The 144,179-nt window shown below is 41.0% G+C and overlaps 1 protein-coding gene across 2 annotated transcripts; it reads left to right on the forward strand.

Annotated features, from left to right (window-relative positions):
• The first annotated feature begins 16,142 nt into the window (after positions 1-16,142).
• Positions 16,143-78,099, forward strand: Prrx1 (paired related homeobox 1). 2 transcript variants are annotated; one of them, XM_038349861.1, is made up of 5 exons: positions 16,143-16,383; positions 63,106-63,281; positions 67,461-67,642; positions 71,252-71,323; positions 77,187-77,267. In XM_038349861.1, exons 1-4 carry the CDS (start codon positions 16,143-16,145, stop codon positions 71,304-71,306), a joined length of 654 nt encoding a protein of 217 aa, XP_038205789.1. In that variant the 3' UTR covers positions 71,307-71,323; positions 77,187-77,267. The 2 variants fall into 2 exon arrangements, with proteins under 2 accessions (XP_038205789.1, XP_038205788.1); XM_038349860.1 differs by lacking the exon at positions 71,252-71,323 and having other exon boundaries at positions 77,187-78,099.
• The last annotated feature ends 66,080 nt before the right edge of the window (positions 78,100-144,179 follow it).

Consider the following 144,179-nt stretch of genomic DNA (forward strand, 5'->3'; position numbering starts at 1 on the left):
TTTTAAAAACTTATGTCCGTGTAACTCTAGCTATTCAGAAACAGACATCTGCATAAACGTGGAGGGTGGAGACAGAAAAGAAAGCAGCTAATAACTCAACAATTGACCAAACATGGGATGGACTCTTAATCATTATTATGATAATGTTCTTAGAAGGCAAGCATTGGGAAAGACAAAACACATTTCTAATTTTTAAACTCCTGTAAATCATTAAGAATTAGGGCATACTACTTCAGTATCAGATTCCAATGGTAGAGAAACTTCATAGACGAGGGTGAGACTATCCTGTCGACCAACTGGGCTGAAGAAAAGGAGAGAAGAAAGGAGTGAATGGTTAGCCTCAGCGCCTCAGACTTTCTCTTTACAGGGTGTCCTGCCAATTCCAAGGTATTTTCAAAAACCCACTTTCCATTCAGATCTTTGGAAAGCAGTGGGCTCATGGAATTCTCTCCTGAATCCAAAAGAAAGTTGTGGAAAGAGTTGATTTGTTTATGAGTCCTGGGTTACCCCTTGAATGACTTCCTCATCTCCTCTGGAGTACGAGAAACATCCAGAAGTTTGCAACTTCTGTGGTCCAGAATGAGGTTAGGGATATGGAAGACAACTGAGCTGAGCTGTTAGACATGCATAGCATGTTTGTGGGAAGAGTTAGGAGACCTGCAAAGGTCTGGGTGTGGGGAAGCAGAACCCAGCTGCCTGAGACCGAGCAGTGCTGGATAAGCTTCATCAACTAGCCTGAACCTTAAGAGGGCATAGAAATGCACCTTTACCAATAGCATTGTCAGAGAGGAGTTTCCCAAATTGAGCCCCCCAAAAGTATCTTGTCACAGAGGACCCAAAAGTCAATGCAGAACTTTCATACATGAATCTTAAGTTTATTCTCCCAGTCCCTGTGAAACTTGAGACACCCTCCTCGATATTCTAAGATGCCATCCTAGAGGAAGTCAGAAGGAAGTAAGCAAGGAAGAAACCGCCAGGAGACAACAGACATGACATCAAGTTACCTTCAAAAGACTTCAATGTCTAGGCGTTTGAGGTACCACAAAATATCAACTTAAACTTTCTTTTGGTCCTGCACACAGAAAAGTTAGGAAAAATAAGTCAGTTATAGAAATTGCTTCTCTTTTTTTAAGATTTGAGAATTAAATTAAGTATTCAATTATCAATCCTGCAACACAAATCATTTTACAAATACAAGTTTGTTTTTCTCTCTTAGCAGTGAGCACACGGTGGGCAAGTCAGATTTCCTGGATTCCTAGGGATAGTGGGCATGCATACTGCATGTTAAAAGGTCTGAGGAGTTGTTTTCGAAGCACACTTTTTGATGGTTACAGAAAGACAGACGTGAGACGTGCACTGAGGAGAGGACAGGTATCTTATTCAGACTGAAGCTGTGGCTACCCAGACTCAGCAAACGCAGAGAAATCAAGCCTGTCATTTCTGTGCAAGCCGGTTCTTTCTGAGCTTTAATCTCAAATATCATTAAAAGCAATATGGGCAATAAAGGATTCTGGATTCCTCACTTTAAGTGCTGCCTGACTCAGTCGTTATACTTTCTATTTGATCTTCAATAGAGCCCTCTTTGTTCTGGTGCGTGAATAATGGGCTCAAGGTTTTTATGAGCTCCCGTGCTGCAAGCAAGAACAGTAGCTCAGATTCTTCTTCAACTCGTGGAAGTACAGTTATTTCTCAATTGTAACTATTGTCTCCAAAGGAACACATTTCACCAGGCCGGGGCAGAGGCAGTCGTGATAACAGGTCTCCCATCTGAGCAAGAAGAGGCAGCTGCCTCCTGGATGCTGAGGCTCCTGCCTGAGGTGTGCACCCCTGTGTAACAACCTCAGGACCAATGGCTTTCAAACAGAAGGTAAGGAAAAGGTGTGGGGAAGCACGGTCAGGTGACCTCTGAGTTATAGCTCAGTGTACATTTTGCAATCCCTTAAACCTATGTTGTACCCAAAACTTCCCAGCAAATCTGAATGCTGGCCTCTCCTCCTTTACTCTGACTGCAAAGTTCTCAAGTTATCCTGAGATCTGGATCCCTTGGTGAAGTAAATACAGGTATTAGTGTTCTTTTGCTCTTGATATTTCTGTTTTGTTTTTGTTTTCATGTGTGTGTGTGTGTGTGTGTGTGTGTGTGTGTGTGTGTGTGTGTGTGTGTGTGTTTCCTAGAGCAGTGGGACTCAATAGGCATGGGCTAAGGAAGGAAAACAGTATCTTTCAAGGATAAATGTCTTCGGATCTTACACTAACAGTTTCATGTCCCTGGATTAGTATTGTTTTACATTGTAAATGCATTCATCCCAGAGTAACATTTCAACCATGTTTCAGACCTTGGGATTGATCATCAGTGAGGAACAGATTTTAATCATGGCTTGATGACTCCCCTGGGGAATCTGCTTGATTGTTTTTTTTTTTTAAATCTGTAGAAGGGGATACAGCGTCTATTATGAGGCTGTTGTGAACAGCATGTAAAAGAGTGGATAAAAAGCACCTACTGTGGTGTTTGATACACTGTTCACACTCATCTAAAGATGACAAAGTACAGTTGTTCAGCTCTGAAATTGAGAGCAGTGGGCACGACCGCACAGCTGGTAGAAAATTATTCTGAGCACATGAATTTTAGACATCTATGCTATCTGTGGGGGGAACTCCTTTAGCCAATAGCTCTTGAGATACTGGCTCACTCTGGGCGTGGTCACATGTACTATATAAACAGATGTAGAAACCTGCACAGCCCCTCTTTGCTACTGGATTCGGTTCCTGTTTGTGCAGAGGACTGCTGATCTGTGCATCTACCCCTAAATAAACAAACCTTTATTACACTCCATTCTGAGCTAGTGTGGGACGACTTTATTGTAATCATCTACAACTATCTTCTTGACATGTGTCCTAGTTAAGGTCTCTATTGCTATGATCAAACTACATGACCAAAAGCAACTCGGGGAGGAAAGGAAACAAAAACTTTCGGGTCCTAGCTCATTCCCAAGAGAAGTCAGGACAGAAATTCAAAGCAGGAACCTGAAGGCAGGAACTAAAGCAAAAGCCATGGAGGAATGCTGCTTACTGGCTTGCTCCCTGCAGCTTACTCAGCCTGATTCGTATACCACAGGAAAACACGCTAGGCGTGACATTGCTGCTCACAATGAGCTGTGCCCTTCCATATCAACCATTAATTAAGACAGTAGCCCCACAGACTGTTCTACAAGCTGGTCTTATAGAGGCATTTTCTTAAGCGGTATTCTCTCTTCCCAGATAGGTCTAGGTTTGTGTCAAGTTGACAAGCGTCAACCAGCACAAGGTATCATTTCACCGGACACAGAGAAGCATGGCTAAAATCCTATTCAGGACTGCAACTTAAAGAAAAACATTTGCTATTCATCAGACCAGTTAGCATTATGGTATAAACATTTTATTAATCCTCCAACTAACTCATATGGAAATATTTTATGGTAGATAAATGATATCTTTATAACAAAACTGGGCTTTTGATTTCCGTAAATAAATGATATCTTTATAACAAAACTGGGCTTTTGATTTCCTGTTTTAATTTGTTTCTGAGATGTGACATGGGATCTTTTCGGTTTTGGAAAAGTAATGTGCAAAACCAGCTTGTTCATTCTAAATCAAATGATATATAAACTCTATGGTGTTTGTGCCTGCTGTTTTTCAAATATTATCTTTGAGAAAATTATCCATATTATTGCTAGTATCAAATTTAATTAGCATACAAACCTTTTATCTTTAATACTAATTTGGGGCATTTAGGGATTTTGGTATTTGTTTGTTTGTTTTTGTTTTGTTTTAAGATAGGCTCTTATTCTGTAGCCCAGGCTAGCTACTCATCATCCTCCTGTCTTGGTCTTCCTACTGCTTAGATTACATGCATATACTATGTTTTTAAGTCCACACATTTCTGTTGTATGGGTGCTGGGATCCAAACTTAGGTCCTCATGCTGTATAGCAAGTACTTACCCACTCCAAGAATTTTAAAAATTATAATTAGATTTAACCACAAATATAAAAAGAATTGAATTATACTTAGTGAATTTTATCAAATGCTTTTTCTTTTTTTTTTTCTTTTTTTTTTTTTCAAATGCTTTTTCGTCATCAGGTAATAAACATATTTCTCTTTCATTAAATTAAACTCATATTGATTCATTTTGTACTATTAAACCAACCTTGCATTCCTGCAATAAACTCAACTTGATTGTGAAGTGTTTGATTTTTTGTATCTCACTCACTTGCTTGACTTTTCTAAAATTTTGTCTACTTATGAAGATGAGCCTGTAATTTTTCCTATATGTGATTATTTTTCTTCTCCTATTTGGTGATGTTGATAGGATGACACTGTTCTCATACAATGTTAAGAGGTTTCTCCTCTTTATTCTTCACTTAGTTTTATGATGTTCCGTTGTTTGTTTTACACATTGTTGGAAGACTTCACTTTTAATGACAGCTGAGCCTGAAGATCTCTTTGTGGAGAGAATGCCACACTCATTTTCTTTAAAAGGTGCAAAATTATTCAGACTCTCTAATTATGTTTCTGTCAGTTTTGGTAAATTATGTTTTTAGGGGATTTTATGTCCTCTGAGTTTTCAATTTCATCATAATAAAACTTTTATAATGTTCCATTCAGACAGCAGAGATTCGGTTCAATGGTGCAATGCTTGCCTGTCATATATGAGCCAAGGTTGTGACTTTCATCACCACTGCATTCTTTAAATGTTTACCATGAGGATTCATAACACCATTCCCAGCACCAGCAATTTCTCCTTCTTTGCCACCCTTTCTTGGCCTTGCTATGAGTTCATGGCTTTTTCTTAGCTATTTAGAGTATCTGCTTTTATCTTTGTGGATTTTTTTGGAGACACGCTCTCTCTAAAAAGCACTGATTGTCCTGAAACTCAATATGTAGGTGAAGCAGGCCTCAAGCTCACGAAGATCCACCTGCCACTGCTTTCAGAGTAGTGGGATTATAAGTGTGTTCTCTCACTCGCAAACTTCCTTTATTAAAATTCTAATTTTTGCCTCTATTGTTTTGCCCATTAGTTGTGGTTATATTTTGTTTGTGTTTTTACAAATAAAGCTTGCCTGAGAATCAGAGTGTGGAGTGAGCCACTAGTTAGCCAGAGAAGCCAGACAGTGATAGCATACACCTTTAATCCCAGCACTTGAGAGGCAGAGGCAGATTGATCTCTGTGAGTTCAAGGCCACCCTGGGCTACACTAGCTTGATGGAGTCTCAGAGAGAAACAGAGTCAGGTGGTTGTGGCATACACCTTTAATTCCAGTGAAGCACAATTAATAAAAACTCAGAGAGATAAACCCAAGTTCAGACTGAAGATCTGGAAAACAAAGTAGCTTTTACCTGGACCTCAGTCTGAAATGGCGATCCTGCCTCCAAGAATCTCAGAATGAGACTGTGAGTGAGAGCTGTCTCCTCCTGTTTTATAATCCTGTCTAGGGCTAGGATTAAAGGTGTGCGCAATTGGGATTAAAGGCGTGTACCAGGCAGTTTCTCTGGCAACTCGTGTGGCGACTGGGATTAGAGGTGTGTGTTATGACCGCCTGGTCTGTAAGGCTGACCACTGGGGCTTCTGTACTCTCTGATCTTCAGGCAAACTTTATTTTTTAAAATACAAATAAATGAAATGCCACTACATCCCAGTACTTGGAAATCTTGTGCCTTTAATTCCAGCAATAGGGAGGTGGAGACAGGAAGGGATATGGCTGAATGGAGAGAAAACTATAAAGTGGGAGGATACAGGATCTTGCGCATTCAGTCTGAGGACTTGTAGAGACAGGCTATCCCTTTAGGGCTGTGCATTCAGAGAGGCAAGAACTAGTGGCTGGCTCCTCTGCTTCTCTGATCTTCAGCTTTCACCCCCTAATATCTGACTCTGAGTTTTTATTATTAAGACCAATTAGAAATCATGTTACAGTTAGTCATTAAACTGAAGAAAAATGTCTTCTCTGATAAAGTTATGTGACTCATAGATTTTAGTACCTTTTTAAAAAACACCATATATGTGTGTGTGTGTATGTGTGTGATGTATGATCCAAATTATTTGTAATTTGCATTTTAATTTTTTCCTTGATGAACAGTCTGTGGAATTGAACAGCTTAATTTCTAAGCATCCAGAGATCTTCTGGTTATCTTTTTTCTTGAAAATAGGTTAATCTCATTTGAACTCTTTCTAGCTGGAAGATTTAATTGGCTTGTTTCAATGTTTTCAATAATTTTGAGACTTGATTAAAAGCTCAGCTTTCTAGAAATCTTGACATATACTAGAGTATGTTTTGTGAATTTTCTTCCTAAGAAAATCGTAAACATCGATGATCTTCCTGGATCTATCAAGCTGTCAAAAATCTCTGCTCTAATTTTTATTTACTTAATAATCTGTACCTCTTACCTGTGGTTCTATATTGGGAATAACCTGTATGGGAAGCTGGTAGGAGAGTTATTCCCCTTTCAAAGAGAAGGAAGGGAATTTAGTTAACTTCAGAGTATCTTTTTCTGGAATACTGTTGTCCAACTCTTGGCTTCCTCTTGATATTTGAGATGACAAGGACACAAATATTTCAGGTATTCTGTTTGCTCTTGGAGAGAGCATTGCTGGTCTGGTCCAAACAACTACATCATAGCCAAATGTAGACTCTGAACTAAACTTTATTGACTATTTACCCATTTTCCAGGCACCGTTTTAGATGCTCCATCTGTTACTTTACCATGTCTGTAGTAGCTTGAATGCTGAAGCTCGGAATTGGAGGTTGAGAGGGACTAACGTTTTTAGAGTTGCTTTAAGAAGACAGAACCAAAAATATCTAAAGCTATTTTCTCTCCTCCAACCTGGGCTCTACATGACCAGAGCAAGATGTCTAGTAGTGATTATAAAAATGAATGGTTAGCTTGCACTTTATATCATTTGGAATAAAAAAGATAAAAAATTTTAACATCTAAAGCCTTAGGCAATAATTTGATAGAGAACGAGAATAATGAATATTAGAGACATCACTAAATCTCACCTTCAAATTTTATGTTTGACATTTTTCTTTTGTATTGTTTTTTGTTTTTGTTATTTAATTTAAGACAAAAATATCTCTGCATAGCACAAGCCGACCAGAAATTCAGGATGTTTTGGCCTGCTTTGTTCGAGTTTTTAGGTGGCAGGCATCCACCATCATACCTGATGTCACAGTTAAGATCTGCAATGTCACCAAACATTCTTTTTTTTTTTTTTTTTTGGTTTTTCGAGACAGGGTTTCCCTGTAGTTTCTAGAGCCTGTCCTGGAACTAACTCTTGTAGACCAGGCTGGCCTCGAACTCAGAGATCTGCCTGCCTCTGCCTCCCGAGTGCTGGGATTAAAGTCACCAAACATTCTTATGATGAAAGCGTGACCCTCAGCACAACAATGTGTGGACATGGGACTTCGGAAAAGCAGTGGTTTTCCTGGGAGCTCTAAGTATTGAGATAACACAGTATTCAGATTTTTAAAAGTCAGGTGCCTCAGTTTCACCTTTTAAAGCTTCCTGCTTATTTGTGGGGGAAAGGTCAAGCAGAATGTTAGGAAAAGGTAACAGAGAGCGATGGTAACTCAGCTGGTCTTAGACACAGCTGTGACTTCTATCCCAAGTTACACACACATTGCCTACAGCATCTGTTGGAGACAGGTAAGGGGGATAAAAGAGTTTCGAATTTTTTTTACCACTATTTAATCTGTGGCAGAGCTTGAAGTAAGACAGATTCAAGTATGTTTTTTGTTACACATTCTTTTTTTAAAATTATTTTTATTAAAAATTTCTGCCTCCTCCCCGCCTCCTCCCAGCCTCCCATTTCCTTCCCTCTCCCCCCATTCTCCTCCCCCTCCCTCTCCAGGCCGAAGAGCAGTCAGGGTTCCCTGCCCTGTGGGAAGTCCACGGTCCTCCCCTCTCCATCCAGGTCTAGGAAAGTGAGCATCCAAACAGGCTAGGCCCCTCCAAAGCCAGTACATGCAGTAGGATCAAAACCCAGTGCCATTGTCCTTGGCTTCTCAGCAGCCCTCATTGTCCGCCATGTTCAGGGAGTCGGGTTTGATCCCATGCTTTTTCAGTCCCAGTCCAGCTGGCCTTGGCGAGCTCCCATTAGATCAGCCCCACCATCTCAGTGGGTGGGTGCACCCCTGGCGGCAGAAGAAAGACATAAAAAAAAGTGATGGTAAAAATATATACTTAATCTAGCATATGAAATTAGAGGAGAAATCTCAACCATCCAGCATTACAGGAAAAGTGGAGAACCAGGGAAAAGGAGGAGAGGGGGAGCTAAAATAATTAGGAATTTGTGCAAACTCCCAGGGAGAAGAAAGCAGTTAAAGAGGGAGCCTGGGGTTGGCTCCAGATTTCTGGGACAACAAGACAAGGGAAGTTATCCACAGCATACCTGTGAACATTGTGTGAATCAACTCTGAAGTCTCTTGAAGAGATTTACTGGTTTCTGATCATCCAAAATTCACCCAGGAACAAAGCATTTTGTATTCTTCAATAAATGTTTGTGTCATCTGAGCCTGGGCCATAAACAAACTTGTGACCCAAAAGTTAGGGATCTTGTAGAGACCCCAAGTCTTGATCCATATGCCTTGTGTAAGGCCAAGAATCCAACAAACATGCAGATTCTTGAATCCTCATAATGGGTCTCCCCCCCCCCCCACAAAGCATTAGTTTTCTTCCAGCTTTAGTAGCAGCTTTCTCAGTAGCTCTATGTGCTGTGACTTGCCTATTAGTCTTAAGGCTAACGTCATAATTGCATGCATTTGCCATCTTGAAAGGATTTTATTAAAACTGCAGAGGTAACAAGAATTGAGCCACTTACTATTCAGTGCAGCCCCAAAGAACATGTGGCCTGGGCCATTCAGATATGAGGGAAGAGACAAAAAGAGGATTAATACCTGTTGGATGTGATCACAGTAAGACAATTCCTCTTTGATTTTTGTCTTAATCCTCCCAAGAGCCACATGTGGTCCATCTGAAATGACCTGATGATTAAGACTTGGGCACCTTCAAGGAGGCATTTACACACATTTTTTGGAGGATATTTGGCCAGGAACCTTAACTACTGACTGTATTATGTTTATACAATATAAACACATCCAAATATCACACCTACATATTTTCATGAAGCTTTTATTACTCTCCCACTCTATTATTGCTCTATCTTTCCATTTCAGTTCCACCAGAATATGGTGATTATTTTTTGTTGATATCGTAGATTGTTATATAAAACTGGTAGACACTTTAACAATGTTTTTATTTTACTTTATGTGTATGGGTATTTTGTCTGCATGTATGTCTGTGCACCATTGTATGTCTGTGCCTATGGAGGCCAGAAGACAGCATCAGATCCCTGAAAATGGTGTTATAAAGAGTTGTGAGCCATCATGTGGGTGCTAGGAATGGAACCCAGGTCCTGCGGAAGAACAGCAAATGGTCATAACCATTTCATTAAGCCATTGCCTCCCCAGCCCTAAAATTGGCAAATACTACTAATTACCTGGAGAAGGTGGGGGTGCTATCTGAGTGGGAGGAAGCTGAAAAGCTCATTTTCTACTGGGAGAAGAAGATTCATAGGGGTGGAAAAAATCTTGAGTGTGTTAAATTTCACTTTCCTCAGTGAGTATGTGTGGTCACTGGGGAAATGGCTGCCTTTTTATTTTCAAGGCTTACTATATGCCAAGCACTGTACCTGATGGATTGTATGCATGATCATTTGACGTTTATAAAAGTGTAGTAAAGGCCTTATTAGCCTAGTTAACCTTATTTTAACCACTTTGGAGCTCCATTCGGGTGGCACACCTTTGTAATCAAGGCACTCAGGAGTCTGAGGGAGAAAGACTCCAAGTGTGAGGCCAGCTGCAGTGAAAAGGAAGCAGGCGGGCTGTGTCCCACCACCCAGCTCCCACATAGCTAGCTTAGCCCCAGAAATAACAACACACAAACTGTATTCATTTAAACACTGCCTGGCCCATTAGTTCCAGCCTCTTATTGTCTAATTCTCACATCTTGATTAAACCATTTCTAATAATCTGTGTAGCACCACGAAGTAGTGTCTTACCGGGAAAGATTCAGCATGTCTGACCTGGTGGCTGGCTTCATGGCGACTGTCCCAGAGAGGAGAGGCAGGGCAATTGCCCGAGGCCTCTGCCTTACTCCCAGCATCCTGTTTTGTCTACTCCACCCACCTATGTTCTAACCTATCAGGCCAAGCAGTTTCTTTATTAATTAGCCAATGAAACAGCAGGTAGATAGAAACACTCCTACATCAGCCAGCCCGGGCTATCCCATGAAATTCTGTTTAAAAACAAACAAAACAAAACAAAAACAAAAAATTATGGCTTTTAGACTCATTGGTAAACAAGGATGGTTGTTGTGATATTGCTCAGTAGCAAATTATACTGGATAGACAGGGGATTCAGGAGACCAAGGGTAGTATGGACAAACAAGTAGAAATTAACCTATGAGTATATGTGAAATCTAAGAACAACCTGTTTATTATAAAGGACAGTAAAAACAAACAAACAAAAAACAAAATACCGACAGACATAGCTTAGGAAAATATCAGTATTTAAGAGGGAGAGAAGTTCTCCATGAAGACCAAGGGAATCAGCCAGAGACATAGACAGAGGACTAGGAAGAACTCCCAAGTACAGGACTCTGCACTGTGAGGTACAGCAAAGGCTTCTAGCAGCCTAAGGCCTGAGAAGTGCACACTTGCATTGCCTGCATCCCAGGGCTTTTGACTAAAACTACCCCTGTGGTATATGCAACTAGTTGGTAGTGTGAGAAGCAGACAGACACGGTTAAACTACACTAGGTCTCTCAATGTACTGACCTCACATTCTGCACTAGGACGGACCCTATAACTCACTGCCGGTAAGTGTGCTTTTGGTCTCATGTCCTTTTAGTGCTGCAAAGTTTTGAAATCTTTTAATAGGAATATTGTGAGAGTTGGGGGTAATTTGGAAACATCCACTCAAGATAGGAGGGATTTTTCTAATACACTACTTAGGGTTACAGGAACTAAAACCGGAAGGGCACACTGGGGTCCGACAGAAGCTCCATAGAAATATTAAAACATGGTCCTCCTGCAGATTCCAGCTAGCATCGCCCATTCTCTGTTAATGAATATGTACTTCATTGTCAGTCATGATCAGGAAAGCGGCTCCACCCCAGACATGCTGTTTGCATGAGGGTAATACTGTGTTCTTTATGTGTCATGGAACCAGTGACTTGTCATGTGTGATTAGCATGTCAGCAAATTAAGATGTCAGAAAGCATAGTTCCTGACTTCTGGTTCAGAGGGGGTTCGCTTAGGGTGGGGGGCATCCTGCTAGCCAGATGGGGCAATGTTTTGCCAGCTTCTCATGCCAGGAAAACCCTGGACAATAACCACTATCAAGCCTATACAGGACAACCCAAGACTACCTGGCTGTCAACCAAAAGTCCTTCTTACCTTGGTCTAGTATCTTGGCAACTCTCCTCCCTGGTTCTAGCTTTGCACCCACTGAAGTGGGAGAGGAGGAATCTGAAAACAGGAATTCTTTAAAGGGACTAGACCTAAAAGAATGGGTGGAAAGCCACTGTCAGGTGCTGGGTGGATTATTAGGAAGAAAGCTCGGTAAGTTACATCATCCAAAGTTACAGACTTTAATAATAAATAATGATTGATTGATAGGCGTCAAAGCTAAAGGCAAGGAAAAACCTACAGGTGTTCAAACCTTCCTCCAAGGAAGTCACTTTGGAAAATAAAATAGAAATTAAAGAACGGCAAAGAAGAAGCTGGGCCACTTTCCTCTAGGGCCTTCTAATTGCTCAGGCTAGTCCAACGTCCTGCCTGAAAGATGATTGCATGCTGGTAGCCAGAGTTTCCCTGAACAGCCTCTCCTGGTGTATTTATGCCAGATGGCCATTCTTTTCCAGAATTCTGAAAGTTCTTGGCTCTTCTGATAATTGCAACTTGAGCCCAGAGAACTTGGTTCAACATTTTTCTCCTTGCTCCACCCAAAAAGCCATCCCAGAGCCTGGAGAGAGGGGAGCTAGGAGACAAAAACCTCCCCAGCCCTGAGCTGAGTGTCTTGGTAGAGCAGCAACAGAGCTGATTCCATGGGATCTGGGAACACCTTCTCCTGCCCAAGCATGGGCTCTGATATCAGTGCTGTTTGCCAAGTCTTGAATTTCCTCCTAGGGCTATTCCACAGTTTTTAATTGCAATCCAGAATCTCAACAAATCACAAATGCCATATGTAAACACAATCAGGATGTAGATCCAATCCGGTTGTAATTGCTAATAGAAAAGGAGATGGGGGGGGGGGAGGACTCACAGGCTCTTGAAAAAGCCTGGGATGGAATGGGGGACAGTTCAGCAGGGTGCAGGTTTCCCAGAGGACTTGCTTCAGAGAGAATTCTCCCAGGACAGCCAAGCCTTCTCCCTGACTGCAGGGGTCATAGCCTAAGTTTCCTGATCAGACAAAAGGATTAAATGCATGCAGCTGAAACCTACAAGGCTTTCTAGGAAGAGTATAAGGTCCCAGGAGCCTTTTGAGCTAGCACAGCCTCTAAGGATTCTAACCCCTATTGGGAGGTAGCCCAACTGCCTGCCTTGCCCTCCCCAGGTACTGAAGGATACAAGTTCTCTGGGACTCTGCTCCTCAGTTCCAGCTAGAGAACCTGAGTACACTCTGTGCCCACCGATTTCAAAGGACACCCTTCTAGTGTGCCTTTTCTTGTTTCTGGTTTCTAGGGAAGAGATGGAAGCTATAGGGGAGACCGGCAAGCACCATAGTTGGTTTGCATTTAAATCTTAGAAAAATATCACGTTTGAATTTGCTATATGCTCGGTGCTGTTTGTTACTAGATAAACAGATTTGGTGCACAAATGTTTAGGTATCTCTCCAAAGCTCCTGTAGAAACCATTAGTGCCCTACTTGATAGTGTTGCAAGTGTCTGATATATGCATGGGTAACCCTAAGGTGATTTTCAAAACCTGTCTCCTACCCCTAGAGAAAAAAGGGGCAACTGAGAGCAAGGGAAAGCATCTGATGATATTTCTGGGCATGGGCTATGATCTCTCTTCCTTGTCAATATTCCGGGGTCGTCAACCATACTGGCTGCACACGGAAACAAAACTACATCTATGGTGCGACGACCTTCCGTTTGGAAGAACTGTCTTGGGGTGTCAGAAGTCCTGAACTTTTACTCAGGGTGTGGTCACAAATGACAATTCTCGAATCTGAAAGAAAAAGAAATCCAACTATATAAGTAAAGTTGGAGACTGTGAGACTCTAGTTCTGGAATGGCATAGGGAGACTGATGCTGTGGGGGCCTAAGCCAGTCTTAGAGAAGGAAGAAAGGGTGACTCCTTTCATCCAAGAGAGTTGAGAGAGCTCCGGAGGTGGCAGAGAGAACTTTCCACTTTAACCTGTCAAGTTGCTTCCATGCCTAGGAATGGCGCAGATGGCTTAGGCTCTGAAGGCCTCATCGTTAGCATCTCCGAAGACACGCCGGGAGACCCACGCTCCCACTCTGCCTAGCCCACCCACGCGCAAGTTCCCAGCGCAAGAACTAACTAGCTTTCCTGGTTCAGGCGCTGGCAGACAAATACTCGCAGCTCGGAGCCTGGGCTTCGGAGCCTGAGTGGCCAGCAGGCTCTGGCTGGGCTGGGGGGCTGCCGGTCGGGGGCACGAATGGCTGGAGGAAGGAGAGGGGTGGAAAAAGGAGGGGCAGCGGGTGGACTAATGATGAAAAAGTCTCCTCCATCCTGGCTCCTTAATTAAATGCATGGAAAGAACCGAGGCGCGCACATCTGGTTTCAATCTGCAACCCTTTGATGGCATCAAATGTTCTTTTCCCAGATCAGGGCTGGAAGTTCTGGGCTAACTATGGCCGTTTGGAGCCCAGAAACCATTTACACACACTCGGACCCTTCCTCCTTTTCAATTCAACCCCATAGCTACAGGAGGTGGGGGAAAATCAAGGGAGTGAGGGAAAACGTATGTATGTGTGTGTTTAAAGAACATAAAACCCCACAAATAAGCACTTACTATTTTACTTACTGGCCATATAGTAACTCATTCCTAATGAGACTATTAAAGCTGTTACCAGATTCCAACAGGTCATGAAAACACCGCCAGCACCTCTCTGTCCTCTGTCAAACCTGGTCCATAGACTTCGACCCCGGCGTCCTCGGACTCAGTGTCTGCCAGGACCGCACCCCGCTGGACATAGATTAGCAAAGAGCCTACCCCCAGCTCCGCAGTTCCCCCAGCTCTCTCGGCTCCCTCACTCAGGGTGCTCTTGTCTGGTCCAATTTGGGCAGCCTCTGTGCTAACACATCGTCGCCTGAGAAAGCGACTATGGCCACACCTAAGAAATTACACCCGTTGGAAGGGTAGGGGACCGACCAGGATGGAGTTTCCTCCTGTTTAATAAATATGTAAATTTTCTACTGTCTGAAGCCTCGAGGTTTCTGGTGGCAGCGAAAGTCTCGAATCCATTCGAAGCTGATGACTTCTGGATCTCCCCAAGCCGCCTTTAGAAGGTAGAGAGCCTCCAGTTATTAGCGCTCTTGTTATTTTATTACATTATTTAATAGGCTGTCTCTACAGAGCCAAAGGAGCTTTAATATGCTTGCTCTTTTGCTTTGCTGTCTCAGACTCTCCCTGCGCTCTTCGCCAAAACAAATCTACAGGAAAAGTTGCTGGGGGCGGGGCAGCAGAAGATTTGATTGTTATAGATGTGCATTCTTTTTTTTTTCTAACAAGTTTGCCCTCAGCTGTTATCAAAAACTTGCAAATGAGATTTTCCAACAGAATTTCAAACAAACCCGGAGGAGTTAATGCCCAAACAAAATAATCAGCCCGTTTAAAGTGACTGTGGGTTTCGGCTTCTTTCTCTCCGTGATACTACTGCGAGGGAATGATAATTAGACCTTTATTTTAAAAATCCAAAGGGGCTCTCTCTGCTTCCCTCCCTCTCGGGCCCTCCTCCCTCCCTCTCGCCCTCTCTCTTGCTCCCTCCCTCTCTTTCTCGCAAAGGGGGTTTTCTTAATCAGACAGTTTTTTTTTTTTTTTTCGGTCCGAGGGAAAGGAGGAAGGAGATGGAGATGGAGAAAGGGGTCTGTAAAACGTCAGGCGCCGCACAAAGGCTTTGCCACGTAATTACAGGCTCCCATTAAGTGGAGATCTGCCCTCCCAGGGGTCTCCAATTTTCTTGTATTCCCTACAAAGCCTCCTCTCCATGCCAGTCTGTGCCTTTTGAAGTGCCAGAGAGCTTCTTGATCCGACTGAGAAGGGGAGAGGAACTCAACAGAGAGAGGAGAGAGAGAGAGAGAAGGGAAGGGGGGACCCGCCGCCCTCTGCTGACTCTTGAAGCCCTACTTCTTTATTTCTTATTTTTTTTCTCCTTACGAAAAGTAAAGTGAGAATCCTGCCCTCTAATACATCTGCAAGACATCACTCTCCTGAAATCCTAGTCACTCCCGAGAATCCACAGGAGTGCAGAGAGGGGAACGCGCTTTCTTGAAGACATTTTAAAGCTGGAACAAGCCTCCTTCTGTTGGTGCTTGAACTCTTGCCGGGGAATAACTTTTTTAACCTTTTTTTTTTTTTTAAACCCACTTTGATTCTTCTCTCCACCCCTTCTTCTCTCTTCTGTTTGCCTAACTCCCCCGCCCTGCTGGCCTCCCCTTTCCTCTCTCCCCCTGATTATTATTTTTAGTGTCTGTGTGTGGACGTTTTTTGAGAGTTCGAAGGGATACTTTTTTCTTCCTGATTTAAGCACAGGGTAACTTTTTTTTTTTTTTTTTAACTTTTTGGTGTGGATTGTCTCTTTGGACCGCGCCGGACTTGGCTTCAGGGAACCAACCGAGGCTGCGGGAAAGTTACTGGTGCCGAAAGTTCTGCTTTTCAGAAGGGGTTCTCTCTCTCTCTCTCTCTCTCTCTCTCTCTCTCTCTCTCTCTCTCTCTCTCTCTCTCTCTCTCTCTCTCTTTCTCTCCCTCCCTCCACTCCCCCCTCTTTCTTCCCCACTCGGCTCCTCTCCCCCCCTCGCGCCCACAGCGTTTGGTGTTGATTCGAGCGGGAAGAGGGGGGTGGGTGGGATTGGAGGGGAGACCATGACCTCCAGCTACGGGCACGTTCTGGAGCGGCAACCGGCGCTGGGCGGCCGCTTGGACAGCCCGGGCAACCTCGACACCCTGCAGGCGAAAAAGAACTTCTCCGTCAGTCACCTGCTAGACCTGGAGGAAGCCGGGGACATGGTGGCGGCACAGGCGGACGAAAGTGTGGGCGAGGCGGGCCGGAGCCTGCTGGAGTCACCGGGACTGACCAGTGGCAGCGACACCCCTCAGCAGGACAGTGAGTGAGGGGCGCGTGCTTCGGGAAGTGTGTACGGGGGACAGCGGGTGGAGGCCCGGGAAGGGAGGCGGGAGCGTGTTCTAGACTTAAGTTTCTGGAAGAGGTGAAGGTGAGGAAGATAAGAGTCCTGGGAAAAGTGGCTGATCGCAGAAAGACGGCTGAGAAAAAGAGGGCTCCGCCAAGGGTGTAAGCCTAGCGGACGCTGGAGAGAGACTCGGAGGCCCAGGGACGCTGGGAAGCCAGGCGATCCCAGGCAGGGACTCTGCGGCCACGACTGTCTCCAGCCGCCTCGGCTGCATCACGGTTTCGGGCAGGAGCAGCGGCCAGAAATCTCGCAGGCTTCCGAGCCAGGGTAGGAGAGGTCTGGCCAGAGCGCAGACTGCACAGCCACCTCTGTTATAGAAAACAGCCGACAAAGATGCTGGGTGGGCCTTGGGAGCGCTTCTGTGGGGCTGAAGGAAAAGCACTGTGTTCAAGGGAACCTGACAGAAGCCACTCAGGTTGCACACCCCAGTGTTTGTGACCCAGGCCTGGAAAAGGCCAAGGGCAGCGAGGGAATGCCCAGCCCTAGTAGCCTAGCCTTGCTCTCTGCCCCCTGCTGTCACTTCTACCCGAGAATCGGTTTTGAGCTGGAGCCAAAAGCCCATCTGTTAGGGCAAACCCTGGTGAAGCTAGAAGAATGTTCTTTAGTAGCAAAATCCAAAACTCTGCCCAACTTGATCTAGCACCAAAGGGGCACCGGGAATCGCCTTTTGTAGCGCGGCCTTTTGGCCCCTACATTTCTAGAAAACGTCAATGTACAAGCTACCTTACCCACCCTGGCTCACTGTCCACCTCCTCTCCATGAAATGTTCATCTCAGACTTATTAACTTTGCCCTTACAAAAAGGCTGGCCACAAGCATGTGTCGTGGTGGTCCCTGAGTATATAACACACTTGCCACCTGGTTCATCCCAAGTGGCTTCTAGTCAGATGCACACAGATAGATACTATTTCCCTTCGGTAGAAAGTTCGAAAATGATTCTTTCCTTATCTTTTTATGCTGATGGCTCTTTCCTGAACTTTGTAGTTCGGAGGCCCCCTGGACATTCTATGATTCTCTCAAGACACTGACCTTCTTAGACTTCCAAATAATTTAAAAAAGACATTCGAAGCAAGTTGGCGTCGGAAACAGCTGAGAATGGTACCTAGGCACAGTGGTGGGGGCCCGGTTTCCTGAAGCAGGCCACTGGAGAGCCCTAATCAGGTCAGGGCACTGGTCCCTACGTTCTGCCTTAAATTCTGCAGTCTGCTAGGATTGAACTGTTCAGAGGGCAGTAACCTGGGGGACAATCAGCTCTGGACTGGGCCCACTGAGTGCCACAAAAACTGGATGAAGAGGTTTGAAGTAGCCATTTGAATTACAGAACCGAGTCCAAACCACACCCAGGAAGAATCAGAGTCCCCAAACCCTGGGTATGGACTAGCTTTGGAACTATAGTCATTCTGGGAAGTATTTGGGGGGAAACTGGTATCTCATGGATGGGGTATCTGAAGTGCCAACAAAATGGGCTATGAAATTCTACGGTTATTAAAAAAACCCTTTCACTAGGGAAAATGTAAAAGAAAGACAAGGACACTAGCACCTGGAACCCCAGTTGTAGCTGCTCTGTGACAGTCAGGACAGTTTCTCTATGACTTACCATCTGTCCCAGCAGTTATCACTGTTTGAAGACCGGGATGTTGGAACCTCACGCCACCATGCACATAAATACTACCCCAACAGAAAACGAGCTCTAAGTAAACTGCTCTGGAGAAGACCAACGTGGGCAGGAGAGAGAGGCAGTATTGCTTTCTCCAAGAGAAGGCTGGAGCATAGGAAAAGCAGGACCAAGGCTGGCCTCAGCCAGCATAAGCCACGGAGAGGCAGTCAGTATCAGAAACTGTGGGGCTGGAAGCAGACAGAAAGTAGTGATTTTGTTTGCTTTGCTTTGTTTTTCTTGAGGAGTGTCCCTGGTAACACAGTGGGGATACAGAAAACCTAGGCCAAGGAGGCCACTGTGGAGCTGATTTGAAGGGGCTGCCCTGAGGCTGGTTGAAACTGGAGAATAGTTTTTATGAGACTTGGGCCTAGAACCACCAAGGTCACATCATGCTTCGGAATCTCCTGGACAAGCATAAGGTTTCCAGCTGGGTTGGGGAATCTTTTGCCCGCAGAGAGAGGGACAGGACTCTGTGAATCTGCCTGCATCAAACCCAGCCTTATCTCATTCATACTTGTAATGAATAGAGAGGCCGATGGAGAGAGGACCCAGAGAGGAAACGGGAGCCTCTTAAGGTTGCCTAGGGAAAGGATGCACTGAACAGGACAGTCACTACTCAACACAACGCTGGCTGAGGTAAGGGGTATAAGTAACAAGCACCTAAAACTGGGAAAGAATTCAGGGAAACAATACATAGGCACAGGCTGACTTTGCCTTTGCTGGGAGATGACCCGCAGGAATGTACTAAGAAACTGTTGCTTTTGGAAGCGGAGTTTTCTCAAACTTCCTCTTCTCCATGGGGGGTGATAACAGGAGACTCTTGTCTGGTAAGACAAGCAGCCCCATGGAACTCCATCCTTATTCTTAGACGTCAGGTAGAAAGCAGAGAAAACTGTGAGCTACTTGGAAGTCAAGATCACTGGTTCTCTAGCTTGGAGGCCGGCAGTAAAGCTCAGATTATAGACAGAGAAGAGGGGAGTCCAGGACAGAGGGGAGCGACTGCAGAGATCTGGCTGTAAGGGATTTAGGGGTCACACTTGGGGTCACAAAGGATGGGGAAGTTCACAGGGCATCAGGTGCTCAGAGTGGGAAAGGAACAGACCCTTCCTTTCAAAGAGATGGGAACACCCAACAGATGCTTCTGCTTGCCAGCTCTATTGTAAAAAGTAAGGAGTCCTTATTGGCCTTTCCTACAGTAAGTCAGCTATCTATCCTCCCGCTCCTCCCCTGGGTGGGGGCTTATTCTCACTGTTTTCCCTTCAGTGGAAGGACTGCTTTTATTTATTTATTTTTATTTTCCCCGTGTATTTTTCTCAATCTTTTCGGATCCTTTAACATTGTTGAAAATCTACTCGACGGCTAAACTAGTGGAGGGACATTTGGTGTATGAATGCTGGTGATGGCAGAGCAGGGAGGGATAAGTAGGAAGGGAGAGTAAGGACTCAGAAAAACAAGCAGACCTACTCTTGGGAGGATACTTCATCCCGCTGTCAACTTCTTAATTTCAACTTCTGCAAACTCTTAAAAAAAAAAAAAAACACGCCTGCCTTCCACATTCCCAACCTCTAAATTAGTGAAACCAGATTGTCCTAATAAGACCTTTTGTTGGAAACACATGTAGTCATAAAAAGGTAGACGGAAAGTCAATTAGACACGCGCGCGCGCACGCACACATTCACCAGCCAGCGCTAAGTGTGCACCCGGGCACAGCTGGGTCCCTGGGCCCGTGGTGGATGCAAATGCGGAACAGCGGCGCGGGAAATCGATTTGTCTCAAAGGGAGAGGTGTAAACGCAGGCAGAAGGTCGCCCTCCAGATCCACCAACCCACTCTCCCTGGCCCAGCTCCCCAATTCCTCTACGCCAGAGAAACGCCCAAGAGAGCGGGAACTTTCTCTAGGGCGCTCCCCAGTTGGAATCCGCATCAAAATAATACCCGCAGCGTCTCATTTCGCAATAGTTATGGCGCCAAAAGTATCTTTCGCAGCACCAGCCTGGGATTTATGTCCCGCCCTGGTACTCTGAATTTGAATTCAGGCCTTAAAGATCTTAATTAAAGATGGAGATAATAAAACAAGTCATTTTAAAGGTGGCCTGGAAAATTCTCTCTTTATGGGAATAGGGGATGAAATTCCGGAGTTTAATGCAAAGGCTGGTGAATTGCTTATTTTACGCACAGAGGCCTTGAGCCTGGTGGCCTCCCTTTAAAATTTTCAGAGAAAAAGACAATCCAGTAACTTCGAAGTTTGGGGACCAAGGACAACTTGGGGTTTGAAGTTGTTAGGGAATTGGGCCCCATAGGAGTCAAGGGCTCAGGCTGAGCAGACTCTTTGAGGCTACAGATAATCAACTCTAGGCATCATTGCCCGGATCTCATTCTCTGTAAAACCTTTTCCAACACCCTGTAGCATCCTGTACTAGCCATAGCCTTTGCTCCGCATAGGTGACCTTTCTTAAGAGGCCCTCCAGGCAGGGCGCTGGGTAGCAAGGCAGACTCCGCAGTGGATCGCACCCTGGTCAGTGAGTGGTTCCTTTGTCTTCCCATGACAATCATTTTAGATTTTACAACAGGAGTGAATAAATCATCCCTAAACCTCGTGCCCTAGGTGAAGCACCTATTCCAAAGCAGCGGGTACTTTTCGATAGCACAGACTTCAAGTCCCAGATTTTGTATTACTTCTACCCAGGACCGAGTTCTGAAGAGTTTTGTCCGCTGCTCCAGGCCGGCGGGATGGAGTCCTGTGCACCCGCTGACAGCTGTAGATTTTCAGCTACGAGGGTTCCTAGACCAACTGTTTTATTTTGAAGAGTTTACAATTGTCTTCTTCTGTGGTGTTTACCGGCCCACTGCAGCGGCGGCGGGGGAATCTCCCGCCAAAGCAGACCCCAACTCCTCTGTGGGGAGGACACTAGAGCTGCTGCTACCCAGTTGTTGCAAACTTTTGTGCCCTTGGGTTTTGCACTGTGACCCCAGGGAGCCTCCAGCTTAAGGCTCCATCCTCTTTGCCTGCTGTGGAATGTTCTTTTTATTAACCCCTTGGAAGAGCCACATGAGGAAGCACTTTGAAACTGGAATGGGGTATTTATAGAAAAGGAGATAGGTTTTGCATTGGGTTGGGGGTGGACGAGAAGAGATTTTTAGTTGGACAGTAGTCTTCTTCCCAAAGAAAAGTAAAATATGGGTCTCAGCATGCTCTAGCTAAGTCTTGGTAAATTTAATAACAGGGACCTTAAGGGCTAGACACATGTATAAGAAATGATTAATTTTATTGTTAAGTGCCCAACTCTCTATGGTCGTTGTGTGTCCCAACAATTCAAGAACTACCTGCATGAAGAACATTACCATGTGCCTGACCATTTCTCATTCCTTTCCCCCATTTTCTCTGATGCTGAGGCACCACCTCCCATGAGTTTCCTATACTGTAACTCCCTCGTTATCAAGAGAAAGAAGATGTAGATGTCTTTGATAATGGTATCGATCCACACGAATTTGGATTCTTGGGGGGAAAAAAATCAAAGACCTTGGTGTGCAGGCTAACAACGCTCAAGTGAAAAAAAATCAATATTCTCGAGCTGTAATGAAAATATCAGCAAAGCACCATGCCCTCCTTTTTCTAAATGTGGCTTCTGGCTGGGCCAGTATAGATGAAGACACCAGAGAGCAGGACAGTCATGGGTGTTTCTAAGTAAGTTAGCAAATTTATTTTGACAGAAAGATGTCTCTATCGGAGACTGAATATTAGTAGTTTTTTATATCCATAGATAGAAGTCTCAAATTTTGTTCATACAGACCTCTATGACATATCAATTTTGCAGTAAGATTTTAAAAATTTACAGTATTTCATTGGCATTGAAATTGCTTAATTAAAAAAATCTGAGAAGCTGATTGCAGAGGGTGACAGTCTTGGTAGTTTAGAGGAATGATGTCTCCCCTCTCTTGGTAACAACCACTTATGGACATCTTGTGAAAGAAATAAAAATCATGTCAAATGAAACTCACAGTGACCTTTTAGAAGAGTCCAGAGACAGCCAAAATCTTAGATCTGTCCTCTGTGGGGTCCTCAAATACAGGGACAAGGACTGAGTTGTGATCACACACATTCTTGGGTCCTGAGTGCACAAAACCCTTTGCTACTCTGCAGAGTGAGTTTCAGTTCCTGAAAATTCTTAGTTTCATTAGGCTCAACTTCAAATAAGGAAATAAATTTGGAATGTTTGTGAGAAGTAGCAGTATTCTGGTGTGTGTGTGTGTGTGTGTGTGTGTGTGTGTGTGTATCAGGTAAAGAGGAATTAATTGAACAAAGATTTTTAATTTCAAAACACAGTCTTCAGTGCCTTTGATTTGAACTACTTTTGTCTCTGCCCAAGCGAAGATGCAAACCTGTCTACTCCACCTACATCCCCTCCTTGCTGGTCTAGAAATCCCTGCATTTTGCAGGGTAGGACCACCAAACTAGTCTGACTGGTTCCTCCTTGCCTTTTCTTTCCAATAGGGGGTGCAGTTCTCCAGGGCTAAGGTTATTTTGCCTTAAAAAAGACTCCAGTCCTAGGCCAGGAGAACACAGCAAATCCTGATAGCATGAAGACATTTCAGGGACTGTATGAATATATTCCATGCACATGTAGCTTGACAGAAACATGGAGACAGCTGCTAGGGAAGAGGGCTACTTTCCTCAGCTCCTTTGAAATGACTCTGATCAAGATTCTAGGGTAAGAAGGAAGAGGTAGCAGGAGGTGGGACCAGAAGACTAGCCCTTCAGTTATAGCTTCAAGAACTGGTGTGTGGATTCTAGGGAGCCGGCAGGGATTGGCCCTGCGAATGTGAATGTAACTCTCTCTCTCTCTGTGTGTGTGTGTGTGTGTGTGTGTATCCAAATGTGCGGGAGGTTTTAAAGGAAGAGGTAGAATCTTGGCTGGTATAAGCAAGATGTTTCAGAGATTGCAATGGAAACCCTTAGAGTCTTCAAATCTGGCCCCCTGGAGTAAGGGTAACCCTTTTCCTTGAGAGGAAGGCAAAAACTGCCCCAACACTTGCGTGACACTGAAATCTGAACACTTGAAATGACCTCCAATCCCTAAATCTGACCGGTTATGGTCAAACTTGAAGAATTTTAGGATAAATTCTTACACCCCCACCCTGGTAAATTTTACAGTTCTTTTAATTCTCTTCTTACCTAAGAATGGCTCAAATGAGGTGAGGCAACTCTGGGGGAAGCACAACGACTCAATGAAGATATTGTTGTCTTAGCATAAATGGTGTCAAATATGAACTTTTCCAGATGATCTGACCCAAGATGTTCAGTAGAAGTAGAAGCAGGAGGCCAGAATTGGGAGGGAGATTACTTTCCCACAATCCTGTGTCAGAGAGCGAGGACATTCATCCCATCCAGCTATTTTACCCTCATTATTCATGTCATTATATTTTAAAGGGCCTCACAGTGCTGGAAGAGGTGCAGTTATAAATAAGCCTAAAACCAGATGGGTGCTCTCTCAGTTATATGCTGAGGACATACAAAAAGGCCAAATCGTTTCAAAAGAGACGCAGAAATACAACTTCAAAGCCAGAGGGCACAACTCAATCAGAACCTTGTGCCAGAATGTGCTAAGGTCAGTCTGCTTCACTATGGGCGAAGTCGAGGGCCTGGCCAGAAGTGGGCACATGCAGAGAAACACATTTCCTTACACTCTTTATACAGATCCAGTGCTGGGCTGCAAAGAGGTCCGCAGGATTGTCTTGGACCCTGTGGGTGGTGAGAGCATCATGTTCCAGCACCCTGTCCCTTTTACGTTCTTTTCTTTGTGTATCCTCTGCCTCAACAATTTCAGTGCTGGAACCTAAAGCATCACTTAAATATTATGTTCTGGCAGCTTCTGAAAGAGAGGGGGTGTCGAGCTCAAGTAGATATACAATACCCGAAAGCTACCTGCATTCTTCCTCTCTGCTAACTCAGTTATTTCATTTTTAATTTGGGGGTTCTTGAGACAGGGTCTCACCATGCAGCCCTGGGTATCTGGGAACTCTTACACAGACTCGACTAGCTTTGAACTTACAGTAATCCTCCTGCCTCTGACTCCTGTAAGTTAGAATCATAGGCACGCACTACCATACCCGGCCTCTCCTCAGTTAGGAACTTGTTGGTGATTGGAGTTTGCGAGATTGTTTATTGTATTCGGTTTCTTTTCGGGGTCATTGATTAGTTCCACAGAACTGAAGGTTCTAATGGAAAACATACTGATTCTAAATCTTTGCACCTTGCCATTTTCATGCGTCACAATTAATCCAGAGCAGGGAGTAGCATTAAATAATTATTTGCATACTTACACTGCCATTGCTCATAGCAGCTGTGACATGTAGACAGCTGTCAACTAGTTGTCTGTGCTCGCTAGTGCTAAGTAAGCACTTCCAAATAAAAGCCATCTTTATGGTGCTGAAGTACTCTGCGTGCTAGTTTCTCCTTCTCACTTCCTGCTTTTTGCCTGGGCCCATCTTCGTGTCAGCAGCCATTTGTAGATTATTCTTCCCTCTCTCACAGCTTTAGGATTCTATGGAAGTGGCAGAGCTAGGGATGTGGCCTCCTACTTGATGTTGCTCTTCCAATGTCACTAAAGTCTTTTGGCCTCAGAAACAGCAAAGCGAGGGACTCCCTTCCTTTGATCCCCAGATAGATTTTCCTGTTTCCCTAGGTGGCAACACATGGCAAACCCGAGGTTGTCACAGTCATCCCTGAGGCCTTTGCCCACTCCATCTCTAATTCCCTGCGAATTTACCTTTAAGTTCTACCCAAACCCCTCTCCTTTAAAGCGCTAGCAGGTCTACCTGCACCACCCCCTCCTCCTCCTTTCCTGTCAGTGTCCCCACAGTGCATCTTTGTCTTCCCCTATGCGCAGGTGTTGAAATGAGAACGGTGTGGACCACATCCTTAACACACAACTGGAGAGTTCTGGTGATGGCTTCTCCCCCAAATACATCGTTTAAAAATCTCAGCTCCCACCCTTCATTAGAATGCACAATTGTTTTTCAAACTTTTCAACATCAAGGATGGATGACTTATCCTGATTTTGATTTTCCCTTAAACCCATTCTCTACAATCTTTCTTTCCATCCTGCCCCAGCAACTTGCCCTGTTCATAAGCCTAAATCCTGACAGAAGCTGTCTTGCAGCTCTGCCCTCGGATGCTAGGTAGGCAAGTGGATTCCTATGCGCGAGTCTCATTTCTGTCTCTTGGCTTCTTCTGTGGAAGGGCTCACACCACGCGTGTTACCTTCCAAGGTTCTATTTCCACAACGCTTTGGGATGCCCCTGCTTAATCCTGGTGGCTGCAAACCCCTTCCTGTAAATTCCTTTTTTTCAGCACACATTCTAGAAACACTCAGCACTTCCACATGTTTTGTTTACTTATTTTCAAGCTATTTTAGGATTGTGAATGTGCCTTAAGCGTTTTCTTAAGACTGGAGACTGTGGGGTGGGGCATATTTCCTCAAATGCTATGTAGACACATCTGTCTGGAGGCCTTCTACTGACTGCTTTCTACCTGTAAAGTGTTTGATCGTCTGTTCTGTTATAAGGTAAAAACCAAGAGTGGCACATACGTATTTTAGATAGCTATTTTATTTACATTATAATTTCAAATGAAAAAAATGAAGTTGCCATTGTTTCACTGCCCTGAGGAGAAATACGGTTAATATTTTGACATTGAAGTGTTTCCTTTTTAGTTTTGTTTAAACAATTTTTGATTATGTGGTATTAGCATCCTTGATGACTGTTGGTTCTTTAATCAGTAGAGGAGTTTTTAAGCCCATTCTCAAATATCCGGTTTCCTTTAAACAAGAAAACACACAAACATTTATCCTGCTTATTCTCATCAGGAAAGTTAAACAAATAAACATACAAACAATGTCTCCGGAGGATTATGCAAACCTTGGCCATCCATGGCAGTCAATTCTCAGCCTTTTCCTCTTCCACTGGAGGCATCTCCAGCCCGAAGGCTTTCAGAAGAAATAGTTTCTTTTTCCGTTTGCCTGTTCTAGTTGAGAAACTTCTCTAGACATGAGCACACATACTCTGAAGTTGGAAAAGACTGCCCCATATCTATCTAAAGGATGCTCCTAGACCACACTGAAAGGGGATTTTCCACAGGATTATTTTTTTGACATAAGTGGTAAAGTGTGCTCACCAAGTGGGCACAAAGTGGAGTCCAACATGGTTTCTTGTGTGTTTTTTTTTTGTTTTGTTTTTTTTTTTTTGTAGGTTCTTGGATCTTGCATTTCCTTTTATTAAATATCGAAAGTCATACATTCTTTTCTGCTTTGTAGAATGATAGACACAGTGGCAGATTCGGGACCAGGTGAAACATTTTGACAAAGTAAGAAGTTTAAAAAAAAAAAACAAAAATAAAACAAAGATATTGAATTTTATCCAGACATGAGTTTTTGTTTAAAGTGATAATTATAAGGAAGATATGAAATTGTTATTATAAAGTCTATTTAAAAATCATTCCAAGGCAGATTGCCATTAAAATACTTTCCCTATGAATACAAACATTGTATTGAGGGGGAAAATTAACAAGGGGGATAACGCTATGCTAAATAAAAGCTTTTTGTTTATGAATTAGATATATTTTATAGATCTTAATAATTACTTTTTCTCTTTCTCATTAGAGGGAATAGAGTCAGCACCATTTTTGAGAATTAAAAAACCACACTTACCCAATAAAAGTTTCTGCAGTTCCCCACATTGCCTTCTTCTTCTAAAGGAGGGAAGAAAGAACACCCAGAGAGCTGGCTGCCTGTAACCAGATGTGCCTTCCAGCCGCTCTAATCCTCAAGACCGGGGAAGACCACAGGATGAATCCCCAACACATTTAAGAAATAAAACGTAATTTTGTTCATTAATCATGAAGCTGAATTCTGCAGTTCAGCTAGACATATTTCAAAGACTGAATCCCTTCTGACAAGAGACACAGAAAATAATATCTCTGCACACTCAACTCTCACAGTGTGTGCTCCACCACCCTCAGGGAAGGAGCAATTTTCGTGAGTGTGATTCTTTTTAGGATCTTTGTTTAAATGTTTATCTCCCTCTTCCCCACTTCCTTCGTCTCCATTTTTCTGCTTTCTTGAGATGGTGCAAATATGTGTTTTCTGCCCTGTTTGAGGTTTGTTTGTTTGTTTTGAAGGTTCAGCTCTACTTCGAGCAGAGAGGAAATTTAGCCTGTGTTGGTTTAGGTCTGGAAGTGGCATTATTTCAACTGACCTAATTTACTTACACTTCTGGCTTATTTCATTCGTGTCCTTAATTACTTGCATGGCTTACTTGCTTTGTCATGAAGTATTGAAAGCATTAATACATGGACGATAAAGCCATATAAAGTATAAACCCACATCACAAACATTAAAAACACATACTTGCTATTCTAGTAATTCTCTTAAGCTAATTCCGAGAAGCAGATGGAACTAGGGTAATTGTTTTCGGTTTATAGATAGGAGTTCTGCTTGTGCATAGAATCTCAGTTGCACTGCTACTGTGAAGTGACTCACTCTCCTGATTCCATTTCCATATTTTTAAATTCTGCTCCTTCACCCTTGATATCAACCAAATTAGCTTGCTCGCATCACTCTCTTAGAAAACAAGGTAAATTAGGAATGGAGGCATCACACAAGACACTTTACAACAATGTCATCACGCTGTATAAATATTTTAAAAGTAATCCCATTCTTTAGGAGAAAGCCATTGCTTTGCCTATCTCTTTCATGGGAATGCAGTAGGAAAATCTTGTACTTGTAAAACTAAATGAAAAATCAACTGGGCACGGTGGCTAATGCCTTCAATCTCAGCACTCAGAAGGCAGAGGCAAGAAGTTCTCTGTGAGTTCGATGCCAGCCTTGTCTACATAATGAGTTCCAGAACACTCAGAGCTACATCGTGAGACCCTGCCTCAACAAACAACAACAAATATAAAATAAAATAAAAAGGGCTAAGCATATGTTCATTGATAAACCATAAGAGGTAGAATATAGAACTTTCAAAATTAAGTTACCAAGAAAAGATAAAAAAAAACTTAAACATACAGTTCATTAGATTTATGCCAAGTTCTCAAAATGTGAGGAATCTTTGGGACTAGCAACATAGGTGATTAGGAGAGCATGTGCTTAGTAATATCTGCGAGAACTTGAATTCATTCCCTAAACCTAGACACGATACACACAAAAGTGGGAAATATTTTATCTGGGTTTTAGGGATATTAGCAATTTGTATGTATTTATTGTGATTTCAGATAATTCTCTATTCAAATTTTTTATGATCCCACTTATAACTTGATTTTGTAGAAAACTCTAGGTCTCAATCTTCATCTATATGTATTAATATGGATGACTGAGTTTCACTGCTTAGAGAGAGGTAATAATCACAAAATGATCAGTCTTCCGGCATACTTCCTGTCATAGGCATAAATAAATGCTGGCCCTTTTCTTTTTCTGCACTTCTCCACACATCCCTGACAAGTATCGTTTCTCCCCAGCTTGCTTATATATTCAGTGTGGTTTCCCAGTCAATGCTGGAGGCCATTTCGTACTACTGAAATTAGAATATTCCCATACTCTAAAAGTCAAACTCTTCCCGCATGTCATTTGCTGAGTGACTAAGCAGACATCCGTTTTTAATTCACAGTTAGAAACTGATGCCTCATGCTTTCTGTGACGCTCACAAGGCCCCACCACAAATGCCACCATGAATGCTAGGCGTGTGTCTGTCTTAGAACTTTCTGGGTAAGAGCCCCCCTTTCAGGCCATGTTTTTTCCTCTCTCCATGACGAATAGCCATGCTGAACCCGAAGTGCTTCAGAAGGGGGCACGAGCATCCTTAATCTCCACCTGCTTCGGCCATTACCATGGGCTTTACAGAGTGGGAGGCAAATCCCTTTTATTTTCTATTGAGCTTCTGAATGTTCCATAGATTATGATACACATTTAGGATACAAAAACGTATTGAGACTGTTAAACCCAGACCTGAGTTAGTGAGTTCCCAAGGATCCCCCATGAAGCATTCTCCCAAGTTGTCATGTTTCTACGGCAGCACTGGCTACTTCGTTGAGATTTCTCTGGGGCTTATTAAGGTTTTGTATAGACATAATACCATGTTAACTATGACTACACATAAGTTTGCCCTTCTAGTCTCCAAATTCAATTTCCCAATGAGTTGCATAATATAAACATTATATCCTCCCTCTGATATGTGACCTGTTTTCTCACATTCCTCTTTGAAATCTAATAAGGCTAGAATATGTACAGACTGCATTTATCACAAAGTATCTAAGACTTTGTTTTTTTTTCTTTGCCAAGCCACTAACAATCAGATCTCCCTGGCATTTGCAAGCAGTGGATTTGTGTTGCTCACAGCTGTGGCACATGTGGGGAACACCAGTCTCTATGGGCGAGGCACTCTGAGAACAGCATATTGCCAGACTGGTGTGCCTTCCCCAGTGTGGTCCAAGGAAGCAGCTTGCTATTTGCTCTTCTGGGGAGTGAGGCGGATTATGCCCCCAAACAGTCTCAGTGAATATGAGGCAAAGATTAGATAGATCTGCTGAGAATAAATGGCAATCTTATATGCTGAGAAGCATTTGTACATGTTTGCTAAAAGACAGTCTTTATTTTATGATCTATGCAGTCTGTGGTAGGGTACACAGATAATTCTGGGTTACCATTCTCTTTCAGAGGGCATGGAGTCTAGAAAGGCTTTCTCTTGGCCCTTTTTTTCATAACTGATATGCTATATGCACTATTGCAAAGCTGCTAATTTTTACTGATTTGCAGAGAAAGAAATAGAGACACACCAGATCATCTGTTTCTTTCTCCAACACACTCCCACTCCTTCCTGTGGAAACCTGGTTCACTGGCATCAAAATGATCCAAGGGTTACATTTATTATTCCATCATACCCAGTGAATGAGGCTTTCCAAAAAGCAGTATTTTAAATATCACAGATGAACTTTTTTTATTGATTTTTATTGAGCTCTATATTTTTCTCTGCTCCTCTCCCTGCCTCTCCCCTCTTCTTCAAACCTCCCCCATGGTCCCCATGCACAGATGATGAACTTTTATGTGACAACAAGTTTGAAAGCCCTAACTTAAACCAGTTTGGTCCATAGCAATTGGTAGTGAGTCACAAACTAAGGTAATTCGTTGTAACAGAGGCTGAATATTTTGTGTTCCATTGTCACTTAAACTCTAAGTGCCAATCTTACATATTTATCTAGGTTCATCCAGTTTGGAAAACAAAGAAAAAGAGGCAGATGGTTTAGAGCTCAGAGCAGCTGTCACGGTCCTTTTCCTCGTACAGGTTGCTTTAAAGCTGCTATTGAACATATGAATGCCCGTACAAACCAACAAGAACTAAAAAGCATGCACACAATGTTTATGGACACATAGCACTGTTCTTGAAGGACAGGAAATACATTATGGAGAAATACACAACCCCTGAGTATAGGCTTAGGTGATGTTGTCTCAGCACTTAGCCGTTAAGCATACATTTGAAAAGTGGCACCCTGTCACACAGACAGTTGCATTTGCAATTCAGTTTAAAGTCTACGTAATTCTCACATAAAAGCATCCTGCCCTTGTGAAGCTGACATTCATTCTCTTCCCCTTCTTCCTCTTTAAAAAATAAAGTATTTCCTCACTTTCAGGTAGTTGACAAAGCACAGATTTTGCAACGCTTTGCAATTTGGTTACTCTTATTTGGTTTCAATCAAATTTGGTCTAAATTATCCCCTTTTGGATGTATATATTTATGAGAAGTCTATAGATGAGATTTCACTATAACTTTCCCAAACGTAGCTCGTTCAGTGGCAACTGAATTTATCGCATTAATGACATTCTTGGACTTGGAATGTATCGGGGCTACATACATCTTCAATGTTCCTCTTTAAGTATGCTTCACAGATCTTTCCCTGAATGGATCTTTTATTAATACCAAGGCATGCTTTCTGATGAAGTGTATGTCAGAGTAGACTGGTCTCCACATGGTCTTTTTGTTGGCTTATGACAACTGATAAAATATTGGACTGATTAGAAGGAACTACTTTTAGAAAAGCAGAATGAGTTTGACTTCAGTAAACTCAGAGAAAAGGAACAAGGTAGACCCTTGCAGATGTGAGATGAGTTTAAACCAGGGACAGAAGCCTTCCTGGATCCGGGTCCGTAGCAGAACACTACAGAGTTATAGGCCTCTAAGCTCATCTGGGATCCTTTGGTGACACAAACTTTGCTCTGGTGGTCTATGACATCACTGGAACCCCGTTGGTGGAATTACAACTCTATAATTCACAGCTCACTCTTGTTTATTTTACATTTAATCACTTGTGAGCACACTAGCTGCCTACCCAGGGGAGCTATGTGGTTATGCCTCTGCAAATCTCCTTGTTACATAATTGAGTACATCAGAAGGCATTCAGCAAGTGTCATGACATCCCAAGTCGCAGGCCTTGCAGATACTGGTCTTATTTACGACTGTCCTGAAGTTATCTTGGCTGACTCACCTTCTCAATGAATCTTCCTATTTGGGGTGGGTAGTTATGAAAGATGACTCTTGGCTTGAAGGCAGTTTGCCAAGTAACAAGTATGTTCTCATAGACAAATAATTGGATCCTAACTTCTACAGTACAACTGAGAAACAAGATTCTATTACTGTTAATTCACGGATGCATAAGTGATATCACTGAGACAGCAAAGAGGGCTTCTGGATAAGCAAAGGGACTCTGGACTTGCCTGCATGTGTCTTTTGTGTTTATCCCTGAAGTTTTGAAATGATTCTACTTATCTAGTGTCTTTGGATTTCTCATTGGGATAAGAGAACTAAAGAAAAGAAACTGAGATTTATTGAGCACTCATCATGAAACAGACAGTTTGTTGGGTGATTTTTTTTTTTTACTAATTAAGTTTATAACATTTTCATAACAAGGCTAAATGGTAGCTATTGTTATACCTAAAATATAATACATATAATATATATTTATAATATATATGTACATGTATTATATGTTGTCCCATACTTGGTAGAGGCTGATCTTCTTGCCTGGAGTCTTGAAACTAGTTATTGACAAAGACTAGAACTAGTCTTGACCCCCCAGGTACATTATATTCCATTATTCTCCGTTCTCTCTCCAGTATCTTTTATTAGAGCAGGACCCGTGTTCTTTATGGCATTTATTCAGAAGACTATTGAGCCGGACACTGTGAGAGTAGGTTATGTCCTGGGATTTAAAAAATTGAAGAATCCTTTGAAAACTAATGACTGTGCCAAGAAAATCTCCTAATGATGACAGAGACTTTTGTTAGTTAAATAGATAAGCTGAGGTTAATTACAGGGCTCAGTAACTTAAATGAAGGTGTTGAGCTGGAGGTGCGTTTTAGAGAAGCTGAGTGAGCCCGAGAGATGAGATTTTGACCATGAATCTTGGCATCCGCATAATTTTACATGTGCCATCAAGCCCCTTTGGACTCTCTAGGTCTATGAAAGAGGAGTGACATATCTTCTTCGCAAGTCTATTGGAGGCTAAACAAGATGCCTGTGGACCTACCTATCAGAGAGATATGGAAACAAGCTCTTCATTTGTGTCAGGTCTAATGTTGAATTAGAAAAAAAAAAAACATTCAAAATTTCTAGGTATATCCTCTTTTGAGGTAGCAATGAGGTTTTTAAAGTTGTAGACTGGATTTTACCGGCAAGATTCTCACAGTGACCTCTAACTTGACTCTTTAGATTTGGAAATTCATTTGTTCAAATGTGATGTTCTGAGTAGGGATGAGTTTCCCAGGAAACCTAAAAATGTTAATGAATGTGTGAGGTAGTTGAACTGTAGAGTTGGTGGGGGCAGCCAGAGTGCTGCCATCTTGGACAGAGTGATTTTGTGACTCTATAGTGAGGAAGAAGTGGGTGGGTTTCTCTTTGGTGCAGGACCCATGCTAGGCTTAATTTAGAATGCAGTGAATTTAGTATCTGGGCTGCCTTATTCAACGGTCTGTCTTCCAAATCTCCTGCGCATGCTCTTAGCATCCTTTACGGAATTGCCACAACACGTGGTCTCTCGAGGCATGTGGTAGAGTACAGTGCCTTGGTCTCCCTTCTGATTCAGAGGTCTCTGGGAGGAACATAAGAACACAGAAGAGTAACTAAGTGACTAACAACGTATTGAACCATCAACACTTAGACAGATGCCATAACTGTGGGCATCCAGGTTTGTAACATTTGCTGACACAACCAAGTTGGAGGTAGAATCAATTCAATAGGAACTGCAGGCCCCTGCTCCAATCTTTCTTCCTTTCTCTCATATTCTTCACACCGTTGGTACATATGCACTGAGTACTGGCCATCCCAGTCATTATCCAAGGTGTTGGGACCTCAACAGCAAACAGACAATCTGCCTTTTCTCAGAAACTTGATGTGCTCCTGGGAAGGAAAGTGATAAATAAATTAAGGAGCAAACACCTAGATAAAGAATTTAGTTACAGGTGAGTTCTATTTAAAAAAAAAAATAAATAAAACAGGCTTATTTGAGGAAGGATATGAATGAAAAAAGGAGATAACCATGAGAGGAGGGAAGGGACAGGTAGGAAGGCTCTGAAGTTGAGCCAAACATGAGCATCCAGGACCCAAAAGGAAGGTCAATGTGTCCAGAAGACAGTGAGTGGTAGGAACTTTAGAGAAGACAAGGTGAGATGCCAGCAAGATGTCAGGGACCTGTATGCTAGGGAGGTTGAACTCTGTCTCAGATTCTGAATCTTCTAACATACTCCACGACTTTTAAAATGTATTCGCTGCTCAGCACAGGAAATTTAATCTGTATTTTGCCTAAGGCTGAAAGATCAGCTTCTTCATCAGGTCTTGTTTATTTGAGGTTCATGTCTTCAAACTCTGAGCCTTCGCAGATGGCTTCATTAATGAAAAACAAAAGGGGAAATTGGGTCAGGTAAGCTAGTTTACACCTACTGTGGCTGACCCAACTAACCTTGCTCATCTCCTGACACCGGGGGGGGGGGGGGGGGGGGCAAAGGGTGATGCCGCAGGGGAGGGGGGGGGGGTCAAGCTTGTAGCCTGAACTTGGGATGTACCTTCAAAGGGCAACTCCAGTCTGGACCAGCAGCTGGCTGGGGCAGAAGGCTGACTGGAAGCGTTCTGCAGGACAAACGTACAGTTTACGAGTTAGGAATGAAAGCCTCTTCACCCACTCTTGGTGATTTGAAAATCATTCATTTTGATAGAGACTAAAGAGTTTAGGATTTGGAGTCAGACACTGAGATCTCAGTTCCACTTGCATTTCTGCCTAAATATACTGTTGCTGGTCTCTCCTGCATATTAAGAAAATGAAAACTGATAATGCTTGCTTGAGTTTGTTTAAACCAAGAGGCCTATGTATGGTGTAAGGTCTGATGGAAATTTCTGTATAAAAAATAAACCCTCATATACCTAGAGGGGAACTCTTTGACATCTCCCAGTAGGAAGGCTTTTGGGAGGAGGTGGTATTTGAATGGGGCTGCTGTGTAGCAAAATAGTGTTTCCTTTTACAAGTCTAAACATTGTGAGTTAGGAATATTAAAATCATGAAACAAGCAAATTTAGATGGTCAGATGCCTGTTCAATCCCACGAGAACTCTTCTGGGCATGAGTGTTTTCTCATGGATCTCCTTAGTAGTTGACATGGTATTTTGTCAAACTAAAAATGTAGACCTTTTGCCTAGGAGGCTTTGAGTCTGACTCTTTTCACCAGTATTAACTCACTTAAAAATGATTTGAAGTTAAGTCTGGAGAGGTGACTTAACAGTTATGACTAAATTCAGTTCCCAACAGCTACAGGGGGCAGCCTACAACCATCTGTACCTCTAGCTTCAAGGTGATCTGATGTTTCTGGTCTCTTTGAGATCTGCACTCACACGCACATACACACACACACACACACGTGTGTGTGCGTGTACACACTCAAACACATATGTATAATTAAAACATATTTTTAAAAGATTGAAAACTCATTAATAAATATTGATGTTGGATGGTGGTGGTGCACACCCTTAATCCTAGTATTTGGGAGGCAGAGGCAGGTGGATCTTAGGGAGTTTGAGGCCAGCCTGGTGTACAGAGTGAGTTTTAGAACAGCCTGGACTGTTACACAGAGAAACTGTGTCTCAAAAAACCAAAAAAGGAAAAAAAAAAAAGCACATTTTTTAGTTAAAAACACATGCAAAAAAAATCACAAAGTATTTTTTTAAATGTTCTGGGTTTTTTGTTTTGTTTTGTTTGTTTTTTGTTTTTGTTTTTTAAAAGAAAACTTAGAAATCTTTTGGCCTAAGAGACCAAGAACCCAAGAAAGGAAAAGCAGGCTGCTGTTTTATAATTCACCTTTTCTTTAAAAGGAGCCATGGCGGTTTGAAGAGAAGAAGGAACAGAAAAGCACAATGAACCATGCGGGGGAAAAAAAACCCTCCTTCAGATAATCCTGTGGTTTCAGAAAGGCTAAGAGTTTGAGAGTCCTACAGTGCTCGGGGAGTGGGACAGCAAAGGTGGTTAGGCATTCTTGACACTTATTTAAATTTTAACCTTGTGGGGTTGGGGGAGCTATTGGATGGGGTCAGGGGACGAGGTGGCAGGTATGGGTGACATTTACCATGGATGGAAGAGAGCAAGCTGTGGCAGCCTGTGCAGTGGCTTCCTTGAGAGACATTCCAGCACACTCACCTCTTAATCGCCTGCCTATGGATCACTCACCTCACGAACTGTTTGGCTAATCTACAGTAGTAGACACCTCTCCCTCACATACATGTTTTATAATTCCTTTATCTCACCATCAGTTTATGTTTTGATAATTCAAAATCTCATGTAAACACACCAAGGCAAGACTAATCAGAGGTGTAAACGTCCCAGATAAATACAATGAATTAAAGTGAAGAAACTAGAATGCTTTCCAAGTACAAATACAGAAAGTTTTGGACCATTGTTTATTTTGGGTAATGGAGCCAGCACTCACTGAGCTCAGAAATCATCATGCTTTGCGTCTTTGCTTAAGTAGAGTAATGAAATATCCACAGGGCAGTGTCTTGCCTCATCTCAAAAGCAAATCATTAGAGTTTTCTTACTAATAATTGCCATTTTCAATGTCAAAATGTTAAGTAAAAAGCATAGTTTCTATGAAAAAAGTTTAATAAAGTAAAAGATCATCTTGACCATTTGGTTTTTTTTTTTTTCAGAATAAGCCAGAATATTATGGCTGAAGAATAATATAAACATTTGACAGGAAAATTTCAGGACCTCAAATGTAACAGCTGTTTTTCAAACAATAAAAGCACACTAATCTCAGGCCTTCACAGCCTTCCAATGTGTATTTGGTGAACATATCCATTGATGTCACTAGTTGAAACTATAGAAATTTTGTCTTTTCTGCTCTCTGTGACAGACTCTTTGGAAACTTAGGGATGCCTCAGGACTCTTGTAAGTACTCTTAAGTCTGTCCTGTATTAAACCAACAGTTGAGAGTTCTCTCAGAAAGTTGCAGCCCACAGATGCAGACTGAGGACCTGAAAGCACCTTTTTTTTTTCCTGTTGTTCTGAGATACTCCCTGAGCCTCCTTTCCTTTTCTGTAAAAGGGAGATCATTATAATCCCATCCATACAGTGTTTTCTTTGGTGAACACCAAATAAGATAATGTTTTAGTATGGTGGCTGCAGTGCGTGCCATGTCGTGAGTTCTTGTCAAATCAAAGATTTTTTTTTTTTTTAAGTAATAAGTGCTTGGAGCTCATTTTACAACGGAACAGACACTGTGGAGTCCTTTATCACTCAGCCATAAAAGCTATGTGGATATTTCCTTGAAATATTTGTAAACATCTGGAATCAATTTAGTGTGAGGACACTTTAGGTAACTAAAGGGACTCATTCTCAGATGAATATATAGTCTCAGAAGACTCTGAGGTCAAAGAGCAAGTGACCAAATACTTCTACTCAATCCAAGAAGCTTTGCGGTGAGAGAAAAGAAAAAGAGAAAGGAGAAAGGAAGGGACTTTGGACACGGATTTTGCACAAAGTTAAGCCCCACAGTTGGATGAGAACTTGCTGCTCCCCGCTAAACAGAAGTCCAGGCATGTAGACACCACACCCATCCACTGCGTGACCTCTGAATTCATTATTAAAGTTCCCAACAGTTGTTGCCATAATTATTATTTTTTTCATTAACCTAGAGATCTTTGGAAGGAAAATAAATCCTAGACCTTCCTAGGGACTTTGACACCACAAAGTAAAAGAGGAACTTAGAGCACTCAAAGTAGAATTTGGGGTTGAAAAACTGTGATTTATATAATGTTATTATTCTTTTCTGAACTGGACCACACTGGACTGAAAATTAAACTTGGTGATTCTCCCCCTCGACTTTTCTTTTAAAAATGCTTTTATTTCACCAATTCTTTTGAAAAAAAAAAAACCAATTGGATGTTTCATACTTGCTTCTAAAGATTGCTTTAAGTCAGATATTTTCAATGCTTTCCAACTTCTAATTTTCCTTGAGAATTCGTTTTAGAATTTAGAAATCTATGTACCAGTAAAGTTTTATTTTTTTAAAACAGGGTACTGCTTATGTAGATTTGTGAGACTGTTTAAGTAAATCTACAATCTGCTATTTTATGAAACAAACATCTCTAGAGCACCAAAATAATAGTAAATTTAATTTCAAAATAAAATAAATATTTTTTTAAATTACAGGCTACATGGCCTGAGGTTAGGAAATATAAACCACTGATACAATTTACTTGATAAGCAAGGCTTTGAGACCTGGGGTGTGTTGGGGAAGAAGCACAGGAACTGGAGAGTGTTCATGTTATGTAAAGATGTGAATGGAAACGAGGTTGGCTTCTGAAGCAGGTTTATATTTGCGTCCTGGTTGTGACCGAATATCTATGTCAGAAAACAGGACTTTTCAGAAACACTGTCAGCACATGGCTCCACGATCCGGATACTTATCACCTTGAAAAGTCATTTTCAGCCACACATGGTAGCCCACACCTGCAATCCCAGTGTTTTGGGGGATAGAGACAGGGGGTTTTGGGAGTTCAAAGCCATCCTTGGTTACTTAGCAAGGTTGAGGCTAGCATAGACCAAATACGAAATGATCTCAAAAAAAAAGAAAGAAAAATTATTTTTATGTTTCATTTTTTAGGTATTTTTCTTGTTTTTGGGCACCAGGTGGCGATGTGAGGTGAGCTGTGAGATGTGTGGGGGTTGGCAGTTTAGATTATGGCCTAAATTAAAGAGGACCCCTGAGATTTGGAGAACAAACGTGTGTGTGTGTGTGTGTGTGTGTGTGTGTGTGTGTGTATGCATGTGAGTACGAGAGACAAGTCAAAAAAGGAGACCTTGTAAAGGCTTGATTGGTTTGATTATATTTTGACTAAGAAACAGTAGATTAGCATCACCCATCTGAATGAAATAGTTTTTTTTTAGCAGATTCTGAATCATATATGCATATATATATGTGTGTGTGTGTATGTGTGTGTGTATGTGTGTGTAAGATATAGATACTACTGTACTTGCAGATCATGATAGCCATTTGGACTAGCATTTTGTTGTATAGAAGGCCTCAACTGCTCCTCTCCCACTTACAATGACCCACACAGTGAAGTAAGCCCAAGCAATACCATTGCAGATGCTCCCTCTCTGGTCCCTGCTGCCTGACAATTAGATGTATAATCCTTGAATTGGCTGTATTTTATGGAATCAAAAATGAAGCTAAAGTCAAGGCAAGGCTTACAGAAGGGAGCTGTCAATCTAATGGGTGAAGAAACAAATACCAGTATAGACATGAACGTGAAGCTGAACACTGGAAAATGTGCATTAAGGAAATTATTTTAATACATGGCTTTGTGCCCAAGGGCTGGTCAAGCATGTGTAGTATATAGAAGAAAAGCTGGTTGGGTCTAAGCATTTACATATAGTCAATCTTGTACGTAACATTAATAGTATAGTTATTTGTTTGTTTGCTTACATGCTTTTTGTTTGCTTGTTTTGTTTTTGTTTTGTTTGAAACCAACTCTCATTATAGTAGCCCAGGCTAGCCTTGAATTTGCTATGTAGCCCAGGCAGATCTCACACTCCCTCCACAGTCCCCCAAATGCTAGCTTACGTCACCATGTCTAGCAGCAGTGTAGGGTCTGCATGTAAGAACTTGAACAAACACAGATTTGATGAAACTTAATTTCCTCATTTATCTTCATATTTTAGAGTTCGTGTGACAGCTCCAATTATGATGTAAATTGAGCTTTAATATTCAAATATCTTACTGGGTCAGAGAGATTAAATTTGGGAGTCTGGACAATGTGCCAGAATGGTATTGCAATTGTGAGTATGAGAAGAATATAAACTGAAAATTGGAAGCTACTCACTCGGAGGGATGGACATTTCATAAGAGGTTAAAGAGAAAACAGGGAAGAGAGCTTGATTCAGGCAGTGTCAGCGATCAGGACAAGGACATGGGGACCTGTTTGTCAGTAGTCCCTTCAGAATACTTTGGTTCCAGGGAAAAGCTACTTAGTAAAATTTAGGTGTGTAAAGTATTTTCAATCGGAATCTAGGAACAGTAGAGAGAGCAGGGTGAAGCTTTCAAGCAAAGTCCATCCTTCCCTCACTCCTGTTCCTCTCGTGCTGCTCACAGGACCGGAAACTGTTGCTTACAAAGTATTTATTTGCCTTGAATGAATGTATGACATATAGGAGATGTGTCAGTGGCCAAGAAGCCAACATGAATTGGACGAAAAGTATTTACTAGAAATCTAGGGGTCAAATATAAAGTATTGACTTTCAGGGACCGCTGATCGAGAATCATAGATAGTGGAAATGAACTTGCTTTTATAGACTTGCCCCTTACATGAATTTCGACATCATTGAGAAAAAGGTCTTCTACCCTTTCTTTCCCTCCTCACCTTCCTTTCTCAATAAATAGGGATAACTTTCCTAGATTCATTCTTGTATTTATTTTAGAATGTAGCTAACTTTCCCTTGGAAAGGATCGTCTTACACTATTATTAAATCACCCAGTTGATGTTCAGGTGTATTTGAAGACCAGTTGAAGCTGTATTTTATTTCAGACCACTGGCATTCTCTTACTGTTTAACAGTTGGATTGATCCTAGCTGCAGGATCTTATTTTTTTCCCTAGAAGTGATAATCTATGACAAGTATTGGGAATTAATACAGGTTCCCTGAATAACATTCATGGAAACAAGAGAAAGAAAGCTTTTGTTCCCGTTCATTCTCTCGCTCTCTCTCTTTCTCCCCCACCCCCCACTGCCACTACTACATTTTTTTCTGTAACTAAGACTTTTGGAATTTTTATAACATCAAGAATGCGTACCTTCTGCAGAAAGTCCTTGACCCAGAGGTACCTTGGGAAATTTTAGGAGCTGGCCTAATCCTATATATATTCCAGGCAAATTTTGACAGGCTTTATTGCTTTTCATCATTAAGTGATCCTGGAACTTTTCCTAAATAGTCAGGCATGTTAACACTCACGTCTTGATCCAGTTCCAACCCAACCTTCAATTTATTCCATTTAGGCTAGTCATAGCATTCTCCCCACTCTGTCTGTGACCTAAGCCATTTCAGGAGACCTCGGTGTGTGCTGTAATATTTGGAGAGTTCTCAGGGGACAGAAGCTCCAGAAAAGCTACACAACATGGCTTTGTCATCATAACTAATCACAGTCCTACCTTAAAGGAATGAAGGCAAGAAGAGATGAGTAAGCATTGATAAATGACTTGCAAAATAGAATATGCTATATAAAGGTTTTAAATCTACTATAAAGAGTGGAGACAGCATGCAAATGTGATTAGGGAGACGGGGTCATAAAATGAGTGCTGGAATATGGTGCGCTTAGGGTCAGGGTGACCAAATTCCACTATGATGTAATTCTTGCACATACCAATCTTAGAAGCAGGCTTCGGGAAGCGGGCTATTCCACGTGGCAGTACTGCCCTGCTTTTGGAGAGGTGGAGAGAAGAACAACACTTTGCCTTCTTGCTACTAAAACCATCATGCAAAAATGTCAAAAATGTGTGCTAAGTAAAATCCACTCAGCCAGCCTCCTAAAAGAAAACATTTAGCAATACAGATTTCCTAGTGCAGATAGCGTTATGGGCGGTGGGTAGCCTATTTAGTATGGTACTTTATTACTTAAGGTTTCTTCAGAAATTTAAATAAAAAAGATGAAAGACTTAGTTAGACCTTGAATCAGCCAAGGTTTACAAGATGGGATGAAAGATAAAGGAAATATATTTTCTGAGAAATCTGATCCGAGGGGGAGCAGGGAGATGCAGTGAGCTACAAAGCAGCTGCAGCCTGTGACATTCAGGTGGGTTTGTGCTCACAAAGCAACAATGGTCGGAGACAATACTTTGGTTCTATTTATACCCATCTGAGTCCTACTTTTCATGCTACCTGCCCACAGGAAGTGAGCACATTATTTTCTACCACATGGAGGTGCCAAGGAACAAATAGAATTTTAATTTTTGGAAGCCTTTGTAGTTCCTGGAGGAGAGCTGCTGCCCAGAGGGACTTTATTACCACACACTCTGGTTTCCAGGTGCAAGTGGGAGCAGACCCCAGGTGCAAGGATATCGGAATTTCAACACCATAAGTTTTCATTTTCTCACTTGCATTTTCTGGAGTACCTGCCACCACAGGGAAAGCAGGAGAAAGGCCGGATCCATTCTTAAAATGAAATTAGGAAACTCTTGTGACTTACAGAACTGTTAACGTCAAAACGGAACCTTGTAAGTAACCAACCAAAAGCTACTCTGGAAGCCAGAATTCCTTCGTTCATGTTCCTGGCAGACAAAATCCATCCTCGTGTAAAGACTTTCACGGGGTTCTCTAGCTTACGAGGGCATTCGCTTGTTGGAAAACTGTATGAGAATTCTGGGTGTGCACGCGCATAAACTGTGTGCCCAGCTAGGAAGGCTGAGAAATACAGCCATCCATCTGGGGAATATAAGACCCAAGTGAGATAGCGCTTAAACCTGGGAAGCAGGCCCATAGCCTTTACTGCTGTTTTAAGGAGACATACTTATGCTGTTAGTACCAAGCACATCTTTTTATGGATTCAGAATGTCTACCATTTTACAGTGAGAGTAGATTATAAATAAAACTTTACTGGTTTTCTTTTTTTTTTTTCTTGTAGCAACCAAATGCTTTCAGCCACTGGAGTCTAACAAGTAACATCTGTGCTTGAAAGGGTCCCACAGATAAAATCAAAAGTATGTTAGCATCTTAGAAGTTTTCTTTTTTGTTGTTTTTGTTTTTGTTGTTGTTGTTGTTAGAATAAGAACAGACGTAGGAATTAAGAGTAGGCTAGAGGCATCAATTCTGCTAATTTGTCATTTAGCTTCTCCATGAAATTTGTTATGGACGAGAATGCCAAGGTTCTCCGACGTGGCTTGCTCTCACTGAACTTGCTGTGGTCAAGCCCCACTCCCTGGTAATGGTGGGAGAAGTCCACTGAATGTCTTTGGAGGCCTGAGGTGGGAGATATTGGATGTTAGTGTGACCAGAAGCAGTAACTGTAGCCGTGTAGTACTAGAGGGAAAAGGAACCAGAGATGGTGCCCTTCCAAACCACTTACAGACGGGAACAAAAGAGAGTGGGTTGCACAGAGCCAGCTTGCTAGCTTACAAAACAGGTACTGGAGTCTGTGTCCCTATTTACTGCCCATTGTGTTTCATCGATGGCTTTTCCACAGCTGTGTAAGTAGCCATTCAGTGTTTTTGATCCCATTAGACGCTAGATTCTCTATACTACACAGCTAAATATTCAATGTGATTATAGATTTCTTTTTTCTCCTCCTTCTATCAGAACCACAATGGAACTCATGTTGAGCTGGTAGAAGGTTGGGCCACTTATTTTTTGTGTTTAGGGGGCTATGGGATTCTCAGCAGTAGTTGGAGGAGGGTGTTTTCTGCCTTAGAGTCAGGAGTATCAGCATTTATGTCACCTGCATTGGGACCTTTTCACTTGGACATAAGAACACCACGTTGGTTATGTTTCGTACATCTTCCCATCAATAGGAAAGCCACACGCAGTGCACTTTCTCACATGTAATCTCTTGCACGAGGGACAAAGCTTTGCATCCCTCCCCCATGTGTCTTGACCTCTACTTTCTCTTCTCAGTTTTTCTCGGGTAAATTCTTTTGCTTGGTTCTGTAGGAACTTCACTAGACCCTCTGTTGAAGTCAAAGTGCATGTACAGAGGAACAGTGGGTGGCTTTTCCTACATAGTCTAGATGCTCAGTGGGGAGAAATAAACTACACGAAGACTTTAGCTTCTTTTGTGTATAGCAGTGCATATGTCCAAAACCCAGTAAAGAAGCAGGGGCACAGGGGACACACACAGGCCCCACACTTGCACAGGTCACTTATTCAACAGGGGGTGACACCAAGAAGTCCCACACATGCTGGTCTTAGCTGTTCAAAAACCCAGCACTTATCACCCAGACATCGAGAGAACAGTGGTAACCCCGCTGTCAGCTGAGACCAGCACGGGCGTTCTGAATTACAGAAAAGGGAAGCTGTGACTGCTCTTAATTTCCTATTTTCTGTTTTAGATGGGCTGTTCTCTGAAGCGCAGGTCTCAGAGAGGAATGTACCGCAGTTTTCCAGCAGTTATGAAAAAGACAACATAAGGTGCAGGGGGAGGTCCAGAAGGGATGTGGTTAAGGCTCGTCAAGCTCTTTAAAGTCATTTATAAGTAAAAATCCCTCCCTTAATGACTCTTAGGGACCCGACTTTCTGGTTAGGAGAAAAACGATGAACTTATTCAGCCATTTGTGCTAGAGGTTCATGTCCCTTCATTTATATGCAAATGAGTCTAAAAGCTAGGAAAACCTATAAAGATTTAAATATTCCACACCAGGGGCTTACACTAAGAGTCTTTGTCACATAAAATGAGTTCTCACAGATCTGCTTTGAGCCGCTTCGCCTCTAAGCACAGTCTCTCTCAGAGGAAGGAAACAGTAAAGTTCTCACACAGAGAGAAAGCGGTTACCACTCAGTAAAAATCCCTGGGTCTTGCTGTATGAAAGCTTTAATTTAGCTCAGCTCACTGCTCCATGAGGTAATTTAGAGTGCCAATAAAAGGAGATTATTTTTGGACTGCGAATCTGCCTGGCACATTCTTTGAACTTAATAGAGCTAAATAAAGCTAGGCAAACTCGCGTGATTTTTGGAGGAGGTCATCCACACAGGATATCCCTGTGATAGCTGGTATGTCCACAGCAGAGCAAAATGAAAGGGAGAAAGTCGGGGCCATGCACACGAACAAACCTACTGCTTAAACATACATTAACTGGAAAGATAGGAATGCAAGGGAGCCAGCAGATTCAAGAGCACCCACCCCCCCACCCCCACGCAGTCGGGAGAGATGGAAAGGGCAGAGGGAACGACACCACCACAGCCCAAAACAGTTGTGTCTTAGCTTTGGTTGTTGAGCAGAGCTGCTCTTTCCCAAGCTAACCACTTCATATCTTTAAGCCTCAGTCAGTTTGCTGCAATAGAAATTGTCTTCCCTGAAGGGCTGTGATTGAGTCTGAGCCTATTAGCATGTGTTAAAGCTTTCAAAAAACCCATCGTACAAAGCTAATACGTTAGTCTGGCTGAATATTGTTTTATGTAGTTAAGATCATACATACATGAAACTTGGAATATATATATATATATATACATATATATATATATGTCTCTAAGTTATATATTCCAAGTTACATATCTATATATACATATCTATCACAGTGTCCCTTCATCATATTAAAATTAAAAGCATTTATGTAGTAACTTTTAGCACTGCATACCCCCTGCATGTCATGCTGACCTTGACTTTTCTCTCTATCATCTGCATTATTATATCCCCAGCATCCCTTGAATACTGTGTCCAACTGTGTAGAAGTGATTTATATACATTGTGCTCCTTCACTTCGTCCTTGGGCATTATTAATGTTGGTGTACTTAGAGAAATATGATCAAAATGAGCAAAAACATTAAAGAGAAGTGTAGTTCAGATGTCAGCCTCATTGCTGCAAGAAATCCTTCAAGGCCATTTAAAATAATGGACTTGCAGCAGTGTGTCAGAAACCCTGGTCATTATCTCGGGCTCTTTAGGAAAGCTGAAGCTTAGTAGGGATCTCCATCTCTCTGTCTATCTATGGTTTATCTCTGTTCCTTGAGAAAAATCCATTACTATTATATAACTCTTGAGAAAAAAAAACATTTTGTTCAAAAAGCTGAATGGCTAGAAAGCAAAACATTTCTTTACTTTTCTGTTCTGAAGACATTAAGTCATTTTGAGGTAGGTTAGACCATGGACTAATATATAGGCACCACTCAGGAATTGAGACGTTAATTAGAACCCATCACACTAGAGACCCTTTGTTTATTTGAATCAGCTGTTTTCTCTATTTAGCCTCCTGGAGAAGTTGAGAGAATTAGCACCCTATTATTTCTTTAGCTTTCAGAAATCAATCTTGTACTTTTTAGTGACACCATCAGAATCCATTCAGAACAGAACCAGAGGAAGATCGCTGGGGACTGGATTCAGCCAGTGGGTTATGAGATGCTGTTGGAGCACAGCGTTCTTCTCTTTGTCTCCCAGCATCAGCTAGTTCCAGGGAAAGGAAGAGAGAGAACGGGAGAGTCCCTCACAGCTGTAGGGGAGAGTGTAATGGAAGGGCCAAGGGGTCTCTAGAGGAGGGGACCCTTTCCAATCCTCCCTTCAGCGAGGCCCAGGCTGCCAAGACTGTGCGATTCCTTGTGCTGTGTTGATGGTCCGTAATCCTTTGTCAGGGTAATTGACAGTGAAGTCCGCTCTTTTGCAGCTAATGATAAATAGGGCTTTTCAAGGTTGTAATTTCTTGTTTAACCAATGCCAGTTGCAAATACTTTGTACTGAGAAATAATTCCCCCTTGCCAAATAAAATACAGTGGACGTCTGTGGTGTGTTTTTCAGCTTATTGTTAGGTCACAGAGCGCCTGACAGAGCACTTTCTACGCGGGAGATAAATGCCAGGCCGACCGGCTGCCAATTGCAGCCCAGAAAAGACTTTTCTTGTGGAAGGAAAAGACAGTTTTGTTTCTCTAGAAAATAGTAATAAAGTTTCTTCCCACTTATACTTTTAACCTTTAACAAAACCCTTTCAGAAGGAAAGGCTTTCGTTCCTTGAAGTGAGGCTCCGCTGAGCATTGACGCGCACTTCTTTCCATTCCTTCTTCGCTGCAGAGGCTCTGATTTGTACAAAGCTCCTCTACATAAAGGCCAAAAAGACAATGCCATAGTCAGTTCACAGAAATCTGGGGTGTCATGGAGTACAGAACTAGGGAAAGATTTCCCCAAGGGTCTGTCACTTCCAGATAGAATAGAAAGTGACAAGGAACTGTGTCTAGTAAATAAATGGTAGGGTCAGGCTCCCTCTGGCTCAAAAGGAAGGGCTTGTTTAGAATTAAATTGATATTACTACTCCCCCATATTCTGAGACGTGCCAGCTTGCCTCACAACACAAACAGACGGATTTTAAGGACTTTTGCACACATGTCTGCAATGATATTTGAATGTCAGTGGAGCTGGCAGCTTAAAAAAAACATCTTTTGGTCATTTTTTAAAAAGGAAGTGAATTGCCATATCTGATTTTATGGTTTTGGAAATTATTATTATTTTTTTATGACTCGGATTGCTTACAATGAGGTGCTCCAGGGGCCCAGGAAGTTCAGTAGGGCTCAGGTGAAATATTAGAGGGCAAGGCATGGCCAGCTGGGTTAGAGCCATCGATGACTTTTGTGATCATTTGTTGCTTATAGAAGTGAACATGAGCCTTTAGGAGAAATATCTGGGCCATTTGGAAAAATCTTTCAGATTTTATCTATCTATCTATCTATCTATCTATCTATCTATCTATCTATTACATGCCCTTTGAGTCTTGAGTCCATATTTTGCTTTTTTCAGTGGCTTAGCTACAGATACACTTCACAGGCTGAGAAACAAAATGAGTTTGGAGATTTAGAAAGAGAACAGGACAGAGGAGAAAGTGCATGGTGATGGGCAGGGCCAAGGTAGACATTTGGGAATCAGAGAGGCATACCATCCACTAAAGCAGCGGGACAAAGTATATTCTTAGGAATGAACCTCTTTCGAGTCTCAGAACAGGACTCTGCACAGTCACCAAGACCTAGTGGGGAAGGCAAAAGGGCTAGGGTGGCTACCGCTCTGCCAGAACCACATTGCTAACTTCCCTGCACTAAGGGTCAAAAGGCCAGGGAGCGCTGTGAGGGCGGCTGCCTTCCACCTTCTCCATCTCAGCTCCACCTTCCTTCCTGGCTCACAGCTCCCAAACTCTCAGTGTCTGCAACACTGGAATGCCACCATCTTGTCTCTGACTGACGCTGCGCTTTTGACAAGCTTTCTTCTCTGAACCTAAAGTCACAATAACACTCTCTTAGGAAACAAATGAGGTAAACATACATTTTTAGCCATGAGTCGTGCTGCTTTTTATCACCATGCTCTACTCATTACAAATAGTTTGTTTTCCTTTAATATGTATTTTTTTCTTTGAAAGTACAATGTAATCACTTCCTCATATTCTGTGACTCTTTTCTATCATTTAATCTCACCTGTCAAGATATGGTTGATCTGTGCCACAACTTTAGAAGTGTGCACCCTCACTTAATTTACTTCACTCATTTGTTGAAGTCACTTGCTGACATGGTTTCTTTTTCCCCCCTCTGGTAAACCATGAACCCCTTGTTGGAGGGGACTCATCTTTCATAATTACTGACCAATTGCTGTTCATTAAACATAAGTTACAATAACCAGAAAGAAAGCAAAGGATAGGAAATATGAATTGTGACCTTTTTTTATTGCTGCTTAATTTGAATTCCGTGAGTTGCAAGCTTACATAAAGCTTGGAGGTCAACTCAGTTTAACCTGTGGGCATTTGATTGTTTCGTCTCGATCCACGCCAGAATTTGCTTGCATTTCTCAGGCATTGCCATTTCAAAGGGCATAAAATCTTCGTTCTAAACATCTAAGGGGTAAAAGAATTTGAAAGAACCACCTAAGAAGTAGATTTATTAGACTTTCCATATGAAGTTGGTACTGTGTAATGGGTGTGAGAGGAGGAAGCTGACCTGCACTTCTGCTAAATAAATATAATTTTTTATACAAAAGGACTAAACATGGAACTGTCCAGTCTAATTTCACAAGCATGGGGCTAACTGGTCCTAGGATCAAGGCTATTGTCTATGTTGATGTAAGATGCCATGCCTTGATTTGTTTCCAGCTGTTTCTCATCTAAACCCTCTGTGAACATGAACACTCCAATTGCTATTATTATTATTATTTATTTTTTACTTTTATAATTGAGATGAAGACAGTCCAGTATGTCTCTCCCATACATGGCAATAAGAGAGTATTTCCAATAACCTGGGGATTTCAGAGAGCTGAGGCTATAGCATGTGATTTGTGAAGTTAAGTGTAACAGGATGGTGATAGATCTGAGTGAGATGTTTTCCTGTTGTCTTCATGCACTGTCAGAGTTATGCTCCCATGAAGCCAAGAATGGTCTGTGATGTGAATGGGGAGAGCAATTGCAATACAGGCCAGGGCTTCAGTTCTCAAAGGAAAACAAAATAAGTATGATTGTTTCTTAGAGAAACATGTCTTATGAAAATCATCTGATCACACCCTGATCAGATGAAGAGGAAGGCTCATTCATCTATTCCACTTTCTGGGCTAAAACAGTATCCAATATATTTGGAAAACTTCTTCCTTCTTTCCTTCCACCACTCACTTTCCTCCTCCTCTTTTGCTTTCTCTGTTGTTTTGAGACCTGGTTTCACTATGCAGCCCATGCTGCTCTTGACTCTGCAACCCTCTCGTGTTTACTCCCCATGTGCTGGCAATAGAGGCATATCCCGCCACACCCAACTTCTTCCCTTGCTTATTAGTTCTTAGGAATGACACTTTATAGGCTCAGAGTTCTTTCAAGATCATTGAGTCCTTGAATGTCAAACACAGCAAAGCTTTTCAGAACTTGGATTCTTTAGCCAAACTACTAGATGTCATCTGCATGGCCCCAGCTAGGATGCTCAGGCCTCCAAGTTTTAGATTCTTCATATATAGAGCAGACATAGAAGTAACAGTGAAATAAAAACATAAAGAGCATGTAAATCACATTAATGGTGGCTGTGAGCAAATAGCAAGCGGTCAATAATTGTTTAGCATTAAAATATATTTTAAGTGCTTACCTGGAAAATCATATCCGCCAACATTACGTTAGATCCTTTAGAACATATAAGAAGGCAAAAATATTCTCTGCCTTCATAGAATGTGTAATAATGTCTCACATGTATGCCCTGTAATGTGTGTATGTGTGCACATGTGGTTTTAGAACACTTACCTGGACCTCACAAAATTAGCCTTGAAATATTTACAGTGGTTTTTTTTTTCATTTGTTAATTAAAGAACTTGGGCTCAAGGAGGCTGCATTTGCTGAAGTAAGTGACAGATTCAGTCTGGTTCTAAGGGTCCTGTCTTCCAACTAATAAGAAATTTGCTACAATGTGATAAATTGTTTGAATCAAATACCAACTCAGAGTTAAGGAAGAAAAATAAAATTAATGTAGCCTAGAGGTTGGAAACAGAAAAAGAAAATTTATTATTATTATTATTATTATTAATAGTAGTAGTATGAATGTTTTTGTCTGCATGTGTATTTCTGGCCACATGTGTGCAGTGCCCACAGAGGCCAGAAGAGGGCATCAGATTCCCTGGCGCTGGAGTTACAGGCAGTTGTGAGTCACCATGTGTGTGCTAGGAATGGGACCCGGGTCCTCTGGAAGAGCAGACAATGCTCTTAACTGCTGAGCCATCTCTCCAGTGCCACCACTGTTCCCAGACAAATTTTAATTTAAAGGTAGAAATAAAAAAAAAAAAAAACCTACTGATTGGCTATTTTTTCCAAAATGTTACTAGGTGCTGCTGTTTCTGCAATTAATTAGATGGATGAGACTTCTCTAAGTTGTGTTTTAATTTGTTAAATTATCCGTTTTTGGTTAAAATTGTACTAAGTGCTTCTTTGTTATACCAGAAACATTTGGAATATAAATGAAATAGCATATGTGAGGTGTTTTATGGTCTTTGGAAGAAAGGACCTACAGAAACCTGACCTGTTAAATGCTCAGAAGTTGAGAACACAATTCCGTTATGCTTTGCTGGTGGAATTCTGTTCGAACCATGCTAAGAATAGAGCGTGGGGGTGTAGATCTCCACTTGCTTTTCTGAGATTCAAAAATCTTGAGGTTGTGGTTAGCTTTGGGCTGGAGACCATAAAAAAACACATTCCACACAGTCATTGTATCCATAGGTGTAGCTGGCTGCCTAAGATGTGGCTGATTTACTGACTCTGGGTCACTGCAGTGATGGTCTGGGGCTGTCTGCAAACTCTCCTTCTCAGTTATCTCAGGTTCTTTGGGGAATATTGATAAGCAGGGTGTCCCTCAGAAAGCCAGTGACATACATGTTGCTCATGTTCCTCACCCCCACATGTGACAATCTTGGAGAAGCTCACCTTCCTGAGAGTCACACTGGAACAACTTAAATGATGAGCAGGGTTTCCTCAGTTGGTCTCTACATGGGTCATATTCGGTGAACAAAAGTTTTCTAATGTTAAGTATTAGACACTCAAGTTGAATTCTCTTGGAAGAGAAATCTAACTAACAGACCTCAATGCTGTTTGGACTGGATGTTTTATGCCATTATTTTTCCAGTTCTGACAAAAAAAAACCCTCTTTTTCTAGAGGGACCCATAAAACTTACATAGTGGCTTAGCTCAAAACTTTGAAATACACACCTCAAATGTCTCCAAAGGTGCATATATCGTTTGGGTCCTAGTGGGACTGTCTCAATATCAATGTATAAACACTCAGATTTTAATGGAGGTTTTTTTTTCTCTTTGTGATTTTCTTCAATGTCTCCATTACCTTTCATTTTTTCCACGCGTGAATTGTACAAAGATTTAAGAGCCCATTGATGTGGTGCTAGGTCATGCCAACCAGGGCAATGTGCCAGTTGGCACCTTACAGGCTCTGCCATGCTTTATTTAAATTTCAAATGTCTGAAATATCTATTTAAATTTTCTTCTGTTTTGAAGTGAAGCCCAGCTGGCAGTGACATATGAGCCATTACCTGGGAACTCCCACCAGCAACTAATATGTCAAAGTGAGTTACCAGATATAGTTAGTATCCCACCAGGTAACGATGATAGACCTCAGCAGCTTTAGTGGGCTCTGCAGACAGTCCAGAGAAGTAAATCTTTCACAGTGCAAGAGTCTGGGCTTTTTTTTTCCACAGGCAATTGGACCTGCTTTGAGTTCTTGTATTTATAGCATTGGTGTTACTAGTTCAGCTATGGATTTCCTGAGTGCACACACATCCCACACTCATTCACATGCACATCACATATATTGCTGGGTCCATTTTGTGTTGCTCATGTGTCTACATGTGTAGTGATGACTATTTGGGCTTAGATCACCTACGGAGGTGCTCAGTGTTTACGATATCTTATTGTTCTTGCAGGGAACCCAAGTTCAACATGCACATTGGAGAGCTCACCACAGTCTATAAATCTAGTCCCAAGGGGGAATTCTGACACCCCTGAACTCTGCAGGTACATGCATTCAAACACAACACGTAATTTAAAAAAGTCCTTCCTCATCTGGGCAGTGGAAGCACACCCCTTTATCCCCAACACTCAGGAGACAGAGGCAGATGGATCTCTGTGAGTTCTAGGCCAGGTTGATCTACAGAGTGGAGTTCCAGGACAGTCAGAGCTGGATGGACGGACCCTGTCTCAAAAATCTAAATGGGGGAGGGGAGAATAGCCTTCCTTAAAAGTAACTGGAAAATCAGAAAGTTTTAAAGGGATACCAAAGCTGAGAAGTGACCCGTGGCTACAGAAAGGAGAATGCCTGGCATGGGAGGCACACTGGAAACCGATGCTGAGGGAGTGACCCAGTGGCCACTGATATACTGTCACCCTCTTCTGCTTACCATTTTCTTTTCAATAAACAAAGCCTTTTATTACGGCTGTCTTCCACCCTGGCTTCTTCCTGCTGTGAACGGGGACAGCATGACTTCCTCCCACCAGTGTTCATGTTCGTAGGCTGGGGTGTGGAAGCGTGGTCATGACGTGAGTCAGAGGAGTGACACACAGGTCACTCACATCTCCACTCCAGGCAGACAGCACCACCGACTAACAAGGACTTCTCGAGGATACTTAAAACCAGGGCGCATGACTCAGTGGAATAAGATTATCCCACATGAAGTTTGCCCAAATTTGACTTTTTTTTTTTTTTTTTTTTTTTTTTCATCTGACCTCAACGCTTCAACTTCCTTGCTAGTTAAAACACAACTCCCTGGGCACGAAATCGTCATATAATTAAGGTTAGGTGTGGTTGACAGGCAGTCATGTTCCTGTATGTTAGAGAGCGAATTAGCCAGGCTTTCACCCAAGCTTTCTTGCCAGGGAAAGGGAGCAACAAACACAGTGCCTGGAGACAACTGAGTAAAAGAAAAGCAATCTGAAGTACCCATGTCTTTCGGAGCCCAGGCATAGTTGAACTGAGCCCTCTTTCAAGATTTCCTTCGCCTTCACAAGACCAAACCAGCCAATAATTCCATATGTGCTGCCCTTATCAGGGACTAACATTTATTAAAGGCTACTGGGGCTGTGGTGTCATCGAGACTACAGGAAACCTTAGTCATTCAAAAATTTGTGTGCAAAGGTGTTTTTTTTTTTTTTTTTTTTTTTTTTTTTTTTTTTTTTTTTTTTTTTAAATATAAACCAATGTCTGAAAGAGTTGACAGGCTCAGAGCTAAGTGTGAACTGGCTAGGTCATGCAAGGCATTTTCCCTAAGCAGTTTAGTTTATTATTTATTATTTAGTTTAGTTTATTCCTTTCACTATTCCAAGGAAAGTTCTTAAACTTGCTGGGTACCATTACTGAATGCAAGAGTATCACACTGAGCAAGTCAGACAAAGTGCCTGCTTTCAAGATCTAACAGTCTACGGTGTCAGCAAGAGACATAAGACATTTCAGATAGCCATAGGAGTTCACACAGGTTACTAAGTGGGCTAAAATGGAGCCAAAACAATACTGAAACTGAGGAAGGATGCCGATCTTCCAATGTGAGAGAAGGAAGCCCACTCAGAATGTGTCTCCACCCCAGCACACACCTGGGATCCCAGCCCTCCTCCTTTGCCTTTGTTGGCTCTGGTGGCCACTGAGTCTAATGCATATATTTTCTCTGCTTCTACATTTCCATTCACGTTCTTGCAACTTTGCTTCTCAAAGCAGCATCAAATCGGCTGAGAGCAGAGTGTGTGTCTCACTTCTCTGTATCCAGAGAGCCCGCTCTCCGGATTGGCAACAGAAAACTGGTAGATACTTGGGGTGATAGTAAGAGGATGTGAAGATCATGATTGGTTCTGACTGAAGTCAGAGTCAGTAATTTCAGAATTGCTCTCCAGCTGTGGATAAAAACAGTGTTTGCAGTAAGGAGAATGCCCTAACTCACGGAGAGGAGGTCAAAGACGGAAGAAAGGCAAGTGCTATATAGTTAGCACCACTTCCTGTTGGTTCAGCTAGAGGACAGGGTAACTGACTGCTAGATTTCTTCCTGGTCTAGACAGTCATTAAACATGAGTTATTTCTAAATAACATTTGTATCACATTTTCTTTTTTCTTTTGGTTTGTCGAGAGAGGGCTTCTCTGTGTTCCTTTGGAGCCCGTCCTGGAACTAGCTCTTGTAGACCAGGCTGGCCCAAACTCAAAGAGATCTGCCTGCCTCTGCCTCCCGAGTGCTGGGATTAAAGGTGTATGCCACACTGCCTGGCTCATATCATTTTCAATCTGGAGATTTATCCCTATAAGATTCTTTTGGGCAATTGGGTTTTTGTCAATCACCCATGGTTTCCCCAGGATGCTAATTACAGTGCAGCCTTCATATAATTTGTAATCCAGGCAATGATTTTCTTTAAAAAGAAAGAAAAAAAGGAACACATGGCCATCAAAAGAGCATAATTTAGTTATTATCTAAAACAAACAACTACTGAATGCTTTCTGTATGGTTAGGTCCTTGAAATATACAAACAGCCCCACGATGCCACAGAGAGACAGTGCTGGCACTGCAGGCTGATGCAGACTTGGCCAGTAACCCCTTGAATTAGAATCCAATTCTCCCGTACTCATTTCCAGAATTACTTATAATAATTACTAAGACACAATATGCTTTAAAGCAAAAGGCAATGGTATGTAACTAGTTGGTGTAATTGGGCTCCTCTGAAAGCCCAGGAATTCTCTGTGTCAAAGCAATTCTCATGGAGTAAATGCTCACCTCCACCCCACCACCAGTTAGGGTATTGTAGCTACAATATTCAGTGCGACCTGTTGGAAGGGCTTGGCGAAGTAATTAGGTTCAGATGAAGTCATGAGGGTGGAGTCCTCAAGATAGAGTCTGATCCTGGTTACCCCAGGAAAACACTCCCCACTCTGTTATTTTTAAGGACCTGGGTAGGCCCACACTCAGGCTCTAGAGCTCCCCAGTTTTCAGGCCACGAGAGCTGCATCTCTGTTCTGTAGCTCACAGTCTACGGTATTTGATGACGGCAGCTGAACTGGCTGAGACAGCAGCCGAGTTTGCATATGAAGCTATTGAAGTCCAGGGACATTATGGAATAGTATCCACTCACCACTCCTGCAAAAATAAAAATTCTCATCTGTGAGCCACCATCCTTTCCCTTGTCTCGTTCTCTAGGGAGAATTTTTCCTTTCCTTTACTGCACTATTTTTAAATGTCAGACTCCTTGCGTTGGGCACATTGGCATCCTCCTGTCGGCTGATTATTTTGGAACCCAAGACCAGAGTAACCACCCGGAAGGAAGTAATCTCTTCAGACTTCCTTGTTTACTGGCAAAGACTAAGATGCCCTTGGCCGTGTTTCACTGTGAGGGACACCTAGCTCTTTGTTCTCTATGACCTCTCTGCTAGAAGCATCTTGTCCTTTCAACCTAAAGTAAAAGCATGTAAGGCAGTAGAAGTCACAGTCTCCTCTAAGAGCTCACACACCTTTTAATCCAAGGAGAAGAGCCCCCTCCATTTCATTAGCCCTGTCCTTCCAAGAGCCGAGTTCACCCATTAACTACGGGCATCTTATCATTGCAGTCTACTCCCAGAGTGTTTTTCCGAAGCCTGTTTCACCAGATTCTAAAGTAACAGTTTAAAAATGTGACAAATAAAAGAATCATCTTAAAAATGACCCGGAGCATGTGGGATCCTCATGATATTGCCAGTTCCTACCGGCAATGTCATGACGGATGTCAAGGCCTTTAGAAAGTGGAAACAGTCTTTGCAGAGGAAGGATGTCACCAGGCAGCAGCAGCAGCAGCAGCAGCAGCAGAAGTAGCAGCAGCAGCAGCAACAGCAACACTTACCTCACCCAGAGCTGCCTATGGAGGGAGCAGGTCACTTCAGGCGACCACACACCTGCAATATCCAGGGTTTAGAAACCCTCTAAAATCTGATCCAGAATTTACTCTTTCCTTAGAATTTTGCCTCCCGTGGTGGTTTCTTTCTTTCCTTTCTTTAAAAAAATCTTTTGGAATTTCCCAAAATGCTCAGACATAAAAAAAGAAGAAGAAAAAAAAAAGAAAGAAAAGAAAAAGTACTCACTGAATAAATATTGAGTAATGTGACTTTTAGTTTTTATACATGTGGCAACCACATTAGCTAACACAAAGCAAATGAGCTGGGAATAATTGAATTTTCATAGCCTGGGTTTAGCCTTTGGCCTTCTTCTTTTTCCTGTGTTTTGAAAATACTAATTTCTGGTAAGGTTGCTTATAAAAGTTACGAGTTCCTTACCGATTTGAGTGCTGGCATCTGCTTGATATTTGAATATTTATTTTCCAAAGCAAAATTTAGAAAAGAAATAAAAACCTGGCTCAGTAAGAAGCAGAAGAATGACCCCAGTGGAGTGTCTGTGGACCTCCCTATGTTTGGCTGGGTCTGCCACCATGTCTTTGTTCCTGCTGAGTTTTAAAGTTTTTATGAATAAGTCTTGTTAGCTTCCAGTCTCATTCACAGGCTCACCCAACTTGACCGAGCTGTATCTTAAGGGTCTTGAAACTTTCCCTGTAGCTATTCTGTGAAAGGGTGGCTCACTACCAATGGGATCTGTAGGCAAAGGGATCAGCACAAAGGCAAAGGCCCAACTAGTGACTAGTTCATTTCTAAGGAGAAGTCAAACCTATAAGAGCAGCCTTCTAACCACTTAGAAATGCTTTCCCTTTGCCCCCCTGGCTGCCCAGACTGCGTCCCTGAAGGCCTCCGGAAGTTAGTCTCCCTCTTTATTTTGTTGTTTTAAAAACAGGTTTGTAGAGAAGTGAAGCTCACAGCCCAAGGTCACAGCTAATGATGGGTTGGGTTGCTGGGAAACAGCTTCCTGCTCTGTTCACTGAATCCCCTCCATTGCAGTTAGGTGAATCTGATCGAAGATTTGGAAACTGAGGGCAGTGGACGTATCTAAAGCCAGATCTTTATGTCTCTATCAAAGAGTAGGTACTCGATCCAATAACTAGAGTGTATTATTGTTATTATTAGTAGTAGTAGTGCTGCTATTTGGTGGTTCTGGAGATTAAATCTAGAACCTTATACATATTCTACACAGCCCCAGAAAATGTTAGAGTTCTGATATGGGACTCTGTAGGAAGTTTTGTTTGTACTGCATTCCCTTAGGAGTTCTGATCAGAAAAGCCTTAAGAGACACGTACAAGTGATGTGGACTGTGTTAACATTTTCAGCACTGTGGAAATACATTTGCCTCACAGAGCCGAAAGGATGTAGAGGAAGCTGAGAGTTTTAAAGCAATATCAACCCCGTGAAGGTACCTCTTCTGAGTTCTCAGTGCTTTCTGTTTCCCAGGAAGGTTGGCTGTAATGAGAAAGCTACCGTTTGAGGTTGGACACAGAATCACAGGCTCCCCCTTTCAGTAAGCACCATTAAAAATAAATTTCTTAAAAGACTAAATGTGTGTGTGTGTGTGTGTGTGTGTGTGTGTGTGTGTGTGTGCGTGTTTATGTGCATGTGTGTCTGTGATTGTGAGTGCTGGTGCCTGTGGACATGTGGAGGCCAGAAAAGGGCATCAGATTCCCTGGAGCTCACGTTATGGGTGGTTGTGACGCGGGGCGCTGGGAACTCTGGCCCTGTGCGGAAAGAGTGTATGCTGTTAACCGCAGAGCCATCCCTCCGGTCCCCTTTCCCTATATCTTTAGAATATTTTAAGTCCTTTTTTTTCTTGAAAGAATCATCACATTTTGCGTGTCTTAATATATATTTTAAGACTTAGACTGATGCCTAACTAAAAACAAACTAAAGGCATGCCAACGTGATGATGCTGAAGGAAAGAGTACACGTGTCTAATTTCACCAGACAATACGCACCTGGCAGGTCCAAGGTGATCACTCACCTCCAATGACTGAATAGTTGCATATTTGTATTATCAGAGACCTCGTCTCTCTGCCCAGTGGATGAGATCCAATGGTGAAGGACCAGGCAGGGACCACGTTGTTGAGAAAGGGTGGGCACGCTGCTAACACTGGCTTTGGTTGTTGGAATGATGAAGCTCCATTGGAATTGCGAGTGTCTCCAGTGAAGTGGTACCCGAGCCACCTATCAGGGCTCATGTTAGAAGGATGCTGTCCTGATTTCAGCAAAAGCTAAGTGTACCCAAAGACACGCAAATGAACACCACAGTTCACTGCTTTTCCTAGGCCTGGCAATCAAGGCAAAACAGTTTTTAGTGGCTTTTGCAATTATACTTCCTCTCAATTTTCTAAAGGTTACAGGGCCCGAACCACACAAATCCCATTAAAGTAAGTAGCTGTTGTGCAATATAAATTGCTTTGAAAACATTCTTCAATGCCCATAAAGCGATCAGCGGTCTGCACTTCAGATCCGCTTGCCTGCCATGATTTCAGCCCAGAGACAGATGACAAGCTTTGATGTGGTGGCTGGTTGCTGCTACTGAAGTTGGCATTTTATCTTCTTGCATCAGATTTTTTCCCAAATTGATGTGACTCAGGCATAGGGAACACAATTTTATAGCGAGTTTCTTCCTAAAATATATTTTTACTGTATTTTTAAATTACATGGGGCTGACCATTGATCTGGGACCTCAGAGGTTTCTTCTACTGGACACAGCACAGCAGAAGGTCAAAGACTGCATGGGGGGGGTGCAAGGTCTTAGTGAGTAGGGATTGCTACAGCTTCCGGGTCTTGACGCTTGAGAGAACCATTTTCTGCTCTCTTCACCTTACCTCCAGTGCAATGGCAGCCGTCTCATGCAGAATGCAGAGTAAACTTTATACTACAGCCAGGGTGAGCACTATCATCATCATCATCATCATTATTATTATTATTATTATTATTATTATTATTATTATTATGCCATGTATGGATGCACAATTTATCTTGCAGGGGTTTCTGGCTTCTTTTCCTTATGATGCATTTCTACTCTGTTTTAACACTTTGATCCAATGAAAGCACCACTCTTTAGCGTTTCTGTCTTGTATGTGTTCCCAATTATTTAAATCACTCGTTCATCTCAAGGTTGCTTTTCACTTAAGAGATGAAAATGAAGGACTGAGCTCTGCATGTACAAAGGAACCATACCCCAAGGTTTTCCCTGTGTCTAGATCTGAAGAAGACATACTACAAAAGGCTGATTTTTCCTTTTGTATTTAAAATTATCCGGAAACAAAGACATCCCTGACCTAATTAGTTTCTTTGCATTATTAAAAGGTATCGTCACAATTCAGGTATCACCAAGTCTTTTAGATACCAGGGTTCCAATTCTCTCAGTCCTGCTTCTGCATGCTGGTATAGGTAGGTCTAACTCACCCAACCTTTATTGCCAGCTCATCTGTGCTTCCTCTATCTCTTCCACAGTAATGAGTGAGTGCACAACAACAAGAAAATATCTACCTGGAAAGAACTGGACCATAATTTCCACATAGTATTTGATAAAATATTAACATATGCATGGGGATTTTGAAAGGGATAGGTCAATATGAAATGATATTATTGGTCAAGTCCTAACACAGGAAGTAAAATGTGAGATGTATTTCCTATGACACATCAATTTTAATGTGTCCCTTAAAATTAAAGAGAAATGTGTTCATGTGCTTCCTGGGAAAAGATGGAAGATGGAGGTGATAATAATAAAGATAAAATAACCGGAGATGCCTAGGAAGACAACTGAAAAAGAAAGTACAGAATACCTGAACTAAACAGCTGCTCAAGATGAATACGGCCTCATTTTATAATGGTCATCTTGGCAGGAATGGTATACGACACATTGATTCTTGTTCACAGACCCTCCTTATAATTTTTTTTTATCACAGCTAGCATGATAAACATTTCCCATGAATAATTTCCCTGGGTAGCAGTCTATTCTCCTTGTGGATACTTTCTTGTTTTTCCTCTTGCACCGCACGTACATTGCCTTTTGCATTGAAGAATGGAGTGGAATTCGGTGTCTTGGCCTCCAGCTCTGTCCTGAAATCTCAAATTTTCATCGTTATTTTGGGCAAATTGCATAGTTCTTCTAGGTCCTTACCTCATCTGCAAAATGAGAGGGATGGATTAGATAATTTCTTGGGTTTCATTTGGTGCCGGCATTTTATGATTCATGATTCCAACTTAGACTACACCTGTCCATAATGCCAATTTAGTCATCTCATCAAGGAAGAAGCAGTAGCTACATACTTGCAATGTAGTCAAACCCCAAACTTATAAAATCCACATCGTTCTTGGATTTACCGAAGATTTCAATAAAAATGTGGTAAGGTCCTAATTCCTTCAGGACGCCCAAGAATGATGCCCATCCCATCATCCAGGTGGGTATTGGTGCCCCTGGACCTCTCAGTTTGCAGATCCCCTTCCCTGCCACTGTCCTAACAGAAAGATGACCCTCCACTCTGATAAACACTCGCTGTTTTTGTTCCTTGTGTTCAGCCAGAGCCCCGAGTCTGATGAGTGTATTTATCGCACGTTTTTTTTCAAGTGTCCTGAATTTGTAAACTTCACCAGTGTTTATTTATCCTCTCCTGCTGTTGAAGATACTGTATGCGAGCCTGTTCTTCCACAGTAGGGGAACCCCTAAGGCTGTGAATAGTGAGCAAAGACAGATGAGCCAAAGAGCTGCTGCGCATGCTGCCTCAGCTGCCCGGTCATTGTCTCTTTCCATTTGACTGGGGCTTTGAAGGACATTTGCCAGAGCCTGCCTCCCGGGACCCTTGTTATTTGCGTGTCTTTTCTCACCTTCAACATGATCTGAACCCATGTTTTCATTTGTTAAAACAAGAACATTCACTGGGAAACTCTTGCTGGAATCCCTTCAGATCATGGACCTATTTATTCCCTGTCATAAACTGTAATCCTCCATTTCCCTTACTCCTACAGCAGGGGAGTTGGTGGTTTTATAGTGGACAGTCAGTAGAATTTCAATGAACGGTGGGAGATTTCAAAGAACTACCGAGTGATTATGTGGCAGGTTGTGGCACTAGGAACAAGACGGAAAATATTCTTGATCTTGATCAGAGCTTGGCGGTACAAGGAGAAACAGGATTGCAAAACAGAACAAAGGATTTGGAGCTTGTGTTTATACAGGAGAAAGAATTTCCTTCAGTGAAGAAAAATCAGAGTATTTACTTAATCTGGAGTTTTTTTATACAACAAAAAATATTAACTTGAGGTCTGATTGGTATCAGATTTAGAAGAGAATAGAAGCTGAGGACTTTTTGCAGAACCATGTTGAATGGAAATGTGAACTTCATGACAAGGTACTTTCTCAAAGTCCCTGAAGACCTAGAGACACCGAAGAGCTAGGCACATGGAACTGTGGACAAGAGATGTGGGTGGGGTGGGACACAATAAGAACAATACAAATGTTTTCAGACAGTTGAGCAGGGAATAGATTGTACATGCAAGAGAATGGCTAAAAACGTTCTGTCTTATGTGTTTGAATCACAGTCGTAATGCTATCATGGGCTACATTTACCTACTAGGTAAATAGTGCCAGCCATGTTAACTGGATGTTCTAGGCCTGGAAAGACCTTAGCAATTATGACTCAAATAATGCATCATCAAAATATGGCCGACTTGAGAGTCTCAGTAGAGTGTGACAGGAGCTCCATCAAGGAGCCAGAAGTATGTCAGAAACAGAGAGGATTAATGGAGCTCACAGACCAGACAGGGAAGAGTGGCCAGCAATCTCTTTTTTAGAGAAACTGAGCAAGATCTTCCACATTTTTTTTCTATAGAAACACTTTTGAAGACAAGAGAAGTTTTATCTTTGCCACGGAAAAAAAAATTCAGCCAATGTTTATTGTATCCAGGTCTTTAATTACCAAGGACAATATACAGCGTCCATTTCAAGTCCTGAAGGAGCGTGAGGGGGAAGGAATCTCAGAGGGTGAAGTCAGCCGTCTCAGCCTTCAGGGACCTAGATGTCCACCCTGCAGGAGTCTTCAGTCTAACCTGCACTTTGAACCCAAACATGAATCTAGAAACAGGCTCTAATGTGTTAGTTTGTGGTAACAATAATATCACAGCTGAGCTGGATGTTGCTAAGACATCTTGAGTCTTGCTTACAGCTCTGTTGAGAGTGCTATGTGTTTAGTCACAGAAAATCAACAGTAGATGTGCTCGAAACAAAGAGCTGAGAGCTCCTTTTTTTGTTGTTGAAAATGGAGCAAATACACAACTTCTCCTTTCCCGGAATCTTTACTCCTTGTAATTTTCTTCAGGCTGAGCCTCTCTGGTGAGAAGCTAGTAGACAATGTGAGCTCTAAAGGAATGTGCATGAGATGAGCCGTAGAGGCTCTGGGATGTTCAGGTGTCTGAGCAATGGGTTGATGGTGGTATTAGCACTGGTGGTCAACCGCTCGGCTTCCACAATCAATCATTCTTATCCTGGGGCTGGGTAGGGGTTCAGGCCGAAGCCCATGTTACTCTCTAGTGGGAGCATGCTGCTCTCGGAATGATTAGCAAACCAGGATGGCTTTGGGATACTTCAGAGCAAACCTCAGACAGATCCCAGCAGGTAAAAATTCAGGGATGTAATCATCAAAAGATTTCCCCAGTCATCAGGACACTATTACTCAGGGCAGAATGTTTCAGGGAACTCCCTATTCTTGTACTTTCTCAGGGTGAGCCCCAAATTAATGGTTGCTTAGGTTCCTGGTATTGTGCCTGACACTAAACTTGATCTAAGCTGACACCTTCCCCGGAAAGAGCATGAAGTTTTAATAAATAATGTTTTGAATCACTACGTCCAAGAGAAATCATGTTAAAATGGAAATCACTCTGGTTGGGTTTGGACAGCTTTTTTTCTATAAATGTGCACTTTTGACCTTGGGTCTGTGCTTCAGAGAGGAGCCAGGAGGGGGCTGGTGTAACTGGCGATGAAACTGTATGAATGAGCATCATTTTGTATAAGGGACTAAGGTATCATGTGGTCGACTTTTATTTCTCCATCTCTAGTGAAATAAGGAGACAAGCGTGAGATTTTTTTTCTTTAGCCCTCTTTTACGTACAGTCTTTGAAGAGCATAGAAGTAATATTTTTTGAGCAACCATCTGAGGTCGAATCTTACATATAGATGCAATGAGACACCAGAACTGAGGAAGACTCTTGGTCCTTGCAAGATTTGGATAAAAAAAAAAAAATAGCATTTGGCTCTAGCTCTCTGCTAGGAATGTGAGCAAAAGAAGCATCTCTCATTAGAGATAATGGTAAATATAGGGCGCCTGGGACCTCTGGAGTGGTATCCATTCCTTATTACCAATCAATTCCGTTCCAGATGATCAACTTAACTCAGAGGAGAAGAAGAAGAGAAAGCAACGGAGAAACAGAACAACCTTCAACAGCAGCCAGCTTCAGGCCTTGGAGCGTGTCTTCGAGCGGACACATTACCCGGATGCTTTTGTACGAGAAGATCTTGCACGTCGGGTGAACCTCACTGAGGCCAGAGTGCAGGTAACTCATGCTTTGAGTGACAGCCACCAAGTGTCTCCTACATAGTGACCCATCTCTGAAGACTGCTTATGAATACAAGCTGTAGGGTTGGGACTGGAGCTGGTACTGATAAGGGTGGTATATATGAAGTATGACAAGAGGCTTCATATCTTTATTGTGTTTCTTTGGGTTGAATGATATTTTTTTTAAAGTTAAATAGAAGGCCTTCAGGAAGGGTAGAATATGCTGTAGGGAGGGCTATCTCTTCCCCATTGTTGTGAACTTTATACTTTAGTGTTTTATTAAGCCGTCCACTTGAGCAGTTGCCTCTATATCCCCGGTTTTCAGTTTGAGCTCTAGAGTGGCCACACCTGAGATATAAACTCTCTCTCACCTGAGAGAGCATGGGAGAATGTACAAACCTTCCAGCACCGTGTTCTAAGCAGTCATGTTTATGAATGGTATTAAAGAGTGGAGATGGATATTGAGAACACTCAAAGTAGAGGGCTTATTTTAGTCTTCAATGTCTCTAGGAAATAAAACAAGTAAAAGGAAGGTAGAGTATTGGTGACCCCTTCAGTTGGAAGAGAGGTATGGAAAGATTTTCCACATGGGGAGACAGGCGCTCCACCTTAACATTCTCCCCATGACACAAGAAAGAATTGCAGGGCAATGATGCAAGGAATGATATCTAGGCTCCTTCTGGGGCCCTGAGGAAACTTAAACAGAATGTTGCAGATTCACCCCTGTGTTGGCAGTCAGGACTCACGAGTGCACCATAGTGGCATCAGAGTCCTGTTCTCGCCATCCCATCATCCTCAGAGAACCACACCACTCCAGGCTGCTTTTCACACTTGACTGTGAATTCCCTCCATTTTCCTAACCCTCTGCATCTCCTATTTCCCCAAACTCAGCCTGCAGCGAAATGAACAAACTTAAATGAGTAGCACACAGGCATGCACACACACGCATTCACACGCACACACATTCACATGTACACACAAAACATGCTCTTCTCTTTGCTTTGGCTTTTTTTGTTTTGACCTTTGTTTTATTTATTTATTTATTTATTTATTTATTTATTTATTTGAAAAAAAGAGACAGAGAGGGAGAGAGTCAAAGAGACAGAGGGACAGAGAAAAGAGAGCCCAAGTTTGGGTAGGTAAGGAGGTAGGAAGGACCCGGGAGGAGCTGAGGGATGGGAAAGAATATCATCAAAATATGCTGTATGTAAAAAATTAAATCAACTGTCAGCCCCTAGAGCCTTAGAGCACCATTTTGTGACAGTGCTTCAGATTTGAAAAAGATGAATGGTGAAAACTGTTTTTAAAATGCAGAAGGGCGGGGGCTGGAGAGATGGCTCAGCGGTTAAGAGCACTGCCTGCTCTTCCAAAGGTCCTGAGTTCAATTCCCAGCAACCACATGGTGGCTCACAACCATCTGTAATGGGGTCTGGTGCCCTCTTCTGGCCTGCAGGCATACACACAGACATAATATTGTATACATAATAAATAAATAAATATTTTAAAAAAATGCAGAAGGGTAACTTTTGAGTTGGGAGATTATCTTGTCCAGTTACAACAGTTGAATGTCCATATGTATATGCACACATATACACATACATCATGGGAGAGACAGGGGAATGTCACCCATGTACCTCCTGTATGTCTACCATCTCACTCTTCCCCCTCCCTTCCCACTGCACTGCAAACCAATGCCTTCCACTGCTGTGAATGTTTCCTGGTGAGCGGCACAGAGTTGTTCCTCTGTGACTTCACTATTTCTCCTGGCTTTCCCAGGTCAAACCAATCCCCTAACTCTGGGACTATTTGGGGCATTTGTCATAACATGGCAGGTACTATATTGAGTTATCTGTGGGTCAACTCCCCTCACTGGGCGATGGAGTCCTCTTGTGGGGGGATAAGTTTTATTCAGCTTTGCAAAATTCATTTCTCTCCCTTTCCTCAAATGCTTTTGGAGCAACGGTGGACTTTTTGACCTGATTTGATTTATTGGAGAGAAATAAGACACTGGCCCTCTTCTTAAGGAAGCCACCGTCTGAAGTAGAGAGAAAAGATGACCACACTATCAAATGATGCCATCATATACAATCCCCACAGTAAAGAATTCTGCAAGCATTGTTGATAGAGCAGAAGAAAGAATGATCTACTCTACCCAAGGGAAATGGAGGGACTATGCCCTTATTAACTTTACACTGAGCCCCAGCTCATAACTATTTGTAACAAGTCAGCCGTTTCTAATCAACTATGAAATGAAGTAATAGACAAATTAAATAGTAGCTCAATGGTAAATGCTTAGTATTATATAGCTGGTATTTTTATCCAGTTCTCTTAGACCTTAAAGTCTATGCCTTTCTCTACACTTCACGGAGAAAGCGATGTTACAATCAAATATTACGTTTCATACCTGGATGGAGCCAATAGAGGAAATGTCTTGTATCACTGTGTGTAAGTGGACGGTCACCCACTGCATTTGGGAGTCCTCTGGTATCCCCGAGCCTAAGACCCACTAGAAATAATGTGGCTTTATGATAATCAAAGAGGTAATTCTTGAATAGTGTTTGTTAAGAAATTTTCATTCTGTTCTTCAGTTGGAAGGCAGGAGAAGGTTTTAAGCCAGGCACCATTTATTTTTACACTTAGAGTGCTAACTTACAGCGATGTGTTACTCGTATTAAAATGAAAGATCTGAGGACTGGGAAGGTATGGAGGAGAAGCCTAATCTCACCTTCGCTGATTTCCACTCAGGTCCCACATGCTACACACTTCCATGGTGGGGGCAATAGTCACGTGGCATTTTAGGTAAATGCCACCCCCTAGAGTGGTTTGTTCCAATACACTGTCATACTTTCTATAACTTGACTAAAATATTTGCTTTGCGTTATTTCAGATACACTTCCACATCCTCCTTTAATAAATTTTGGGCTGCTTGAAAGCAGTCCTCTTTATCTCTTTCTTCCCAGTATTGGGTACAAGGCCTGCACTCCATACAGAGTCCTTGAATGAATATCAATGAAGGATAAAATTCTATTGCAGTATAAGAGAATTGTGTGATCATGGGTCAGACATCCTTAAGTAAAATGATCAGCCAGTTATAATTTGCGTGAGCTTCAGTATTAAAATCTCACTGGACATGTTCCTTAATTTTAAAGTAGCAATGATTAAAAAAACCAACATGGAGAACTGTCATGCTAAGTAGATGCAGTGTAGTAGGTCCAGTGTAAGTTACTAGTTCTGGCAAAAGTTTAATAAGCGATGCGTTTATCATTAGCTATTGCAGAAGTTGTCAGGGCCACCCGCATTCCTTGAGATGTACAAATAAATGTCCTCCGATTGAATCCTCAGGGCTAGTGGCTGTGTTTTGCTTCTGGGAATTTCCTTATAGAACGTAAATAGTTTTTTTTTTTCCTGTTTAGTTCAATATTTTAGAAGTGCTAGAACCTTATAGCCAGGAGTCAGTGTACAATTCACCCTTGAAGGGAGAGGGAGACCCCAGAACATCTGTCCTCTTGGTCTCTGGAGTCATCATTTGACTCCCATAAAGGTTACCAATTTACTGAGCACTCTTTAGTGGTTCTTTTTCTTCTCTTGCAGCCTCACTCTCTGATGGTTTTTCCTTCACTTCTTATATGAATGATTTCCCTCTTAATCCTTGCCAGAAGTTGTGGGGAGATAAATGGTTTTCTTTAAATTATAAACACAGTGGAGGCAGATGAAAAATTCTATTTTGAAGAATTTTGAAAATGCCCTTAGAAAAAGCCATTGTATCCATTGCCAGCATCTACTGAAATCCTCATTTTATTGATTATAATTAGAGCAGGGTTTAGAGCCTACGTTTTGTGGTCTTGTCTATTATTCATAGATTCCATCTCTGGATTCTTAATTACCAGAAGTATTTCATGGTCCTATAGTGAGAGGCATTAAAATGGGGGCGTTATCCATGCTAAGCTCTACCCCTGAAGTGCTCCACAGATAGAGGGTTAACTCTGAATACACAACCCGCGGGGAGGATTACACTGCTGTATTTCTGTTCTTTTAGGAAAGGTTCCAGACCCATGCTGTGTCTTTCTTGGGATGGCATTACGTAGCAAAAATCAGCCAAAATCGCACTCATGTAACCTATTTGTCTTTGTTCTTCTCTCCCTCCTTATATCTTTCTCCCCTCCCAACCGTCTTCCAGGTGTGGTTTCAGAACCGAAGGGCCAAGTTCCGCCGGAACGAGAGAGCCATGCTGGCCAATAAAAACGCTTCCCTCCTCAAGTCCTACTCAGGAGATGTGACCGCCGTGGAGCAGCCCATCGTACCTCGTCCTGCTCCTAGACCCACCGATTATCTCTCCTGGGGGACAGCCTCTCCGTACAGGTGAATGACTGGCCCACTCTCCCTTGCTCCAATTCCACATGCTTCTCAGTCATCCACCACTCTCAAGGCTGCTTTGGCAGCCAGCTGACATTCCTTACTGGGTTAATCTCTTCAGAGACATTCAACTTGCTGGCATCCCTACATTTTTAAAGGAGACTGCTAGTTGCCCCAGGAGCAGGGTTTGGGGCAGAAGAGAGAGGGGCGGCCATCAGCAATCTCCTCTTGGACTCAGGAATTCTTGCCAAGGTTGCAAAACTGGGAAAGAATATAAAAGAACAGATCCTTTGTAAACCGTATCCACTGCCCCTCTTGGAACCATTCTGGAAAAAAATGAATCCATTTAAGACACATTCACTGTATTATTTTCACGTAGGGAATCAATATCTAATGTTCCAAGTATAGGACTAAAGGCACTCCACAATAAAACTGATTTTGAGTTAAAAGGAAAGGAAGGATGGAGGGACAGAAGGAGAGACAGAAGGAGGGAGGGAGAAGAGGGAGGAGAGGGACCCTAGTTCTTTGTTAGTGGGTAAGGCTTTCTTACAATCCACAAATACCTTCCTATTCTATTTGTTATTCTTATATATTCCATTGTTTATCTGGCTTTCTCTCCCCCATGATATGGCGCTCTCTCTCTCTCTCTCTCTCTCTCTCTCTCTGCTTTTCTCTCTCTCTTTCTAAATAAGAAAAAAACAACACACTAAACTTTTATATTAAAAAGGAATTGCTTGTTTGAAGCAGAAAATAAGAGAGGGCCGTTTCAATCTCTGGAGACTTCTACCCTCCATCTAGCCCACTATTCAGAAAGCACAGGCTGACGCAGTCACACCTAGGGTTCCTGTCCTTAGCACACAATCAGGCTTGTGGGAGACATCACCAGGTCAAGGCTGTAGATTTTGTCTGGCTGATGTCTATGGAACTATGCACATGTTTGTTTTTCTATTAAATGACACTTGTTTATCTTTTTATTCTTAAAGCTAATTCTTGACCTAAGGAGGGGTTTGAAACTGGTTACAGTAGATGGGGGCCCAGCTAAAGATGTGAAATGCACATTTGGGAAACACGAGTACTTTCCCGCACTTGGTAGATGTCCTTAAATCCCAAAGCCTCACCTAAATGGTCTTTCCAGTTCAAATCATTTCTTCAGAAAAATTCCATAAAAGTATTTGGGAGTTTTGGGACATTTATTAACCTGAAGCATCTCTGATCTCAATGATAAATATCCCGTGTCTAGAAGAATAAAGAGGGACTTTTCCTGTCCTGGCTCTTCACCGCCCCCACCCTGATTGACTTTGAAAGGTCAGCCATGCCTATGCTTCTTACTTAAAATTTAGATGCTTCTCCCATGGAACTTACTAAAACCACATTTTTAAGATTGCTTAAATATTCTTTAATATTTTAAATAAATGGAAGGCCTATTCTCTCTACAACTACCGATAGTCTACAGATTCAGCAAGCCGCTTAGAATCTGGGTTAAGTTAGGGGTCTGCTGCATTGAGATCTCTGGTTTGAATTTGGTTGCAACCAGGAAGCATTGTTCCTCTTTCTGCCTATGTCTTCCTTGGGACTTTTACCCCCAGCTATCAAAAATCCACATGGCTGCCATGTGGTCCCTTCCCATGGAGCTGAACACAGCACACTACACAGATGAATCCGTCCTGAACTAGCATCCCATTAGACCAAAGAGAGACAAGACCCAGGGTCTGTATCCAACACAAAGCTAGTAACATGGCAATTTGCGTGTGCCTTTTGGGAAATGTTCTATTTTAGTTGAAAAGTTATATCAATTCTAGCTACATTCCAAAATCCACCCATAATTTCAGCATCTTGACATAGTTATTTCATTTTATGACTAGAGTTCAATATTTTATATAGGGATAATCTTAGTGTACATATTTTTTGTATCGTGCTCTTTTTGACTTAAGACTGTATAACCTAGTTCTTCTTACTCATTTCATGGTATTGCATTTATTCCTCTACATACAGTATTTGTAAAAAAAAAAAAAAACTAAGTGAAGTGATGCAGAAGTTGATTGTTCATATTTTGTGTGAAGAAAAAATTAATATCCATTATAAGTAGAAAAGCAAACGTTTAAGGCAACAGTTTATTGAATGATTTGTTTCACTGACTTAACGTTGACTGAAGTGTTTATAATTTGGTTAATTTCTGGAAGTAACAAAGGCTATTCTGTTACATGGGGATTTTTGACTATGTTTAGAATAAAATATATTATGATTTTACATTTTGATCCTTGCTAGGAAACATAATTGTTCTTAAGGAAATATAAAAGAAAAACAAATGATGGAAAGCAAAGGAAATGATAGTTGTTGTTGCTATTGGTACCTTTATGTCAAGCTAGTTGCCTTACATGTGATCCTCATTAAAAGGCATTTTCTCTTGGTTAACCTTTAGCGCACTCCTGTGTGATAGCTCTGTCCTTGCCTTGATATAAAACAAGAGGAAACTGAACACCTCCCTAGTTTCAAGTAAGAAGAGTTAGAACAGTACTTCTGGGCCCTGTTTCTGTTCAGCACATAGGGATGTCTGCGCAGCCTATTCCATTCAAATTTCACATGCATTGTATTGGAAGTGCTACAAAGTGTAAGATTGGAAAACCATCTCAATGGTCCTTCTTGGTTCATGACTCTTTCTTGATCAGCAAAGCATGTCTGCAGCTGGGGTCTCTATCTGGGGTGTGGGCATTCCAGTGGGGTGGCCTATGTGGTTAGATCATGAAGCATGGGGACAGTGAGTAGAGAGAATGGTTTTCCAACTCCCACAGCTCATCTCTGGAAGAAGAACAGGAAACCAAATCATAGAAACAGCTATTTGCCTACAGTCAGAATCACAGGCTGGAAAGTAACCAAACCCCTTCCCCCTGTTTTTGCTGATATCGCTGCAGTTGAGTGTAAAGATCATATGACATATTATATGGACTGGGAAGGTTTTTGAATATTAATAATTACATTAGGACAAAGGGCACAAACCAAACAAAGACATTAGGCAAACAAAGACATTAGGTCCACTCTAATTATAGCTCAGCATGACCTCATTCACTCTCTTGAGTGCACTAGATGATGATGTCAGACAGGCAACCGAGGTACCAGAGGGAGCAAAGGATTTCCTGACTTGGAGACTTTCCTGGTAGCAGTTGTCATTTATTTACCTGTAGCTCACTGAAGCAAGCTTGTCTTTGAGACATAAACCCACTTCTTAGCAAAGAATTATTGTCTTTAAGCAAATTATAAGAAATGGAAATGCACACAAGCACAAAAATCATCAAGACTCACTAATCTTATAGTGTTATGCCTCCTGGGTAGCAAAAATCAACCCAATCCTATGCGATTCTTTGAGACGAAGTAGCCAAGAAACCCTTCCCCCGACACCTTTGTTCTTCTGAGAGGTAGCTTGTGAAGGGCTTGGCTCTGTAGTACTGGTCTGCAGTACCCTTTTCAGAGGGAGGGTTGGACTTGAACCTAGCGGCAAGGGAAAGCAAGGCCAATGACTCTTGTCCAGTGCCCCTCCCCTCAGTTGTCTTGGTCATGGTGCTGCTGACATCTGCTCAACGCATTTGGCTCATTTCTCCCCTTTCACACTTTCAAAAATAGATCCTCGTCCCTCCCAAGATGTTGTTTACACGAGGGGCTTCATAACGGATTCTAACGGAAGACACTGAAAAGGTAAACTTGTCAGATGGGCATGAGGGTGGCGTATTGGGGTAGGGATTAAGGGGGAATTAGATTTTTTTAAGAAACTGGGGGCTGATGTCTTAGAAATATGAACAGTGGAGCTTCCTCAAGTGGGAAATTAGGAGGCAGAACTATAAGAAATCATGCCCTCTAAGGGAGCGTGACAGTTTAGAGCTATGGTTATGTTGGGGGATCAGTGCCTGTGAAGACCCTAATCCAGTAAGTCTAGAGTGCAGTGGGCTGCTACATCTCTCTGTTGTTCCGCTCTAAAGTAATTCCCATGATGGTCATATCTGACGGACTTTGACGAGGGAGGCTTTAGTTACCCAGAGTATGAGCCAGGGGTCAAACTACATTATTGTCCTGCTTCTGGCCAATGCCGTAGCTCATTTTTTATATTACTTCAAATTGAAAACTTGAACTAGACAGAATTTTCCAATTGTATGTCTCACAAGGGAGTTGAGAATCTAGGAATACACAATATGGCATATTCAATATTGAAAAGGGGAAGAACAGAAGTTCTGGAGGCAATAGGAAGGTGTTTCTAGAAAGAGAAGTTGAGCATTGCAGAGGGATCACAGAATGCACAATGGAAACTAAAGCCATACCAATGAAATGTGGTCCCTCGTGTCCAATTGGAGACACCGAGAATGTATTTTAAAACTCAAACTCTAAATTTTAAACAGAAGCAGGAAATGGTGATTTCAGTTACATAGGGGCAACTCCGAAGGATGCAGGGGATCTTATTTTAGAAGTGAATTTCCCTAGGGAAATGGAGAGTTGCATGTCTTATACAAAAAACTTATGCTGTTCTTGCCATCGCAAAAGAACAGGTCAAAGAGAGAGCCTCCAACCTCTGTAGTTCAGGGTTCAGAAGACTGTGAACTGGAGCTTGTGAAAGACAATCTAGAGCGGTGGAAACCTGGATGCTAAGGACCAGTCACGTGGTCACGTGGTTCTTAGACTGTCATAACCATTGCTAGGGTGATGTTTTGAGCAGTTTGTCATCCCTTATTCAAAAAGGCTGGCCAGAGATAGCATTAAAGATCAAGCCAAGCATTAAAGTTTCTCCTCAATTGTTTTGTGATTTATAGGACTGGGTGATTATATGTCAAATCCTTCAGAGCATTTGCTAGAAGTCCTTGGTAGTGGCCATTATTTTCACTCAGTCTTCCTTAAAATCCACCTTTCAGAGCAAGTAGAAATGGTCCTAGGAGAACTGTCTCCAGAGGAAACAATTATCTAACCTTGCTAGTGGGGTTAGCATGCTGCTTGGTTGCATCTGTTTGGAATCTCCAAATAAGGAAGTGGAAAACCTCATGCATCCCAAAATGTGTCAGCTCTGTGAAGTCCCACTGCAGACTTGATGAGTCAGCAGATGGAAGACAAGCATTTCTTTCTCATCTCTAAGGTCTCCATGGGCTTTATTTGGCAGTGCTGTTTCTTGGTAACTGATACAAGAAGCTCTGTTAAAACTTCATCAGAAATGATACATTAGCCAACCTTTTCAAATTCGGTCCAGAACTCTAAACTTCTATGTGCTCCCTGCTTACAGGGATGAGAGATTTTTACCCAGCGGGAGACTAAGCACTTGGATGTCTGTCAGTTGACCGAGCTCTTTGTGGTTGTCCTGATACACCTCCCTGAGTTCCTGTCCTTTGTTTTGTTTGTTTTCTGTTTTTGCTTTTATTTTTTGTTAATTCCAGGAAGTTTCGTTCTGTATAGGAACAGGTGGTAATTTTATAGGGACTGGATGTCCCATTCATTGGTTGAAATTATTTAAAACTACCTTAGTGCCTTTCTGGTGGGAAGATATTTAAGGTCTCTCTCTCTCTCTCTCTCTCTCTCTCTCTCTCTCTCTCTCTCTCTCTCTCTCTCTCTCTAAAGCAGGATTTTAAAAGTTTCCATGACATAGGAAACAGGCGCTCATAACAGTCTCTCAGATTGGCAGCCATTCAGGGCTCTCCTACATCTGCAGTCACTTAAGCAAGCAAGCCTTCCACCTTCTAATACTGTTTAAAGCATGACTAAGCAGCTCTTGGGACACTAGTAGTTAATTCTCTCTTTTCTGACTGATAACGAGCCTTGTTTTTCATGCGTTAAGTCAGAACGCTACCCATTACTTGCTGATACTGCACATTTAGCTTGAGCTGTAAAAATAGACCCATGTCCAACACCAGAGTGAAATATATAAAGTATGACAGAAATTCCGATTTGTGGGATTATATAGCATAGACACTTGTTAAGAGGTAGAGTGGAGATGGAGTCTGTTCTTTATAGTCTACATATTCAACTCACAAATGCTGCAATACTAAGTTTGTTCAGTCTTTGAAAATTAGTGACTTTCTTAAGCATTTATCAAGAAACTGGTATCACCAAACTTCCCAAGGGAATGCAAATGTCATTTGCTAATATCAACTGCTTTTTCAACTTTTGGCCCTGTAACCTGAGGTACTTCATAGAATATAGCCACGGAATGACTGCTAGAATGTCACTCTCACCGTTGCAGGACTACAGAATGCAAAGGATACTGTTTTCTGCTGGGCCAGTGCAGGCTGCCACTTGAATGTCATGGCGGGAATAGTCACTCTCTTGTGCAAGATACTATCCTAATTCTTGTTCATTTGGTTTGTGTGAGAAAGTGGATCAATTCATATCACTGACTGTCAACCTACCTAAGAGAGAAACTCCAGACTTCTCAGAGATGTGTTACCATAGAGAGTACCCAGGCTAGAACATCAGACAAGATATAGGTAGTAGACTATAAAATAATTGCAGCCAAATGTTGTGATATAGCAGGATTGTTACCAACACTATAGTAAACAGTGCAGAAAAATGGCAACAACAACTTCAGAAAATTAATACATGCTCCCCAAAGGTCTAATCCCTTCTTCCAGTGAGGAAATGGAATACTTTCACTTACCAAAGAAAAGGACAAGTAGGATCTTGTTGCCTGGAGTCTCAAAGGATGGGTAACAGTTCTTGTAGAAACTCGGGTCAAGTATCTAAAAGCAAAACCATTCCATAACAATCTATAATTTACACTGGTCATTTTTTTCTTATGAAGTTTTAGCCTTGTATATTCAGAAGTCATTCAATTTTCTTCCCAGTATTTAAAAAAGAACCTGTATTTAACAGACACCCTGTAATGCCAGCTTCTGCTCCATGTGTTTAAAACATTAATAACTGTAGACTGTCTTTAGGACTTGCTATTTTCAAAGAAACATGTTTGAGAAAGGCTAATTGTATTATCAATAATTCATAATTTAAGTACATCCCCCAAATCCAGTTATCACTTTTCTTTGTTTTTGTTTTTGTTTTTTTTTCGAGACAGGGTTTCCCTGTAGTTTCTAGAGTCTGTCCTGGAACTAGCTGTTGTAGACCAGGCTGGCCTCGAACTCACAGAAATCCACCTGCCTCTGCCTCCCGAGTGCTGGGATTAAAGGCGTGCGCTACCACCGCCCGGCCCCACTTTTCTTAATTATTACTTTTGATATTTTATTTTTTGTTTGGTTTTGTTTTTTGTTGAGACAGGGTTTCTCTGTGTAGCCCTGGCTGTCCTGAATCTCATTTTGTGACCAGGCTGGCCTCAAACTCAGATATCTACCTGCCTCTGCCTTCCTAGTGCTGGGATCAGATGTGTGCGCTACTGCATCTAGCAGCAACTAAATCTTTGAATGTTTGGTATATCCTGGAAATTTTTTAAACTATAAATTTTGCATTTACATTGATTTCTGGTAGGATATTAGATAGCAGAATGCAATTCATCTAGAAACTGAATGATATCTATTTGACTTTTGTCCTGTCTCAGACGATTGTTCTTGTCCTTTATGCCTTCATAATTTAAGCCTGCTTTACCTGAGGACTCTCCTGCCTCTTGAATGAACAATGATAAAACAGTCTCTTTTATTAAGTTTTTATTAATGTATCTTTAATATGAAAAGATCTCTAATAGATCTAGGACTATGCAATGATTATGCCCTCTTATGCCACACCCTTCTGACTCTTTCCTTCCATGAAGAAAACAAATTTTACAGAAAGGACGAGTTCTCAAGAATAAATGGATTCTTTTTAGAGATCACTCCAGTTGCACAATAGATGTCAGGGTCACGGAGCACAGATCTGTTTAATCATTCTATATCTAGCTATGGCTTTTTTTTTTTCTCAGAAAACGGTTTATTGGGCACCAAATATGTGCTGGATGTGGTGTCAGGCTCTGTTTGAAGACACAGTGATGACAAAAAGCAGATTTGGTGGTCTATGCAGCCTGTAGATGACAGGGCTAGATACTCAACAAATAATTCATTAAGCATGAAATAAGCGAGTAAAACAAAAATGCAGGGTGCTACAGGAGAACCCAGCCTTGTCTGGGTAGGAAGGCTTAGGACCATCTACCCAGAAATTGTCAGTAAGAGGGAAAGCTAGGAAAATGGAATGTAAGAATGTAGAATTTTTTTGGTAATCCTGAGTCTTCTCCACTTTGCTGTAATGCAGACTTTATTCTCACTTATACTTATGAAATAAACTTTTAAAAGATTTGTTTTATAAAATGAGTAAGTGATCTAAAACTCAGTATATTTTTTTCAACTCATTTTTTTTTTCTTGGCGAATGTTAGAATCTGAGGTGAAATAGACTACTATGAGTCTTAATCCCGACTCTGTGCTGTCCCAGATAAATACCAACGATCCTGTCCCTCTAGCTTTAGTTTCCCTTCTTTCTGCTCTCATCATCTCACCCCAGAACCGCAATGTCCTGTGTGGCTGGCAAAATTTTCCTGGAATGCAGGTGGTAGAAAAGCACATGTCATTCCATTTGTGAATCTCAGCTCAGCTCAACTCTCTGTTGAAAGGGATTTCACTCATCGTAGAAACAGCTAGCAGCGTTCTACTTAGTCGAGAAAGCCTCATGTTAACTATTTCACACAGAGAAAGAGATCATTTGCATCCACATCAAAACACTATTTTCTTTTCCTTTAAAAGAAATCTGCAGATGCCATGAATAGAAACCCACCAATGATGAGTTCTTGCCTAGGTCTTAATTATAGTCTATGACAATCAAATCTAGTGTCATGTTTCTCTCAATAGTGTAAACAGTGAGAAATAGTGATGTCTGAGATCGAGAATGGTAAAATTATAACTTGGGAAGTTTATTTTGAAATTTTAAGCATTTCCAAAGTGGTTCACCCCAAAGGTGGTGTGTGCTAGTCAAATATTTTTACAAAGTTATAAAAATCAAGACCCACTGATAGTGAAGTCTTGATTCGACCATGTTTGTTACTATTGTCCAGTGAATCACGAATCACAATGCCAGAGGAGTAGTGTTGGGTTGTTTAACCGATTCTACGAGCACATTATTTCTTATGGTGTTATTGATTATCCCAAATGTATTGAAGTGGAGGTCTGTTCCCTAGAGTGAAGAAACAGAATTCTTTCGGTCTAGTGTCACTCGCTTGCTGTTTCCCTTCACTCATCCCACAGATTGTCTGGGACAGGTAGGAAAGCTTACACTCTAGGTAGAGGATAAAACTGCTGCTATTTGACTTGAGCAGAATCTCCTCTTCCTTTAGAAACAGATCATTACTCACTGTGTCCAACACAACAAATACCTCTCCCTACCCTGTCTCATTCTCCTCTGCTTCCCCAATGCCCTGTAAAAGATGGCCACCCTTCTCCAAGGACCTTAGGCTAATTGAAAACTGGGGCTGTAAAATATCCCAGAGGTCCTCTGTCCGCCCTAATGCCCTCCCCTGTCCTGAGAGTTTATCCGCCCAGGGCATGGTCTTGCAGCCCTGCAAGAAATTAATTATGAAACTAATGCCTCTTGTTCTCCCTGCTCTCTCCTTTGTCCCTACAGCGCCATGGCTACTTATTCTGCCACATGTGCCAACAATAGCCCTGCACAGGGCATCAACATGGCCAACAGCATTGCCAACCTGAGACTGAAGGCCAAGGAATATAGTTTACAGAGGAACCAGGTGCCAACAGTCAACTGAGGAAAAAAATATTAAACAGGCCTAAGAAGAAATCAAAAACCATAAGAAACCTATCCTGTTCTGTCATTTCTTCATCCGCTGGAAAAAAAATAAAAGCAAACAAACAAACAAAGCCAGGACTAAAATATTGGGACCATGGCGGAGAAAAGCAGGAGAGAAACAAAATGAAAATTAGTTAACAGTGGTTCCTTCTTCTCTCGGATACCATCACCATTTGCTTCTGTGTGTGTTTATTTTGTTTTCCTTCTATCCGTGCTTTGCTAATTATACTCTGGGCTTCTTCAGTTAGGCTTCTTCAGCCCACCCATTCCTATAATTGTATGAAAATAAAATATTCTTCAGCAGCCAAAGAAAGACACATATCTATGTATATGTGTGTGAAGGATTACTTCTCAGTAACCTGTTTGACCTCAGTGCCTTACTCTGCTTCCTTCTACGTCTCTCTAGGAGACTTTGAAAACCCAAAGTATTTCTAAAGAATCAGTATTGTTGTCTCAATGTCTCTTGGTCATGGTAAGGTTTTTCTATCAGTTTCAGAAAAAAAGAAATGTACACATGTTCTTGTGTCTGACCTGTTTGATCGGTGTGGTTAGCCATGTCTGGTGAACGCTAAGCTCTAGATCTAGAGCTAATGTGTGGATTCAAGCTCGAAGTTCTAGGTTACAGCGTCACCATCAACACCGTCCTTCCTCTGAACAAACAATAAACCATCCTAAGTTAAAGATATTTGTTGTTTTTGAACAATTGCTGTCACTCGCTTTTTTTTAGCTTTAGAGATGGAGAGAATTTTTTGTAGGAAATTTTGAAGAAATTTTTTTAAGGATAACAAATACTGAATTGTGAAAGGCATAGCCTTTATCTCTTTGGTGCCTTAGGGGTGGTCAGATGCACATATATTCTGTGTATATTTATATATATATATATATTATATATAAAATATTGCAAGCTTGAGTTTGCAGTTTCTCAAACACTACAAAAGCCAACTTTACACCATCACCGCCATCCTTATCTACACAGTAATGATACATTAACGTGGCCTCTTGCTGTTTTCTATACTCGACACAAAATTCTCACTGAGGTCAGAGAGCAGTTTGCTAGGAAAGTGTCTGAAAACAGCTATCTTGCTCTCATCAGGGCTTTAGTGGGATTCAGAACTATTTGACGATATAAGAATGATTTTGAGTTTGGAGCCTGAGCTCAGGTGGAAATTCTCTATCATCTGACATATCACAGAAAATATACCCAGAAAGGAGGAGGAATAGTTAGCTATCTGCTCTTTCTCCTTGCCACAGAAACATGAAAGACAAGTAGCATGTTTTAGTGAAGTGCTTAAAGTTTTCTCTAAATCCACCCCCGCCAAAAAGATTGACAATTATACTTTTGCGTTTTAGTATTTTTGAAATGAGGTTTAGTATATAGGGTGGGAGGCAGGCAGGGCAGGTATTTCTTTGTTTTTCTTTGTTCCTGATTATGCTTTGTCAGCTTTCCTGGTGGACTTGACCAAACCATGTTACCATGCTGTGTCTAGTTTACCTGTTTATAAAATGAGTTTAACAGTTCTTACGTACCTCATGGGTATGTGGCAAGACTCTGTTTGTTTGCTCACCCTCCCTCTCTCCCTCCCTCCCTTCTTTCCTTCCTTCCTTCCTTCCTTCCTTCCTTCTTTCCTTCCTTCCTTCCTTCCTTCCTTGCTTGCTTGTTCTTTGTTTGTTCAGCACTTTGTAGCCATGGGAGGAAAGGGACTTTACAAGCATACAGTGTTTATGGATTAACATAGTATCTGGAAGCTTTGTTTTCTAGCAAGAAATGATATCTGGCTGTACATACATATAGCCCTGTATTTGAAAAATGATAAATAGGTTTATATTTTCAGATATCTCAACAATCACATAATTTGACCAAAGAATAATTAATTTAAGGCACAAAGTATAGAAATATTTTTAACTTATATTCTCATCAACAGCTTAGTTCTAATAACCATAGCTCTCAGTGAATAAAATGTTTCAGATTGATTTTGGTCAAATATATCAACTTTGTAATATGAGTGACAGGCAAAGTATTTGGGGCATAAAATGCACTTTGAACTCATGTTTGTATTTCCCTTGGCATATCTGAGTTAATAGTGACATATTTTCAGTCTAACAACCACTACTCTAGACAATACTTGGAGTGATTTTGTACTTTGTTTAATAATAAGGAGGAAGACCATTTTGTGTACTTTGATCTCATGAAGTGAATCCTTTTCAATAACTACAATTAAACATTTCTTTCAGAATAGCTCATGTGGTCTGGCTGAACACACATTACTTGTTTTTAAGGAATCTTTCCACTCATGTATTCATCCCATTGATTGCTGTGTGTATTGACAAGTTTCAAAGGAACAATATATCCTTACTGTAAAAACTTCCTTTGATTTGAAAAGCAAGTACAAGTCCAATAGACTGATAAACATTGGGGATTTAGAGTTTGCAGAGAAAAGCTAAAAGATTTGGATTATAGGCAAGGAACAGAAATTAGAAATGAAAAGGTTTTGCTAAGGAGGGCGGAATCTTGGCAGAGAGTCATAAAAGAAAAATGATGTCATTTGACGCCTTTGTCCTGACTCCATTTCCAGTAGCCATCAAGTCTGATCCTATAAACTCAAAGGAGAAAGAGGGAGGCTTTATTTGATGGTTCAAATCAGTAGTCTCTAGGAATTTCTTAGAATAATCTATGCTAGTCAGTCACAAGAATGCCTGTTGCTGGTGGACCCACACCACAACATTTTTATCTGAGCACTTACTAGATATATCCCTGAAACACTAGCACGAATTTTGTTCATTTATGATCCACTTTTTAAATGGACATATGTTTTAACAAGTGATTTGGAGGATTAGATTTCTAGCCTGTAAGTCAATTGCCAGAGGAATGTCTCAGTGCCACATACTCAAGGCATACACCTGTAGCTCTCCATCAATATACCCAGATGAAGGCATGGAACTATCACTGTCCACAATCCCTTCCCAAACAAGGGGCTAATTATTAGAGTACTTGGCAGGTTAAATTAAACCAGAAGTAATGACCTACTTAAATAACATATGGTAATAAAGATCTCATAAGAAATGTAATATGTAAATTATATCTTGCTTTATGATGTAAAATATACATTGTTTGTGCTAGAATAGAAGTGATTTCTTTTCAATAAAATGAAAGACAGATACTGCAATGCCTTTTGTTATAATACACTGGACTCGGTGATTGCTTTTTCTTTGAACTTCCAAACTGCACAACCGCTTGGACTCAAGATGACACTGAGAAAAGTGAAGGTAAGAATGGTTTATAAGCTAGAGAAATTTTCATCAAAGTGTGATATTATATCCTATCAATGGAAAATAATCTATTATACTTCAAAAGCAAAACTAGTAGTGGGAGAAAGAAGGAATATCTATAAGCACTGTGGGAAGATGAGGGCTGTACTTCTGATGGAAAAAAAAAACACGTTGTGAGGAATAGGTTTTTTCCTTACCAATTAAAATCTGGTCAAAAGGCATACTGAGAATAAATGAGTTTATGTCCCAATTTAAGACACTTGTTAACAGTTGTTAGAGTGCGTAGAATAACTTCAGAAGAAGAAGAAAGAAAACATTGAGCTAGTGTGGGACAAGAGGAGAGAGGAAGGAGAGGCAGCAATGGGAGCCAGGAAGAGACAAGACAGGGAGGCAGCCTTGAGGAATCTGGGCAGGAGAAATGGGAAGATGGGGAATTTATTTTTAAACGAAGTAGGAAAAAACACTGAAATTTAACTTTCTAACAAAAGACATGTACTTTTCTTCAGGCCATTGAGACCCAGAGAAAGGTTTTAAGCAAGGATGGTTTATAAGCAAGAGAAGAAAACAGTCCCCAAACTTGCCATTTTGACAGACACTTCTTTTTTTAAATTCTTATTTATTTATTTATTTATTTATTTTTCCATTCAAAAATTTACAGTTCCACCCCTCCTCCCAATCCCCTCCTGCTCCCCCACTCACCCTCCTCCCACCCCCTCCCGGCTTGAGAGATGGCAGGGAACCCTGCCCTGTGGGAAGTCCAAGGCCCTCATCCCTACATCCAGGCCTAGGAAGCTCTGCATCCATATACACTAGGGTCCCAAAAAACCAGAACATGCTGTAAAAACAAGTCCCAGTGTTTTTATCAATGGCTTCTCAGTTAGCCCCCATTGATAGCCACAGTCAGGTTTGATCACATGCTCGTTTACTCCCGGTCCAGCCGGATTTAGTGAGCTCTGATTAGACACACTGCCTCAGTTGGTGGACGAACCCTTCGTGGTCCTGACTTCCTTGCTCATCTTCTCCCTCCTTCTGCCCTTCAACTGGACCTTGGGCGCTCAGTCCGTTGCTCTGATGAGGGTCTCTGTCTCTATCTCCATCCGTCGGCAGATGAAGATTCTAAGGTGATATTCGAGATAATCATTAGTGTGATAGTGGGGCAAAGACAGTTCAGAGCACCCTCTGTTCTGCTGCCCAAGGACCTAGCTAGGGACATCCCCATGAACACTTGGGATCCCCTCTAGAGCCAAGTCTCTTGCCAACTCTAAAATGGCTCCCTTAATGTAGATATCTTCTTCCCTGCTCCTATATCTGCCCTTCCTCCATCTCCACCCTCCCATTCCCCCAAGCTCTCGCCAGTCTTTCCCTTCTCCCTTCCCTCTCCCCCTCTCCCCTTCCACCATCCCCATGCTCCAAACTTTTGCAGGGCAATCTTGTTTGCTTCCAATTTCCAGGAGGATCACAAGAAACTAGACTTTAAAATTCTAATTAACCCAATTAAAAAATGAAGTACTGAACTGAACAGAGAATTCTCAACAGAAGAAGTTCAAATGGCCAAAAGACATTTAAGGTCATGTTCAACTTCCTTAGCGATCAGGGAAATGCAAATCAAAACAACTTTGAGATGCCATTTTTCACCTGTCAGAATGACTAAAATCAAAAACATCAATGATAGCCTATGCTGGAAAGGATGTGGAGTAAGGGGAATACTCATCTATTGCTGGTGGGAATGTAAACTTGTGCAACCACTTTGGAAATCAGTGTGGCGGTTTCTCAGGAAATTGGGAATCAACCTACCTCAGGATCTTGGGAATATACCCAAGAGATGCCCAATCATACTACAACTATGTTCATAGCAGCATTATTTGTAATAGCCAGAACCTGGAAACAACTTAGATGCCCCTCAATGGAAGAATGGATAAAGAAAGTGTGGAATATATACACATTAGAGTATTACTCAGTGGTAAAAAACAATGACATCTTGAATTTTGCATGCAAATGGATGGAAATAGAAAACACTATCCTTAGTGAGATAACCCAGACCCAAAATGATGAATATGGTATGTACTCACTCATTAGTGGACTCTAGCCATAAACCAAGGACAGTAGGCCTATAGTTCACAAGCCTAGAGAAGCCAAATAACAAGGTGAACCCAAAGAAAAACATATATAGATCCTCCTAGAAATTGGAAGCAGGCACTTCTTACAAAAGGGCAAAGATGGACGAGAGCAGAGCAAGCTGTGGAAGACAGAAGTGGCATATGGGGGATGAGGAGATTCTTCCAAGAAAAGAATCCATAGGACTGCCTAGCAAGAAGAGAAGAGAGGTGAAGGCAACAGAACCCTGGTGACTCAGAGAGTAAATCACTGATAACATCATCAAAACCAACAACCACTCTGTCCCTGGGAAGGATGATGCAGTCTCAGATCTATTGTGGATGCTGCCATCTCCAAATGGAAGCTCCTGGTAAGTAAGGGCATGAAAAGCAGGACTGGGGCATAGACCAAAGATTAAAATGACAGTGTGGGATGCAAATATGATTGTGCTTTTCAAGAAGAAGAACTGCCCTGTAGCCCAGGAATAACTTTGATAATTGGCTTTTGGATGTAGCTTCAACACAGGAATAAGTATTGTGCCTTGAAGAACAGCTACAGTCAGGAAAAGGGCTATGGGGAAGGCTCTTTCTAAGACTCTGAGAATCAAGGGCCTATTTATTATCTCAGAGTTAAAGAAAAGCATGTTTGAGTCCTTGACCATCAGGAAAACACATGAAAACTACATGGAGATGCCATCTCTTCTTAGCAACAAGAAAATGAGTGATAGTTTCTGATGAGAATCCTTTGTGGGGAGGGTGGAAATCAGCATCAAGGTTCCTTATAAAACTAGAGAGAGAACTTCTATATCAACTCTAAACGTGTGATTTACAGTGAGCAAGATCTGGAATCAGCCTGGATGCTCCCCAATAGAAGAATGAATTTTAAAAATGTGATATGTGGCTGGGCGGTAGTGGCGCATGTCTTTAATCCCAGCACTCAGGAGGCAGAGGCAGGTGGATCTCTGTGAGTTCAAGGCCAGCCTTGTCTAGAAAGCAAGTTTCAGGACAGGCTTCAAAGCTACACAGAGGAACCCTGTCTCGAAAAACAAAACAAAACAACAACAGAAGTGAGCTGTGCATACTAGAGTTTTACTCTTCTATAACAAAGGGTGAAATTATGTTATTCGCAGGAAACTAGGTGGAGCTGATGGCCATTTTAAACAAAATAATATTGTGTATGTGTGTGTGTGTGTGTGTATATATATATATATATATATATATATATATATATATTTATTTATTTATTTACACTGTGTCACCATTCTAGTAGAGACGGTAGGACCTGGGAGAAAGGAGCCAATGAATGAGGTGGACTATAGTCTCATGCAATAGTCAACTTCATTCAGAGCCCCGGACAGCTTATGCTCCGAGAGTTAAGAAAGGTCATTTGAGGGAAGTTCTCATGAGTTCAAGCTGTTCACAATCACAAGGACAAGCTGCAGTTGGTAAAATCATGGTTTTTTCCATAGAGGCATAGAAAGGGCCACTTCAACATTTAATTGAGTAGCAGCAGCAAGCAATAATGAGTAATCTAAAGTAAGCTCACTCCTAGTCGCTTCACCTGGGAGGAGCATGAAAACACATTCCAAGAACAATTCCGTGTTTCGAAGAAACTGAGGTCACAAGACTCTTGTTTTCTCGAGTACTCTCACAAGAACTCAGAATTCTCCTCACATGACTTCATCCTGAAAGTGAAACACAGTCTCTTTCTGGATACCAGTAATGCTGGTATAAATTGCAAATGCTATGATTTCACAGTATGATATAATATGGTTATATTTCATATCTATGTGAATTATCTTGTCAAATAAGATCTCACACTGCATTTCAAAATGGTGATTATAAGGAAACCTGAAGATTTGAAAATGTCAAGATATACTTCTTACTATAAACTATGAAAGCCAGAAGATACAACCACAGACTAACTCAAATGATGCTATGAAAATGTACTCTACTAAAAAATCCAAGTCTGATTGGTTGGAGGCCAAAAATAAGGATTAGCGATTGGATTCTCTCCAGATGGAGTGTCACAAATCTGAATGATGAAATAGTGACTTCTACGTTTCATTCTGAATTTGTACCAATCACCCATACAAGGAGAAATTTCAAATTTCCTTTAGTCTTTTCTTTTTCTCAAAACCAGGGAGACATCACGCCAGCACAAGCCGGTCACCAGCTCCTTGCCACCTTAGTAGAGTGGGTACACTGTGGACTTTGGAACTCTAAATTTCCTTAAATTTTTAAATCTTTTCATGAAGAAATCAAATTTGGAAAAGACAAAAAAGGAGAGAAGAAAAGAGGAACAGAAAAGTCAACCGCCCTGCTCACTGGCTCGCCTATCACAAAGAACTGAGACTGAGACAAATAAGGGTGGTGAATTTCCCTAATTACCCTGGAGAATCTGAAGCTGAAGCAGAGGGGCTTCATGTTGTGCCGCCCCACTTGAACTCTTAAAAACCTTCAGACTGATAAACCAAGCATTCCCTGATTTTGCCAAGGAAAATAAATCTATTTTCTTATTTCCTGTGCCCTGTTGGGTAAAAGCCATAAAAAAGCCAGAATTCCTCCACAGTAGGCTCGCAGACCTAAGGAGGCCATTACTTCCAGTGCAGAAAAGCAAACAATCTTTCTAGAATCGATGTTTTTGGTGACCCTGCTGAGCACTGAGAAATCAGAGAACGTTTTCTTGGGGAAATAAAATAGAATTGATTGAGGAATTTGGCCCACGAAAACAGGAAGTGGGTTTCAATCGCTGTATAGAGCCAAGAAAGGATGGCATTTCTAGACTCCCGCGATGGTGAAGGTGTGTGGGTGGGTGTGTAATCCCTGGAGACAGTGACTACATTTGATGCTTATCTAAATCAAAGCAAGGTCTACATGTCGTTCCTCACGGAAAGACAAAGCCAGCCTAACACCAATGGACTCTCCTGCATTTCCCTTCTTTTCAGGGCAGAGGAGCTTATGCTGGGAAAGGCTAGTTCAACACTTTTAAGAAGTCTTTAGTGGGAACACATTTCATCCATTAGGGTAATGTTTTCCTCAGGCTCGTCCAGGAATAAATCCTAACCTTCTCTCCTTAAGATCCCAAGGACACAGCTGATTTGTTTTCAGTTGGGGCAATGAAACGTCGAAATGGGAAACACATGTCCGTTTGGTCTGGAGGGGGCCATGCTAGGAAGCTTCTTGTTTATGAGGCCTTCACTCAGCAATAACCTAACAGCCACAGAAAGTCTAAACAAGCAACTTGCAATTAACTCCTAGTAATAATTCCTTCCAGGGTCAGGATGAATTCTAATTCTACATAAAACGCTCATTATCTAGAGCAAGCTTTCAAGTGTTTGTCAGTTTGAGAAGAAGGGAGGGCTCTTCAAAACCTTATTTAATTGTTGCTTTCCTCTTTCTTGGAACACAAATAATTTGACCTAACTGCTCCACCCAAATGCCCATGAGCGCACAGTGCCATCTGTTTGGGGGAATGTTTCCTTGTGGGTTTTTCTTTTGAGCATTAAAAAAAAGTTATTCTGATTTTCTTTCTAATCTCGAATCCCAAGTAAAATCTTTAGAGAGAACTAAACTCAATAAAGAGAAGTTGCTAAGTTAAAGGCTCTCAGAAAATGATCACATTGGAGAGTTTGGAACTGGCCCCTGGGGTACCCAACCTGGAGGATGTACAGTAAGAAGCGATCATAGTGCTAGACCTGCTTGTAGCTGCTGCCATGGTCCCAATGTGTGTCCATGACCCCACGCAAAGCTCATGAGTCATTCTTGGGAATAAAGTAAATACTAGTAAGATTAATCACATACTGTGTCATGTTCTCTGAGTAGTGTTTCAAGAAATAACAGTTTGGAAGCAAAACTGATCCTTAAATTGTTTACACCAGCATATAATTATCTGCTCTGTTGCTATTCATGTCAGATGATATGAATTTCTGAGTCCTTCAAAATACTGATAATGTTCTCTGGGTGCTTGTACATTAATTATGGGCTGCAGGATTTTTATGATACACAAAACATATTCACATTATTGCTAATAAATATTAATAATAAATACAACTTATTGTTTGAATATTTTAGAGACTTATAATAATGAGCCAAGAGTAAACAGAAGGTCCAAAGTACATTAAGAATTACTTAATTAAGAAAACATCAAATTCCCCAAGAGTTCCCAGAAGTTCTGATGTCTTGTTCTCTAAATCCCTAAGATTAATACCTTTTTTTTTTTTTTTTTTTTTTTTTTTTTTTTTTTTTTTTTTTTTTTTTTTTTTTGGTTTTTCGAGACAGGAGTTTCCCTGTAGTTTCTAGAGCCTGTCCTGGAACTAGCTCTTGTAGACCAGGCTGGCCTCGAACTCAGAGATCCGCCTGCCTCTGCCTCCCGAGTGCTGGGATTAAGGGAGTGCGCCACCACCGCCCGGCAGATTAATACCTTTTGATCTGAAGCAGCAGTAGTCCTGGGTGAATTTAGAGAGAAACACCATTCTAGAATGGAATGCTAGGACCCAGATGTTAAGTGCACAAGCAAAGAAGTGTGAAGGTATCCTGAACTTTGAAATCAGAGGAGTTAGAGACAGGTCTCCCAGGTCATCTTGGAGAAGCCACTTGGGTTCTTGAGACTCCTTCACAAGGTAGAAATGCTAACACCTACAGGATTACTGAGAAGATCAAATTAAGGTTAGCCTTTACACCATTCACACCATTTTAAAAAAAATCATTTGCGTCTTGCACGTCATGCCTCTCCATCTCATTCATTTCCGCATCCCTTCACATCCACTCTCTTCTTTTGGAACCTACCTCTCTCCCAAATAAAATAAAATTTAAGAGAAAAAAAGAAAAGAAAAAATCAATCTTGTCATGGAAGCTGTGTGACACAGTGAGTCACGCAGTAAACCCTTTTGTTCATATATCTTTACTCCCAAGTGTTCATTGCAGAGAGTCATCGGTCTGGTTCGAGGCCTCTGATTTCTGCTATAGTATCAGTGCTGGGTCCTCACTGGGACTCCTCTTGGATACTCTGACGTTGCCCTGTGTTGTGGAGATTCTGCAGCTTTGGGTCTGCAGCACCAGTTGAGTTCCCTCATTTGTCCCAGCAAATCACAGATGGGGTGGATGTTGGGCTAGGCCAACACATAACCCTGGTTCTGGGCCTGAGGGATTGCATGCATGATCCTCACCACCGGGGGTGAGCACTGTTGTATTGTCCTGGTGAATTCACCCTTGCATCAATGAGCAAGGGTTTGGGCCAATTCTCCCACTTTCATATCCTCAGGGGCAGACGGCCCACACCTATACCTTCAGGGACAGCTCTACTGTGTTGCCCAGGTGCCCAGGCATGGCACAGGGGCCACTGTCCTGAGTGCTGCAGCTGATGAAGGGCAGGGCCAGCTTTCCCACCTGCCTTGGGTGTTGATAGGGGAGTCAGGCTTCTTTCCCCTACCCATGCCGCCACACAACAAATGAGTAATGGGGACAGATCTCCCCTGCTAACAACTACCGGGCTGGCTCACCCACACCTCCACCAACAGGACTGGCTCTGTTGTATTGCCCAAGTGAGGCACAAGGGCTGCTTGCCTGAGCGTAGCAGCTGGTGGGGGACAGGGGCAGCTCTTTTGTTCTTATGACTTCAGGGACAGCTTCCCTTCCTGCAACCCACTCATGCCATCATATGATAGAAGAACCATTTATACCATTTAATACACTCTCAATAAATAAGGAACACAAACCCAGAGACTAATCATAAATACTAGTTACTAAATTTTGTGTGACCCTGTATAATTTTGAGAATAGTAATGGGGGTAAACAGTAAATAATATTTATCAAACAAGCAATGTCAAAAACCTGCAACAATAAAGAGCATAAAGAATATTGGAAGTGTCTAAGGCTTCCTGGATTCATCTTTGTGGTTGTTTACAAGCGTTCTGCCTAGGCTAAGGGGTCTCTCTAGTCTACAGAATAAGATCTGTGCTGGCAAGAGAGGGTAGAGTTTTAGACCTGAGAGACTTTCCAGGTCTGCTTTAAACTGGGCTCCAGATCTGGTGACCTTTCTTTGTTCAAATCAAAGTCCTACCCACTAAATGGCAAAAGGTGGAAAGGGGATCAGCTAGCACACAAAAGGAGAGGCCAGGTGTGCCCAAGGATGTTACCAAATACGCAAGGTCTTCAGGACACCGTAACCACCCAGCATTCCCAGTGTTTCGGAACTTGAGTCATTTAAGTACCATTCTGTACTTGGTGCAACATCTGTCTACCACCTGGGCTCTTATTTACTTAATATTTTCTTTAATTTGGCCTATTTTGTAACTTAGCCTTGTCCTAAACAATAATAAACATGAAATTATTGATTGATGTGCAGATTATATTTCCCTAAGGCGAATTTACATAGCTATTACATATATTCTAACACACTGGTACGTAGCTGTGACGCTGGACAAGCGTCCATCTGCGGGCCATCTAGCGTCATCTCAGTTTCTTCTGGACCACACTTTTTGAAACTGTGAAAAGGCTCCTGGCACTGAGTTCACTAACTAAGCCTGGAGGAAAGGCATCTTGCCTCCGATGAGCAAAGGCAAGCAGACCTGTGTAGCCACACATGGCCCATGCTCAGAGGGCCCAGGCTTGCCTGAAGACTCAGCTGTCACCTTCTTGAAATTCTGAAGCAGTTTTGAACAAGTGATTCCACATTTTCCTTTTTCATCAGGTTTTGCAAGCTGTACAGCCAGTCCTGAGAGAGTACAAGAACATGAAAGTCTGGCAGCGAGCACAGTTCAGTGTGCTCCTGACACTGAGACTTTTTTTTTTTCAAGAGCAATTCAAAAGCCGCTGGGAGAAACTTCTGCCCAAACACTATCCGAGACAACCATGGAAAATCAAACAAACGAACAAAGGTTCTAGATATTTGTTAGCTGATACTAGAGTTTATTAAGATGAGGGATATAAGCATTATCCATAAAGTAATTAGATATGATACACATGTAAGAGTTCAGTTTCATATAGTGGGTAATATCGGGAATAATAGTTTGAAAAAGAGAGATCTCTCTAAGGGCAGGAATAGCTGGGGAAGGTGGGAAAAGGAAGAACTTGAGCCATAAAAGAGCTCAGCTCTTTAGGAATCTGTCTGGCCAAGCCCATATGAGACCATCTAGAATCTCATCCCAGTTTCTCCTAACTTACCTCTGATCAGTCTCTGGAACTGCTCCTACCATTTACAGAACCCGGTGAAGGATACCAACGGAGGCCTGTTCACTTTTGTTTAAATACAGGTACGCTGGAAAACAAAGGAGCAGGCTGAAATAAATGCATCATACCTAACTCTACGATTAACCTGCAAGGCTATGTTCCAGTTTCTAAACCATGGGTTCCAGGAGTGGAGTGGAGATGTCTGGTTCCTTATACCAGTCCTGTCGTCTGCTGGCCCTCTCTCCCTGTTACCTGTTCAGCCTGTGCGGTGAGGGGCCTCAAGCTCACACACCCATCCTCATTCACAGTCCACAAACAGCTGCCCACTGGTGTGCCCAGCTGCAGCAGCAGTATCAGTAGCAATATCTTCCTCTGGGAGCAGAGATTTGAGAAACAGCCTCTGCGGGTACTCAAGGAGGGCAAGGTGAGAAGGAAATGCTGGAGCCTAGGAACCAGGGTGTGGTCTGCACAGCTGGGGGTTGGCTCAGGGCGAGGCTGCTGGTTTTGCCTAGGATGGTTTTGTTTCTTGGAAGGCATGCAACTAAGGGAGAGTGAAGCCCGACCTTCCGACACACAGGCTGCAGACAGATACTGGCAGTACACTTGTGTTCTGTTCTCTCCTGAGTCCTCCTTTTGCTTTTGGAGTATCTAAGGATCTCTTCATTACAGAAATCGCACCCTCTGTCTTCCCCTTCCACTGAGAACATTTACCCCTACTCCATTTAATGTACGGAGTCTTGGTCAAATATTACCTCATCTCAGAAGCTTTGAAAACTCTCGGAGTTCATCTTTGCATTGAATCCTTTGTCTACGTGTTTGGACTTCCATAATGATCTGCTTTTCTTTTCCCGCTAGGCTGTGAGTTCTTGGTGTATGTTGGGTTTCTTATACAAAAAAAGTGAGCAGTCACATGTACTTCCTTTTACAAACGTTGCCCAGAGAAGAAATGAGCGAAATATGTTCTTGTGTTCCCTTTTGCAGCCTGCTATGTAAAACTATGTCCCTTGCAATATTGCTGATCTTAAATGGCAGATGTCTGACTCTGCATGACACCATCCTAGTGAGGACTGGAAACACTCAGTCATCCAGATGTTCGGTGTCATGTGGATAAACCCCCAGATGATTGACTGAATTTTTCAGTTTTCATTGGAATGATTGGCATTGTGTGTACATGGCCTCGTGTTATCAACCCTCAGACCCCCCATCACGGTGGGTTCAAAGAGTGACTTTTGTGGACTCAAGTATTCAGAGAGCTGCTAATGGGACACAGCAATCTTCCTCAATGTGCTGCTCACGGGAAAGTTGACCACGTCAGGGCCGAAGGTGATTTCAGTTATCGGTCCTCCTTGGCGCTATCAACTAGCATTTATTAGACATTCACACGTGTGAAACACATTTTTAAATGAGAGACACTATGACAAGCATGAGCTGATAAGAGGAGCTTTTATTTATGCCATGGAATCAACTTTCTGACTGCATGCTATGTTGTTTCCTAAGAATTCTACCTAGGGAGAGTTCAAAGCAAGTGCCGCATGTTGATAGTTGAAATTTCACCCACTCTATGGAAGACATTTCTTTTCTTAGTGTCCTGCTCTGCCATGCCTTTGTCATTCATCACTAACTGCATTTACCAGACATGGACTTAGTTGTGCTATTTTGACACTCAGCTTGGGTAACTGAGGTACAGTAGAAACAGAAGGCATCGTGAATCAAAGCCTCACCTTGAAATACGAGGGAAACCATTTGACTTCTCCAAGACTTGGCTTCTTGATTCAACATTACCAATATGTATGTTAGGGGGAGTCTGGCATCTTGCTGGGCAGCTTCAGGCAGGAGGGCACCTCGTGCAATCAAGCAATTTAACAGAAGCTAAGGTAAGTGGTTAGCTGGAGGGGGAGGTTTGCACAAGCAGGCAGTATAACAGAGGCTAAGTTAGCTGGGACATCTTAACCTTGGACTTCTAGAATAGAGTTGGGTAACTTCCCATGGGATTCTCTATCACCATCAAATTCTAGTTAAACCTGAAATGGCCTCAGCAAAAACACAAGATGGAGCAACCTCTGCTCTGTCTTACCCTGTCACACATTCCTTTCAGAACTGTGGGCATGAATCCAATAATGCAGGAAAGAGTGCTCTGAAAATAACTAAGCCCAAAAAATGTTCAGTTATTACTATTTGTTTTATATATATCTTTATATTTTTTGAGTGGTGGTCTCAACTTAGACTGTATCTGAACATTGCCCTAATAAGTGACCAAGTGTAAAACATTGAAAGATCAATAAAATCTTAATAATCCCTTCAGATGATGAGAAAGGTAAACCTTTAAAGCATAGAAGAAATATCCAGAGGCTGTAACTTTCCAGAGATAGGAGAGAAGATGCCACAATTTTACTGCCAATTCCAACACTCCCCATGCTCCTTCTCTTGCACTGGCCTCTCCTACCATAGTTCTTTCTCTCTTGGGGAATTACAAAGTGAGACCGAATTTTATATGTGCTTTTATGTGACTCTCATGATAGAAGAGCTGGAGAGCATCAGAGAACACGCTCTGGTGATATTATCCCATACACAGGATACAGTGTCTCTCCTGAAGGATGTCTGTGACTCAACTTTGCTCTCTCATGTAGTGCAGTGATCCAGGCAGTGGTCAACCAATACAAAATTGCCCCTCTTCCTTGAACGTGGGAAAATGTACCCTCCTGGCTTTTCTGAGCAAATGTATTTGGCCAGCCATTTCTCTCATCTGCTGGAGAAATTTGAGATTCAGAAAGAGACCCACTTAAGGAGGGAGAGGCAAGCAAACACTATGGAATTGACACAATATGGATCAGGAAAGATCCTCTTTAGATTAGAACTGGTTAAGGCCAGATCACTAAGGGAAGCAGTCAACAAAACCACAAGGTGGATCTGGGAAGAACGACATGAAGCCTGGGACTTCTAAGGAGACATTTCTTCTTCCTGGAGCTTTCTCTAAGGCACTGTTTGAGTTTCACGCACACAGGTGAGGTCAGTAACAGAATATTTTCTGCACATCAGAATTAGTGTTTCAAAGAAGTCTTTGAAACCGCGTTTTATGAAGCTTTCTCTCAGTGTCCTCCCAGACAGACAAGAGGTTGGAGTACTGGTAATTTCCCCACTCACTTGCTCCCCGTTCACGTCAGTCAGAGGAATGCATTCTTTGAGGTCGGAGATGTGAATTTCCTCTTGGAAAGCTGAGCTACTAGGGTGGACAGGGCAACTGCCCCAGTGAGATGTCAGTTTGGGTCTCCCCACTCACTTATGCAGGATTAATAGATTTTTCAGAATTTACTTTTGAGACCGAGTTTCCTAAGCTAAGAAGTAGAGGAAGCACCACTACTACCTCAAAGAGTCATTCTGAGAACACAAAGCTCACGGCGAGGATGGTCTTGTGCAGCATCCTATGTAGTGTTGAATAGACAGAGCAAGCGCCTGTTTGCAGTTTTCACTTTCAAGCTTAAAGCTGCAGTATTTTTAAAATGTATTTCAATTTGAGTAGAATTATATGACTTCTCCTTTCCTTTATTCTCTCCAATCCTTCCCAGCTACCCTCCCTCAGACTCCTCCCATAATCCCTCTCAAACTGATAGCCTCTTTTAAAATTTTATTTGTTATATGTATATATATATATGTGTGTGTGTGTGTGTGTGTGTGTGTGTGTGTGTGTGTGTGTGTACGAACAAATGCACACACACACACACACAGCCTGCTGAATCCATTTTTTTGTTTCTGTGTATATGGTTTCAAGGGTGACCACTCTGTATTGGATGCCCAATGAAGAGGCTCATCCCTGTGGAGGCTAACTCTTTTTCTTCCAGCATTCATTAGGTGCCGGTCATTTTTTTTTTTGTCTAGAGGTGAGACTCTGAAATGCTTCCTTTTCCACATCAACACACAGTTGATTTAACATTGCTCTGGTCTTGTTTGTGCAGTTATTTCTAAGAGATAAGGTTTCACAACAGACTTTTGTGTATTCTGCTCTGAGGGTCTCTTAGTTCCTTATTCCCCCATGTTCACTGAGCCTAGATTTAAGAGCTGTGGCAAAGATATGTCTTCTCAGACTGGGCTCCTATGACTTGGTGGCTTTTGTGACCAGTTGTGGCTTTCTGGGAGACTCTTTATTTGTTGTAAAGAGAGGGTTCTGTGAGAAACGGTGGTAACTACACTTATATGTAAATATAAGAATAAGATTTAAAATATAGAATTAATATTGTGAAAATGGCTGTCTTATCAAAAGTAATCTACAGATTCAATGCAATCCTAACTAACATTTTTTAACAGAAATTGAAAAAAAAGATCATAAAACTTATATGGAACTAGAAAAGATCTCAGATAATCAAAGAAATCTTGAGCAAAGAGAATACTGGAAGGATTGCTATTCTAGAGTTCAAGGTCTATTGCAGAACTGTATATAGAACAAAACCAATATGGCACTGGCACAAAAAGATAAACACACAGACCAATGGAATAAAATTGTCCATATTTCATTTAAGCATGTGTACTAGTAACAACACCCTTCTGATATTTTGCAAAAAGTCAAAAACAAGCAAAAATAAAACAAAAATTATGCATACAGAGAAAAGACAGCATCTTCCTTCAATAAATGTTGCTGGGGAAACTGGACGCTATAGAAGAATAAAATTAGACTGATATCCATTTGTCTGCACTAAATTTAGATTCAAGTGGAGCAAGACCTCAATTTGAAGCCCGAAACATGAAAACTTCTAGAAGAAAACATAGATAGAATGTTACAAGATATAGATGCAGAAAGGACTTCCTGAACAGGACTCCACTTTCCAAAGAATTAAGGCCAACAGTTGACAACTGGGACCCTCAAAAAAAAAAAAAAAAACCCTGAAAAGCTTCTGTAGAGCTAAGAAAACAATCAAATGAAGAAGAACACGCAGAATGGGAGAGACTCTTTGCCAGTTATACAAATGACAGAGGATTCATATCCAGAATATACAAGGAACTCAAACAATGAAGAGTCAGGGAAACATATCCCAGTGCTAGTGGTCTAAACCGAGTTCTCAACAGAAGAAATAAAATTAGTTAAGAGACACCTCACAAAGTGTCCATTATCTTTAACAATTAGTAAATGTAAATTAAAGGAATTTTGAAGGTTTTAGTTTCACCTCAGTCAGAATAGCCACGATCAACAAAATAACTTACAACAAATGCTGGTGAGATTGTGGAGAGACACCCTCATTACCTGTTGCTGGGAATGCAAACTGGTGCATCCACGCTGAGCTTCAGTCCTGAGACTCCTAAAAGAGCTGAAAATAAATCTACCACGTTACCTACTTATGCCACTCCTTGACATCTGCCCAAAGGACTAGACATCCTGCTCCACAGATACTTGCTCTGCAAGTTCATAGCTGCCCTCTTTATTAATAGCTAAGAAATGAAAACAATTTAGCCGTCCTTCAACAGGTGTGAAAATATAGTACATGTACCCAATGTGATACTATTCAGCTGTAGATAAAAATGAAATTATGAAATTTGTAGGTAAATGGTTGGGCCTTGGAAAGATTATATCGAGTGGAGTAACCCAGACCCAGAAAGACAGATGCTGCGTGCCTTCTCTCACTTGTTTCCTAGATCCACATCCTCAGTTGTGAGTAAACAACACCAGCTAAACACAGGATCAAGGAAAAGTATAACAGTGTCAGGAACTGGAGGGGTGTGCCTGGGTGGAGAATAGCAGGATACAGGTGATACAGAAGTGGCAAAGGAAATAATGAGGAAGGGGGAGGAGGGAGGAGGGAGGTCAGTACAGGAGGAGGAGGAACAAATAACACCAAGGTTGTTCGATAAGGCATCAAGGAATCATTTTATGTTTAGCTAAAATTATACATGATACATATGTTTGTATGTATGTATGTAGTACAGATATTAAAGGAAGGCAAGCCACCTGGGCTAACAATGCTCCTTCAAGAACCATGGACTCACAAAATCCCAGTGCCAGACATGAGAAACTAACTTTCCAAGGGTTGATCAGGGTATTTCATGTGATTCCTAAAGAATGTAGATTATCAGTGCAGCCCTTGGTTGCCTCTTGGAAGTTGGGGATTGACCTCAATTAGAAAAGACACTGTACACTTAGGACACACGACTCAGATGACACAGGCTGGATCTAAACTGAAAGTTTCTTTCCTCTGGTCTAGCTTCCATTGTTCCAGAAAATACTATGCAAGCTGCGAAGAAAGAGATGAGATGAAGCAGTCCTATACAGCTACACCACCTATAAACCATAACCATTACAGTGTGGTAAGATACGCAGAAGGGTGCAGTAAATGGCACTCATGTGTCATTGCCAACCGACAGTTGTCTAATTGGACTTGATGCCCACTCCACAGGGTGCAAACCTTGGCTGCTACTGGAATCCTTGCCAGCTTCTGGGGCTGGTGAGTTTATGGACCTTAGAAGAAAATTTTTACATACCATTACTTTGCTAAATTGGCAGTATCTTTTTAAAAAATAAATATCAAAATAAAATTTTCTTTTGATAGGTCACTTTGTTCTTTGTTTTAGTTTATTTCCTGTAACTCTTCAGGGAGATAGTCCTTGCATTGTGCTGCATATTTTTTCTAGCCAACTCTTGGGCCTCCCCTACTGCATTGCTGCATAGATCAATCGCTATACTTCTAGCATTATTAAAACTATATGCATACACATTATTAAAACTCACCTACCTTTTGAGCCTCCTCTACTGCATTACTTCATAGACCAATCTTCATGCTCCTAGAATTATGATATTTCCCCAACCTGCCACTTCATTAAGACAAAAGTCTTTAGTCTTTCTCTGTTTTCCTTCCAAAATTCTTGGGCTTATTTTCTCTCCCATTCCTTCCTTTGAAGACATGAACAGATTTTATGACTCTTGTTACAGGGACTATCTTTTGAAGCTCTCCAACACCTTACCTTCACGACCATCAAACTTCGTGGAATTCGAAAATATTGTTACTTATTTTACTCATTTAAACATCGGAAGGAGCAAGTTCTAGGTTCTCAGTCAGGGCTACAGGATATTGGATCTGTGATATCAAATGCATGCCTCCAAAGCACTTTGGATTCCACTCTCTAAATACACACATTTTACATAATTGTGAAATGAAAGCCAAGCAGACCATGTGAAAATACTCTGTGAAGTGCTGTATTTATATTAAGAATTGCTGTTTTATTACTGTTATCTGGAAGACAAGTTTAATTAGAAACAAATTCTGACCCACAAGAGTCTATCCTGTGTTTTTGGAGGAAGGACTATGTAAGGTATATTAAAACTAGAGCAATGGCATAGCCTGGTACCACAGGCCTCTTATCCTAGCACTTGGGATAAGGAGGGTCTGGAGTTCAAAGCCAAACTGATCTATGAGAAGCCTTGCCTCAAGAATTTTAAATGTCCGATAAAAATATACAGATGAATACTAAAAGAGTTAGTATGAAAGTTTGTTGGAAAAAGTAAGATGTAGTGACTGAATTGAAATAGACAAGACGGTTTTTTTATTATTACTTGTGGAATAGCTGAATGGAGTTGAATCAGAGAGATCTTTAAAATAGAATCTAAAAAGGAGCTGTGACCCATGCTATGAATCTGAGCAAATAGCCAGGTGAAATACATGGCACAGCAGAAAAAAAAAGGAGTACTACTTAAGGAATATATTTTAATATATCTTGTTCTTTTCTCTCCAAATAAAATGATAACAAAGGTGATTATGCGTCGGCATATCTTTGGTCTTTCCCAACTACCTATAAATGATAAGTCATTTTTTTCTTCCTGTTTTGTCTCAGACACTCTGAGTTGAGGACAACTTTACCCTCAAAGAAATATTTGGCAATGTGTTAAAATATTTTTGGTTGTCATGATTAGGGTCCTATTGCTGGAATACTGGTGACCAGAGGTCAAGGATACTGCTAACTACAATGCATAGTTGCCCAACAGTACAAGACCCTGACCCCAGCTGTCAATCTTGATGAGACTAGAAGCTCCTAATCTAGGAGAAATTGTTCTCTAGGTCATTTTTAGTTTGGAGGTGAACTAGGCAGAGATGGAGGATGCAGGAGAGTTTTCATGAGGTTTAGTGAGACCGACTGTCAAAGGGCTTCACAATGGTGTGGAAGCTACACAAACAATGAAGCTTGTCTCTTGGATGGTTTAACCATTCAACTCCCTTATCCATTTCATAGGCTACAGGAACCCAAAAGTTTTCTCCAGGATTTCTGAGAATTTGTTGTCGGAGGTGGGATGGGAGCTGGACTGACAGTCAACAGTTACCTCATTTTGTTGAAACTCTCTGTATTATGTTGCACTGGCTCAAATATTAAACACAACTTCTTCCCTCTCTGGGTTTATCCCACAGTGCCTTTAAAGGATTTTAGTATGTAGATTTATTTGGAATTAATGGCTGGAAGATAGAAGAAAGCACTGCGCCACAGAATTTAAAACATCTAATTATACCTTAGGTTTGTCTAATGTATTTCCATGTTTAGGAAATGTTTATTGATCTCTTGGGCCACACAGGCTGAGCCTGTTCCATCTACTGGGCGGCTTGTTCATGTCACTCTTTGTTGCAGAATATTAGTTAAAGATGGGCTACATTCTTTTATGCTGTGGAAATTGGTTTAATGATGAAAAGATGTTTTGCATTCTTTATGTTACATGTGTTTAACTCTGTGAAGCTGTGTTACTTTGCCTGCTTAAAACACCTGATTGGTCTAATAAAGATCTGAAAGGCCAATAGCTACGTAGGAGAGGGGTAGGTGGGGCTGGCAGGCAGAGAGAAGAGAGAATAAATATAAGGAGAAAAAGAGGATAGGAGTGAGAAAAGGAGGAGAAGAGAATGACAGGCCACACCCAGCCACACAGCCAGACACAGAATAGGAAGGAATGAAAAGATATACAGAAATGGGGGGGGGGAGGCCCAGAGGCAAAAGATAGATGAGATAATTAGTTAAGAAAAGCTAGCTAGAAACAAGCCAAGCTACAGCCAGGCATTTATACGTAATCATAAGTTTTCGTGTGTTTATTTGGGAGCTTGGTGGTGGGCCCCCAAAGAACTAAGAGTAAAAGGTAAAAAAGCAACCAGTTACAAGCCTCTCCATCCCTCCTTCTCCAAGCAAAACAACCTCACACATAAGAATTTATCCAAGAGTTTGTCCTGGTCACATTCACACATGCAAATTCTTACTCCAATTCTAGGCTGTTTATTAGAGTATTTTACTGAGCAAAATAACTTTTCTATGTAAGAGGATGCTGGGCACCAGCTGCCAGAGTTGTAAGAAAGACAGGTAATGCATGCACAGAATACAGAGAGTGCTGGAACCCTGAGGCTATGATAACAGAATTTTGGGACACAGAACCATGGATAGCTGTGACAGCATCTAAAGGAACTGTCCCCATTGCTTTGCCAGAGGCTCCCACTAATGTGGGAGGTGGGGGTGGGGTTAGGTGGAAAGAAGCTACCTGGAGGAAAAGCACAGAAGCTGTGTGATGGTAGCTGTGATGGGGAAATGGTTTATCAACATACCTGTCACGTGGAGAATTTTATCCATAATTAGGAGACACTATGGAAGCCATAAGCAGGGAGGCACAAAATATAGAAAATCTATATGTCATTACACCCCTATAATTCCAAGTGAGACCTAAAACTAGACCTGTTACGTAATACAAACGTGCAGCTGTTCTGTTTCAGGGAGGCAGAGAGTCTAATAGCCTTGCTTTGGGATCAGGGGACATTCCTTATAACCGTAGCGTGTAAGTGTGACTTATCCTGATGTGGTGATGTTTCTAAGAAAACATATCTGAGTTATTACATTGAACTGTACTCAGATTTTGTAGTTGCACATTTATTAGTTAATCGCAAGGACAACTTCAGGACAAAGGTTGTGGAGTCCAGTTTAAATGTGTCTCTACTCCACTTTCTAGCTGTCATGGCTGTCATACAGCCAGAGGGAACCCCAAGTGTGTTCATACTGGGAAATGGATGAGGTCCTGGGCCTGTGAACTGCTTCTCCCTCTGGCTTGGAAGGCCACCCATTTCTGATGTGCGTGGGGAACTGGGATCACAGCCTGAACATGAGGCCCTGTCTCTGGCATGCTTAGGGACAAGGGACAAATGAATGAATGAGTGTGTGTATACATGGCATGTATAATGAATGCATGAGTGTGTGTATATACGGCATGCATAATGAATACATGAGTGTGTATACATGGCATGCACAATGAATGCATGAGTGTGTATACATGGCATGCACAATGAATGCATGAGTGTGTATACATGGCTTGTATAATGAATGCATGAGTGTGTGTACACGGCATGCATAATGAATGCACGAGTGTGTATACATGGCCTGCATAATGAATGCATGAGTGTGTGTATACATGGCATGTATAATGAATGCATGAGTGTGTGTATATACGGCATGTGTAATGAATACATGAGTGTGTGTATACGGCATGCATAATGAAAGCATGAGTGTGTATATACGGCATGTGTAATGAATGCATGAGTGTGTGTATACACGGCATGTATAATGCTTCTAAGCACATAAACTAATGCCCACTGCTAGATTAAAGCTGTGAATCAGTCCATGGAAATGTGTGAAAACTAAACTGCCAATATAACCTCCAGCTATTTTAAAGAGACTATTTCTAACCAAACAACTTCTGACATGTATATTTATCTTTTAACAATACATATTAAAGGTGTCTTCCGATTAAAGCAGATTGCTCTAAAGCATCAGTATTTAGCCATGTCTTTTTAAAGTTAATTTTTTCTCATGTAAATTTAAAAGTACTCTGCGAACCAAAACTTATTATTGTGAATTGTCAACTTCACACTTGAGTCAAATCAAATTACTCAAGGTTTTCTTAACTTTTTTACAGCAATCAACTTTATATGTGGAGTCTCTGCATTTTCTATAGAAAGATGAGGGAGATATGAATGTGTTAAAGTGAGCATTAGATTACAATAGGATGACCTGGTTCCATACACACACACACACACACACACACACACACACACACACAAAGTGGGTGTGTGCAGTCCCTGTGCTGTACTGCTGAGTAACAGTTCCAGAAACCACTTTTGAAGGCAATCACCTGGACTGGCCCCTAGTTTTCAATGTCCTCATCTATTAAATAAGGACATTTTGGCCTCACTTTCTGACAGCTTTGGGGTTTTCTCCAAATGTCAGGTCTTTCCTCTCTTATTCTAATGTCTTTGTTTCTCGTTGACTATATTCTTTTAGAATAGAATTTGCTAGCCTTGTTTATTTATCCATATTTTTGCTACCTGTGAGTTCTGGCACCCATATTTATGGACCTTAAACAAGCTCTTAAACCTCTTACTCATCTGGTGAACAGGGACCAACATAGATATGCTTTTTATTATGATGTCTGGATCTGTTTATATTCAAATATTTACTTTTTCTGTTAGGCTTTTGCCTTCAATAAATCATCATTATTCGGTCAAAATATTTTAAGTCAATATCTGTGTGGACACAATACTCAGATAAATTGATGAACAAATGCACATCCAAGCCCAATAGGGAGCTATGTTCCAGAGACAGTAAAACAGGTACCTAACAGGGAATTTTAGAGTGTAGTAGAATTTAATAAAGACTCTGAAAGATGGAAAATAGAACAAGGAGAGTCAAAACTATGGTTGAACGATTTGTAATTCTCACTGAAAAAAAAAAGAATAGACAAGAACGCAAGCAGTCAACAGACTTGGTGAAATGGGTATTGGCAAGGGAGCACCCCACCCTGGGTGCCTGATTAGAGGAAAGACCTCCAATGGCAGCTTTGGTCTCCTCATTCAAGGGGCAGCAAGGAGGCCGAGGCCAATTATCTGGAACACAGTGAGTGTACTGGAGAGTGGTCAGTAATTTCTAAAGTGCTGTAACAGGATTAAGCCCAGAATTAGGTATTTTTCCCGTTTGAAGTTATTTTTCTTTTTTCTTTTCTTTTTTTTCTTTTTTTCTAAAAGTTATTTTTAATATGTAAGTTAGTATACAAAGTACTGATTTTATTACAACATTTTCATAAGATGTGTCATTATCCTTTTTTATAATTCATCCTCTTCCCACTGATATTTCCTGTGTCCCTTGATCCCCCTCTGCTTTCATGGAACAAGTGTTCTAACATTCTCTTCACCCCATTTCTTAATATCTCTTCTTTGATTCTACTTCATGAGTATCACCCCCTCTTTGCTTTCTTTCTTTCATCAGTTAAAATTTTTCATTGTGCATATCTACCAAATGACCTATCTCTACGCTCCTCATTATTTGCCTAAAGGACCTCAAGTCAGTACATTGCAGAGACACCCGCCCATGGAATCTGTTGTAACACTATCAGTATTGGATGTATGAAGTCAGTTTACCTGTCCATCAACAGAGAACAGAGAGAGAAATGTGACATGCAGATACAATGAAATATATAAAGCTATTGTCTTAGGGTTTCTATTGCTGTCATAAGATACCATGACCCAAAGCAACTTGGGAAGGAAAGGGTTTATTTCATCTTCAGCTTGCTGTCAGTCCATCATCTATGGAATTCAGGGCAGGAACCTGCAGGCAGGAACTGAAGCAGAGGTCAAGGAGGAACACTGCTTACTGATTTGTTCATCAAGGCTTGCTCCGCCTGCTTTCTTGTACCTACCAGAACCACTTGTCCATGCATAATAGGCTGGACCTTCTCATATCAATCACTAACTCAGAAAATGAATCACAGGCTTCCCCATGGGCAAAGAGAACATCTACAGATGGCATTTTCTCAATTAAGGTTTCCCCTTGGCAAATGCTCTCTAGTTTATGTCAAGTTGATAACATCCAACATAGCCATGAAGATGTAAGACGTTCTATGATTTGCAGCAAAATGGATATAATTGTAAGTGACCATGTTAAATAAACCAAGACAGTCTCAGGAAAAAAATTAAGTAGTATGTCTTCTCTCCCATGGGCTTTCTAGAATATATATGAATAAATACATTCAAGAGTGTATGCATGACATGAAAAGAGAAGTAAACCTGTCTAGGTGGACAAATGTGGCCAACAGAGCTGGGCATGGAGAAAGGAGAGGAGAGGGAGGCATGAGTGGGTATATGCCTAATATACAATATTTACTTGTATAAAAATTGCCTATGTAACACAATGTCTTATACAGAATTAGCTTTGCTTTCTGCCCCCCCCCCACCAAATGGATAGGCTAGCAGCTATCATAAGGACAAGAGAACAGGATTTCTCAGACTCAGTGCTGTTAATATTTCACAGCAGACAGTTCCTTGCTTTGGTAAATAAATACAACTTATTTATTTTCTATTTCCTGGAGTCATTCCTACCCTCTGCTTATCAGATGCCAGCAGTACCTCTGTAGTGCCACTTCAATTGTACTTTAATAAATAAAGACTGCCTGAAACTCTGAGAGTAAAATAGTCCCACTGGTCAGGTTTACAGACTAGGTTATGGTAACACACACCTTTAATCCCAGTAACCACAATGACACGCACCTTTAATTCCAGTAGTTGCCATAGAAATTAGATGGTGCCTTCCCAGTGCTTGGAAAGCAGAGGCAGGAAGATCTCTGTGAGTTCAAGGTCAGCCTGGTCTACAGAGTTAGTTCCAGGACAGGCAACATGGCTACTGAGAAACCCTGTCTCAAAAAACCAGAAGAGACAGAGAGAGAGAGAAAGAGAGAGAGAGAGAGAGAGAGAGAGAGAGAGAGAGAGAGAGAGAGAGAGAGAGAGAGAGAGAGAGAGAGAGAGAGGATGAAAGGAAAAGAAAGGGGGGATATAAATATGATAAGATAGAAAGGTAGATTATTATTAGGTTTTTCTTTGTTTGGTTTTGGTTTTTTGAGACAGGGCTTCTCTGTAGCTTTGGGGGCTTGTTGTTCTGGAACTAGCTCTTGTAGACCAGGCTAGCCCTGAACTCACAGAGGTCCACCTGCCTCTGCCTCCTGAGTGCTAAGATTAAAGGCATGGGCCACCACCACCTGGCTGAAAGGTAAATTATTGAATCTACTCTGAAAAGAAAAAAGAAGGATATAGATATGATAATATAAAAAGGTAATTTATTGAATCTACTTTTTAAAAGCAAGTATTAGTTTTAAATGTTTTACATTGGTTTTACTTTTGTATACAAATTTTGTATATTGATACAAATTTGAGATTAATTTTGTTAAAATGTATTATATATACATTTATAATCTTGTTCAAGATATTGTACCTATACAGCTCATTTAATAATGTAATATGAATTTCTAGTCCTTGAAAATTATTATTACCAACAGTTTAGGATAATAAAAACTATAGGTTAGTAGTTAATCACCTATATAATTGAACTTGTTATAGGTATGTTTTCAAGGCCAGACAAAGATATAATTTAGATAGCTAGGTCATCTTCAAATACTTCAGAGATCTACAAAATATGACATTTAAGATGTTTTAATAACCTAGAATCTTTTTTATGACAATGAGACATCTCTACTTCTGGTGGCACCAATCTACTTCAGAGAAGATAATGAGCATAAAAGAAACTTCACATGGAGTTTACTTTCTTTGTGGCAAAAGTAAACCACTGGGCAAGAAAATGCCCCTGCCTTGACTGCTGGCATTATGCTGTCCAAATTAGACAAGCAGGACACAAAATATCCTGCTTCACAGAAAAGTCTGTCAAATATGCCAGGCCTGTAGGCTGAAGATTGATACCCCAATGTTGCAGAGGAACTTTGGGTGACTGTCCAGGTAGCCAGCTGTTTCTGTCATTACTCACATTCTTTTGGAAGTTGCTTGCTTGCACTTCCTGCTAACTCAGTTAATATTATTTCCTTCTTGGGTCTCTGAGGGAGTTGAAGACTAGATAGTTTACCAGTCACAGAAAGCAAGTTATGATATAAAGTAAATTAGGTATAAAACTTTAGATTCATACATGGTTTTTAAACATAAAGCAAAGAAAACCAGCCCACAAGTCACAATCCCAGAGAACCTAGACAACAATGAGGACCCCAAGAGAGACATACATATATCTAATCTACATGGGTAGTAGAAAAAGACAAGATCTTCTCAGTAAATTGAAAGCATGGGGACCTTAGGAGAGGGTTGAAGGGGAGGGGAGAGGCAGGGAGGGGAGCAGAGAAAAATGTAGAGCTCAATAAAAATCAATTTAAAAAGAAGAAAACAAAACAGAAAACAAAAAACTTTGGACTCAAATTCTCTGAATTTATCAAATGCAAATGGACTAGATATTGTTGATATATTTATTGCTTGTATACATTATATATAGTCATTGTTTATTGTATTTAGTTTTCTTATATTAATTATAGCCTTCTTTTTAAATTTTAGACAAAAGGGGAAATGTAGTGGCATTTCAATTGTATTTTAATAAATAAAGACTGCCTGAAGATCTGAAAGTAAAACAGTTCCACTGGTCACCCTTACAGACCAGGTTATAGTAACACACACCTTATATTCCAGTAACCTCAATGACATGCACCTTTAATACCAGTAACCACACTAGCTGCCATAGAAATCGGGTGGTGTATGCTTTTAATCCCAGTGGTACATGCCTTTAATCCCAGCCCTAGAAAGGAACATAAAACAGGGAGGGGGCTGGAGAGATGGCTCAGATGTTAAGAGCATTGCCTCCTCTTCCAAAGGTCCTGAGTTCAATTCCCAGCAACCACATGGTGGCTCACAACCATCTGTAATGGGGTCTGGTGCCCTCTTCTGGCCTGCAGGCATACACATAGACAGAATATTGTATACATAATAAATAAATAAATAAATAAATAAATAAATATTTAAATAAAACAGGGAGAGGGAGAGGAAGACAGCTCTTGTTCTGAGATTCCTGGAGGCATGATGCCATTTCAGACAGAGGTCTAATTAACAGCCAGTGACTGGTTGTTTTCCTTTTCAGATCTTCAGGTTGAACCCCAATTTCTCTTCTGAGTTTTTATTAATTGTGCTTTACACCTCCACCACTTGAGAAAATAAAGAGCCTCTGGAGATTACTAAGTGTCCTGGCTGGAAGTCAGGTGATGCTATAATGCCTTTGCAGTGGGTGGTCCTTGGGATAGACTACTCAGGGGCAAGAATAGAAACAGGGGAAAATCTTAGTGGCTACTGTGCTACTTAAAGAATTTAGTCAAGCGGTCTCAGTGGCTCTGCTAGTGGTAGCAATTGATTTAACAATTCTTGACTCTTCATTAGAAAAATTCTTTTAAATTCCAGATTGTCAAAACTTCTGAAGAAGCAGTTAAAGACAGGTTGAGTTTGGAATTAAAGGTGATAAAATAGAGTGAATTAATAGAAATGCGTTAATTTAAGATATAAAAGTTAGCCAGATATACCCTTAAGCTATTGGCCAAACAGCATTGCAATTAATACAGATGTCTGTGTGATTATTTCAGGAGTCTGGGCAGCTGGGAAATGAACAAGTGGCCTCCCACCAACAAACTGGCATGCCATCGTGGTTGACTATATCCACATAAAACCTGAGAAAGCTTAAAAAGGAATTCTAGACATAAAAGAACAGAGTTAAGCATGGTTTTTTTGGTAGCAGTATTTTCTTGGGTGGGTTCTGTTTGCTAGAAGCAAGAAGAGACATGATTCTTTTAAGAGAAGGCCTCTTGACTCAGCAGGAACAGTGAAAACAGTGTGGCTCTTTTAAGAAGCCTTCCTGGTTCACCGGCACGAATGGCTCTGACTCTTTTGGGAGGTCTGGCTACGAAGCATTTAAATGGGGTCTGTGAGCAGAGTGCTACAACTTGCTTAATAGCAACATAGACCACTGTGTGCCTGAAAATGCAGCAATGTCTATGGCTCTCAGAGGCAGCGAACATGTCTCTGCCATGTTAAACTGGGCAGAGCAAGCAGGCAGAGCCCTGCTATCCCTAGCTATGCCCACTTGGCATTAAAAAGGCCGGCACTTCTGGTCAGAAAATAATTACAGATACACAATAAAGACAGATTCAGATTCTTTCAAAAGACCTCTAAATTGGTCACAGTGCTGGATAAATGTGTGTAGGCTTGGGAGAGAGAAGAAAAAGAGTATAGAGAATTATAAAAGAAGAAAATTTTTTTAAATAAAACAAAGTCATTAAAGAGATAGAATACAGACAGTCATAGATTAAGAGGAGTAAAGAAAAATAAGCCACATAAAGATGGAAAATATTCAGAGAGACTAGATTGTGTATATTATTGGTTTTTTTTTTTTGAATTTTTTGTATGTAAAAGGGTTAAGTACAGAGAGACATTTCATTGTATGGGCTACTAAGATAAACCAACATTGATATTTTAAAGGTATCAAGACTTCAGAATTTGGGCCTAAGGATTTGTTGTTTTGGAAAAAAGGTTCTTCTTTTGTTTCCACAAAGGATGAGAACCTGTGGAATCCTTCCAGACTAATGTGGTTTGATGGACCAAGACACCCCAAAAGGTTACCATGAATATTCCCAAAAATTACTCCACCCAACAAAAAGCAGGAAGTAGTTTAGAGAGAACTATACCCAAATTTCCAAATATTGTTTATAAATGTTGGTTTATATTTAAAATGGGATATGTTATAGAGATTTGCAGTGGTATGCATCTTGGTTGATTGATATAGATTTAAGGTCAAATTTGTTATTTGTATATTTCTTCTCTTAATTAAGGTACTGTGTTTGTGTAGCTCATTTAAAAATGTAATGTAGCCGGGCAGTGGTGGCGCACGCCTTTAATCCCAGCACTCGGGAGGCAGAGGCAGGCGGATCTCTGAGTTCGAGGCCAGCCTGGTCTACAAGAGCTAGTTCCAGGACAGGCTCTAGAAACTACAGGGAAACCCTGTCTCGAAAAACCAAAAAAAAAAAAAAAAACCAAAAAAGCTAAAAATGTAATGTATAAGTAAGATATATAAGTTAATAGATAATCATCTATAATAGTCAAACTTGTAGTCATGTTAGGTTTTCTAGATATATAGAGATATATTTCTGTTAGATAGGTTACTCTTCAGATCTTTCAAAGATTACAGAATATGGCATTTAAAATGTTTTAAGAACTTAGGACTTTTTATGACAATGAGACACATCTGCTCCTGACAGCACTAATCTACTTTAATGGGAATCTAATCTACTTTGCTGGGCATCAAAGAGTCTCCTTATGGAGTTTTCTAGCCATCTGGGTAAGAAACTGCTCTCGCCTGGACTGCTTCATGTTATGTTGTATGAACTGGACATGCAGGACCCACAGAAAAATGCTGAACTTACTTAAGGGTGAGACCATCCTTTGAGGTTCCTGTTTCATGAAAGAGTTTTCCAGACATTCTGTGGGACACAGAAGAAAATGACTGACAAACTGCCAATATTGGTAGAACTGTCTTGAAATTTTCTGCTTTATGGAAAAGTCTGCTGAATACTATGGGCCAATAGGCTTAAGATGGGTGCCCACAACATTACAGAATTACTTTGGGTGACTGTCCAATCAGCAAGATGTCTCTGTCAATTTAGAGTTTTGGGATGCACTTCCTGTTTATTTAGGTAATATTATATCCTTCTGGAGTCTTTAATGGAGTTGAAGAATAGATAGTTATAATTATAGTTTTCCTTAGTTATGATATAAGATAAAGTAGATATAAATATTGTTACTGTAATTCTTGCTTGATACCTGTTTTGCTATATGTAAATTTACTATGTTAAAGTTAAAAACTTCCTTTTGTTTAGACAGAAAAGGGGAGGTGATATGGGATTTCTCTCTGTATGCTGTGAATATGTTTTATTGCCATTAGTTAATAAAGAAGCTGTTTTTGGCCAATGGCTTAACAAAATAGAGCTTGTAGGAGAAGGCTGCTTGTTGGTTCCTGGCCACTTAGCCCTTAAATAATCACACAGAAACTGTATTAATAAATAACTGCTTGACCTATTAGCTCTAGCTTTTCATTGATTAACTCTTACATATTAATTTAACCCATTTCTATCTTTAATCTGTGTATCGCCACATGGCAGTGGCTTACTGGCAAATTTCCAGCATCTGTCTCTGGCAGGGCTTCATGGCTTCTCTCTGACTCTGCCTTTTTTCTCCCAGCATTCAGTTTAGTTTTCCCTGCCTACCTTAGTTCTGCCCTGCTATAGGTACAAAGCAGTTTCTTTATTCATTAATGGTAATCACAGCATACAGATGGAAATCCCACATTAGGAGCTAGACAGAAAAACTAAACTGAATGCTGGGAGAAAGTAGGCAGGGTCAGGGAGAAGCTATGTAGCCACCCACTGGAAACAGGTGCATTGGGACCTTGCTGGTAAGCCACAGCCATATAGCAGTACACAGATGAATAGAAATGGATTAATTTAAGATACAAGAGTTAGCCAGAAAGATGCTTAAGCTATTGGCCAAACAGTTTTGCAAATAATACAGATTTCTGTGTGATTATTTTAGGAGTATGGGTGGCTGGGAAATGAACAAGCAGTCTTCCACAACAACAGGATTGCCTCATTTATATGGGTGGAAATGATTTTATTTTATTATTTTATGTGTATGGGTATTTTCCTGTATGAATGTATGCATGCATGTATGTATGTACCATGTATGTACCTGGTGCCTGTAGAGGTCAGAAGCAGGTACTGGATTCTTTGGGATTCTATGTTGTGAGCCACATTGTGGATTCTGGGAATCAAACCCAGGTTCTCTAGAAGAACAAGTACTCTTAATGGTTGAGCCAACTCTCCTGCCCATAAATAACTTTATTACTGATTGCCATTTTTCTCTTGATTCCCCAGTACAATTTTTGCACCATCTCAGAACATAAAGGTTGAATCATCCCTGACATTTTGATTATTTACATGATGACACCCTGCTGTCATTCTAAGATCTGATTGGATGTCTTGTCCTCCTACCTTTATATCCTGCTTAACTGCTGTACAGCTCATCTTCAGGGATTTCAGATGGGAACACAACCATTGCATCCTGTTGAGTTCCAGTTCCTGCCACAGCCTGGGATGCTGTACCTCACAATGAAATCATTGTAGAAATAAACCAATTGGTAACACTGCTTAACTGCCCATGCAGACTATTTTATAAAGCCTTGTACCAAACTTTGTTTTTACAGCTGTGTTTTTTTTATGGTGTATATATGTATTAGTTGCTTTTCTCGTTGATGTGACAAACACTCAAGAAAAGTAACTTTGGGAAGGAAGCATTTACTTTGGCTCAGAGTTTGAGGGCATAGAATGATGGGATTGAAGGCATGGCAGCACTAATGAGAGGTAACTGGTTGTTGCATCCACAATGGAGAAGCACAAAGAAATGGATGCTGCTACTCAGACTGCTTTATCTTTCTTCAGTTTGGAACCCCAGCGGTTGATCTGCTTACATTTAAGATAGGTCTTCCCACCTCTCTCCATTCTAGAAACTATCTCACAGACATATGCAGAAGTCTGTCTCCTAGGTCTGGACCCTGTCAAGTTGACAGTTCATATTAACTACCACAATATATGCTTAAAATGTAAATTGAACAATTATTATAATTATTATTTTATATCTATTCCTGTAGATTTTAATCTCATTTAGGTTGGGGAATTATGTTTTAGTTGAAATAAGCAAAACAATATTAAATTAAAAATAAAGATTCATTTATCAATGATCAACAAACTCTTGTTGACTTAATCCATGGATGCAAGAATTACCCAAGGACAATAGTATGCTGAATGTTTAATTGGAGTTTTTTAAAGGTCAATGTATACTAATTAAAACTGTGTTCATTTAAGTTTTCCTATTCAATGAGCTTCCCTTTTGAAATAGAAAATATATGCAGAGCAAGAACAAATGGAATTTTGCAGGAACCAAGTGAAGAAGACTGTTATGGAGTCGCAGAAAGAGAGGCAGACAAGAATTTGTAACTCAAACCCTGGACCAGCTTGTACACTGGCTTCCTGACTTCTGCCACCATGAACATCGTGAATGTCTATATGAAATGAAGCATTGAGATGATATGACCTAAGGTCCCTTCCAAGTCTAACACTTCATGATTCTAAAATGCTATGAAATGATCAGATGGCTGTCAGACTCGTGGTCAAGTTGCCAAAGAGACCCACTTGTGAATTTCTGGCTCAGCAATAATGTTGAGTGGACACTGGGACTGTTCCCAAGAGAGCAGCAAATTGCAGTTCTTCTCATCCCTTTCCAAGGCAAGATGACTGGTTCTGTAAATCACGTACTGCTCTTAAGGTCCCAGGCAGGTTTTATGCTCAGATTCACATCAGAGGACAAGGACAGATGCCCAGAGTCTTCCATCTTGACAGAAAATATATGTCGGACTCTGTTTTAAGGTCCCATGTAAGTATACATCTTCTTAAATCTAAATGGAAAATATGACACAGTTCAGGTTGGGTTCCAACCAATGTACAGAGAAACATTTCTGAAACCATGAAAAAGAGGGGAAAAATGACCCTGCATCGCTTCAACCAAATTGGAGTTGATATTTGTTGCAGAGCCTGGAGACTCGCCTCTTGGCAGAAGTAGATTTTTTCCCAGTTGGTTACAAGGCTAATGATATAAAACAACAGCTGGCGTTGTAATGCCTAATAGACTGCATCTGCCCTGATATTTGAGAATGACCATGACAGCATCCCCACTGGGGAGCTCACCCAGCCTTAGATGAGGCTCCCGTTCCTTTTAAAAAGAGAAATCATGAATTGTCCTTTGTGTTTCCAGGATTAGGCCCAGGTTTGGAGAATCAGAGATTCACAGGGAAGGCACAGAAGAAACGAGAGCAAGCCTTAGATTCTTTAAAGCCAAAATTAAATGTCTTGCAATTCTACTTATTGGTCCGTGACTGATTGTGGTTTTTCCATTGCTGTAAAAGGAGTGATGTGGCATAATGGAAAAACCATGGTGTTTGGCAGCAGGTGGCTCTGAGTTTAACTAGTAAGTAGCTCCTCAATTTACTGGCTAAGTGGTTTTATGGAAGTCGCTTAAAAGTTCTCAGTTTATTTGTTCCTCGGTAAAAGAAAATCGCTTACTGCTATTACACAGAACAATGGATATCAGAGTGGCTAAAACACACTAATAGTGTGTGTGTGTGTGTGTGTGTGTGTGTGTGTGTGTGTTTGCCTTAGTACATATATATGTTTAGGTACACACACATGCATACATACATCTACGTATGTGGAGGTCAGAGGGAAACCATAGGTGTCTTTTTTCAATTGATCTACACCTTATTTTTTTCAGACAGAGTCTCTCACTAAACCTAGAGCTCCACAGATTAGGTAAAATAGCCAGAAAACCCTGGGGACACTCCTGTTTCTGCCTCCCTAGTGCTGCATTACAGGCATACATCACCACATTAAACATTTTACATAACTGGTGGGGACCCAGGTCCTAATGCTTTCAGGGCAGTCATTTAACCCAGCATGCCATCTCTCTACCCTAAACATTTTCTTTTGTATTTGCTAAATTCTTTTTTTGACTATGGACATTCTACGATAGGATAATGTGAGTGGGGACTTCTGTTTTAAATAATAAAGTTGTTTTAAAATTGAAAATACAGTTTTTAACCCTGTACACTTTAGCAGCATTGCTCTCAAGGTAGTATCAGCTGCAGACAGAGCGATAGATGGGAATCACTGTCTGATAAGGCTGCTTCTGAAGGGTCTCAGCCACACTAACTGCACAGACACACTTCCTGGGCAAAGGGATATGTGCTTAGAGGGTTTCATGTTTGATCTAATCTTCTACTGTCACTAACTTTGAGCAAAAATCTTACATTTCCATTTTACACTGGACTCTGGAAATAAGTCTGTCCTGAGATTTAGGAAAGAGTTCAATGCTACATGCAGTCTTGCTCAAATTTATTAAGGAGAGAGAGAGAGAGAGAGAGAGAGAGAGAGAGAGAGAGAGAGAGAGAGAGAGAGAGAGAGAGAGAGAGAGAGCACTTAAACGGTATCACTCTGCCTCATGACAAAAATAGAAAAGAGCATTTGGGGGTTTTGCTTCAATGGATAAAGTTAATTCTGAGTTGGTTTTGTAGAATGTAATTGGACCCATAAATGAACCTGAATCCATGTTTCCATGCAAATACAATAAAGAATGAGAATTAAGACAAAAAAGGGTAGTAAAAACATTTACAGACCAAAGCTCTCAGGTTAAGACAACTAAGTGGTAGTGAATCATAGCAATTTAGAATTCCACAAGCAGAATGTTGGGGTTGAAGCTCAGTGCTGCTTACTAATCATGTAGCTCAGAGGAAGTTACTAAACCTTCATGTGCCTGCGTAAAATGGGATACCAGCAATTGCACTAGGCTGCTATGAAAACTCAACAACATTATCCAGAAAGTTCTCAACATACTGACAGACACAGAGTGAGTGATAAATAACCGTAACTATCATCCACTCCAGAGAAGAACCAATGAAGTCCCACACTCATTTAGAAATAATATATATATTTGTTATTTTAAGAGATCTTAAAAACATCCTAAAATAAGAAAGATAACTTTGGGTTTTTGTTGATATTATAAGCCTTAGAATCATGCCATCAAGGAATATTTTGATTCCACAAAGAGAATTATTAATAGACAAATTTAAGTACTGTGAATAAATATACAATATAAGGCATTCATTCACATTTATACTAGTGGACTTATTTGTCCATTAACTGTTCAGTAAGTACTTGTTATATACAACAGGTTTATAATCACTCATAAGTTAGTGAAGACATCCCTCTTAAAGCCTTCTAAAACATAAAATACAGACCTGTAAACATGAAATTACAATTACCGCATCATTATCTCTCCATAACTCTTATGAGAGAGAGTGTCAAGTATCATGGAACCAAAGGGAGATGCCCTTAAATGTGAAAAAAAATGTAGATGGCTTTGGGGAAGAAGAAAGAGCCAAGATGAAGAGGGTTAACTTTCTGAAAAGAAGGACAGCATGAATAAAGATCTGGGGTTGGCTATAAACACTGCACAAATTCAGCAGGACAGATGTGAATGGTGAGGTAGAAGGGTAATGAGGCTCTTGCCTCACTGAGTTAGTAAAGAGGAGGTAAATTATGGACTTCGACTTTGTAAACCATGTTAAGGAATTTAAACTTTATCCTAAGGATATACTGTGTCATTCAACTGAGTTGAGAGAAATAATTAAGTCACAATTCAGCATATTTACTCTGAGTGCTGTATGAATTATTGATTGGCTGTAGGAAATTGTGCTCAGGGAGATAGAACACTGTCAAAAAATCTGAGTGAGAAATGATAAGACTTGAACTAGGAAATGATAATGCTAATTATCATAAACAGACTGTCAACAGATGTCATGGTAGAAAAATCATAAGGACGCTGAGAAGAAGGAGCAGGGATTATCACAAGATTTCAGGGTAGGTTAATGTAATGGTTGGCGATCCATCATCGTCATTCATGTTTAAGAGAGTGGATAGGATTATTAAGTTTGGAAGATAATGGCTTTGAAGCATCTGTGAAATAAAAAATGGAAATGCCCCATAGGCAACTGGGTGTCTGCTTTAGGGTTTGGACAAGGATTTCAGGAAAATATTTTGACAATATTGGTATAATAAATGAAAAGTGAAATTATAAAAGGAGAGGACGTTTAGAAAAGAGAAATTTAGAAGGGAATACATAGAGAGAAGTCAACATTTGACGGGATGCCGAATTGGATGCAGGTGGAAGAAAAAGGGCTCAGGGAGTGGCAAACAGATGGGAAAGGAGAGGAGAGTGTTTTACCAAAGCATTGAGGGGTGAAAAGGGCTTCAAGGATCAGGGAATACCCCAGATATTAGAACGTACAGTAACACCAAGGAAGAGAAGGGGTGAGAGACAGTGCTCACTAAAATGTTCAACAAGGGTTCGCTGCTCTTGGCGAGACAGCTGCCGTGAGGTAAGAGGCCACCATGTGCATGTATAAAGAATGAGGAAGAGGAAGGAAGACAGGAAGACTCCTGTAGATAAGGATGGCTGCCTAAAACTGAATCTGTGAGTGCATTCTACTAAGTGATGGGATTTAAGAGAATTTACATAAATCATAGCCCAAGGCCTTATACATAAGGAAATAAAGGGAATATATGGTCTAGTTGCTGAAGAATCAGTTCTGGATCAATGTAGAAGCTTGAAGGGTCTGAGCAGATAAGAAGATAACACAGTGAGACCCTTGCAAGGGTAGAGCACAGATGGTGTCACTAAGTCTTCTAGGAAGGCCTCATCCTCAGTGAGAAATCCTAAAAGCGAATCTCTGGAAGAACTGTGGGTTAGAGGACTGGATACTTTGAGTCGGAAGGGAAAGAGTTAGATCCTGTGTAGAGCAAACTTTGGGAAGGAGAGGGATATTTGGAGAACAAGGCTGCATAATCAAGATAGAGAAGAAAGGACGTCAGAAGAAAGAAAGGACCATCTCTAATGGTCCACTCTGCCCTTTGCCTCCTTGCACTGTCTCTGATATTTTCAGCACTGTCTTCTGTTGGTTTATTTGCTTCAGTTTTACTTTTTGTCCTGGTAGCGGCTTTGGCATTGGTAGAATACATCTTTATGTGGTCACAACTAACTCTGAAATGTCCTTATCAGTTCATAGTGACACTATGAAGTCCTTATCTTAGTATTTTTGGTCTCTGTCTCCCTTCCTAACATTTTAATGCATTTTACATCCACAGATACCATAATCCTTGAAATATATTATTGTTTTTCATTTTTTTTAATTAAAATTATCTTGGGAGAACTGGAAAGTAGAAATGATCCCAGGTTTCTCCACACAGCTACCACTTTTCAGTGCACTTCTTTCTTTTTGGCAATATATGTTTCCATTTTGTGTGGTTTTCCTTCTGTCTGAAAGAGTGCCTTCAATGTTTTTCTCTATCTTTGGCATAGCTGAGGATTTCTTTCTTGTTTTGATTGAGCCAATGATTCTTCTACAAGCAGCATTCCAGTGTGCCACCGTTTGCTCACAGTACTTTGGAGGTGTTGTTGAGTCGCCGTTCCTGTTCCTGAGCACTATGGCCACCCTTGCCTGATGTCTCATTTGTAATATTTTGTCCGTCTTAAAATGCTTTAATGCCCTTTGCTGCATCACCACATTTGAGCAAATGGTTTCTCATGTGCATCTGTGTAATTTTGCTGTTCTATTGTCTGTGGGTCTTCAGTCATTATCCAGTTCAGAATCCTATTAGCAATTGTTTCTTTAAGTATATTTTTCATGACCCATTTAAATAGGATTTCAATTATACATGTGTAGGTCACTTAATGTTTTCCCCACAATGCACTGGTGGCCTTTAATTTTGTAATTATTTCCCCTGTGGTTTGTATAGAAATTTTTATTGTTATGATTTCAAGATCACAGTTTTTTTCTTCTGTTGTGTCTCATCTTTCTTGTATCTTATTCCATTCTATGTATTTTCATCGGAGACTAGTTTCCTTTTGAGAACTTTTATTACCATCTATGTTACACCTGTATTCCTGGTTAACATTTTTAATAAATATTATAACAACTGTTAGTAATTTTAATATGTCTTTTCAGCTGGTTGAGATATTCATTTCTAAAAGTCATATATTTTTCATTCTTTGTGTATGTGGTAGTTTCTTGAATTATGAGATTCCAGACTTTGTGAATGCCAGCTTGTTGGCTGCTAGAAATGTTTGCTTCCTATAAGTAGTCTAGTTTCTTCTGAAATACAGTTGAATCATAGGAAAAGAGCTTCAACTTGTGGAGTGTTGTTTGTCAGACGTGTTAGATGGGATAGAAACATGTCCTAGGATTGACCCAGTCTCTTCTGTGCATTTTAGGATTTTTCAGTCTGGCTGGTGGTAGGAAGCACTCCTTTCTGCCCTTGATGTGTTATCATGGACAGTAGCTTCAACATTGGGGAGTTATCATACATATATGGCTCCAGATCTGAGGGGGAAAGTGTGGCTTTACTGTTGTGCAGCCTAAACCATTGACCTGGACACTGTCTGCTTTGTTCTCTCTGGGGTTTCACTGCCTGGACTCCTACTTCTGAAACAGGGTCTGGAAACTCTCTTCAGGGGACCAACTGAGCACACAGAATTGAGGCTGTTTATTTCCTGTGTTGTGAGAAATACTATCTCTTGTTGTCTTCTATCCAAAGCCTTGAAAATTGTTCCATATAGAATGTCCAATGTGTTTTTGATTGTTTCCAGCGAGATGGTAAATCTGGTCCCGGTTAGTTAAGTTTGGCTCATCCTTTCAGAGCGCATCTCCTAGCTCTCCTCACTTACGCTGACCTCAGGAATGGATTTGCTATCTGGAGTTTAGTTACAGCAAGAATTTTGTGCTAACACAATAAGATTAGTTTGCAAAAGTAGTCAATTGAGGGACTAATTGAGTCTAATTGAGTCAACATTTTCCTGTCTTCTTATCTTGGGCCACTTTTCTTTTCTCTGTCTTCTTTTTATGGCAGGAAGCAAGAATGCAAGATCTAAGAGGGGTGTGTTCAATTGTAGGGACTTCATGAGTCAAATCACCACTAGAAGCAATTTCTCTATAAAAATGCATTGTGAAACAGCTAAATAGATGTGAAGGATAAATATACCCACTTAAAAGGAGGAATTATGTTTTCTTGTATATTATTACAATAAATATATATATAATATTACATATTATTTCTAAATAATATTTCTTCACACACTAATAAATACAACAATTATATTTGAAGAAAATACCTACCATTTTTCAACTCTGTGATAAAATTATTTTGTGGTAAAGATTATCAAATCTACAAAAAAATCACATGAAATAATAATTAAAATTCATATATTCACATGGAACCACAATTCATTTTCTAACTATATGAATTTTCATAAAGAAAGCATTACAATGGAAATATTTAATTCTAGTTATTTCAAGTGCTCAGACTGGCATTACCTAAGGCAGGGCAGTCTGACTTTTTCTGTCACATAATGTGACACAACCCAAACGCAATGCATCCTCTATAAAATTTCCATATCCAACATCTTTAACCTGAAGCTGATTATTGCTTTATACCGGACTTCCAGATTATAGGAATAGAAAGTGAAAGAAACAAGGAGAACGACATCCAGCTGGAAGCAATCAGTCAAGCGAATTCAGGTTGCAGAAACTCTGTAAGTCTGGCCTGGTCACTCCAAAATGTCAGTGTCATTAAAAAGATATTGAAACTGTTATCAATAACAAAAAAAGATTTAACAACTAATACAGTAGGGACACTCTAATTGGAAGGGTTTTTTTTTCCAGAAAAATAAAAAGAGAGAGATAGTTGGTAGACAATAGGGAGATATTTAAATGTGGGCTGATCATACCCCAAGGATTTAGATTTAATTTTCTCTGTAGCAATGATAATACTATGGTTATTTATTGTTAAAAACAAGTGAAATATGGGGGATTTTTATTATCAGCAGTGTTATGGTGTCTGCAGTCTGTCTTGAAGAGGATGGGCAGTTGTTCTATGTAAAACTTTAATGCCTGAGATGCATTTTATTACTTTGGTGTAGGAGGTCCTTCTGTCTATGTGTTGCTTTCATTGGTTAATGAATAAAGAAACTGGCTTGGCCTGATAGGGTAGAACAGAATTTAGGTAGGTGGGAAAAACTAAATGGCATGCTGGGAGAAAAGAAGCAGAGTCATAGAGATACCATGGATCCGCTAGAGACAGATGCTGGGAATTTTACCTGGTAAGCCACTGCCACGTGATTAATAGAAATTAATAGAAATGGGGTTAAGATGTAAGAGTTAGCCAAGAAGAAGTTAGAGCTAATGGGCCAAGCAGTGATTTAATTAATACAGGTTCTGTGTGGTTATTTTAGGGCTAAGCTAGCCCAGCAGCCAGGACAAACAAGCGACTCCTCCTTGTTACATTACTTATTCTGTGTTTTTGTGCACAGTTAAATTTTCTCATGATATAATGTTTGGTAGAGAACAGAACATGTTTGTAAAATAGTTTGATGTCTAGAACACTATCCTAAGTAATTAATCATGAATAGTAGCAAAATTTTAACCATCAGAATGCTCCTAATGAAATAACTTAGATGTTTAATTTTGTAATAATTTATATAATAAATATATAAATGCATATAAATAGGTATTTATATATAAATAATGAACTTCAGAGATTTAAAATTGCAGAAAAATAAAGTATATAAATGTAAATAAACTAGGTTGAAATCATCAAGAGCAAAAGATAGATTCTGACTTTTTTGAAAATTGATGGTAAAAGGTATATAGACTAATAGAGAGCAAAGATTAAAAACCGGTCAATTCATTTCTGAAGAGGCAGAATGGAAGAAATGGTTTGTGATCAAGATATGGAGGTTTTTAACTATTTCAGAGTTAGAAGGTGTGGTATATGGATAGATTGTTGGTATAACAAAACAGAGCATGCATATAACCATGGCATTTTGAAGCATGATATAAGGAACAGGGGAAATGACTAGGGAAGTAAGAAACTGGTTAATACATTGCAGCAGGAACAATTATAATTCTCATGGGGGTTTTGTAATTGGAGCTTCATCTCCAGTCGGTTATAAGAAATGATTCCAGGCATATCAATAGCTAGAGAACAGCATCAGGTTGGGAGGTGTATCCTTTGTTTTGGATAGGAGAGACACAAACTTCCAGAAGGTATCTCCTGAAAGTGAAGACTTAGAAAAACTGAAGGGGTGCCCTAAGCAAGCAATGGCAGTGGGCTAAACAGGACATATTCCCTACCTTTCAAGTGTAGCAAGGAACTGATAATAAAGAGAAGGAACTGGCTTAGGAAGAAGGTACAGAAATCACTCCTGAGAGGCAATAGTTTCTTTTTAAAAGAATATTTTGTATTCTTTGAAAACTGGATCATGTATACCAAGTATCAGATCTGCCTCCTCCTCCGCTGTCCCTTTCCAGCTCCACCCAGGCTCCTCCCCATCATTTCTCAACTTCATGTCCTCCTTTTTAAAAATTATTTGTTTATTTATTTATTCATTTTTAATTCACTGAGTCCAGTTAGTGCTGCCCATATGCACACGGTGATGGGGCCACCTACTGGTGCATGAAAAACCTACCAGTGGTCACACACCCCAAATAAAAATGATTCTACCTCCTCCCCCAGTAGCCATCACTTGTCAATAACACCTATTCTAAGAGTGAAGTCTTAGGGGTCCTTCCACTATCCATGCTGGGATTTTGACTGGCTTGGTCATCTGTAGGTAACCACACCTGCTGTAGATTTGTACCACAACTACATCATGTCCAGAAGACAGCATTTTATAGCCTTCCTTCCCATCCTCTGACTCATCCATTCTTTCTGCCCCCTCTTCCCAGATGCTCTCTAGTTTCCTTGGGGAGGGTTGCTATAGATGTACCATCCACAACTGAGCACTTACAATTTCTTATTTTTAGCACTTCGAATAGTTATGAGCCTCTGCATTAACCACTGCACACTGCAATATGAAGCTTCTTTTAGCAAGGTTAGGAGCAGCACAAAACTATATGATGTATACATATTTAGAAGGCAGTTTAAAAGGGCTGGTCAGGTAGCTTGGTTGGTGAGAGCATGATGCTAACTGAAGGCCTTTTGACGAGGTAGTCACTTAGAAAAATATAGAAAAATATATCCTCTCCCAAGGACCAATGGCCTCCTGAGTCATGGATTTTGATTGACAGGTATGAAAGTGAAAGTCTCCCTTCCTTACTTGGCTCTGTGGCTTTTACTTTCAGGCTTCAGAAATATGTCTTAAGCTAGGAGAAAACGCTGCAAACCCAAATTCCTCAAACCTAAAGGGCATAGAAATCACACACCGATAAGAGACAGCATGTCCTGTGTGCTGACAGAAAGGTTATTTCAGAGCGATTTCATTAATGAATATTGTCTGCTTACTTGCATATTGTGGATGCCACTGCTTTCCTCCCCCTACACCTCAACCCAAAACATTCTCTTGAAAGATAGATACCTCATGTGACAAAAGGTGGCATGTGGCAGCTGTGGAAGGAAGCTAGGCCTCAAGCCATCCCATCTGGGTTTGTGTTCTGAACACACTGCAGTGAAGCCTGGCCCAAGTTACTTGCCATCCAGAACTTAAGTTGTTTCAATCAGGTCAAGGTTCTATTGTTTACATTTTTATTGCAAATACTGTATAGCGACTGCGACAAAGGAGAACAGAGAACACAATGCAGTCCATGAATCAGGGCAAAGCTGAAGGACTGGACTTAGCTGAGCAGAAATGAGTGCAGCTCTTGACATCCAAGAAAGGAAGGATTAGTAGTTTCCCAGGATTCTGGCCTCTGGGTGGATAAATGTTCAGAAGCTTTTGCCTTTTATTGATATGCTTGAGATTCACAAACTATAAAGGGATTTTTCCCCCAAAGCCTAATTTGGGTAATTTGTTCATTTTTTTATCCGGAGGAACACAGACCATCATAGTTCATCAAGCTGTAGAAGAGCCTCATTGGGAAGGAAGGGGATGTGGAATAATTGCTATGTGAAAACATGAGCGTGTATATGCTCCGTGCCCTTGGTGATCCACGTGTTCACATTTCTATCCCTATACTTCAATCTTCAGCAATGCTTTGTTCTAAAAGCATATAACATTCCGTAAATAAGCAAAGCACAGTTCTCATCTCTTCAGAGGTGGACAACCCTAAACATCATCATTTCCAAGACCAAATTTCTAAGTCAAACATCTACATGCTTTGAGTTCTTTGCCAGCCTGACTCTGGACTCTGTTGCCTGTGTATTTCAGCAAAACCGCAGGGCACAAATGATCATTGTTTCTGTTCCAGTGCATGGTACTCACATCAGTTCTGATGTGTCTCAAAGGTCTCCAGTGGTCAGGCGTGGAAAGTGAGATCCAGAGTAGAGATAAACTTGATCTGTAGCTGCCAAGAGCTGAGTCGTCAGGCCACAGTTAGAACTATAATTTGTCTATTCTAGAGCCATCTGTTTCTGTTCCATCTCTGGGAAGCTAAAATGCCATCAAGTAAATATTCCTCTAGGAGAAACTTAGTAGCCATCAAAGCCTTGAAGCACAACATAGGAATGCTGAAGAATTTTAAGCTGTGGAAAACAAAGGATGGGAAGCTTAGGGGTATAGAGTAGGTAGGGTATAGAGTAGGTAGGGTATAGGGTAGGTAGGGTATAGAGTAGGTAGGGTATAGAGGTGGTAGGGTATAGGGTAGTTAGGGTATAGAGTTGGTAGGTTATAGAGCAATTAGGGTATAGAGTTGGTAGTGTATAGAGTAGTTAGTGTATAGAGTTGGTAGGGTATAGAGTTGGTAGGGTATAGAGTAGGTAGGGTGTAGAGTTGATAGGGTATAGAGTAGGTAGGGTATAAAGTTGATAGGGTATAGAGTAGGTAGGGTATAGAGTTGGTAGGGTATAAGGTAGTTAGGGTATAGAGTTGGTAGGTTATAGAGCAATTAGGGTATAGAGTTGGTAGTGTATAGAGTAGTTAGTGTATAGAGTTGGTAGGGTATAGAGTTGGTAGGGTATAGAGTAGGTAGGGTATAGAGTAGGTAGGGTGTAGAGTTGATAGGGTATAGAGTAGGTAGGGTATAAAGTTGATAGGGTATAGAGTAGGTAGGGTATAGTGTAGGTAGGGTATAGAGTAGGTAGGATATAGAGTAGGTAGGGTAAAGAGTAAGTAGGGTGTAAAATAGGTAGGGGTGTGGAGTAGGTAGGCTATAGAGTAGGTAGAGGTATAGAGTTATGCGTAGTAAGTCAGAGGTATGTTTATTTAATGGAGAGGAGGTATTTGTTGGATGTTTCTATTTTTTTCTTTAAGGAGAGACAGAGAATGGACATTCATATTTTAAAGACATCTCTCTACAATGTAATAATTATTGATGACTTTTATCCAACCATCTTTATACTAATATAGTTGCTTAGACTGTCTTATTCATAAAGCGATTGACTGACAGTGCACAGGTCCTGTTGATATCTGATAATCCTACTACTGGTTTTCTTTACACACACACACACACACACACACACACACACACACACATATGTATATATCATTCAATCAATGTATCATTCAATGAAGACATGATGAAGGTTAAATTAACTATTTCAGGGAAACATTTAGGCTCTTGCCTATGACAGACAACTAAACCAGAGAGAAGGATTAGCAGTTAAGAATGCACACTGCTCTTACACAGACCTGAGTTCAGTTCCCAGCACCTATACTGGGCAGTTTTCAATTGCTTGTCACTCCATGCCCAGGGGATCCATCTCCTCCAGCCTCTAAGGACACCTCCATTCATGTGTATATAACCACACACACATATGTGCACACACACATAAAAATAATAAAACTAAATATATTTTAAAGGAAAATTCTAAATACATTTAAAAAGTTGTTCTGTTTTTTTTTAAAAAAAAATAGGAAGCATAAGTTAAAAACTTAGAAGAAAACATGGAAAGTTAGAGAATAGAAAAGATTTTGGGGGTGAGAGGTAATAAGGCATGCTTAGAAAGTGATGCTACAGTTAGTCCCCCCCAAAAAAAATAAAAATAAAAAGCAAAACAAAACAAAACAGAAAACCAACTGGCTTCTCTTTAAAACTTCCAAAGAGTAAGTTCCCTGCCCCCATTTCTTTATACCCAGAAAAGCACAGTGCCATATTTTTTTATCCTGCTAAGATTTATTCCCAATTTAAATCTTGGAAACTGCACACAGGCATAATTATTTTGGTCAATCAAGGAGAAAGCTTATTCTGTTTCAAAACAAGTCATGCAAGGAAAGATTTAAGGAATTTCATTTTAGCCTGAAGAAGTGAAATTCAAACTTCCACTAAAGGACACTGGGGGGAATGTTTAGAGAAAGTCATGGTGCTGGCTAGAGTCTTTCTGACTGACTTATTCTGATGTCAGGTATGTGGCGAGGCTTAGTAAGAACCTCGTATTCGGCACAGCCTAGGTTCTCACAGTGTCAAATAACAAGCTGGCCATACTTGAATTTTATTTTCTTTGAAGTGTTTACATTGCATTGCACTGCTGGCTTGGGTACCATTATTCAATGTACACTTTAAAGATTTATCTGTGGGTAGGCACAGAAGTCAACAGAGAATATTTTTTCCATTGTTTTTAAGTTTTTGGTCAGAAGATTTAGAACATGTTAAGTTCCAAGAGAAACAAACTGAGATCTAATAGTCATTGCTGCAGAATTCAATCCCCGTGTGTCATCTCTGACTGTAATTTTTAAATTAGTGCTCACATGGTGTCTGTCACACAGCACGAGGGCTTCTGCCAAGCAAAGCAGAAGTGAGAGATAATGTCACACTGGGGCACTCTGCCAATCAACCGATTGAGCGGCAAGCAGTAAGGAATGAGCACTGGGTGGGAAAATCGCTAGCAGAATCCTAAGATGTGGATCAGCTCTGTCCCATCTGTCCCATCAGTGCGTCTTCATCTTATTTGAAGATGACATACAGCTTGGCTATGTCTGTCAACACAAACTAAAGTCAGGTTATAGAATAAAATCAGGGCCTGGGGAGATGCCTCAGTAGACCAAACACTTGCTCTGGAAGCATGAAGACTGGAAGTTGGATCTCCAGGGCCCCACAGGTGTGGCAGTCCCCAGTAATTCCATTACATGGGAAGCAGAGAGAGGGAATCCTTAGGCATGCTGGCTATTGAAACTACTCAGAGCTAGTAATTCCTGGGTTCAACAAGACATTCCAGTTCTGTTAATAAAGTGGAAAACAATCCAAGAAATCTTTCAAAAGCAACTTTGAACTTTCTCACATATGCTCATACATGTACACAACCCCCCCACACACACACACATCTCTGTTGTCTGAGGTTTCTGTCCTGCCCAGCCCCTGTTCTGCCCAGTTCCCACAGTGGTTAAGTCCCAAAGAAATCACACAGAGCTCTACGTTAATTATAAACTGATTGGCCCATTAGCTCAGGCATCTTATTAACTCTTATTACTTATATTAGCCCATTATTCTTATCTGTGTTAGCCACATGGCTCAGTATCTTTTCCAGTGGTGTAGTCACATCTTGCTTCTTCTGTGTCTGGACAGGACTGCAGAGGAATGGGCTTCCTCCTTCCCAGAAATCTCCTGTTCTCATTGACCTGCCTCTACTTCCTGCCTGGTTGTCCCACCTCTACTTCCTGCCTGGCTACTGGCCAATCAGTGTTTATTTAAAACATAATTAATAGAATATAGACAATTGTCCCACACTATACTTCATGTGCCTCACCCCATGAAAAGAGAGAGAGAGAGAGAGAGAGAGAGAGAGAGAGAGAGAGAGAGAGAGAGAATAAACAGATGCACACCAATACATCAGCCTTAGGAATATCTCAAAGTTATATATACAAGTAGATGTAAATACCACTGAAGAATGAATGTGGCAGAGCTGTAAAGGAAGATAAATGGGTAAATTACAAATTTAATTTTGGGAATGAAATAGTATAACAAATCTCCACTCTATGCTGCTATCAACTAGGGAAGCTGGGCTATAGAAACCATGCATTAATTACATTAGATGGAAAATTTTTATCAGCATCTGGTATAGCATATGAGTTTTAGCAAAGGAATACGGTCCTTAATGAGGTGCTGTATCAAGGGTTCAAATACTGGTGTTGGGGACCCTTTGATGAAACAGGGATGTAAATAGGTGATAAAGAATATGTACAAAAACAGGAACGATGTGAAAAATGAGAAAGTCAAGTATCTTCCCCATTCCACCATAATTCAAGAAGGATGTGGGTAAGGACATACATGCTTTGAAAGTGTCCAGTGTCTCTGAAGGAGAAAGATGGAGGGTTTGGGTGCAATAAATTCAAGCTAATTATTAGGATAAACTTTTTGACAGTCTTGTTTTATGTGGAGAGAAACTGCTCCACATAAAACAATGTGACAAACAGACTTCTGAGCATTTCTTAGACTTACTGTCCTCAGTAGCAGTCACAAATGTAAATGGGCTAAATCCCAATTTCAACAACTCTGACTTTGTCCCATTCATAATTGTAGTGTGTGATTATAGTATGTTTAGCTATTTCTTGATTCCTGGTGTTACAGAAACTTAGGTTTCCTAGATGAGTGTGACATTTTATTTGCCTTCTCATAGGGTCTTTAGGAGAACCGATCTGCCCACCATCTATGATGCTTATGACTGCATGTTCTCTTACAATATTCTTTTTATTAGACATCTTTGACCATTCAAGTCAGGTTAAATTTAGCCTATCACTGCAGCAACCATGAACTATCTATACAGAGAATGACTAGAGCTATAGGTACAGAGGTAACTAGGAGACATGTTTTCCTGTACTTTACTGGGAAAAAAGAGATACAGGGACAATATAAAGATGAGTGAATTATTTATATATCACCTGTGTCCGTTATATCAACCAACATTCATTACTTGCTCAAGTAAGAGTGGCTATGTGGCTAGAAAATTTGGAGCATATAAAATGAATGAAACAAATGTTTGCTGAACGAGAACATGCACACATGACAATTGATGTAAACTGACGTTCAGTATGATATGGCAAAAACTATAGCAAATGAAAGCCAAGACAACAAATAGCATCTTATTTCCAAGGATACAATGATATCCCTGGCTTACACTGCTGTGGTCTTCACCTAATGGAGAAATGGGGTTTGTGTTTAAATAAAAATTCATACTCTATTGAGTGGTCTAAATGTATAAAGATCTCCCCATTCCTTTTGCTCACTTATACATTATACTTATTCTGATTTACCATATTCTTTCTTTCTTTCTTTCTTTCTTTCTTTCTTCCTTCCTTCCTTCCTTCCTTCCTTCCTTCCTTTCTTTTTAGTTTTTTATGTCTCTAAGTTTGTCTCCTCCATATAATCCTGTTATTATTTACATTTTGTGATTTCTGTCTTAGTGAGCACAGAGTAGAGTCTATCTTCATCCCTTTCAGATTCCATGACCCTCGCCTTCAGAGGCTCTTTCAAGTGTCTACCACTCATGTTTCTTTCATTAATCTTGAATATGTTCTCTTTTGTTTTTACTGGTCTAACAATCTATGAGTGTTAATTCCTCCATCAATCCTACAAACTATTATTCTCATTCCAGTTGTTAACAACTCTCCTGTGACTTTTACAATTACCTTCTGTCTTGCACATCTATAATTCATTCTCCAGTATAAAGAACTCGTAAAACATTAACAGTGTCAGAGCTTTGCCCAATGTCAGTGTCTCCCATCCTGTTTAAAATACTTTTCTTCATCTTCAAGGAGGTGAACAATGCAATCACTGGGTTATTGTTTAAATATATGCTTTTCCAAACTCAAGTTGAAACTCGATGGTCATTTTAGTCAGACTAAGATGGTCCTTTAAGCTGCGCAGTTGGGTGGTGCACGCCTTTAATCCCAGCACTCAGGTGGCAGAGGCAGGTAGATCTCTGTGAGCTAGAGGCCAGCCTGGTCTACAAAACATGTTCCGGGACAACCAGATCCCTTATACAGACAAACCCTGTCTCAGAAAAAGAATAGTAAGAAAACAAACAAACAAACAAAAGGATGAAGTTTATGCCTTCATTAACCCTTTCTGCCCTCCATTACTGTAGAGTTGGTTATTATAAATTGATGGGATTTGGCCTCCACTTCTCCCCTCATTTACCTTCTCTTGCACCACTGTCGTGGGGGAAGCACCCGGAAGGTCCCTTCCAAGTGTTACTCACTTGATCACTTCCTTACCTCCAAAACTACAAACAGTTCATTTCTGCTTATGGAGGAATATGCTCTGGTGTGCCTTTTAAAATAACTTTTAGTTAATCTTTTTAGGCTAGTGTACAACATGATGTGTCTCCGTATTGGGCTTTACACATGTATGCCATTGTGCCCTGGTCTGTTCTCAATTCCATCTCAGATTGCTTCTTGCTCACTACATTCAATCCATACGACTTTGTTTCTGTTCCTGCCACAACAGTGATTTTGTTACCTGTTCCAGTTTTTGCATCTGCTTTTCCTTCTGATTGAAAAGTCTGTTTAGCTATATTGGCTTCTTTTGTCATCCAGGTCTCAGCTGAACTGTTCTTTAACTACTCAGAGTAGAAAGAAGAAAGAAAAGATACGTGATTAAAAGCCTCCAGCTACAGTTTTGAGCAAAATTTAATAACTAATTATGAGGGAAAGGGCTGGTGGCATTCATCTTATTTCTCAGGAGTACAGAGAGCGAGGGTGTTAATTACTGAATTTAAATGTAATCTTGTAAAATTGTGTCTCCAATTATCTTTTTGTTATATGTATTGGCTTGGAATAAAGAAACCTAATCATCTATCATTTTCAGTACACTCTAAATAACCCAAATCTTTCCGAGAATCTAAATCATATTTGAGGAAGCATAGCTATGCCTTACTTTCAGAACCCTGCTGCCCTGCAGCACTGTGTGGTACCACATGTGAGTTATTTGCAAAAGTCATCTAGCTGCGAATGGAGGTGACCTCTTGAACTATGGAAACATGACATATGTTTGCGTTCGTGAGACAGAAGGCAAACTGAAGTCAATCTACCTAATATGCCAAAATATCCATAACATATTACCTAACATTTTCCAAATACAATGACAATTAATTAATAAGTAAAAATTGGTCACTTAAGGGGATGTGTGTTACATTTTAGAAAAGGATTTAAAATCATGCATGTAGAAGTGGTTTTTTGCTATTGTGTTACATGTGACCTTTTGTCCCCACTATCTCATTCCCTTCTCTTTTCTAGAAGAATTATTTATAGTCACACTCATAACCATATATACCTAATCACATGAATAGGATCTACATTTGAAAGAAAAATAAACACTGAAAATCTAAGCCATCAGTCAACAAATAGACTAATACAATAAAGAGACAATTCTCAAAAGAAGCATAGGTGGACATTATTTTCAAAAGCATTCAACATCCACAGTCGTCAAGGAAATGCAAATGAGAATTGTTTTGAGATCCCATTTCACTCCAGTCATAAGGACTATCATCAAGAAAATAAACAACAAACCCAACCACTGTGAGGATGTGGGGGGGGGGGGGGGAAGAGGAACCCTTATCCAATGCCAGTCAAAGTGTGAACAGAACCAACTATTATGGGAATATTATGGAGACTTCTCAAAAAATTAAAAATGGAACTCCCATAAGTCCTATCTATACCATCAAAAGGACTCAGCATCCCTGGAGATACTTGCACAGCATGTTTGTTTCTATATTATTCACAACGGCAAGAAAATAGAACCAACCCACAGGCCAATCAACAAAAGATGAATAATGAAAATATGATATATATGAACTTTATTGTTAAGAAAAATGGAATTTGGGAGAAAATGTATACATCTGGAAAGTGTTATATTAAACCAGGTTATCCAGCCTCAGAGGCTTGGGGCATTTAAGAAACATATTCAAGTGGCAAAGGTGGGATTTAAATAGGGTTTTCTGTGACAACTCTGTCTTAGGATTTTTTTTTTTTTGCAGTGTTGAGTTTCACTAACAATGTAATGCTTTACTCAGAACCTGTTTTATCTTTATCAAAGCCAGCAGCACACAGAGAAAGCTGGGAGACAGGCAGACTCTATCAGCTTTGGCAGACAAGCAGCAGCTGATCACTTGGGGATGAGTTCCAATTCTTTGTTAATAGTTTGATAGAAATAGAAATAGCATTTGGAATTACAAGATTTGGATTTAAATTGAGGGCTAGGGATTCCCTGGGTAAGTGGCTTTGAGCTTAGTCTGCTTGCTGTAGATATGAAGGAACTAATATTGTCTTCTCTGAGAGGTTTTGGGCAACTGTATTGGTAGGAGGTTAAGTGGAGTCCAAATGATTGACAAACTGATTCAAGAGTTCTACAAGAAATCTACTTGCATGGGTACCTTGGAATCTTCTTGTCTAAAGTGGAAAGATAACACACATATATAATTTTGTGTATAGAAATGAAAAGCCAAACCTTCTGGAACAAAACTCACATTTAATAAATACGATGAAATAAAAATTTAATTATTGAAAGGTAGAAAAATACAGAGTTGTTCATCAACTGAAATTGTTTCCCAAGAGATGTTTACTAAGTTGTTTGTGGAACTTTATGAGGCATCAATGCTATGTGTTACTTTGTATTCTTTCCAAAGTCATATATTGAAGTCATAATTCAGTGCTTCCTGACTTAGCCGTCTTCAGTGATGAGGTCTTTAAAGAGGGATAAAGCAAGGTCTTCATAGTGTATCCTAACCCAATCTGACTGGTGTCCCTATAAGAAGAAATTGGGACATAGAGGGAGGCTGGGTGTATGCACATAGAAGAAAGACCATGTCAAGATGTAGCGAGAAAGCAGTCATCTACATGTCAAGGAGAAAGGCTTCAGGAGAAGCCAACCTTGCTGGAAGGTTGGTCTTGAACTCCACCTCTTGAATTAACTGCGAGACTAAATTTCCATTGTGTAAGACACTCATTACGAGACACGTTATTACTGTAGCTTTAACAAACTAATGCACACTGATAACTTAAAGATGAATTGAGTTGAAAATTTAAATGGAACTTCATGGATGGATTAAATACAAAACTTCTTGGGTTCTTCAGGAGAAATAAACCATTACATTAGTGCTATAATTTATATCACGGTATTACCTGCATATCTAACAAGCAAAAGCATTTTAGCTAAGAAATAGCTTCAGCCAGGCATGGTCACACATCTGTAATCTCAGCACTGATGAGGCTGAGGCAAAAGGATCATGAGTTCCAAGGCAGCATGGGCCATAGCTTCATTTACGATTATAAACATACACTGAACCCAAAACTAGGGAGCCTGCCTGGGACCGACCTAGGCCTTCTGCATATATGTGACAGTTGTGTGGCTTGGTGTACTTGAGGGACTCCTAAGAGTAAGAGCAGTGGGTGTCCCTAATGCTTTGACTAGATTTTGAGAGCCTATTCCTCATACTGGGTTGCCTTGCCCAGCCTTAATGCAAAGGGAAGTGCTTAGTCCTGCTGCAACTTGACAAGCTATGCTTTGTTGCTATCCATGGGAGGCCTGCCCCTTTTGACCTGAAGGAAGGAGGAGTGTGTGTGGGGGAAACACAGAGGGCAAGTGGGGGAGAGGGAATGGAAGGAGGGGAGGGAGGGGAAACTGTGGTTGGGATGTAAAATAAATAAATAAATTTAAGAATATTTGTGTGCATAAGAAAGATTATACACATATACTCTTTTATGTATTGTGTATAATTTTAGATAAATATAAAATAGTATGATCCTTTGAGGCATTTCAAACATTCTTAGTATTGTTTGTCTCTCTTTCCTTCTTCTTTCTGTTCCCCATTTAAGGATCCCTCCTTATTGTCCCATTTACCTTTTCATATAATATGTTTATATATATATAATATTTATTTATACATTTATACATATAATACATGTAAGTTATGATCAAAGAAAAAGATGTCATCAATTTGAAAGAAGGGGGATGGGAGATTTGGAGGGAGGACAGAGAAGTGGGAAAGTGATATAATTATATTTTAATTTTAAAAATCTTAATAAAATACCATCCATTGACACTAAAAATGGTATTTAATTCCCAAAGTTGGTCAAAAATTTAATAGAACGTCCATCAAACATCTAACATGTTTTTTAATAAAAATAAATAATTTCATTCTAAAATTTATGTGTAAATGAAAAAGGTTTCAGAATAGCCAACACAATTGTGGAGAAATGTAAAGTTGAATCACACCACACTAAACTGAAGATTTAATGTGTGGTAATAATCATGTTTTCAGAGTGATCAACACATAGAATGATAGAATGGCATAGAGAGTACAGAAAAAGATGAATCTAATTCTTAATAATTGGGTTTTCATGAAACAATTGGGCATTTTAATGGCAAATATACACATAAGAAAGTGTTCACCATCTTCAGTCACTCCATGAAGAGATACTTGTATGCATCTTGCAACTGGCAGGAATGCAGAACAACTGAGACACACACACACACACATACACACACACACTGGTGATGCAATATGACACGCCCATCTTTGCAAAACAGGTAAGACATTGTTATTAAGTTGGACATGCAGTCTTGACCTACAGTTCCCCTCATAGGCATTTATTTTAGAGAGATAAAAATATGTACACATGAAAACCTTCGTGGGAATACTTGTAATACCTTTGCTCTCTAGCAGCCCCTCCCTGCAAAAAATAAAACCAACTAGAAATGACTCAACTGTCCTTCAAGAACAGAATGGATGAAGAAAGAGGTGCTCCATCAAATGGAATACTACTAAGCTACATCAAGGAATGGACTACTGATTCAGCTGTGGAATGAAGAACTAGAAAGATAGTTCATTCAGCAAAAGGCTGGCTATGGAAGTGTGAGAAACCTGAGCTTGATCTTCAGAATGCCAGCCATGGTGGAGCAAGCTTGTAACCCCAGAGCTGGGATGGCAGAGACAAGCAGATGCTTGAGCTTTGCTGACCAGGTAGCCTCGCCTACCTGGAAAGCTCTAGTCCAGTGAGGGATCCTGTCTTGAAAAGTGAAAAGGTGCATAGTCCTGAGGGATGGTAGCTGAGGGTGGCCTCCACTATGTACATGGTACAACATTAATATGCATGGGTACAGATAGTTGTATGAATCTCAAAGTCATAATGATGATTGGAAAAAAATCCAGTGTAAAACTTTCACACACTGTATTATATTGAACAAGGATGTTCTTGAAAAGAGAGCTAACGTGACATCTCATTAATGACGACTAGAGGGAGGGAAAAGTAGGGAACACCTGTCAAGAGTGTCACAGGAATTATTTGGGGATGATGAGCCAATGTAATGTCCTGATCACAACGGTGCTCACATGACTCTAAATGTATATATAATAATCCACAGATTTCGGCGGGAAAAATAGCAATGTCACTGTGCACTGAAGAAAATGATCTAGGGGTCGGCACTCTCTTGAGTCTTGGGGTCACAGAAATGCAAGCCCCAGTCTTGCCTCCTATTGTTTCATCGTCATCCTTTCCAAATATAAGCCCCATCCCCTTCTCCCTCCTCCATAGCGTCTGCCAGTTGTTCTTTGTTTCTCTGAAAAACATTCGTGACTTTTATTCTCCTACCCAAGGACTCGTCTAATAACCCAGTCTCTCTCTGCGCTGCCGTGCCTCAACTCCTATAACTCTTTCTCTATCCTTCTTGGCACATATCCTAACACCCAGATTATTCAAACAATTCTTCAGGTGCATATATTGGTCTGTCAGGACCAGAATGCCTTTTCCTCCAAAAGCGTGCGGATAGAGAGCAAACCCCAGACTTGCTGGAGCCAGCGTAATCAAAATGTTATGTCGAAAAAAGCCAATCTTATTTCTGCGAGTGTGAGACTTAGAGAGGATGTCACAGGATGAACGGGCAGTGCACATGGAATTCCAACAGTCTATAATCACAAAATGTTATTAGAGAATATATATGTATATATATATATATATATATATATATAGAGAGAGAGAGAGAGAGAGAGAGAGAGAATATATATATAATCACACAAGCACACACATGCAATCATAAACACAGAAACCTCTGTGCTGAGCTTATAATTACCACTCAAAGCAACTAGTTATAATAATATCAAAGCAGTTTTCATTTCATATTGGAAATGCTCCTAAAGACTCATTTTTATATATTTCACACGACCATCTTCTAATTTAATTGCCATGATAATCTTTGATCATTTATATTTTTGCAATAAAGGACTGGAAAGGGCCAGGGTGTTTTCACACTGGTAAAGTTTTGACACTGGCAAAGGCTCTCTTCCAAACATTCCATATTCATTCAGAGTTGCTGTGGGTTTCTCTGTTGGGGGTCCTCACTCCACATGCCTTCAATAAACACCGACTGAACTCGAGCACTTACTGTGTGTCAAGCCCTGTGCTGGAGACTGTGAATAGAATGATGAATACAGCAGGCATTGCCTTTGTACTTCAAGTCCACACATTCATAATTGCATGCAGCAAAGCCAACACGTGTAGGACCCGTGACATGATGTGTCAGTTGTGGGTACACAAAGGAGGGGTTCTTTGGCCCAGGCAAAGATAGGCAGGGATGCCTCCCTAGAGGGGATAGTGCTTGGCCAAGTTTTCTGGATAAATAAGACTTAGCTAGGCTGTCGAAGATGGAAAAGAATTGACAGAAGACAAAATCAGGGACCGCATTATGTTAGACAAAATTTCTGGTACTGTTCTAACCTGCCATTAGAAACAGCACCTCGTTCTCCACAGATATCCCCTCCTCAGGCCCCCACCCCTCCTCACCCCCAGCTTCTCAGGAACAGTTATTCACCTTGTGATCTCAGCCAATGCTGGTACTCAACCCTCTACACAGGATCAGGATTGTAGGGAAAGATCCGGGGTTGGGATCAACTGGGCAGTTTGTCATGATTGATCACTCCCGGACGGGTAGTCGCTTCAAATATTAACCATGATAGCAACATCGACTTTGCAGGGTTCCTGCAGAGGTCAGGTGTGCTGACCAGTACACACTGGCTATGTGTAGATGCTCTTAAACACAGGAGTGGGGGTGGGGCGGGGTTCTGCTGTGAAGCCGTCACATACCTACTAATCATCTTTTAAAGACAGTTTTATTGGAATTTTTTTCTATTTCTTTTTTTTTAACTTTTCATGTGACCCAAGTCAATGAACACACTGTTTAAGTGGAAAAAAACGGAGATGAGAGCTTCACGTCTTCTACCTGGCTGCGTGTGGACACTGAGCCAATTTGCAGAAAGGAAACAATTCAAATTTCAAGTTTGGTATGTTTCTGTGCAGACTGACAGGTAGCTGAGATGTCACAAAATGAGCTCCAGAGGAGGTGGGCGCTGGTCCTCTGGCCACTAGAGAAGGACAAAGGAAAAGTGCGAGGGCCAGCAAAGAAGGGGAGAGAGGCAAACACAGACCCAGATACTGCAACAGGAAATGATCAGCTTTATGTAATATTTGGGGGTAAGAAAAAAGCAAGCATCAAGCAATACCAATGTTGTAGATTCTGATACACAGATCATAATAGAAACAATTAGATGAGTCATCGGAAGCGCCTAGAGGACTCCGAAAAAGGAGACTTCTGGGTACCCTGTCAGAAAGAGTTATTCCAAAGGAAATTAAGAGTTCCAGTCCCTTTACCCCTCCCCCAAATTAAAAGGCCTGTTCAGGCTTCACATTTTCAAGCCAAACCACAAATTCCTGCCTGGGTCGTATGAGCACGAGGCCCTTTCATATTTCCTTTGATGTATGAGCGTGTATAGTTGGTTGACCATCCTCCTGTGGGTCCATGGCACATACAGAGAGAGAGAGAGAGAGAGAGAGAGAGAGAGAGAGAGAGAGAGAGAGAGAGAGAGAGAGAAGAGGGGGAGGGAGGGAGGGAGGGAGGGAGGGAGGGAGGGAGGGAAGGAGGAAAAGAAAGAGAGGGATGGAGGGAGGGAGGGAGGGAGGGAGGGAGGGAGGGAGGGAGGGAGGAAAAGAAAGAGAGGGATGGATGGAGGGAGGGAGGGAGGGAGGGAAGGATGGATGGAATGAGGGAGGGATGGGGGCAGGGAGTGAGAGAAAGAGACAGACAGAAGGGAGAGGAAGAGAATAACCATTTAGCTGTCCAGAGTAGCCAAATTTAGTATTAGGAACAGTAATGCTTTTTGTTGTTGTTGTTGCTGTTTTTCCCAAATGATATTTTTTAATCCTTCCTTCTTATAAAGTCACAAAATAAAGTTCTATTTCTCTGGGAACTGAGCAGAGTTAGTTCCACAGGGGTTAAATTTTGTTTGCCTTTCAATCATGAGCCTTTAATGGATAAAACTCTACAGCCAGATAATTTTTAGCAAATCACAGAAATTAAAGGCAATTATTCATATTAAAATTACTCCTGATTTATAAGCCCTTAACCACAACTCTTAAATTTAAAAAGACCCTATTCTACAGCTTTTTTGATAGAATGCAATTTTTAAAAAATATAAAATTAAAATTATTAATACAACAATGTAAATTTGTAATATAAAAGATGAAGTTCTTAAACATACCTAGAGTGTTTTTTTATATTCTCTTGTGAGTGAGACACCTTCAGGAAACTAGACAAGCAATCAATTGAAGAATATGATCACTAAATAATAACCATTTCAATCTTTGAAACTTGTTATGGCACATAGATTGAAACTCTTTCTAAACAATTAAGAAGTATCTCTTTATTTATAATTATGCTGGGCATTTTTTATTAATTAAACTTATCCATTTATTTTATATCCAGATCATAGTTCACCTCCCTCCTCTATTCCCATTCCCTCTCCCCACCTCCCTTCTGTTCCCTTCCACCCCACTCCCCAACCCACTCCTCCTCTCTGTTTCTGTTCAGAAAGGGCCAGGTCTACCACAAGAGTCAACAAAGCAAGGCAAGTTGAGATAGGACTAATCTCCTCCCCTTGTATTAAGGTTGTGCAAGGCAACCCAGTATGGGGATTAGCTTCCTGGAAACCAAAGGAAACATCAGGGAAAGACCCTGCTTCTGCCAGTAGGAGTCCCACAAGCAGATGAAGCTGTACCACTGCTACCTGTAAAATTTGTAATTCTAATTACCTAGGAAAAGCTAGGGCTTCACTAGGGAGAAGGAATCAGGGTCTTCAGCATAGGGGTTAAAGAGATGTTTTAAAACCATTTAAACTACTGTCTCCTGAAGACTAAATATCAAGCATTGTTCTATGTGAATTTGCTGAGTCCCCATGTCACACGAAAGGGAAACCAAATGACAGCCTTCACAATACAAGTGAGTCTTGGTGACTTGTCTAACCTGACATACAGACACAAGGCTGAGACTTGGACTTGGGTTTATGGAGCACTGGCAGTTAGGCCGATTTCTGCAACAAAGAACACAATACAGATGAAAAAATTACTTAGTATGTGTTGTTTAACAAGACAGGGACACTGAATGAGTTCTGTTCAGCAGCGCAGAAAAGTTACCAGGATCCAGGGGTTTTCACTCCTTTCTTCAGCCATGCATGTTAGCAATGCCTTGTGTTTCAGAACTTGTAGCAAATTCAGACATCCGATCAAGCAATGGCCACATTTGCTTAAGAGGGGAAGACTGTCCTTTACAAGTCTCTCCTTGTATTAGAGAAGGAAAGTCTCTCCTGGAGCTGGAGAGATTGCTCAGTGGTTAGGAGTGAAGGGCGTTGGGGTCCCAGTGCCCATATTGGGCAGCTCACAACTGCCTGTAACTCTAATTCTAGGGAATACAGCACCCTCTTTTGATTTCCACAGATTCTGGCATGAACACACACACACACACACACACACACACACACACATCCACACACGCTTACACAAAAATAAAAATATTATAAATATCTAAAACATCATCTCCCCTATATCCCCTAGTATCCTAGTCATTTTTCTTCATATGTTAATCGTTAGTTTTAAGCCACATACTTTTGTCTGAGCAGAAATCATTTTCCAATGATTTAGAATTACTATGATTAGTTTAGGTGAAGAATGACTCATTCTCCAAGGCTGTTGAAAGGAATAACTTTCTTACATATGCAGTGAGAGAGGGACCATTTTGGGACAGGGATGCCAGTGATGACTCTTGGGAAGGCGTGAAGATTTGTCTTCTGTAGATACGACCACCAGCTTCTTGCTCGATGACTGTTTGAAGATGGCTAACAAACTGACGGAAATAGAGGTTAGGAGAGAAACAGAGACCAGAGGGGGAGGGAGAAGAAAAGTCCTGATCATTTAAAACATAAATCATGCTAGCTATTTTTTTACTATAAAGTCTTCGTATGACGCTTGCTTTTATCATACCCCTTTTCTAAGCACCCTAAAGGCTTTTAAACCACACCATCCCAACAGGATAGCGATAGCTTGACCCACATTGATTACTCAGAAAGTCCATGCTCTTTAGCTCTCCGGACAGTGATAGAAGCTCTTGGGAGCTCACCTTAGGCACGTGTGAAAGAGAGCAGTCTAAGGGAAGTTGCTGTCTGGCAGTGCTTGCTGAGTGACTCTTTGCATCTCCTGCTCTTTCAGCATCCCTAACTGAACACAGCCACGTGTGCATCAGCAGTGTGCATAGCTGCTGACAAACATCTATTTCTACTTCTCAGTGTTGTGTAGCGGGGTAGAAGGAAGCTTTAATGACCCAGTCATGTTTCCTTACTCCATATGTTTCCTTGATGCTATGGAAAGTATAGGGACCGCTGCTGGGTACCAGGAAGGGGTTAAAAGACAGGAAGAGACAGAGGTGGGCATTGGGGGAGGGGGAAGCAGAAGAGAGGAGAAATGAGAGTAAGAAAAAGAAAAACCACAGGCAGAAATGGAACAAGGAACTCCAAGAGGGGACTCTAATATTTCATTGTTATTGAAAATTACACTTCATAAAACGTCTCATTCATTTAAAGCACAAAGAGTGACAGAAAAACGACTTTCATACTTAGGTCTGCTAAATGTATGACAAATCAAAAAAGATGGAACAAAAAGAAACTTCAAGAAAAACAAAGCACGTAAAATCAGTATGTAGTTTAAATAACACTTCATTAGGGCTGCAGTGCCTCACAAAACAGTCTAGAAAATTCCACAGAGTAATCATAGACTACAGCACCGAAGAGAATAATTTACTGTCGTTAGAGGTTTGTAATCCCTACCAAGGAAAGGGGAATGTACGCACACAACTTTTTAATGATAGTGGATCTCGCGGGCATAAATCCCTACATGATGAGATGTGCATATATTTTATAAATCTGAGTTTCTTTAAGGTAAGAAAAAGTCAGGCTGTCTGGTTTGATCAGAGCTCTGAACCAAGTCTATCGCTGGCCCACAGAGAACTGCATCCTCTGAACGTGTCTGCTCTGCCTCAGAGGCTGGGTTTTGGGGAAGGGCAGGCAGAATGTAGTTCATCAGATGCACTTCAATACTGTAAACACACAACTCCTAGTCAGTGGCCAGTGCCAAACCCACATCAGACCACACTACTTCCCGGACACTCTACATCGAAGCAAGTGCTTGCAGTCAGGCACGCCATTTCAGGGCTACATTTTAGACACCTGCTTAGTGTCGGCTCAAAGCAAGGAGAAGGAACAGGAAAAGTGAAGAATTTAACTCTATACTGCAAAATGTCCTTCCCTCTCTTAGCAGAGCAAGTTCTCCTCAGCCTATCCAGATCCCAAGCTTTCCTTGGTGTCATCTCCAAAACAAGATCTGAAGCTTAATAACACAGAAATGGAAAGGAAAGGCAGTAACCCAAGTGTGGTCTCTCACAGACCCTTCCTTTGTTAACATGAATCAAATCTTGGAGCTCCGCAAAATTTAGGAAAGGTTTCCAAGGGCTGTTCTATGAACAAGGAAGCCTGGACTAGACACTGGCTGGGGAATAGGTGGCCTCCAGAGGTGGGACTGGGCGTGGCAGAGGAGCCACTATTCAGGGATTATAGTCAAGGAGGGGAATATAGCAATAGATCAAAGCTAAAGGTATGACAGCGTAAAGATGAAGAAATGATTTATGGCCAGACACTAGTAAGAAGGGCCTCTGCTGGGAAGTAGGTTCATGAGAGAAGGGGCCATGGCCAAGAACTAAGGAGGAGCCCCTGCACAGTACAGTGAGACCAGGCACCCTGGGTAAGTAGTACCATCTGGGTGGGATGGGTTGGGTTAAGTCCAGAGGATTCTTCGCCTGGTGGGACAAGTGGCATGGAAAAGAAAACAGGAGTGTATGAGCATCCTTCAGGGGGTCTGGAAACCCTCTGAACACATATTAAAATGAGAAGACTTAAAGATTTGATTAAGTTCTCAGAGTAGAATGTCATCCTAAAATGACTAAGTACAGCAAGCCAAGGAAATAATCTTTTGTAGGCCCCCAGGGTCTGCCTGCAAAGGTCCCTATCCTCTGACTCTTTTGCCATGTGCAACAGGACTATAGCCCATCTTCCATCTTGTCCCAAATGATCTCATTCGTCCATTACTGCTACAAAATGGACAATGGGAACTACACATCGTCATGCAGGACATTGGGCCTGTCAATCATTCCCACATTCCTATGGCTCTGCTGTGGATCAGCCAGACAGCTACTGTATCCTGTCCTTCATCTCTCTCATGTGAGTCAGGTTCTGGACAACCAGAGATTTTGAACTCAACGGACAACATTGAACTTTCCAGCAGTATCAGTAGGGAAAGGGCCAGGCGCTGAGTGCAGAGAAAACAAACAGCTCTGTCTGAAACGATGTTATTCTACACTCTCGCACTGTTCTAATCCAACTAGTTTATGCTCTCAAGTGGGTGCCAGCCTGAAGCCTCGATGCCTGTGATTCACTTGCGTCTTCTGAAAGCCCCGCATGGAAAACCTTTCTTCCAGACAAGAGATCTGTTGGAGTCCATTTTCTTGAAGCCATGGGGAAAACAAAGAGTGAGTACTTTGATTTTAACCAGCTGTGGTCTCTGGGCAGGTGAAGGAATAGGAAGACATCCCATGAGGGAATGCCTCTATAAACAACCATCAGCCTAACCCAACACAGTGTATGTTGAGAACAGTCTTGGAAGAACCGTGGCCCCTTCAAGGTCTTTGAAATGCAATTGAACATTTACTTTACACTTGAACAGAAGGCTGCTCTGATCTGGGTTTTGCTATTTTGAGTTAGTAAACCTGTTTTGTATACACATGCTGCTTTCTTTATTGGGTGGCTAAAATGACACATCCCTGTTGATGGGGTATACAGGGCAGGAAGGAAGGCGAGGGAAGGAGGGAGGAGGGGCTTCTAAGTGCCTTAACACAGAAAGCAGGAAGCAAAGCACCTTTTGGAAAACTAAAAGGTTCAATAGCAGCGGCAATAGCAATGAACTGTCATGCAAGACAAACCAGAGATTTTTGTCATTAAGAAGCCCTTAGTATTCTGTCTGCAGGATGAAGACCTGTGGGCAGGCTCAACATCACCGGAGAAACTTGGATCATTTTCTCAAGAGTCTTGAATTAGCCTCTATGAGTAACAGACTCAAATGTAGCAATATTCCATGTATCCAGTTCGATGAAGAATATGCTTCTGCTGTAGAAATGCATTTTTCAGGTGATGTATAAGTCTGTGCTATGAGTGAATCATGTTTACAAAAGGGTTTCTTTTATTTCCTTTTAAGTCCTCCCTACTATATTCTGACCCTTACAGTGACCCATAGGCTGTGCATGGAGGCCGTACAAATGCTACTTGGAAGCCTCTTGCTCTTCAGGACACAAGTTTTCATATCTAATGGGAGCCCCACCCTCTTGGTTCAGACCTTTTCACTCCAGTCCAGTCTACAAGTCTTTGAAATACATCAGAAAATGAATAATTGTCAATTTTTAAATTTGCTGTTACTAAAGATCCCACCCATAATTGAATTAAAATTATTAAAGATGTTTAGCATCTTTAAAGTGCCAAGCATTGTTTAGTCCTGTGGAAAAAAACAGAGAAGGGAGGGAAGGGGAAAGAGAAAAGGAGAGAGAGAGAGAGAGAGAGAGAGAGAGAGAGAGAGAGAGAGAGAGAGAGAGAGGAGTCTGATTCTGGATTCCAGGAAACTCTAGCATGAGATCAGTAGTGTGGTCAGGCTGTTCCTGGGCTGCGAGTACAGGTTGCAAGACAAACTGTTGATATGTCACTAAGAGTTAGGATAGAAGGGGCGAGATGCATAGACTGTGTGAGTCAGAGAGAACTGGAAGAGTTGAATGTGGTCTTGAGAGTTGGGCAGGCCAGCTGTGTGCACTGTCATTCTCACCAATACTTGACAGATTCCCTGTACATGGGGCCCCAGCTTCCCCATCACATAGAGTATTGTTGAGGAATCAGGAGGGAGATTCCCTAGATGTTTCCAGGTCTCCTGAGTTGGTTTTCTGTGATTCAATGATTGGGTTTCATCAGCCCTGCCAAAAATATAATTTTTATCTTAATTGTGATTTTGGATATTTTCTACTTTTAAAATATTTACATTCCTCTTTTAGGAAAGAGGCAAATCCTACTCTACCAATGTTTTAAAGTAGAGGCTTGATGTAGCCGTTGTCCTCGTGGAAGCTGGAAGGCAGGAACTTTTGCTGCAAGGAGGAAAGTAGGACCGTGTTGGATGCCCAATAAGGAAAAGCCATTGAGTTGGGTGTCCTCTGGACAGCACGGCCCCTGCCCAGCAGCCCAGCTGCCCTCATCGCCCCAGGGTAAAGCCTCTGCCACCTTTACAGAGATTCATTTCTACCAGTGTCTCCCTTCTCTTCTGCCTCTGTCTCCCCTTCAGTCTTCTGGTTGCAGCTTCTGTTCTTTTTTTTTTTTTTTTTTTTTTGGTTTTTCGAGACAGAGTTTCTCTGTGGCTTTGGAGCCTGTCCTGGAACTAGCTCTTGTAGACCAGGCTGGCCTCGAACTCACAGAGATCCGTCTGCCTCTGCCTCCCGAGCGCTGGGATTAAAGGCGTGCGCCACCACCGCCCGGCGCAGCTTCTGTTCTTGAACTAATTCATTGCAATCCACTCCAGAGTTGGCCAGGAAAGCTTCCTTGTTTGTTCCAGTTCCCTAGAACCTTTCTGTGACTTCACACAGACATACAGCTTTGGAAGCAGCTACATTCCTGGTTTTGAATCTCAGTCTCTCATAGCACTTTCTTCTCTGCTCACACCCTCTCAGGCTTTGTTCTCATGGAAAACTTACGATCTGTCCCGACATTGCAGCTCCATGAACTGTCATCCTGCTAACTCCGTAGCCCACGATCTGCCCCACTGATACTGTTTGTAGCTCCATGAACGGTTCTACTACACACTGAGGCACTGTGAGCTATCCCACTGCACCCTGTAACTCCGTGAGCTATCCTACTGCACCCTGTAACTCCGTGAGTTATCCCACTGCACCCTGTAACTCCATGAGCTATCCCAATGCACCCTGGAATTCCATGAGCTATCCCACTATACCCTGTAACTCCGTGAGTTGTCCCACTGCACCCTGTAATTCCGTGAGCTATCCCACTGCACCCTGTAACTCCGTGAGCTATCCCATTGCACCCTGTAACTCCGTGAGCTATCCCATTGCACCCTGAAACTCTGTGAGCTATCCCACGCACTCTGTAGTTTTTGTCCTAGTCTAGCTCATAGAAACTCTGTCCTTTTCACTAGTCTTTTCTTCAACTTGCCTTTTTCTCCAGGCAATTGGGTTCCTGCTATTGGCAGACAACAATCTATGTTTTGCCACTCCAGGCCCTTCTCCTTGTGATTCCTGCCTTGTAGCTAGAGGCTGCTCTTTTATTTCCTGGCTTCCCATACCCAAATTAACCACACTGAAACTTCTTTAATTGCAACACTGCTTGGCCGATGACTCTAGCGTATTCCTAGCTAGCTCTTATATCTTAAATTAACCCATTTCTATTTATCTATTTCTATTAATCTATGAATCGCCACATGGTTGTGGCCTACCAGTAAGGTTCTGTCTGTGGCTTCTCACAGGCTCTACCTTCTTTCTTCCTCTATCTGCTTGTAATTCCTGCCTTGTTCTATTCTGCTAAGCCATTGGCCAAAACAGCTTTAATCAATAACCAATAAAAGCAACACATATACAGAAGGACTTCCCACACCACTGCCTTACTGGATCGCTTTCAATTTCTGATGGAAATCAACTTTTGGGTGATTCTTAAAGCCACCTCACAAGTAACTTCTTAGGAAGTGTAAGACTGGGTGTGATAGTCCATACATATGATCTCATCACTCAATGAGCAGAGGCAGGAAGAGGGAAAATTCAAGGTCACTTTGGGCTAGAGAGCAAGATCTTGCCCCACGAAAAACTACCACCACCACCACCACCAAAACAAATAAGAAGATAGAAAAGTTGAGCCAGTGAGACCTCTCAGTGGGTAAAGGCACTTGCTCTAGACAGATGACCTGAGTGAGTTTTAGAACCCATAAGGTGGAAGGAGATACGCACGCTAACTAAATGTAAAAAAAAAAATTAAAAAGGACACTCCAGATGATCTAAAAGAATGTCATTTTAGTGTCAATGCTAAATCAGATCTGCCCTCCCCATAGGAGTGAAACTCACAGGAGAACAGTAAGAGCGTTAGGTCTGTCGGGCCGTGTTGATGGGTGTGAACAGAAATCTAAGAGACAAAAAGTTGCATGTGCTTGTTAACTTTTCTCAATGCTGTCCACCTTGGCATGAGTTGGATAAATTCCTGCTCAGCCAATGTGAGAGATCAGGATACCACTGTTTTACTTCCTCAGCTCTGTTATAGAAACTCTAACAGGAAGCTGTCAATAAAGTGCATGCCTCCAAGTTTGACCGTTATTATAGGATACATTTAGTGCAAGATTTTTATATATAGCCCAATATGCATTTAATGCAATTTCATGAATGCTTTGTTCTTGAGAATTCTTGAGATGAA

Source organism: Arvicola amphibius, chromosome 12 (genome assembly GCF_903992535.2).
Source record: "Arvicola amphibius chromosome 12, mArvAmp1.2, whole genome shotgun sequence".
NCBI lineage: Eukaryota > Metazoa > Chordata > Mammalia > Rodentia > Cricetidae > Arvicola > Arvicola amphibius.

Bases quoted from the DNA above. Each gene is read 5' to 3' on its own strand.
- Prrx1 (XM_038349860.1), top strand. From the start codon at position 16,143: ATGACCTCCAGCTACGGGCACGTTCTGGAGCGGCAACCGGCGCTGGGC. The intron at 16,384-63,105 runs GTGAGTGAGGGG...ATTCCGTTCCAG, and splicing joins CGACACCCCTCAGCAGGACA to ATGATCAACTTAACTCAGAG. The intron at 67,643-77,186 runs GTGAATGACTGG...TTGTCCCTACAG, and splicing joins GGGACAGCCTCTCCGTACAG to CGCCATGGCTACTTATTCTG.